Source organism: Chiroxiphia lanceolata, chromosome 1, assembly GCF_009829145.1.
Source record: "Chiroxiphia lanceolata isolate bChiLan1 chromosome 1, bChiLan1.pri, whole genome shotgun sequence".
NCBI lineage: Eukaryota > Metazoa > Chordata > Aves > Passeriformes > Pipridae > Chiroxiphia > Chiroxiphia lanceolata.
Window position 1 is genome coordinate 107,151,931 of NC_045637.1, and position 126,210 is coordinate 107,278,140.

Below are 126,210 nucleotides of genomic sequence, written 5' to 3' on the forward strand. Positions count from 1 at the left end.
GACCTGTTTGACGTATGAAAAAATGATTTTTTGAGATTGTGCTTCTTTTTTGTTTCATGTCAGGTTCCTCTTCCTCAGGAAAAGTGCTTTCACCCACAGTTACAGATTATGCATTTAATGAGGGCAAAAAACAAGCAGTTTCACACAGTTAATGGAGTTTTTTACAGTTTATTTTTTTTTCTAGAAACTGATGATAAACCCTCTACCTGTACATAAAACTGTCTTTCTATATTTAGGTGAAACCTTCTATTTGCAGTCTTTACATACATCAATACTTGCCCCATTTTTACCTTTTTTGTGTATAAACTGCTATATATACACTCAACTCTTGATCTACTTTATTTTCTTTTATCTGCTTTTATGTATTTCTCTGTTTAACTGTCCATGGTGTCCACCTAAACAAGTTTCTTTATGCGTGGAAATATATCTACTAATGTTAACCTTAGGGATACATGCATATGCTTGTAGGACCAAACAAACATCTGGTAGTTTCATGAACCTCTAAAAGGAAGACATTGTTTTTGCCACTCATGTGACCAGACAAGCTGAATCTAGAATGTTTAAGTGAAAAATGAGAAGTAAAAATAAGGAAAAGAAAAAAACCCACCACACTTGACCAGAGATTTTGTGTGATCCTTTGTTACCTTTTATTCTGTTAGAAGAGGAAATATGTCTAGATTATTGTGCAGAAACTGCACTGTTAGCAAGACAGAGTTTTCCACTAAAATGGACTTTACTCAGGAAGTATTTATAATGCTCATTCCACAAAGCCTGAGACACTGAACCAACAGAGTTAAGTACAGTTGCAACCTTCAATAAAAATTTGCAGTTAAATGGTATTATCAGTATGACTATCATCACCTCAGTAAGAGTCAATACCTTTCAGATTTTAGATTTACGTGGTTAACGATGCAGTACTAACAAGAAGTCAACTGTTTCATGGATAATTTCTGTATGTGCAAAGTTCTCAGCCTCAAGTTATGTTCAATAACTTTTTCTGAACATAAATATACTGATCTATGAGGTAATAACGTGTAAAGCACTGTCAGTTATAGAAAGGTTGAAAATGCTGACATGTTGCTTTACCAGAAGTGTTACTTAGAATGGTGTTTGGGCAAAAGGTGCTCAAAACCATTTAAAGTGGTGTTGAAATATCCACTGTCCAATCTTTTCATCTTCAACAGCAGTAGAGTGAGTGGTCTCTCTAGCCCTCACTTCGTCTCTCCTCTTCCTCCTCTCCGTTTTGCTTTAAAGATGTTCTAGTAGGAATACCACTAACATCAAATACATTGTTCCTGTATTAGTATGTATGACTAATGTTTTTCTGAACAAAACATTTGTGGGGGAATTCTGAGTAAGTGGATTATAAAATACTAATCATGCAAATAAAAAGTGAGAAAAGGAGAATAATGCAAGTGGCAAGGAAACTGAACCTCTCAAATTACTAAATCTTGTCCTTTTTTTTTTCTCCCTGTGTTTTAGCACATGGTCACATAAGTGGGTATCAGATGTTAAAATATCTACAGCCTTTTCCGCCAAAACACTATGCACAAAGCCAGCAGAATAAACTGTAGAATCCATCTTTTAATTATCTGTAATCAAATCTATTGAAGCTTATGTATTCTGTTCTTTTAGCTTACTCTTATCTGAAAGATGTCATCTACTCCTTTCCAACTTTTTTACTGTTCTCACAACTGCATTTTCTGGTGCAATTCCCGTGCAGTTTAGGTTTGTTTTCTAAAATAATATATGTGGACCTCATTAATAATTGGATGCATTTTCAGTTGCATCTTATTCGCTGAGTCACTCCAAATCAAGATCCTGTTTTTAAAGCTACTGTTCAGGACCTGTGCTGGCACTGCACCTACTTCTTCAGATAGTCCTTTGTAAAACCCCTTCTGGCCTGAGTGGGATATAAAGCATATGATCTGTTTTCGGCTGGGATAGAGTTCCTTTTTTTCTTAGTAGCTGGTACAATGCTGTGATTTGGATTCAGTATGAGAATAATGTTGATAATACACTGATAATCTAGTTTTTGCTGAACAGTGCTTGCTCTAAGTCAAGAGCTTTTCAGTGTCTCATGCTCTGCCAGAGGGCAGGTGCACAAGCTGGGAGGGAGCATGTCCAGAACAGCTGGCTTGGACTGGCCAAAGGGATATTCCATATCATAGAACATCACCACATTCAGCCTACAAACTGGAGGGAGTTTGCTATAGGGGATGATCACTGCATGGGGACAGGCTGGGAATCGGTCACTGGTGACGAGCAACTGTATTGTGAATTGCTTGGGTTTTTTTCTTGGGGTTTGATTTCCTTACTTACAATTATTGTTATAATAATTATTAATATTAACATGTTTTATTATAATAATTATAATTATTATCGTTTTACTTAGTTTCAGTTATTAAACTGTTCTTATCACAACGCATGATTTATTTTTTTTCCTTCCCTGATTCTCCTCTCCATCCCACGGGGTGGGGAAAAGGGAAGCGAGAGGGTGGCTGCGTGGTGCTTGGTTGCCCACTGAGGTTAAACCAAGAGAGCACATCAGAACTCCACTTACGGTGCGCAGCAAGGATCTTTCACGCTGCCCAAAAACCCGGCGCTCTCTTACCCCGGGAGCCTGAGAGCCGGTATCGGTGAGGAACAGCTCGGGCTTCGGGGAGGTTCGGCCTCTCCCGGGAAAAAGGCTCGGGAAGCGCAGCCGGGCCGGGCAGTCAGCCCCCTCTCCTGGGCAGCCCGGCGTGCTGCACCCTCTGCTCCCGCCAGCACATCCAAGAAGGCAGAGCTGGGCTTCGGCCGAGCCCTGCGCCGCGGCATCGGCGCTGTCCCCCAACAGCTCGGCTTGGTCAGCCTCGGCGTGTCACCTCCGCACGCGGAGACATTGCTCTTGTCCGTGGTACAAAGGGACCCTGACACTTATCTGTGGCTCAGCGCGGCGGTAAACACTGCTACGCAAGGCAAAGCAGCCTCTCTCGTCAGGAAAAAGGTACCCGGAAAGCATGAAAGGCAGAAATTCATTTATGTAGAAGCTGGATGCTGGACGTGAGATGATGATGCATAAGAAGAGCACCCACTGACAAAAGGCCTTCAGACGGATGAAATATCTTGTCAGCGTTCATTTGATTGTCAGCCAAGCTAAAACACTGCTCTATTCTTGTTCTTAGAGTTGTCTAGCAGTCCTGAACCACTGCACTACAAAGAGAAGGAAAAAGAAATCTATGGAAGTTTAAAAAATAGCATCTGACCCACAACAGCTATATCTGAGCTACCTCTTGTAGAAGCTCTAAAAAAGAACACCAAACATTATTTCCAGGTTTTTGTCCAGGAGTGTTTCCTTTTTTCCAGGAAATAACACACTGCAGGGCAAACTCCTTGTTTTGTGCAGCATCTTTTTATCAGAGAAGGCATTTTCATCATCTGTGTCACAGTAGTCTGTAACTTTCAGAAAACAGGGCTGGATGCAATAGGTCAAATTCATGCACATTACAGACATTAAAGGATTCTTAAGTTAGTGAAAATATATTGCATTTCATAATAAGTTGTACCCATGTGGATTAATTTGTATAAAGAAATTAATTAAGCAGTCATTGAGAGCATAATCTTTCTTCATATATGTATTAGAGAAAAATGCTTCATATGTGAGAGTAGATACCATATTTTATTCCCTTTTATGCTGAGGTTGCTTTCAGCTGTAATTCATTTGCAATAAATGGTTCTGTAACGTTAAAATCATACAGATTTTTAGTGATACATTTTGTATAATCTTATACTGGCACATATGGATAGTAATACAAGTGAGAGAATGCTATATAGACATTATATAGATGAGAGAATACAAGTTAAAGAAGAGGTAACAAAACTATCAGCTTCAAAAAATATAACCTTAGTTTTAGAAAATTAAGCTTTTCCATAGCTTAAGCAAATGTTGATAACAATTTGTGTTTTTAACTAAGAATTCTTAAACCTGATGAATAACATTCCTAAAAGAAATTGCTTGTAGTTTAAAGAAACTGTAAACATAAAGTATTGACAGCTTGATGCTCTTTATGCTAAGGATAATTATTTAAGTGCAAAATCATGTGCTTGGTAAGGCTACTTAAAAAGGCTGCTGTTCTAGTGCTGTAGTTAACTCTGCTCTGTACTACAGAAATGGGGAAAGAAATGCTTGTCTTTTTCAGTCTGTGATATGGAAACCTAAAACTACCCCTCAGTAGAGTAGGAAATCTCAGCCATTAGGTGAAGAGCATAGAGTGATGCAGGCAGCTGTAGGCTGCAACCTTTGTCATTAAGTCTGTGGGAGCTGGATTTTATTTTTAAGGTGTGTTTTGACTGGTACTTCATTTAGGTAACACAGCCCATTCCCATTCCAGCACACAGAAGAAACTCTTGAATCATTATCTTGTGACACTAACCCACTAAACTGTGTCCTCTATAGGGACAGGCTTTGATTTTGAACTTACACCTTATTAACGATTGGCATTGTTGCCAGGTTGTGACATTTTTTACACAAGCCTCTTTTGCTCAGGAGTACCTCACTGAACTTCTCTTGAAATCCTACTGCCTTGGGCAGTGTTGCATCTTGCCACACACAGGTAGGCCAGGAAAAATGTGGTGCATATGTCATTCCCAGGGCAAGGGCTGATGGAAAAGATCCCTTCCTCCTGGATTCACTGGCTTTTTTCCTCTTATTTACAGTAGAGCCATGCTGTAATTATGCATTTCCCAAGTGTGTTCACAGCTACATGTTGTTACTTCCTCACTGTGAAATACTGTCTTGTTCTCTTTCCGTAATTGCCCTTGAGGGAGAGAAACATGTATGCAATTAATGGGTGATTATTCAGCTCCAAGCTGGCAACTTCCACTGCACAGTGGCTTTGACAGCTTAAGCCTTTCCCCCACCAGGCAGCAGATCTGCCAAAAGCTGGTGTCTGACCACATGTGGCAGCAGATGTTGCCTTTAAGTATGGTGGACACCCGGGTGTGTTATCACCAAGCCTTTGCAATTCTGCAGATGCGTTGGCTGCTGAAGGGATGCAAAGGGTCATTCATCTTGGGCTCATTTCAGCTCTTGTGAAGCTTTAGAAAACATGTATACCTCTGTTTTGATAACCACTCTGTTGGCAGAGAATGTTCTTAGGGCCTTCTTCAAGGATACAGGATCTAAAAGCCACTCCATTGAGCTGCTCAAAATGCAAAGTTACTGTGTTTGAGGATCGTAGCTTTATTTCAGGAGGGCTGAAATATGGACTCTCAAAGCTGAATTTTTCTTGGAGCAACAATTTAGCAAGTAAGGCACCAGATGAAGAGTAGAATAACTATCTCACTCTTGTACCAAGTAAAATAATCAATTTGAAGGCTACATAAAGGACTGCGAAGTTAATAGGCCATTCTTCATGCAGCCCTGGGACAGAGGCAAAGGCAGGTGGAGAAAAGCAGGTCAAGGAGATAAATGCAAAAAGGGGTTTAGACAAATTAATAGATCACAGATCCACATACAAATAGCGCATAAGTAATAGACCACAGATCCACATACAAATAGTACATAAGTAATATGCAGATACCATATTTTATTCCCTTTTATGAAGATATTGTGTTCAATTTTAACTTATTTGCAATATATGGTACTGCATCTTTAAGTATCTTATAGATTTTTTTTAGTGAGGATTCGTAAGGATCTGTGAATGGAGAAGTACAGAAATGTACATACACCTCTACTGTAATGATTTCATAAATATGTGTAGACATGATCCCAACAGAAGGTGGTAAAGAGCTAAAGGCTGCAGCCAGAAGCAGTAGACCATGTTCTGAGCAGCAGGTTACAGCCTTCAAAGAGAAGCTTCCAAAGGAGAAAGTCTTTCTCAGACAAAGTTTGTTTTAAAAGTATTATTTGCCTGGGCCTCTGTGAAGAACTAGGGCTGGTTTGTTTGGTTTCTTCCCAGCCTTTGAGACCTAAGCCTAGGTTTTGTTTTTGCTTTTTGGTTTTTTTCACATGGTAGAGGAAATGGGGGCAGTTCTGCTCTGGTTAAAGAGCGGTGTTTGTCTTTAGAAAGAGATTTAAAATGAAGCAAACAGTAACAAACACTAAAACGGGGCAATGTATCAGGGTCGAAGTAAGTTTACTTAATATTTCTCTAACCTAAGCCATAAATGTAACCAAAAGCTTTCCTCTTCTTATTTTTTGAAGACAAAACTTACAATTTAGGGTTAAATTAGAGAAACATTTTGATTTCCTGATCTGCTAGTGAAGTGTGAACTAATTCCCTTGCATTTTTAATTACATTAATTAATTCTAAAAGCTAGTGAGAGCAACTCACTTGTTGTAGGCATGGTAATGGTGCTGCTTTTTGAAGGGGGATCAGACTTCATAAGGTGTGTGGCAATACACCTGGAAAAGGAGAATGGTAGCTATGGAAGTGCAGGTGAGGTACAAACTACAGAAAACCAGACAAATCTCCAGTAATTGTTGCAAGAGCAAGACACTAAATCAGTATCTCAAAATCAATTCATAACCAATACTGACTTTTTACCTGTATGTGGATCTCCCAGAGGTTATTGTTTGGATTATTCTGATATTAAAAATACAAGAATCACAGCATTGCAGTAAATTTGTTATCTGTGCCTTAAATTCACGAGGTTAACAGACACAGCTGAGGGACTGTTTAAGGATGGCAAGGTTGCCAGAAGTACAGATAACAAAACAGCAAAGCAGTAAAGAAAAAATGACCGTATGGGTAAATGGAAATGTGTCAGAAACTTTTCTCTGTAGTAGGTACCTTAGTAAGGAGGAATTCAGTTAAGCATGCTTTACAGGCACCATACAGAAAGACAGGCAGGAAAGAAAACTTTAGAAGAGATGGGCAAGTCATAAAATTTTGTTCTATTGATGTATTAGTAGCATTTAAGAAAGCAGACAAAGCTAAGCAAGTCATGTGTTGGTAGAATTATGGCGGTGTTTTTACAGGCTGTTCTGCTTGCAACCTAGGAAAAAAAAGAAAGCAGTAAAGACTTGAAAATATTTGTTTTTACTGATTGAAATCCTGTGTATTGGGCACTAGTGAAGAGTTACGGTAAGGCTGAACTTTTCACATCTCATTCACAAGTGATGGGCCAGGATAGAAAGCTAATGTTTCAGTTGTGGCTTGGTTCTACTCTATTGTATTTTATCATAATTACCTTGGTTTGAGAGTGAAATTACTGATGAAGTGGTGCATGATTCCCATGTCAACATAAAACCTCTACAAACAAGGATTTGGTCGCTAAAATACACACATCACAACATACTATTCTATCATTTACATCTGACAAGACATATCCAGTATTTTAGTTGGCCATCAAATACGAGGAAATAGCCAAGTTTCCAATAGCTTCACTTTCCAAAATTTAAGTAAGACTTCAAAAGCTGTAGAAATGCAATACAGGACTAAGAAGTCCTATACATACAATATCAAATCTTTCAAAAAGGCAGAACTGTGGGTGCAAATGTTATTATACTAACTGACATAGTTTCTGGAAATTGCTTGGGATTTGTTATGAAGACTGTAAAAATCTTTTCCATCTGTTCTTTCTCTGGGTTATTTTAGAGTGAATTTATAGAAATACATCCACAATCATGGCCACAGTGCACAGATAATATTTGGAATATGCATTTGTACTGTAAAGCTGTGTTTAAAGTAATATGAACACTGATTTCCCTAAAGAGGCATCCAAAGTAGTGCTAAGACTGAGGGTGACTGAAGACTCAGACAGATAATCCTGGCTAAATAATAGTCTGAGGAAAGAAAAATTCACTTGGTCAACAGTCTAAGAACACTGAACACTGTCTTCCTTTTTAATGTGTATCTCAAGCCTGGGAAAGGACTGAGTTTTTCTTCACAGAGGAATACTTGAGCAAAACAGGATCCCATTCACGGAAATACCCATCCTGCAAAAGCTGATCATCTATCCCGCAAAAATTAGGAGGCTGCACATCCTGTGGTGAGAACATGATAGTTATTAAAGGTTAGTTATTAGCTAACCAAGATGCTGACACTATACAAAACACTCTAACTACATTAAGTCTTCGACTGTGGATCAGTTAAGTACATGTTTTCCTTATGCTGACTTGATTATCCGGGGACACCAGACCTTTTCTTCAGCTGCTTTTCAGGGTAGAAGTGGGCTAGAGGTGTGGTACCAAGAGACTATCTCAATACCCTCAAGAAATTTTCAGAGTAGAAGTGGCAAGTTGGTACAAATCTTCTTTAATCTATGGAGAATGAACTTTGCTCCAGCTTCTGGAGGACCTTGACGAGCAAAGTAACCAATAAATATCATTTGAAGCTCGTGGGATCTTGGAAAAAAAAATCACTTTCTAGTCTACCATAGTTTGCTTTTACAAGGATGTGTACACAAGGAAAGAGTTGTATTCCCTGGCTCCTGCTCTTAGGCCCAGGATCATCATCTTCAGGCTATGGTGTGTGGCTGCTCAGTTCTGTGACAAAGTTTCTCAGCCTCAGCTTCTTCTTGTCCTCTGTCATCTCCAAATACAGTGTTGAAGCAAATTGTTATTTTTCTTTTTAGATACCAGATGTAGATCTAGGCATGCAGCCAACTTCATGTATTCTTGAACAGAAATAATAAGACAGACCTTCTGGGAAGAGCAAGTGCAGAGTCCAAAGGGCAGACATGCTTCCAGCTGCATTTATGTTATGCTTACACAAGCCTCAGCATCCAGACCAAACTGAAAAAGAACCACTGGAAAGTAAAGTTAAGCTCAGCTGCAGGTAGTTAGACTATTATCACAGAGAAGCAAACTGTTATCAATGCATTAGTTACCAAATAAATGTCAGTAGCCATCATCTTTTGCCAGTCACGCTTATCACAGCATTATGTGCAGCATCATCTAGAGTGGAGGGTGATGGGTCATCCCCAGAAAGCATGTAAGGAGTATCCAGATCCAGCAAATGGCCCTTGGGCTGCTGATTTCACTCCGCCACATTGAACTCTGAATAAATATCAGACAGGGAGGGAAGGGAATGAAGAGGAGAGCTTTATTTGCTCATCCGTGGGCTGTGAAGAAAAGCAGACATTTCTCTCTGATTGTAAGAGAAACCCCATGGGACAGATCAGGACTAGACACTACTGCTACCAGTCTCTCTGAAGAAATGAAGTGCTCATAGTGTTGTTAATAAATTCCTGTTGGTTTGAAATGCCTATTGTTGAAACTGATGGTGATAAAACTGCCTTTTCTGAGGAATGTAGCAACCAAAATAAGGCCTTTCATCTATTTGTGCCAGCCTGGGAACTTTCTAGTGGAATTTCCTAATGCATTTCCTAATCCTTATTCTGGCACATGTATTAGGATTTTTGGTAGAATTTAGGGACATGGTGATATCTGTGGGTGCTGAAGGGATTGAAACAGATGCTTCTTGATGTGGCTGTGACCACTGAAAAAGAAATGTCTAGAACAGAAGACAGGAAAACAAAATTTATCTCCACAAAACTCTAGCATTGGCAGTTCTCAGCATTGCCTGAGCTGGAGTTTTACTACAGCTTAAGTCTGGGTGAGTGGGAGGTCAAGCAAAGAACATGGATCTGCAGAGGAATGACGTGGTGACCAAGTGGTTGTGGAGTACTGGCAAGCAATGGGATAGTGACCATGTCTATATGGTCAGTGACAGGCTGAGAAGGCAATGGATATATACACAGCCACATGGAGGGTTTGGCAGGCACCAAAGCAGTGTTGTCAGTAGTTATTAGAGAGGTGCAGAGGTAATTAAGTCCCCATTGCAATGGCAAAACTGGTTTTGATAATGATTTGAAAGAGCTTTTGTTCCCCACATTGCTCACCCCTCTCACTTTACCAAAAGACAGTTCTAAGGTTCTCCTTTCCCACATCTTTACCAGCGCTTTACTCTCTGACTTATTCAGTTGAGCCTCAGAATGGAAATACATCCAGAAACCCACAAGGAAATATAATGTATGATATTATATGTGAGTCTGCTTAGTTGGAAGAGTAATCCTAACCAGTTTTGAAGCACACAGAGTCAAATGTGCAGAATGGCACCCAATACCAATCTGTAGACAATTGCATCCTGCAGTGCTGTTGTGCTCTGAAAGTAAATGGAGTATGACTAGTGAGGCAGTAAGCATGGCCACCATAAAAAGAAGATGTAGTGGTTGGGGAAGTCAACTAGACTGTTCAAACTTGTTGCAGCTCAGTTTCCACAATGACATGACCTCTATGATCACAAAATTATGTCTTGTAAGATTTCTGAATGAAAGAATAACATCATCATTGCAATAACTCTCTAAAAGCAAGATGGTTGTTCTTTTCTATCCTGGAAGACTAACTGACAGATACAACTGAACCACACCAGAAAAAAAAGCACAAACCCGTGAGCAGTGTGTATTCCACATTGGATGTCCACCAAGTGATTATCAGTGAATGTAGTACTTGCTTTGTTGTTTTGTTGGGGTTTTTGTTGTTGGTTTTTTTGTTTGTTTGTTTGTGGGGTTTTTTTGGTTTTTTTTTTTTTTTTTTTGGTTGGTTGGCTTTTTGTTGTCTCTGGACAGGCTCCTCAGTCACACAGCAAGACGACAGACCTGCAAGAACAGTTTTGTGCCTCCACAAGTCCTGAGGTCTTCCAGATCTGTCTGAGGTCTGGCGACTCCTGTTCCTATGCAGTGAAAGGATTAAGGGGAAGAGCAAGGTTTCTGATTAGAAGTCTAAAAGGAGACCAAGCATCTGTATTTCAGCAGTCAAGGTCTGTAGCATCAGTTGTTCTTGACTGTTTTAAGGTTGTATTATGGTTTCAGAGGACCTCCACTATTTGAATGAAGCAAGTCCATGACCAGTTTCAGGCTCAGTGAGGTTATTTTGACCCTTTAGGTCCAATCTGAGAACATTTGTCCTTAACATAAGCAACAGAATCAAAGAATGCCCAGTGGTGATGAATACTGACGAATTAAATCCTTCCAAGTATTCTTCTTCTTGTTACCTCTCTGGAGCTGAAGAATCTGAATTATTTATTTGTAGGAGCCACCTCTGACTAGTCTTTAGAAACACCTCTATTCAGATTTGTCAATATTTTCATGGTATGTCTGTCTTTAGGAAGTTCTCCTGGTACCCATCCATTTCACAGAAGTTGATCAAACTCTGTCATTTTTTTCCCCAGAGTCTTCTGTGTTTCAGATGCCTACATAAATTTTGGCAGGATGCAGATATGAGAGATCTGAATTCCAATGTGGAGTTTCACATTTGTCTTTACATCCTGCCCAACTGCTGAAGCTTTTAAGCCAGTTCTCCAGATGTAGCTTTCTATGCTTTTCCATCCTAAGGGGCTGAAGTTGTCCACTGCCTCCAAAATTTGTTTGCTCTGTTGAATGTCTTACATGTCTGTGCTTTGGGCAAGGAAACTGAGTTATCCTCTTTGCTCAAGAAACCCATGGGTTAAGTACTACTGTCACACCTGAAGCTTGTTGGAACACTTTTGAGATTTGTCCTAGCTGAAAAGGACATCATCAGTTTTGTATATGAAAATACTTTACATGCAAATTTATTCTTTTTCTTTTATTTTAAGCCATCTGCTACAATCCTTTCACTCAGAAAAACATAATGCACAAATTTATGTAAATATGTGATAAAGTTAGGGACGATAAACATGAGAAATGTTACACTGAGAGTAACAGGGGCTTTCCTTTAGGGTTTTGAGTAAGGGTTTTGGGGTTATGTATCTGAACTATATACTTATAACTTCCATGAAGTGTAATTAACCAGCTCCTTCATTTGTAAGCTTTAACCCTTTCTAGATCAACTGTAACCTCATCACATCATTTGTTATGGAGGAAACCAAAACAAAATGTCACAAGGTGGACATAGGGTCTTGTTACAATGATTAGGCATAAAATCAATGTATTTTATTTTACAGTGGTCAAAGCGGGGTTGGAAACTTTATATTACTTGTGGCCAAAAAATATTTCTGAGAGGACTTTTGGTCACAAAGAAAGACTACGTACTCACATGGTTGGTCTGGCCTATGTATACAGCACAGTGTGAAATATAAGATTTTCCTTAGCTTATTACAAATTTTCATGCATAAAATGCATTAAAATTTTTTAATTTCATAAAATTTTAAAATTTAATATAATTAAGAATTTTGTAGCCAATTTTCTTGTTAAATGGAATATAATGAATATTTAGTACCTTCATTCTACAAAATGTATGCCATCAATGAAATACAATATTATGGGATTAGTATTAAAGGATTGTTTAACATTATAAAACTAACAGAATCATTCTGATACTATGTTAGACCTTGTACAACAGAAATTTTTTTATAATTAAAAGCAGAAATGACAGAGGTCTTTAATGTGTTTATAGATGATACCTGAGCAATTGACCCATTAAAATAAATGTTATATTTGATAGACAGCAGTAGCCTAGGCAGCTCTCCCTTAGTTAGACACAAATCAGTACACCAGACAATTGCAGGGGAATTTTCTGAAGTGACTCAGTGGGAGAGCAGGGTGTTGAAGGATGAGGTCGGAAGACAGACAGCAGAGTCATCATTAAATTTGAAGCAAAAGGCAGATAAAATCCGTGAAATTGCTGGTCTTCAAAAATAATTGTTAACCCAGACTATAGAAAAAAATTTTCTAATTAAAATAAGCGGCTCCTTTTTCCCTGGAGTCAGCAACATGAATTGTCAAGCCAGGGTTTGAGACTGAATTCTGGTATAAACTGAAAGGAGACTTGAAACTCACTGAAGTGAAATTGTGTTGACAAGCACAGCTAAAATGAAAACCCTAAAAAGAAATGAAAGCATTAGTGTAACTGGTTAAGATTAGTTTTTTAAAAAAATATCTGTATTATATATCTTCATGATGTATGTTCTACAGACTGGCTATTGGGCTTTGCCATCTTTGACCATCCTTTGCTAAAGAAGTGATTGCTTAGATTCCATGAAATTAGACTTCACAGCCAGTGATCTGACAAAACAACTTTGCTAACAAGGAATTTCAAAAGGGTGTTTAAAAATTTGCTTGGATAGTCTTGTAATCAGTGGCATGATAGTATGGTGTTTATGTCATGCACTGAACTTGCCATGTTTTCTCTGCTACCAGAATGCACTTTTATTGAAACCGTTCTCATAATACCTAAACCCCTGTAACTCAAAAAAAATAAGTACTGTCACTGTAAAGCATCAAGGATAACAAGTAAGAGATTCAGATTTGAAGTATACTACCACTGTTAGGAAATGAACTAACAACATGGAAGGAGAAAGAATAGACAAATTCAGAGGATTCAGAAGTTGTAACCACCAGAAGTTAAAAGACAAGACATCACAATGGATTGGATGGACATGGATTTAAACTTTGGATTCTTTCTGATCATCACAGGAACAAGCTATATCAAGTTCTTGGTACAAAAATTGGAGAGAAAATATTCCCCCATTTTGCTGAGATGTATCAAGTAAGTCTGCAAGTCTTATCCAGCCTGCATAGAAGGGGATCACTGAAGGTGATGGACTGTGTCAGGCAGTGCTGCTGTGCTAAAAGTGGGAAATTGAAGGGGCTGGCACAAGGAAGGGCAATGATTTGTTTTGCTTGGAGCTCAGAGAGAGCTGGAGGAGCAGATACTGGCGAGCCAAGCCTTGCCATGATGATGCAGGACTGTGTTCATGGCGAGCAACATGGAACCATAGAAAGAAACATGAGAAGCAAAACACAAGCATCGATGACTACCCCAACAGTAATGCCTTGTTGCACATATTTATGTCCTATAAAGCTCTTGGTGACAACTGACCTACACAGCGACTGTTCTCCATCAGAATACATCCTGCCCCATCTGTCATCCCACTCAGTGAAAAGTGGTTGTGGAGGACGTATGGCTGTAAAATATTATTATTTTAGCTCTAGAGTACTGTGGTCAGGAAAGAAGTTGACCACAGGTCATTGAGACCTGCTGCTACTAAGCATGTCAAGTTTCCCCACTGGCTACTGTTTTTCATCATGAATGCCCATTTTTCCTGTCGAGCATCTTTGCAGCTGGCTGGCTTGCTTGGTCTGCCTGCCACTAGTCATTTCCTCTAGGCATTTTGGTTGGGGTGGACCTTGTAGTACTCTATTTCAGTAAGTGATTTCTTTAAAGAGGGTGCAGTGGCATGTGGGATCCACACAGATTCCTTGCCACATAAAAAATGAAGGTTTCCTAAAAGGAATCTTTTCCTTTCTTAAAAAACCCTGTTTGCCCAATGTTTTGCTACTCTATGGCTTTAGCCTCTAATTAGGGTGGCCGTTCGCTTCGGGCATGTTGTGCACAGGGAGGTTGCCTATGGTTTTCCCTGCAGGGTAGTAAATATCCGAGTTTCCCCACCTTTAAGAACCCAATGATTTTTAAGCAAAATATTACAAAATATGGTATCAAGGGACATGAATTAGATCTGTGTAGGGCCACTCACTGGTCCGTGTGCATCAAACCTCAAAAGGCTCATCTGTGAGCCATCCAGGACTCAGATGGAGATAGTGCCCAGCCACCCTGGGCTCTCAGAGAGGAGCTGCTTTTGTCCTACACGATCAGCCAAACCTCTACAAGGCAAAGGGAGATTGCTTAAGCTACCAGTTCTGAAAACTACATGCTGGTGCTAGATTCAGAGTTAAAAAATATATAACTATATATTTATTTTTTCAAAATTTACAATAACCATCGTCAAGCTAAATTTCAGGTAAGAAGAGTAACAGCTCATGTCACTACATGTTAATGGAACTGCAAGTTCACCATTTATTATGTTAAAGGAAATTTTCAAAGAACACTGACATGTGTTATCTGAAGTCCTGCTGGTTTTTCTTCTACTGTTTCTAGGAGTCATATGATAACCAACTATAAAGTCTTCCACGAGTTATCTTTCTTTAATGAGTATTATCATGGCACATTTATTGGATACTTTCAATACTGTGTATGAGCCTGCACAGTGCTTTGTTATCCTCCCTAAAATCTCAGGGCTGCTTTTAAGCATTCTCATAGGTTATGAAAGAATGTTTTCCTTGTCTCCTGTGCTTACATTTTGGCCCTGATGTCCACACATGAGACTCTTAGATACACATCTGCAAACACACAAAAACCCCATATACACTTGTATTTATATATGTATGCGTATCTATACGCAGACAGGCAGACGCACACATTAACTTGTTTCTCAAGAAAATAAAGCATATCATAGATCCATTAGCTCACTCTGCTACGAACGCAGTCACAGAAAATGGCCACATAGATCATTGTATTGGGAGTAAAGAAGAGCAAAACAATTTCTTTTGAACAGCAGAATGAAAAGTAAAACCTCCAACCTTAAATCTAAATCTTTGGGCTATGGTCTTTAGTCATAAATGCAGACACCCTAATGGTTACTATGATTTTCCTTTTGGGAGGATGGGGAGGGGGTGCATGTATTTAGAGAATTTCGAGACTAATTTTAGAAATGCTTATTGTCTTAGTGACCAGTGTGTCTGCTTTTTTGCTGTGTTTTTTGTTTTCGTAAAAGCTAAAAATAATTTAATTGGTTTGTGTTAGCAAGAAATGCTTGGGTTTTCTTCTGTGCTGCCATGTGGCATAGTCTGGGATGTGGGTTTTTAATGGCCGGAGTAGTTTGTGCTTTGTCCCCACAATATCATCAACACCACATGCTCCAATGTACCCTCATGTTTGTACAAGAAAATGAAACCTCCAGGCACTGCAGCCTTTCTTTTAATAACTGTTCCACCTGCCAGACCTGAGTCAAAGTTAGACTATACAGCTTTCTAGTGCTGTATAGTGCTTGGGCAGAAAGCAGAGTTTAAAAACAACTGGAATTGTTCATGTGTGCATTTGATACTTGCCACAGCGCTTTGTGATTCTGTTTTTTACTAATATTACAAAACTCCTCACACTGAACCTCAGAGATACCACTTTCATATATTAAAAAAATATTAAATAGAAAGACATTCAGGTGGGGGACAAGGCTTCCAGTGTCTCAGCCGAAGCAAATTTGTGGACAAAAGGAGCTGCATGACCCTGGTGCTGAGTTAGTGTTCATGGCAAATAATGACCCTGAGAGATTAAACCAGAATTGCTGGCTTACTGTCATCTGGAAATCTTTTTTAACTTATTGTAGTAGTAGTTGAAATTATATACTTGATGCTACAGGTCCCTAATCAGGCAACCTCTTGGACCTAGGAGGGAAGAAAGGCAAGGATGGAGAGGAAAGAGGAAAAATCACTCACCCAGCAGTCATATATTGCCTGGCATTTTTATTCTACTTAGTATGAATCATCCTGTAGTACTATGTCAAAATTTAAAGGGTAAGGCAGGATGCATCTTATCTCAGAATGTATGAAGACCTTTATGCTACGCCACTGGTTCATGTTTCTTTTTATCAAGCCAGACAGTGCTGTCATGTTTTAGTCTGTAAAATTCTGGCTTCCAGACTTGCTCAAGGAGCAGATTTCAGTTCAGGATGGAAAGTGGGCAGTGTGGCAGAGCCGGCTGTGTTACTCAGCTCACCAGACAGTCTCTAGTATCAGGGCGCTATAGAACAGTTATCTCTTGCAAGAAAAGCACAGCTAATGATATATTGCACAGAATATCTCTTCAGCTGTGTTGTCTTCATATATTAGGGACAATTTTTATCCATAGAGTTTCTGAGAAGAAACTGTTTTTGAAGATGTAAGTGGCTTTCTGATTTCTGTTGCTGAACTTTCCTTTCCCCTCTAGCTCACAGTAAAAATTCCCTTGCACAAAAGGGTTTGCTGCTGTCTGGCACCAGCCTTTGCCTGATGCAAATAAAGTTTTGTGTCAAGATTCATGCACTTCCATTGCACTCCAAATGAATAGACAGCAAGGGTTTTATTTTGGCTGGTCCAACCATGTTAGGCTTGCTTGTTCTGATATCAAATTCCTTTCATGTTTTTCCCTTATAACTGAAAGAGCTCTAGTCACAAGACTAGAGGACATTTTTTCAAGGACATTAAAATCATGTTCCACTGATTTTATTTGCTAATTTAATAAATATTACTTATTTAATAAATATAATTTAATAAGTATCATTTAATAAGTAAAAATGAATATTTGTGTATGCATTGGTGAATGACTTAAAATTTTTCTTTACCATGAGATTGTCCATGGATCAAACCTTAATTATCCCCATAAAAAGTCTGAGTTCATTTTTCCTTAAATGAAAATTACAATTATATAAAATGAAAGATAGAAAAAGTAGCCCAATCTCTATCTCCTCCTAACGCAGTAAGGCACAGATTTATGTAGATGCTCAAGAGTGAAAGGAATGTTTTGCCTTCCCCTTTGTCCATTACCATCATCTGTTCCCATTGAGGAGACACAGCTATGGAGCTGCACTGCTACCTCCATGGCCAGACCATTTCTGCTAGGAAATACATCACAGAATCACTAAAGTTGGAAAAGACTTCCAAGATAATTGAGTCCAACTTTTGTCTGAACACCACTACACCAACTAAACCATAGTACTAAGTGCCACATCCAGTCATTTCTTGAACATTTGCAGGGATGGTGACTCCACCTTCTACCTGGGCAGCCTGTTCTAGTGCTTTACAACCTTTTCTGTGAAGAAATTCTTCGTGACATCCAGCCTGAGCTTTCCCTGGCACAGCTTGAGATTATGTCCTCTTGTACTGTTACTGATTGCCTGGGAGAAGAAACCAACCCTCACCTGGCTACAACCTCTTTTCATTTAGTTGTAGAAAGTGATAAGGTGTCCCCTGCGTCTTCTCTTCTCCTCATATGACTTATTCTCTAGACCCTTCCTTAGCTTTGTTGCCCTTCTCTGGACACGTTCCAGCACCTCAATGTCTTTCTTGCAGTAAGGGGCCCAGAATGGACACAGTATTGGAGGTGCAGCCTCACTAGTGCCAACTACAGGGAGATAATCACTCTCCTGCTCCTGGTGACCACACTATTTTTGATACAGGCCAGGATGCCACCAGCCTTCTTGGCCCCCTGGGCACACTGCTGGCTCATGTTCAGCCAGCTGCTGACCAGCGCATCGAAGTGCTTTTCTGTTGAGTCCCTTTCCAGTCAGTGGATGTGGATATTTAAAAAAACTGTCCCATTAACCTCCTGTGATTTCACTGCAAAATGGTTATTTTGTTTTACTCTATCAAACACCTTAAAAGCTCATCTTATAACAATCTTAACTAAAGCACATATTTCTTTTAATTCAGTCATTCACCAGTATCCACGCTGAGTTTTCTCTGTGCTTACCCTAAGTTTTACTTTAGGTTTTTTTGGGGTATGTATACAGTAACTGTGAGTAGACACAGGGTTGGAGAGGTACAGAACAGCTAGAGGAAACAATAATCTACCACGATAAGACATGAACTGTGGATCTGACTCAGGGGTCAAATTTATGAGTGAATGTTAGAATGTGGCTAGGATCCGGAGTATAAAAGCCACTGTAACCAGCCAGTTAATGCCACTGAATGATGAAAACCATGATAATTGCATGCTTATGTTTGCCTTTACAGCCATAGGAAATTTGTGGTAAAGCACAAACTGAAAAGCCAGCACAAAAACACTATCGGTATCTTCAAATGTGTGTCAGATTTTTACAAGAACATATATAAGTAATTTTTCAAATTTCTTTTTTTAAAATCTATTTTGGTGTCCTAAAGAATAGAAAGGCCAAAAGCTGCAGTTGATACATTTGTGAGCAGCCCTTAAGATGTAATCCATATTGTTCTGCTCTGAGAGGAGATGAGGAACTGCTGTCAGAGCTGCTAATAGGGAGCAAATAGTCCCCGAGAGTGCAGCCCAGGCCACTTCCTATAAGCTCTGGTGAGACCTGAACAGCATCAGTGTCAGCAGGAGCAGAGGGAGAGGGTAGCAGCCGCATGTGCTGGAGGCAGCCCTGGAAGCAGGCATTTTACTTGCTCAGCCCATCAAGGCAGAGTGCTAAGGCATGGCACAGTTTTTGCGTTGTCCTTAAACTTTGACTAATCCTCCAAGGTCTCTGAAGTCAGATCACTTAGCAGGTTTAGGCAGCAAGAAGAAGGGTGACAGAGTACTCCCTGAATTCTTTATAACCTTCCAACTATACTCTCAGCTACATAATGGTTTCTAGCTAAGAAACTGAAGAAGGGAGGGTGAAGACTTTGCTAAATATCCTGGGCTTTTTCTGCAGATTATTGTAGAGGAAGTCTTTGGTCATTTGCCCAGAGGCTAGTCCTTTTCAATAAAGCAGCAAAAGTTTGGGACATATTCATAACTCTTTTCTTTAGATCCCCAGCTTTTTGTTTCAGATGTCCCTTGGGAAGACGATTCATCCAGAGTGGGAGGTGGTGAAGGGTGACCAGGATTTGCTCTGCTCCCAGTCAGCCCTGGCTTTGTGGATCCAAAGGAGTTGTTGTAGTGAGCAGGAAATCTCCCTAAAATACCAGTGGTTTTTGTGGGCAGACTGTTACCTTTACAGCAGGCCAGGATCCCTCCCATAACCTGTTTGGATGCTTTTACAGGACCTGTCTCCCTTCAGCTCTCTGGGCTGGAAGTTGATGTCTTGAGAAGCTTCTTGCAGTGTTTTGTTTTGTTGCTGAGTTTGAAGCTTGGAGTGTGAAGACTGTGACCAATGGCCCAAGGGATTTCCTGGGCTGCAGCCACAGCAGCAACCATTTGTTTTCTTTTGACAGCCTGTGGAGGCCCTGAAGGCAGCTCAAATCCACCAGTTGACTAAAAGCTACAAACCACAGCCCGTCTCCACTGTTTTAGAGAGTATACCTGACAGGAATATAAGCCCTGGAGGCCTTAGCAGTGCTTTCCCAATTCTTCTCTAGCATTTCACAGGCTTTTTATTTACCCACAATTTGCCTGAAGGAGTATTCTTGTATTTTGGCATCCCTAGAGCTCCAGCTGCAGATCTGCCCTCCAGGGATACCTAAAGCGTGAGGTTTTCAGAGAGGTGGGAGGTCTTTTGTACTCATTTAAAGTAACTTGAGCACCATAAGAGATCTGCAGAAAATATGTTGTCCCACTCTACAGCTATCAAGAAAGTGTGCAACCGGGTTAAAAAATTATAGAAAGGATGTTTCATCCCTGAAGATGTCTGTGAGATTGCTGTTTTCATGTCCAAGAGCACTTCCTAAAAAGTACGTCTAGAAGGAATTTTAGATAAACTTGAGCTGGAAGAAAGCCATTTCTTCACCTTGTTCATTGTAAAATATTAGACCGCAATGGCCCATTCTGTCATCTCAGCATGCTCAGGCAGAGAAAGACTGAGCTAACATAGAGTTTATCACCACATTACTTCTAAAAGTTTAGTTTTCTAAAACATGTAGGAAAAGTATTGAAGCTCCTGCAAGAGGCTGATAACTACTACGGAAATATGTTCTTGCAGTGATATAGGACAGATGCAAGAAATCCCACTTCCCACTCCGCAGTTTTGAGTAGATTCAAACCTTGTTGAAGACAAAGAAATAACCAAAGAGAAAGAAATAACAAAAACAACCCCAACCATACGATGTCATATGTATCACATATGAAGATGGTTTGTAAAGCCTCAAACTTATTTATGGATATGGTCAGGCACCAGGGATCCTGCCATGCCTGGTGTCTGACCTCTCAATCTCTGTGAAGATTGGGGGTTTTCCACAGGCTGCCTGGTAGACAGTAATCTCCTCCAAATTCAGCTGTCCAAAACCTGGGTCAGCAACTGTTTGCCTGCTCTACTTAGCCTAGACAACCAGGCTGAAAGGATAGTTATTACTGCACTGTGGTGACTAGTAGGATGTCTTTTCAATCTGCTCCATGACAAGCTGACACAGAGGTCCTCAACTGTGATGCATGTCAACTTATACTCTCAAACTCTTACAAAACTCCTGAAGACATCTAAACACACCTGAACAACTCAAAATGAATGGTGGCTGTCCCACACTCTATCTTCTGCATGCTATAGTTAAGCCCTACTGAGGTCAGTAGAACATATATCCTGCAGGGGGTAGAGGGGCAAAATGCAACATAGATCTCACTGAGGGATTAAACATGCCAATTTAAGCAGGAGAAGAGAAAAAAGACCATTGCTTATTGCTTGGGGCTTTGTCATAAACAGGTAGGTCTGAAAACCATTTTCTAGCAGTGCACAGCTACAAACACAATATTATTTCTAGAAACCACCCATGGCCTCAGTGCTGAAAGATGCAGAGAGGCCTCAGCATGAGGAACGTTGAGTTCTTGTGTTCCAGACTGCGGTTTCCTTACACCTTTCCATTTTGGCATAAGTTGTTAAAGCCACTCTCCATTTTTAATATTTAAAGGTTAGCTGACGCACCAAACATATTCCAATAGGCATAGCTGAAAGTGGGAAAAGTAACGTGGCTGTATATCTCACAATAAATGGGGCGACAAGCTTCATGAGCCAGGAAATACATTTTTGCCTCGCCTAGGGAGTAAGCCTTACTTTTTGTCTCAAACTATAAAGATGATGGCTAAAATTAGATGATTCATGTTGATTCACTACAGGTTTAAAAAACAAAAAGTCTCTCTGACCAAATTCCTTAGTGGGCAGGAGAACCTTTTTTGTTAAAAAAAAAAAAAATCCAAAAAACACAACACACATACACATTCACACATGCTTAAAAGTTACTGTTTTTTGCCCTGGAAAATGTGGTTTCTGTAATTGAGGGTTGTAAAAAAGAAAAAAACCTTTTCAAGCATCCCACTCGATTAGTCATTCCAGGGTGGATCAGTCTTATCATATCACGTGATGTCCAGTAACGATGATGCAATAAAACAGATGCTGTCCAAATTTCGTGCCACCAGTCAGCAGCAAAACTATGCAAATCAAACCACTGTCCTTTTCTAGAAATTCCAAAACATCCCATCTCTTCCAGGCTCTGTGCTTAAGAGTCTCTGCCTTCCCAGACAAACCAAATACATGATCTTCTTCAGCAGCACATGACAAGAATGAGTTCCAGACTACTGGGAATACAGCTGGGTAGAAATTCTCATTGTATACATAGGGGTACTCCACCTTCTTGGAAGAAAAAGTGAAAAAAAAAAAGATTTCCATGAATTAATCACAGTCTGACAATCCATATACTTTTATACTATATACATAATATATGTACTTATTATCTTATATAGTCTGGCAAGAAGTACCATACATAAAATCTCATACTGAAGTAGGATCAACGCACTTAGTTCTTCCAAGACACTGTATAATCCCTGAAAGTTTTTACTCAAGGTAAAAAAGATGATGACAAAGTGGCAGCAACTCTGTTTCTATTTTGTGTATTTCTCATCTAACTGATATGTGGATACATAGAAAGAAAACGTAATGTGCTGTACTGTCAAACTTGATAGTTAATTTATTTAAACAAATTTCTATTAAGTATAGAATGTGATCCTGACTGATTAGGTTTAATCAACTTTTACCCAATAAATGAGGGGAAGCCTGATAAAAGTGCTGCACACCAAGGTTTTATTGCCACAAAGTGAGATACTGTGAGCAATATATGGAGAATATAAGGATGCAATCAGAACAATTGCATGATCAGAACACAGCAGTCCCTATAAATCAGATTGTCTGAATAAATGACAAGGCATAATTTTTATGTTGAATATGGTTTTACCTGAAAAAGTGGTAATATTTCTACTGCATGAAGCCTGGGAGTTATTTATGGATGAGACTTTTCTTCATTCTGCATCTGTCCATAAAAAAATCTACAGCAATGCTATCATCTCCCTTTAAACCCTTCCTTGAGATGTGTGTTCTGCCAAGTTATGGAGATGTTTTCTACCTTAAAAGTAAAGTTCTCTAAAAATTTCTGAAGCTACTTTGAGTATATAAGTAAACCCTAATGGGATTTTCCCTAGTGGGAAAACATGCTCCATCTCCAATTACACTTCTAAAATTTGTAGACATGACTTTTATAGATCAAGAAGTAGTACCAGAGATTAATTTGATTGTGTAATAAATGCTTGAAGAATGAAAAGCAGAGTTTTCAAAGTATGAACCCATCTGTAGTGAAAAGACAGGATGTGATCGCAACGACCATGTGGCAAGAGCAATTGGGCAAAGAGCCCATTACCATTGGCTTGCTACTGATCAGAACAGGCCACTGTACCTAGGACGACCAAGGTCAGTGGGTGCCTTCCTAAATTAAGTTCCAGAAAGGTATGGGGCTATTAGCACCAGAAGTTTGCTCAGCCACCACAGTACATATACATCAGAGAAGTCGACTGAGCTAAACACAAAGCTGCGGCAGAACTAAATTTTCTCAGGACTTGCTGTCTGTGCTGGAGTAGCTTCATATTCTTTTTGTGATGGTGACCCTGTGAGGCTAAAGCATCAGAAGCTTGCTGTGAGACAGATTTGTCCTCTCCAGCATCCAGAGAAGCCAGTGTGTAGCTTGTGCAAAACAATTCAGGAATACAAGACATTTTGAGAGATCTCCAAGTGCTGGCCCAGGAGGAGGGCTTGGGACTTAGACTGGAAAAGGCCTGGGGCTGGTGAAGTTGAGACTGGGGCAGTAAAGCATTTGGCCTGAGTAAGAGAAATAGGATGCTTCTGGCAGGATTTTGATGGAGTAATAGTTGAGGAAGCTTGATTTGCAACAAACTGACAATTAAGTGAACTTAAGGACTGAGGCCTTTGAAGGAAACTGTAACAAACCCATTGTTTTTCACAAGATAATGCCTTTTAAATGTTGAAGTTTCCCCAGATCAAATATTCAAAAAAGCTTTCAGCAAGGCTTGCAAAAGACCTGCAATGCCACCATTTGTATCCTGCTGTTAGGTTTCATGCTCAATCCGTTCCCCATGAGCACGACAATTACAGCCTTGAGGTGCCTAGGAAGGCATGTACAGACTGGAAACCCAGGAAAGGGCTGCCTATATCGGGTCTTCTTGGCCAATACCTCAAAACAGAAAAAATCCTTTAGCGTCTGCAACCATGTGCTCCCAGATCCTCCTTAAAAAGATTGCCCATCCCCAGTGTGATGCATGATGCTCTTGCATGGCAACTAGGAGTAACTGAGCAGAAACCAGCAGTTTTCTGAGCTAGGATAAGGGATGCAAATGGCATTTGGAAGAGAAGGAGCAAGAACTGAGACCTGTAAAATGAAGACAGAAAGAAAATTAACATATAAAGATAATTTCCTTCCAAACAAGAACTTTGAACCAAATATTTTAATACAACTTATGCAGCAATTTGAGGTAATTTATTGTAGTAAAAAATGAACATGCGTTCATTTACAGGAATCTGAAAGGCTTAAAATCTCCATAATATTATAATCTACGGCCTTTATTGGAGGCAGGAAAGACATGCAATGGTCTGATGTTTAATTTGTGAATGGAACACATTTTCTGGTTCTTTTGTACTTTTAAATTTGCATTTGGTTTGAGAGAAATAGTCTAGTCACATTAAATATTTATGCCTCGTGAATTTGCCCAGGTGAATTGCATGAAACAAATACAGAACAAGAGATCACCCATTCTGCTTGGAAGAGGCATTAGCATGAGAGTTTTGGAACAAACTGAAGGAGTGTTGCAAATGCACTGTGTTGTATTGACATGCACTGTCTTTTTACTAGCACGATGTGTGTTTAAGCAAGGGTCACTTCATATGTACCATTAGGCTTTGATTCCTGACTGCAAGACCAAATACAAGGACAGAATAATTCTGGAGTAATTTATTTTAAATGCCATCATGTCAAAATGGTTAAATAAATTACCAGCTTCTGAACCGACCATGTAAAAAGTGAGGTCAGCAATGGCAACACTGGTTTAGTAATTCGTGAACTTTCCTGCCTGCAACATAGCGGGTGCAAAGAACTTTTTGGAGAAGTCCTGGAATCTAGAAGCATTCTGTTGGTCAATTTGGCAGAAAACAATAGTATTGCAAGGAAATAAAATGCTTCTCTAGGCTTCAAAATAACCAGCATAAACAGGTCTCTAATCTTGCACAGATCTGTCACTTGGGCAATGCAGTCATAAAATTGAGTAGTGAGCACTTACATTCTGATGTTTCCATTTCTTATTAATTCAAAGTGCTCGCCAAACATAAGGAAACTTAATTTCCAAAGATGATCTGATGCTGTGTCAAAGAGGAATCAATCATTTTCCAATAGATGATGTCCAGGAACAATGCCTGCCAGAATCTCAGTGGGGGGCAAAGAAGGCATAGTTTCAATTACTGAAAGCAGAGGCCAACTTATTTTACATGACCTTCAGCTTGATTCAGTTTTCCAATGCCTGGTATCTACTTTGAAGTAACCATGACTGTTTCATCTTGCTTTCTATATTTTGCAATGTTGGATTATTCACCTTCCTTCATTTCCAGCTCTCAATTGCAGGGCTTGTTAGTGGCTGACACTTGGCAATTTATATGCAGGAAGGATGTTAGCTGTGAGCTGGTCATGGATTAGGTCACCTATCTGTGTCTTCTGTGTAATGGACTCACAGAGTCCATCTGGCAGAAAGGGATCTTAGGAGGCCTCCAGTCCATGGAAGATCAGAGCTGAGTTCAGATCATGTTGCATAAGGCTGTGTCTGCTTGGGCTTTGAAAGCCTCCAAGGTGTTGACCTCTTGGTAACCTCTCTTGGTAACCTCCTTCTGCACCTCAGGAGACTACACTGAGGTCCCACACCAGATCACCCTGCCAGGTTAGCCTGGCCTGAGGAGCCAAGCTGAACTGTGCTGAACAGCTGAATGCTTGAGCAGTATTAGAACACATTAGAAACATCCAAAGACTTCCTCTACCTTTGGGTCATGCCTTCCTCTGGTCTCGTATCATTATTACTGCTCAATGCCCTGGAGAAGGGTGTCTTGAGGAGGGCTAGCAGAGACCTATGGATTCTCCCTATTGACCTATGGAGTTGTATTTAAGATGGGAAAGGTATGGGAGAGTGCTAACACACAATGATTTTGATGGTATAGCACATGTGAACCCTGTGTGCAAGAAGAAAAGATTTCAAAGAGCCAGAAATAAAGATAACTTTTATTATCCATCTGCTAAAAGTGACTTGTCCTTATTTTCCACTCTAAGAGCTGTGGACTTGGACAGGCAACAGAGGAAACCTTCCCTTCCCAGAAATTTTAACCAAGCTGAATGAATTTCTGGGAGACAGCTGAACCAGATGACAGTGATGGGAAAGATAATCAGTGCTAGGGTGAATGCTTTGCTTCACTGACTCAGACATTGCTCAGTTAATGTTACATTCAGTACATGCAAGATCCCAGTACAACCCTTGTGGCTTTCCCCATTGGTTTACTTCACTGAATATCCATTCCTGGTAGAGCTGAAGTGGAACCAGAAGAGAGGCATGCACTATCAGATGTAAGTAATATGGGATCTCACAAATGAACTTGCGCTCTGTGATAAAATACAGAAATGGAGTATAAAGTATACATGAATAAAGTCAAGCTGGAGAGTAAAAGGTGTCTAACTATTAGAGTAGGGAGATCTTGCAACATGCTATTTATAGGAGCAGCAGGAGGCAAAACAATATGATAATTTTTAAGATGGAGCAATCCTGTGCTTGTGAAAGGGAAGTGTAGTAATAAAAGGATCTGGCCTTGGTGGTCCAAGAAATCCTAGCCCTCTCTTGATTGGTAGAAAAGATGAGTTTAGGAAAGCTCCTTATTCATATAGGGCAAAACAAATTCAGTTTTCCATATTTTGTAGATGTGTTGTAATGGATTTTTGTAATGTGAGTGAGGAAACACTTGTAGTTTCAAGTATGGAGTACTCCCTCAAAACAAGGAATGCAGCCTCTCCATTTTTTATTTTGACTTGTGGTTTTTGAAGCCCTGGGAACATTTTCCCTGTCTAATTAAGCATCAGTTATAATCAAATGTTTGAAGAGAAGCGTCATGTTTCTGGGCTCCTTGTTTTTTACAAAAATTCCCAACAACAAAACCTTTCAAAAACAGATGTCTTACCTACTATTCGGTAAACAAGTCTTGGATTTTCAGGTTTGGGATTTCATGATCAGTTTGTGCCACAACAGCTACTAGCATCTAAGACACATCAAGAGGTTTCAGTTTGGCTCATGCATATGTATAAAATCTACAAATGTTAAAAATGTGACTGCCAGAGCACTTACCCACATCTCTCACAGTGCGAACCCTGGCCTAACTTAAGATGGGCTGCCACAACCTCCCTATATTTCTATATGAGTGTTCACCCAAACCTCTTCTATGTCTGGCTGACCTTCCCCTGAGGGTGGCCTGCAGCTGCTGAGCTGAAAATTGGTGAAGCGCTTATTGTCAGGGTGCACTGTTGGAAATTCAATTTATTTCCAATCTGAAATACCAGTCAAGATAGTTCTTCTGTAGGTCTAACTGATTACTGTTCACCACAACTATTAGATACCTTTCTCTGCTCTTAGTTGTCTGTCAAAGTTATTTAATTTCCCATGATCATAGACTTCGTGGGCAAAGGAAAAGCAGTAGGTGTCATATATCTTAACCATGCTTCATATAACACTCATAAATAGGCTAGGGAAGCATGGTGAAGACAAAATGAAGATTCTGGGGCAGGAAAAAGTTTCTAAAAAACCATATCATCTGCAAAGTCAGAGAGATGCAGTGAGCAGGGTTTCACAGGGGCTCAATCTGAGTCTGATACAATGCAATATTTTCATGTGTGACCTGATAATAGAATAAAGTATTGTACTAAAAAAAGTATTGTACTAAGTGACACGAAGCTGGGAAGAAGAGCAAGGTTAGAACTCAAAGAAATATTGCCATACAGGAAATACATCATGAAAACAAAATAAAACAAAACACTTCTCAACAGGGACAAGTGTGTGGTGTGCACACACTGAGTAACAACTGTCTGGGCAGCACATCAGCAGGAAAGGGACTACAAGCTGAACATGAGTCAACAAAGCTGTAGAGCTACGTGAAGAGCAAAAACTGGGCTGCATAAACAACAGGGTGACCAATAAGACACATGGATGGAAAAACTCAACCATTGTGCTACAGCAGAGCCACAACTGAAACTCTGTGTCTAGCTGGGCGACTGCACATAAAGAAGGACATAACTACTTGGAGAGAGTGTAGAGAAGAATAATGACAAAGGGCAGAAACTTGGAAAATACAGTCTTTGAAGAAAGGCTGGATTTAGTTGTGTTACTCTTGAAGAATGGATGGCTTATTAGGGACATCACAGGTTTACACACCATGAAAAACTGCTGATAAGGTGACTCATATTTTTCAATATGTATCATACGGTAAGAAAAATGACCCTGGGCTACACATCATCTAGGACACTCCTAGGAACATGGGAAGCAAAGAATGAGGTAAATAACCAGAGGAAGCACGTTTTGGAGACTGCTGGGAGCAGTCTGGTTAAATGCTGATCAGGAATTATGCAGTTAGAGCTGATCCAGTCGTGGGGCAGCAGAAATGGGTTGGATAGCCTGCTGAGGTGGAAATCACTGACCTAGTAAAACAACACTTTGAAATACAAACGGGGGCTCAAAACTATTTTAAAAATAAGTCCATACCACTTCAAAGAAACTACAACTTCACAGCTCTTTTTCATGGCTGCCTGGAAACTCTGGCAGTTATGTTGTGGGGAGATGGGGCTGTATGACACCACTTGAAAGCAATTGACAGAAAGCAAAGGTTTAATGCTTGCCATCCAATGGTGGCAGTAAAAAAATTTTTATTGTCTAATTTAGTCACTCTCTTCTCACCATTGCAACATCACAGGAAAGCATTTATCCCACATGTCTTAGCTTGCAGCATTTTACCTTAAGATAAAGAGAGAAGTGGTAAAAAAATGATATGGAGTTTAGTTTGTATTGGTTTACATCTCAGAGTACGTGCAAAATAAGGTATCTATTCCAAAAGAGCCCTGAACTACATAGAAATCAGTTTCTTAGATAACTTCAGAGGCTGCCATCAAGCGTTACCACCACTTTGGATATGTTCACTGTGCTTGAGCTCCTTTCAGGTACCATTCAGGTCTCTCATAACAATTGCATCACTCTGGAGGTTACAGGGGAAAAAAAAAGGCAGGATCGAAATCCCGAGGTCAACTGATCCAGGTACCCATAGCTAGAGCTGCTCCTGAAAACACTTTCAGAAGTGATGAACTGTTGTTCCCAAAGGTTTCGTTAGACAGGGCTCTATTATGTTGTGTTGACATTTTACTAAAGCTCTAGTAATACAGCTTTTGGGCCATGTTTATGTGATAAATTATATGTGACACATAGTGAAACACTCTGTCTCAAAAAAGCAAATGTGCACAGCCATATAACCATGCAAATGCTTATGGTGAAACAGCTTTTGATAATAACGGGAAAAAAAAGTGTCAAAAAACTGTGGAGAATTGATGTGAAGAATAACATGTCCAATAACTTTTGGTTAAAAATAGTCTGATGCTGCAGATACCTGTTATTCTTCCATTCTATTTTGATGGTTTGTTACAGAAGATGTTTCACTGAGGACTGAAATTGCACCTTTGTTGAAATTTTTTTATGAACATTTATTCATCAAGGTTTTACAAGGAGTAGCTCTGAAGTTTAACTTCCATAATGCTTATATGAAGTCCTGAAAAGACAGAACCCAATCTGAGCGTCATCAAAAGTTGCACGAACATCCAGCAACATGGAAGGATTGAGGTTAATGACAGAATTATATAGCCTTGGGGTCTTCCTCATCCTTTATACCACAGCAGGCTGCTACAACATAGATGAAAGAGATTTCCAAACTAGTACTAGCTTCAGTGTCAGCAAAATCGGGGAACTAAATCCTGCAGAGGAAGGTATTGCTGAAGAGGTCAAGATATTAAAGATCTAACAGATTTATAGAGTTGTATAAGCAGGTTTTTACATAAGATTTCTGGGCTGAGAAGGTGTGTAAATCCCTGGAATGCTTTCATTGCAGCCAGATGGTACACAAGACATTAAACCATTGAGAGAAGCAGGTCAAATATCAGTCATTGAGGTGGTCACATCTGGATGTTTAGTAAGTCTGTGTGGGAAGAAATTCAGAAGTCTGTTAGAGGCAGTGCTTAATTTTCAATTTAAAGAAGTGCACAGATGATGGAAAAACTCATTCTCTTCTTACAGTAGCAAAATCAAGTGTTTTATTGTCTGAACAACAACTTCTTTAATGAATACCACCTTCTATATATGAGTTTTGAAATTTGCCATCTGTTTGATGATTAACAGAATGAAGCTGATCAGTTTGTCTTTCAGCTCCATAACACATTCTACCTCCTAGATCCTAATGTGGTGACCTCTTCTTTTTCCCTTGCTTCCTTCTAAAACAGCAAAACAAGAAAATTATGTTCACTGTAGTGTCAGAACTGAGTTTAATGTATTTATAACTGCTAGTGGAAAGAAACCTTATTTCACAGGTTTCTGTGATCAGAAATTCAAGGTGATGTGAATAATTCTGGTTGGGCACTTATGCTAGTGTACATTGCTGCTGACAGTTATAATGCCTTGATAGCCCTCACTCAATGCTTGAAACTTGAGAACATTTTCCTGTATTACATGACAATTGCTGTTGACTTAATTCTCCTGACATCTAGGCATGATGAAAATTGTTTCATCAGCTTGAACTCTGACAGTCATTAGTCTGAGTTTCAGACCAACAAAAACTGGAAAAGTGATGATCAGAAGTGTATAGTCTTCCAGGCACATCTGGTACACTTCTATTTCATGTAACTTTTTGAACTTGTTGCAATGCAATTCCTTTGGGGAGCTTTCTATGTATGAAAGGCATATTTTCTTTTTCTTTTATCTTGGAATAATAATGAAAAGGCATTTGCAAAGAATATGGTCTGTTTTACAAATGGGATGCTAAACTAGTGATCATTCACCTAATATGTCACAGTAGATTTGAGAAGCCAAAAGAAGCCTGAGTCATCCAGGTCTCTGAGGTCCCAAATTGCGTTTATTTTCCTAAATTCATGCCGAGCTCAATAGAAATTTAGCTGCCTAAATAATTGTTCTTAATTTTGTTGGTAAAATCTTCAGAATTTTTACCAATTATGTTCTAGATAATAGAAGAATTGCACACACATCTTTTTACATTAGCACGTAAAACCATCTGCAGATAACATGCTACTAATAATTTGGATAGTGGTAACACTGTCAGATAACAAATCATCTGTTACAACTTCAGTTAAAAAAACCCCCTACCCTAACCAATGCAAATGGAATTTTAAAAATAAACAAATAGACCTTTGAGGAATAGTTTTAATGCCTCTCTTTAATATTCTACATTTCTCAATAGGTATCTGAAGGTGAAGTCCTACCCTGTAAGAGACAGAAATTATTAGAGACACAATGAGACAGAATGATAGAAAGAGGCAAGTTTCTCTAAGTAACTGGGAAGAGAAGGGTGAAGGGAAGAAACATTTTGTTGTCTTGAAGATGGTTTTAAGCAGTTTTTGAAATGTTTTATGCTTTAATAATATAGCTGGAGGAGTGGGGAGTTTTTGCCCAGAATAAAACTGGAAGAATGATTCACCGCGTGTCTGCAACTGTTCCTTGATCCCAGTTAAGTTCAACACCACTAACACCTATGAGTCAGTGGAGGCTCCTTGGGATGTGCTTTGCCTGCCCTGTTTTGAAACTGTTACAGTAGGATCTTTATCCAAGGCTGGAAACTGGCTTCCAGCATTGCCTGTGTCAGTTTTTCCTACCCACTATCAAATACCACCAGCCTCCACTAAGAGAGGGGATCTGTTACTACATCCCATGATCTCTGCAATACAGCTGTAATAGTCTATACTTTATCATCCATGTCCAGAAGCTCAATACTGTTTATCATCCTTCTGTAGCCAAGATAACAGATGTTCCCATGGGGACTTTGTGACATAATGTTGAAGATGAACACCTGGAATGGTCAACATAACCTAAAAAAGGACAGCTGTCATAACCAGCACTCAAGCCATGGGAAGGATTTGTGTGTCGTGCTTGAGGATCCTTTACTCTCCTTGAATTTTTATGTGCTCTGTGCTTAAGTTTAGAAAACAGTTCTGCTTCTAAAAAGATGTGACGTAATTTGGGGATTTGACAAAGTAGAAAATATGGGAGCTCTTCCATGTATGATGCCATCTTACAATCACATCTTATGTCTCTTTGTCTCGTTTGGTTCCAAGATTGCTCAACCTCTGAACTGCTTCATCTTTCTATCTTGGCTTGGCATACAGCTCTGTAGATAACTGTTACAACATTTAGATTTTTGGCTAATGGACAGATATCTATCTTCTGGAGCCATTTTTCAAAAAATGTCATGAGCAAATGGTAATGGGAATATTTGGAAGCACATTTGATTGTTGTGCTTGCTACATTTATGCAAAATTAGAACATTTTACAATAGTTCTCATGATTTCTTCCAGTTCTATACCTACACCTAGTTGTTTCTTGGGGTTTTTTTGGCCTTTTTTTTGGGAGGGGGGATGAGGGGGTGTTGTTAATGAACCTCTTATTACTCAGTGTTATTTATACTGTGGTAGGATGTACTGCTGGCTGCTCTGCAAAACAAAATAATTTCTGAGAGCCATTTTTCTCCAGATTTAAGTATCAACCAACACTTACAATAAAAAATATTTTATATACATGGCACATGGGCTTCTTCTTGGAAGACAGACATTAGCGAACAATACTACCAAATAATTCTGTATACAAGGAAGCAAGACAAGTTTAATCTATTTACCAATAGGCACAGCAAGTCAGCAACAGGTCAGGAACAAAGACACATTTTTTATGTGAAAATAAGCATGGATACATCTTCCAGAGTTCCCTTCAAAGTATTAATTGCAATCTGAACTGATGGATAGTGTTAACAAATAGTCTGGATGAGAAAATCAGTAAGTTTTCAAATAAATCCTCCTGTCTTGCTCTGATGCTCCTCCATCAAGGCTTGCTCTGCAAGTACTGATTGTAACAAATTGACACCTACACTAAGACCTGCTTTGGGAATATGGGGTAAGGTGTTTAGGAGATATTTGGCAGATACTTAAACAACTCTGCAAAGCTCTTCAGAAGAAGATTATCTGCTAAATTTTTCACTTTGCAGAAGTCGATGAGTAGTTTTCCATGTCAGTCAGTCTGAGTAAACAATCTCTGGCAGTGATATCACCTGGAAAAGCAATGATTCAGGGTTTAGTTAACACCTATGTCAATCGTATAAAGCCATTGCTGTTGGTGATCACAGGTTTCCAGCGCAGAGGAATGGTTTTGTTTCTCAGCTGTTTACTTTGGACTGATTTACTGAGATGTACTTACTGAGATATACCTGATGCTTTTCCTGAAGTGGAAGGCAGTACAAGATTCAGGTCACAGCTTGGTATTGAAAGCCACATCTTTCCATGGTAAATCATGCCTATGTGCCAGGAACAAAAACACTCATCTGTTAAAAGCTGAGTAGAGTTTTGTCATACTGGATTTTGTTCATAAAGCCTTTAATGGGGTTGTAATTATTTATCTTGGTCTCTGACTCTTCCTGTGCTATGTGGTTTACAGTCATGGTCAGAACTGGATTCCTGTTCACTGATAAAGGATAAAGTTTTCTTGTGGAGACAGGGAAAAAATCCACTGGCATTTGGCTTTCCAGCTTTCCTGAAGGTACAGAGTAACTCTGTTGTATCTGACTTCAGGTTATGCAATAATTCTTTAGCTGCTGTTTCTTTGATTTATGATTGACTGAAGAAAGACAGTGTTTCTAGAATGTTTTGGTTTTTTTTTTTTTTTTAAAAAATCAGCACAAAAAAGTGCATGTTTTTGAAATGCTGAGGTACAGACTTTTTATTTTTCTTGTTTTTAATTTACTTAAAAATTTACAATCTCAAAGGCTGACATTGAGCACATCCTGCCTGAGTTTACACTGCCCTTGAAGCTCCATCATTTGAAGTCTTCAAAAATGAGGGAAAAGTACATCAGTTCCTACAGTGGTGGTCTCTTTCATTCAACAACTCAAACAAACAAACAAAAAAAGTAACAAATGTATTGTTATATAAAAAATAGGTACAGGAATGATTCCTATTTATCTTCTCACCACTGGTAGATTTAAGACTCTTAGCTTAAATTCTCTTTACAAGTTCCCAGAATTCTAATTGCAACAGGTTATATCTTTACCAAAGCACACTCTTACAAGAAAAACTGAATTCAAATTAAAAAAAACACAGTTTCCGTACTGCAGTCTGGGATTTTCAGACTTATTCAAGCTTGACCACTCATCTCTCTACTCCTCTAGAGCTTTGAGAGGAAAAGATTGGAGCACACTTTGGGAGGAAAAGATTGGATCTATTACTTTGGGAAAAGGTCTTTTAACCTTTAAGGTAACTTTGTCAGTGCTGTAATTACTGTTCTTTAAGGTTGTACTATGTGATAATTTATTTGCAGGAAGCTTTGGATGTCTCAATGTTAAAATATTGCTTTTGTTACAACAAAAGACCTCGTATTATTGCTAAATTTGTGGAACAAAAAGATTCAACAAACCAGTTTGTTTTCAAAGAGTATGTAAAAATAAAGTTTAAATATTAGCAAACGGCTATTTGGGAGGAATTTAAAAATACTTCTGCCAAGAAAAATACTCTGGGAAGCTGATGGCAAGGTCAATATTTAAAGGTTTTATTCTTTAACTTCCTTAGCAAAGTCTTTTCAGCACAAACAAAGATACCCTGTCATTAGCCATCCACTCGGACAGTCCTGCTGGATTTTTTCTCTCATAATTCTGAAGAATGGTCATAAGTCTTCATGAAAGAAGGCCAAATTTTAACATGCCAAAAATTATAAAGGTGAGTTTGAGGTGAAACATTTAGGGTCCTATACTTTAAAAATAAATGGCCTTTTAAATGACGCACAAGAATTTCCCTCCAGACTGGTCTTGTGAAATGTAGTGGCTTTGTCTCTGTCGTGGTTTGGGTTGGAAGCCTTTTGGTAAATAATAATTTTTTTTAGTTCTTGTCCAATTATTCCTTGAGATGCAGTCTAATCTAGGGCTCCTTCTGGGGCAACAATATTACAGTAAGTGCTGTATCTTCAGTGAAGAATGAAATGGATTTTAGGAAAAGACATTCAGCTACACCTAACTTTTACTGTCAGCTGACCTGCAACTATTTTTCCCTCCAGAGTGGGCCAGAGAAAGGACTTTTTAATCAGTATTTTATCAGTCTGTAAATCTCCTTTTAATTCTGCTGACAGGTACCGTCCTTGAAGGCATCCCCAGTGGGCTGACGGCATGCATGTCATTGCCAGACCTTTGTGGCCAGGGTGCAGACCAGCAGAGGAGAGGAAAAATCAATCCTTCACTGACTCACTAGAAAGCGCACGTTGTAGGGATGTTCAACACTTCCCTTTTATTGCAAAATGGTAGATCAATGGAACAGTGGTGGTACTGACAGTGGAGACACTTTCTGCAAAGGCCAGTATCATTCTTCCCATCTGGTATGAGCTTCCTGAATTTAGGATGCTAGATATCCAAAGGCTTCATTGCAAATCCTTTATTGCTATCTGCAGCCACAGCACAAAGCTGCATAAATATTGCCATTGCACTGAAGAATTTAAGTGCTCATTAGAAAATAAGACTCTCATACACAGGAACAAAAACTGAGAGGCATGAGCCTAAAGGTGCTCTCGGTTTCTTGCCTGCCTGAGGATGACTGATCTACCCTGGCCAGGAAAGGCAGGGCTAGAGTTTACTGCCTTGTATTGTACAGTATGGCAACTTGAATTTGAAACTTGTCTTAGGTTATTGAAGGAAATGAAAAATAAATTTGAGGAGAATTCTTGGTTTCCTTAATTATATACCCAGGTACTTTACTTAGTTCAGAAGTGGGTGAATGCTCTACTTCAGTTAGAACAAAATGCTTCCATAATAAAGTATTGGTTATGAATTCAGAATGTGAATTTACATCAGCCACTAAGGTCACATTTGGTGAAGCCGTGTAGGTTTAAAACTAAAATTTACCTGACTTTTCCAAGCCTCTGTTCTCTATATTCCTGGGATTTATACTGCGAGGTTCTATGTTTCATTTATTTATTAATTTATTTTCAAAGTTATCCATCAATTTTGAACATTTTAATAATAAACTAATAGCAGATTTTACAGTTGGATTTAGCCAATGCTCCCAGCTGATTGAGAAAAATCTATAGAGACACTAAAAAACAGAGTAATTCATGCTTGTGAATCAACCTTGATATTTTGTTTCCGTATCTGCTATAGTCACCTAGAGAAGTAAAGAAGTATATGGCTTTCTCCAGTCTAAGCCATAAACTTTTCTGCCTTGCTGCATTCAAAATTGGAGTATTTGCTACAGAAAGTTGAAAATTCAGTTCTAGAGGATGTTGCTTAGTCTAAATGATAGCAAAAACAAGTCAAGTACATTTTCTACTGTGATCTGAAGGTGATCAACTCTGATAACCGCATCTGTATTTTGTGGTATTTTGAAAATGTCATTTGAATTTAGCAGACCTGACTTTTTATCAGTGTTTCTAAAAATGTAGTTGGTGTTACTCAAGCTGTTTCCAGGATAGTATTATTAATAAAAATTCTCAAGTAAGAGACCATAAATTACTCTTCATTTTAAAAAGTCTGTCTACTGACTTACCATGCTGTGTCTAGGGAATTCATCTACTCCAGATGCTTCTTCATTCTTTTATGTGTCAAAATAAGAGTGCTCTTCTGTAATAGATCAGCATTTCATTCTGAAATTCACTTGAAAATTAGACAGCTTTGTTTCAAAGTGAAAATGGCAAACATTGTAAAATACTGATGAAAATATAAAAAACCCTTCAAATCCTCAGGTTTTTGGTAATTAATTTGCCATTCCCTCTGGTCTTTTTACTACCACTTCACACAAACTTGGGGGAAACAGTGAAGGGGACCAAGGAGCACAATGCAATAGCCCAGACTTTGTAAACATACGCAGATCACACTCCTGTGGGTGGCAGAGACCAGCATTTCAGTAGCCAATTACCCCTGGAGACAGGAAGAGGAAGGTGCTTCCCAGGATCTTGAGCCCTGGGAGCTTTTACCGCATACCAGAACCAGAGGGCTCCTTGAGTGCCTGAGGTGAAAAGTTACCTGGGCGGGCAATTGGTACCACCGGGTTGGACGCATAGAGCAGGCAAAGGAGGAAGTTGCTGCCCTTCACTCCCTGAAGTCTGGCTATAGAGTAGGTGAAGCCAGGCTCTCTGAGGTGTTCAGGGAAAGCTCAGAACTCAAAAGCTGAGATTTGCAGCAAGGAAAATGCTAGCTGGACATAAGGGGGAAAAAAATCCACTGGGTGAGTGCTGCAGAGAAAGAGAAAGAGAAAGCTTCATCCTTGGAGATGTATTCTTTGGAGAAACTCAAGACACAGCTGGACATGGTCCTGAGTAACTTGACTTCTTTTTGGAGATAGCCCTGAAAGCTGGACTTGAGGGCCACCAGCAGTCACTTCCAGCCTCAGCTATCTCATGGGAAAATGACTTTCATGTAAGACACCCAGATAGGGTAGACCCTCAAAGACTGACTTAAACATTCTCACATCCTTCAGACAGACAAGATGAAAGAAGAGAAATGGCTTCAGAAGAAAAGTTTAGACCAGAAATCTTGTTCAGATATTCAGGTTATAGAAAATACTCTGTAAAGTTCTCTCATGGATGCACTTTTTGCAAAATACAGTGAAAAAGCAATCGTTTTCTGAAAGGATTTAGTTCAAATCCTTAAATCAGCAGCAAGCATGACAATAGTCAGTGCTCAGAAGCTGAAAACTGTTGGTTATTCTCTAAGCTAAGTACTCTTCCAATTGTTCATGGTATTGTGGGTTTCATTTTTCTTTAAGAGAAAGTTCTTGCTAGAAAACATTCACGGTGTATGTAATGATGATATTATAGTAAGTTTAAATGAGTCCAATTTTTTTAAATCCTCAAAAAATTCTCCTACTACCATTTTTTTCTCAACAAACTTTTTCCAAAAGTAGCTTTGCCTTTACTACCTTCGCATGTTGTCTCCCTGAGAAAAAAAGTCATTTTAGCGAAAGAGGAAAACATGAAGCCATTTATAAGTCAAGTGATGAACTTTTTAAGGCTGAAAATATTCTGAAAATACAGGTAATCTTCTCCTAAACTATAGTGTAAACACAGCTATCACAGTCTTCAAATCTGATGTTAATATAAGGCTTTATGAACATCAGTTGAGGTTTTCTAGTCCTCTGCTAGTTATGGAAACATAAATTATCAGTTTTTTGAATTTAAAGTCCAACCTAGAAAGGAAGATAATGCTTGGTAAAATCATGATTTAAATGCAAATCAAAAACCTGACTTTTTATGAAAGAGTATGTGAGTAACGACTTTTCATGCTGTTTAGGTTTAAAATTCCTCAGTAACAATGGTTAAAATATTTTAAGCGCTAAATTACAAGTTAGCTTCCCAAACTAATTCAACTAGATGGTACAGTAGATTGCAAATCAAAGTTCTCTTTTTTTCCTTGAGAGACTGGTCCAAAGCCAGTTGAAGTTAACTGAAATCTTTCAAATGAATTCATTCTGGACTTTGGAAGACAAAAACAATGTAAGCACTTATGTCTTTTTAATCCTCTTCTGCTCCCATGGAGGATATGTAAAGGAAGGGGACACTAATAAGTGAATACAAGCTTCTGAGTGTTGTGTCCAAGGTGCAGTAGTGACATCTGCTAAATAAATTTCAGTGCTGTGGCAAACAGTTCATATAATCTGCAGACAAGCATTGACAGCTCCCTCTGCTACTGCATGCATGGTCCACTCTTTCAGGCTGTAGATCTTACAGGGGCATTGGGTCATCCTCTGCCAGAGCAAAGTCCTTCCTTGGATCTGCCCCAAGACTCCTACAGCCCCCTCACTCCCCTGATTAACATACCTGTGGAAGATATCTGTGATGTGCCTAGCATTTAGTTTCACCATGGGGCATGACATTCTTAGCTCCCTCTCATTCAGCCACCTGCAATGTGCTCTGAAGTCAAAAGGCTACCTGAAACTAAAAGACATTTTTGATGTTCATCTGTCTTAGGTACTGGTATCATAGGGCAATCAGCCGGATTTCCATTCTTTTCTTTTTGCACCATCACAGATCAATTTGGCACAGGCAAAACCCCAAAGCATAAAGGTATTCAGAATAGAAGCTCTGGAAAAGTTAGCTGCTGCAGCTGGGAGCAGGAAGGAGAGGCTGGGAGCAGGAAGGAGAGGTCTATTGCTATTGGGAGGCGTCCTCCACATCTGCAGCATTTTGTATCTACATAGCATTTTACATCTGCATGGAACAGGGTTGTGTGCTTTAGGTGGTAGGGTCTGAACTTGGTGAAGAATTTGCATCAACTCCTGCCAAAACTGCTGTGTTCGTTAATCACTACAGCCTCAAAGTGTTTAAAAGTGCATTAAATTTTAAAATATTTTTGGAGGACTAGAGCCTACCGGACCCCAAGCTTTTCAGAAAAAAAAAATAAAAAAATGCTGGACATCTGCATCCTATAATGGCAGAAGTACAAGTTTAAGACTGTGCTCCTGTCTGCTCTAGCTCCATGCACAGACCTGTAATAATGAGAGTGTTTCCCAACAGATTTCTGGGGATTTTGATCAAGTTCATTGGCATTCTTGGTAATAGATGCTCTGATGTAGTTCAATAGTTTTTTGGAAATCTCTGCTGTGAAATGACTAGCTAGGCACCGAAACATACCTCCTGATCACATTTCTTTCATAAGCACAGCAAAGCCTGAGCCTTCCCTGCTGTCTGCTGCTGAGCTAGCTGCTACTTGGCCCCTGTGACAAACTTCTCCCCTCTTTCTTAATGCAGAACTGCTGATCTGGCTCCTTTTCTCCCCTTTGTTCTGAAGTTTAAACCAAGGGCTGGGGCACAATCCCACAAGGTTCTCAGCACACATGCTCACTAAGAGCAAGATTTTGGTATAGTACCAGCTGATTTCTATACATTATCTCTAAATATTAAATATGAGGTGTATTGTTTTGTTACCATAGTTAACATTTTATTGTAGGAAGCCTGAGCCTAGTACTTCAGCTGCAATGCAGTGATGTCTACGATAAACTTCCCTTCCCCGGTTTCCAAATTTACCCATTCCCTAAAAAGTGCAGACCTTTACAGACCAATGCTCATGAGCAGACCCTGAAAAAAACTGTCTGTGAGTGTAAAGCAACCTATACAATGTAACTTACAGATTGAAACTAAAATTATGTTACTTCAAACAATTTTTTTTTGATCTTAGCTGCCGAAGAGGTGGAGGTGCTAAAACTACCTACAGCCTAGTTTCACTCAATATAAAGGGTTAAGGCATGAGATACACACAAGACTAATGCGGAAAAGTGGGGCTGTAACCTTACTGGATCTGGAAAGCTGACCATAATCTAGATGCTCTCTGGGCTAAGGTGTCAGGACCTACTCCCAGCTTCTCATGCTGCTCGAGGGAATCATGTGGCAAATGCTCTTCTGCTGCGGGGCAGGATCCAGACCTCTCTGTGTAGAGAGTGGTACTTGGCAATGAATGCTTACTTAATATTAGCTTAAATATTAGCTACCTGTCAGTCATAGTCTTTGGAGCTGGCTTTTCAGGAAGATAAAAGCACTCTATGCACCAAAGAAAAATCTACATTTACACTGGGCACATGGACAGAGGAATGTTCCTGACCAGCCTCATGGAATTCAGCCCAAAGTTGGAGAAGCCTGTCTGTGAAGGAGGTGGAAAATTTCAAAAAGTGAGAAAAACTTGAATCTATGTGAAGAATCTGTGTTTGCCCTCTCAAGCACAGCGATAGGCAATAGCTCTGCACATAACGTGGGACCCTCATCTTGTCCCACTGAAGTGGACCATGGGGTGTCTTGCATCATCTTCATCACTCCACTGCACTGGCAAGCCTAGGGAAAGGAAAATCCCTTTGGGAAACTTTGTCCCCACTGACATGCAGGAGTGTCTGACCATGAGTTGCAAAGAGACAATTGCACATCCACTGGCAAGTTTATACACTTTAATTTTAGGGGGTTTAAGCCACTCATTATATTTGGAAGCATTTTTTTTTAATGTTTGAGTGTTTGGGGCTGGTGAAATAGTGGATGATATTTGGCGCTTCATGTATTTTCCACACAAGGTAAGCCAACAAGCCTGAGGCAGCTCTGGCTGGCCAAGTCCTCTTCCCTGTTGTGCAGACTCACAATGTGCCAAGGAAGCACCACAAGTGGCTCAAAGATGGGAAGGCAACGGGGGGAGACAAAACTTTGACTGCCTATTACATTTCTCTTCAAATTATTCTTAACATCCAGGAGGAGAAAATACAGAGAAATTCGCTCTCTGCAGGCTGGATAACACGAGACTACAGCCCGACACGTGGTGGTCCTTTATTTGGATGCAACTTCTCTCCCACTCCCTCACCGCTGATGACGAAAACCCCCAAATTTGTCCCAGAAACACTCTACCTGGACATGTGGAAAAGGACAACTGTCTGCTGTGGAAAGAGAAGCAGATTGGGCTGTGGTTACTGACCCTGTCTGCGGCTGAGGTCTCCGCTTATGGAGGAGCCTCCATCCAGCCTTCAGCGATGCTCCTGCCTTCCAGAGGTGGCTGGCAGATGTTGCTGATGTCTTTGGCTGCCCTGAGTGTCCCTCATTCAAGGTCCTGCACGCAATTCCTTTCTCTGCCAAGTGGTTTAAAAAAAAAGGAAGAAAAAGAGAAAAAAAATTAGACTTACACTTAAAAAAACCAGTTTGGAAAATATGTTACTTAAAATCAACCCCCATTTAAAAAAATTAGTTCAAGATGTTGTCACTTCCTGAGCCAGGAGACACTGGGAGCACAATGCAGGAAGCCTGTCCAGCCTCTACGCTGCTGTCGGACAGGGACAAGTTATTATAGTGTGGGTGAGATTAAAAAAGGTTTTGAGCACCCAGACAAAATTTTCCTTTGTCTCTGTGCAGTGTGTGTGTAACCCAGTCTGTGACCTCCACTGACCAGAGGATGGAAAAGAGGTTCATCAGTTATACCTCTATGAACTCACTTGTTTCAGACAAATGGCAAAGAGCAACATATACCCTTCTGTGGTAAAGCCTATTTCTGCCGTGTTGTCAGTGGGATGTTGTTTAAGAGGCTGTCATAGACTCCCTTCACCCCACAGGCCACCCTCATAAGATCAAACTGCACACCTGCCAGGTCGAGATGCAGCAGGATGCTGATGCCAAGTAATCATTGAGTCATAGAATGGTTTGTGTTGGAGGGAACCTTAAATATCATTCATCAGTTCCAACTCCCCTGCCATGGGCAGGAACACCTTCCACTAGACCAGGTTGCTCAAAGCCCCATCCAGCCTGGCCTTGAACACTACCAGGGATGGGGCACCTACAGCTTCTCTGGGCAACCTGTTCCAGTGTCTCACCACCCTCACAGCAAAGAATGCCTTCCCAATATGTGATCCAAATCTACTCTTATCCTAACACAAGAGGACCATGAGTCAGCCATGAGAGACACAGGAATAATTAAATCTTTTAAATGAGCAAGAATACTGCTCTGTGTGTGGGCGTGTGTGTCTTTGCTAGGCTATGATACACACACTAAGAGCACTGAGGCATAAGGATGTCTGTTATCTGTTGTTCTGTTACCACAATATCTGTCTTCCAGCATGACCATGCAATCACATTCACAAGGTATTTTAGAATAGAGAGAGGAAAGGAGAAATAGCTTCTTCTTCTTTAGCATTTCAGGACTGGATCCAAATCTCTTTAAAGTCAATGGGCATCTTTCCAGTGCTGTCATTAGGTTTCAGTGTATACCCTGACAGCAGTAGAACAAACGAGCATCATTATTAGGCAGATCACCTTTAATAAGCAGTAAGTTTCAGTGTGGGAGAGGTTTAACTCATATTTGAGAGTTGATACATTGTGTACTAACACTTTGGCAACACTGGGAGGTATGCACTTTGGAAGACTCCCTAGAACTGAACATTTTGAAGAGATATAAGCTGGGATCTGCAGTGCAAAAGGTGTTGCTTCCAAGAGCCCCTTCTTTTTCTTCTTTCTTTTCTTGTTCCTTGTTTCGTTAGCGTGTCCAGTTCCCCCTTTCTTTGATTTACCCTACAGTCTTCACTTCAGTGAGCCAATGCTCAGCGTGTAGAATACGGACTCCGAGGTGAGTTCCTTGGTTTTAAGGCAACTCAAATTTGACCTCTCTCGATTTTTTTTAGCTTTGCAGCTCTTTTCAGTGCCTTGCAAGTTAAAACATATAGTATTGTAGCATGAAATAAAGGCTTATAAGACACAAGCAAAGAAGTGAGAGTTCTATTGTCAACATATATTTCGGTAGACAGAACCACTGGCAGTGCTATATTAATGGCTGGACTTAATTATCTGCAAGTTTTTTTCCAACCTAGACAATTCTATGAGTCTATGATTAAATTTAGCAATTATATAATTTAATAAGAAATTATAATTTTTTGTAAGCAGAAATTACAGAATTTTTTTCTCAATATTATCTGTATACCTTTCTGTACAATAATATAAAGGAAGTTTAAAATATCTAAAACATGCTCTAAAATAAGTTTTACATATATAATTAGAGCATTGAAGCTGGATCTCTCAGGATCCTCTGTAGAAAGGACTGGATTTCCTGTTTTAATGTTATCAAAGTTTTCATCCTAATTTTTGAAAGTAAGTGTCAGAAGTTATATTTCAAGTGAATTTACTGGCAATTGAAATGTTTTGCGTTTTTTTCAAGGACGAACATTTAACAAACCAGTCTTTGATAATATCGTTTATGTGCTTAAATATGAGTTTAAGAAACTGAATTGTGAAAGTTGAGTGTCATGCCTTTGGTTTCATTTAATAATTTTTAAAAATTGTTGCCTGTAAATTAATATTAAGACCTATACCTATACACTGACAAGGTTTAATTTCAGAAAGTGATTTGAACAAACAGAAGTATTTTTCCCTGTCACTTAAAGACTGCAGAGATTAGCAAATACGTGTCATTTGCCTCCTCAGATTTTGGTAGAAGAGAAAACATTTGTTTTCTCATTGAAGTCAAAGAAGTCTCATTTCATTATTAGCTGTAGGAGTATTTGCTCCATATTTAAGTCATGAAAAGTGTGACTATAGATGTACAGGTTTCAGATCAGCCGATAACAATAATAATACTCCAAGAAATCACTTGTATGATAAAGGAGGATAAAAAAAATCTAGGAAATTAGTCGCCACACATTATTTATGTCTCTATCCAAAGTAAAAATTATATCAATTTTTGTTTTATAAGACAATAATTCTTGCACAAAAAAAAAAATTGAGAAACCTGAATCTATGACTTTGTTTTTTGTTTTTGTTTTACAGACACTGAGCTTAAAAACTCCTGATAAACTGAAATATTTTGTTTATTTTCATTACAGAGATATGAAATGAGTCACAAAGTCTTTGACCTAAATGCCTGTTTGCTTGCATATGTTTTCTCTAACAGAGAGAATTAAATATTATTTTGCTTTAGATTATTTTTCAACATATGGGCTACTTTCAAAATTAAATATAAAAATAATTTCTACTTGGTTATGTATGTTCACTACCTGGGGCTGCTTTGCTCTCTCTTTCATAGGTACATCTGTGCTGCGTGTTTCTCTCATTGAAATAGAAATAACTTCTATCAAAAGTTTCTTCCTAAATTGCAAAGGAGGTCAGAAAAAAAGAAGTTAAGCATTATTTCTAACACTATAAACCCATTCAAGCCATAAATGGCAAGGTGATTTGGTTTCTTAATGTTCGCCATGACTTTAAAATGAGTGGTAAGGAGTCTCCAATGACAGAAAGTCAAGGATAGGGTTATGAATATCAAATTAGAAATGGGGGTAGAAAGCAGGCCAAAGCTGTGTTGGCTCTGAAGAAGTAAGGGTTGGGAGCAAGACTCACTGAGTTCTTGCCAGAGAAATTCTCCTTTGAACAAAACATTCCATGAAATCCACTGTACCTTGCCTGCATTCCAGCAGCTTTCACAAAGGCAAGGCATCACAGTGGGACATTTTCCTGCTCACCCCATGTAGTCTAGTGCTGAGCATTGACAAAGAGAAAACATACTGTGTTTCAGACCTCCAGTTCAGACTGAGACATTAGATACTGAATGCCACAATGGAAAAAAAAGGTAAAGTTTGATCTGGAGTTAGTTACCTTGATGGCCTTGGGTTAACATTTGGGCTAGACTTTGAGGGTGCCCATTTGCAGAACAGATGCGAACTCAGTATCACAATGTCCTGGTGTCAGCACAGCATTACACTCTGGATTTTTCAGTAGATTATCTCAGTTCTTCCCAGTTCCGTTCACATCTTCCCCTGGCATGCCTGCAAACATCCCTGTGGCCTAAGTTTGCACCAGCACCAAACCTTGGCCTTAGGAAATGCACTTATTGGCAGAAGTCTGCTGTTTGCTTCCGCTTTCTTTTTCACTGCAGTTGAGTCTTTAATCTCAGTGAGTGCCACCTCTGCGTGGTCTGGCATGTGCTCTTTACGGGATGCTGAGATCCTAGCAGACTTCTGCCAGGAGTTCATTAATTACAAGAACAGAAGCGCCACCCGTGTGCTGTGCCAGCATGAGGCTTCCAGGTCTTTGACGGTGTGTGTTTATGCAACTGCAGAGAGCGCTGGCGTCTGCTGTGCTTTGCAGGGTGACAAGGAAACGACAGTAAATTCAAGGGAATGCTCGTTTGCCGCTTACGTGAAAACATCCTGCTTTCATCATGCCAGAGAGGGGCCAATGTCAGCACTCGGTATTGTGAAGTCACTTCACCAGTACCATGTCACATGTTCCCTTGGGTACTTGCCTAGACAGACCAGTAAATTTGAGGGGATTCACATTCTGTTCCAGAGGCAGTTGACCATCATGCCACTGTTGAGGTCAGTGGAAATGGAGACAAAATTGAGCCAGGTTGAGCCATGGAGCTCTCTGATATTGCCCTTGGAGCTCCCCATCTCCAAAAGGGTTGTTTTCCTGGATTTCATAGACAGCAAATGGTATATAAGAGTCAGCAGCTTGCTCGGTGCCAGCCAGAGTAGCTCCACTGGATGCTGTGGACTGACACCGGTTTACAATGCACAAAGATCTGTCACAAGGTCTTTTGGACCTCCTGATTGCCGTGAGTAATTCAGATTCCAACTGAAAAATAAACTCATTTTAATACAGTTTAAAAATATAAAATTAGAAATTAGTGCTTAGTTTCTTGACTGCTAGCATCAAACCTGGCTAAGGCAGCTATCTGTAATTTTCGAACATCTCATGAAAACACTCTTTTCCATCTCCCTGGTGATTTAGCCTTCCACTTGCTTTTTAAATTCAGTCCATCTTTAGATACTGTGGAAACAATGCTAAAGCTGAACACAGAATAAGAACGAGCTTGCACCATCTAAAAAGACTTCTTCCTTGGAGAGCCCATGTTTAAATTAGGAAGACCCCTACCAGGGTAGCAGGAGTTCAAATGAAAAGTTTTCTTCAATAAATATATTTTAAGAGTTTATACAATAATACAGAACATCACACTCACTGATAACTTTGTCAGGATTTGCTATGAAGGAACATCAAAATAAAAACGAGTTTCGTGAGCAGATGTCAACCCCTTTTTAGTGTTAGACTGAAATAAAGCTTTATAGGAACAGGAAAAGATGAATAAGACTGAAAAAACTTAATATAGTGATTATAGGAGTGATGGAAATTTCCAAATTTGGTGTTATAATAATTGCATGTAAGATGAACAGTAAATAACAACATTAATAATGATTACTGCTTTTATGACCTGGCAATTAGGTATGTTATTCTTCTATTACACATATGTGCATAATATATGCACATATGTGCACCCGAATATAAAATGCCACTAAGAGTGAGGGGTGATTAATTGCCATCTGAAAAGGGATCAAGCATTTTAGTACCACAGCAGGAATGTCTACAATATGCCTGTTAGTGTTTTACAATACTCAAAAAAAGGAACAGCAGGATGGAGTAACTGGAAAAACAAAGTGATACGAGAGAGCTTGGAGCAGAGACCAGCCATAGGGTAGGTAGAGAAGGAAGGACTTTTGGCAGGAAAGTATAAGCTTAAACTTCAATGGGTGGAAGCCAAGCTCTGCAGCTACTGCAGATAAAATAAAATACTAAGGACTATAGAGCCAACAGGCCTGTGCTCTTCTGAGAACTGTAGAAATTTCTAATGCTAGGTTTTCTTAGAGTTTTCCAGTCTTCCATATAGAGATTTTACAAGGGAAATTAAAAAAAAGTGCATTAAACAATGAACAAGTAAGGAACCCAGATCATTGCCATACTGAACCCGGAATCAAAGAAATTTGATAGACTGTCATGATGCTCCTTCATGCCCAGCTGCAGATTACAGAGCCTTTGATGCTCCTGTTACTGAGCATTGCCGTGTCAATCTTGAAAATTGTTTACTGGGATGTCTGCTTTCCTGTCATAGTTGCCAAAAAAAAAGCAGCTGAAAGTCTGTCTGAAGCTGAATACTTTATTTCTGTTATCTGATGCTACGCAAAGCATGAGACTAATCTCTCATTGTCCGTCAACAAAATAAAAATGGACTCTCTGGGTATAATCTCCCACTGTCCTTGGCTCCATACTTACATAAACTGACAGAAAGTTTTGGCTTTTAGTTTTCTAAACAAATTAGATAATGCAGTAGTGCAGATGCTCTTCACAGAAGGCTGTATTACAAGTATATTGCCAGTACAATCAATGACCAAGAACTGCAGGCATTCTCAAGTTCCCTTTTTGCGGTCCAGTTAGGCCATTATGCTACTTCAGCGAACATGGTGATGGAACCAGGTGTTTTCATGCAACAGAGGTTCCTGCTGACTGTAAAAAAGACAGCGTTATTTCAATTTACAAGAAGGGCATGACGCAACACTCAGGAAACTACAGACCTGTTAGTCTAATCTCTAATTATGTTCATCTTCCTGGTAAGAGTCCTTCACCCAGGCTCTGCATAGAATGAACATGCTGGTCTGTAAACACCATTCCTTCATAGGACATATTTATTTTGACCACATATCCTTCCTGAAGCCCGACATACAGAATAACCCAAACAATGAGATTGCCTGGAGCCAAAAGAAGGGGTGCCAGGTGAACCCAGTATCCTTTAAATCAGAGACAGACACTGGTTAACCTACAGATCATAAAATAATCCTGAAAATACATTAGTGATATTAAAAACAAACAAACAAACAAAAAAATTATCTATAAAATACTAAGCTTTACCAGAAACAGGAAAGCAGATAGCTGACTCATGCACAAAGAAGGCTTTCTAGAAAAAAAATCTCAAAAGTTTTAAGAATGTGATTTTCTCTCCTTATTTGATGATGCATTTTTTATGTATGAATTTGTATTTTGGCATGCAAAAAACCCAAACCTCAAACGTTCCCCCACCTAGTTTATAATTCTTTTTTTCTCTGTTTTTAAATTATTTTGGGTTTCAGCCTCTGAGGAGAAAGAACAGTAACCAATGTTATAAAACACTTTGGATGCAAAATCTCAGATAATATGGCAGCAGGAATGCAGGTCAAGCAGTCCCTGTTTCCTGAAGACAAGAATTAGGGTCAGTAACAGTCACACACAAAAGAAGGAGAGACGCGTGGTATTTTCCAAATTATGACACATCTCGACGACATACTTATGAGGCACAATTTTTACCTTCCAAAACTTACTCTGCTGTGCTTCTTGAGCAGTGATGCATGAAACACACTCTCATGCCTGCCTGGAGCTTGTATTACCCACAGGGATAGCTAAAAAGTGGCAGCTTCTCATGGGGCTGGAAGCCTGGAACCCTTCCAAGCACAGGCTGTTTTGCAGAAGTAAGAACCCCTGGGGAAACGGAGCCAGGAGAAGAGTAGAGCTCATTCCTGCTCCGTGTTTGCAATGGGCCAGAGAGCCAGAGAGAGCCAGGGCATGAGTGGTGCCTTGGAAGCACAAGTGCAGCGTGTAAGAACCAAGTTGACGGGGGGCTGTGCTCAACGCCACAGAGAACAAGAAGCAATCCCTGGGGGCCACCCATAGGGCCAACCCTGGGAGCCTAGAAAGTTGCCTTTCCCCAGATGTGGGGCATGAGGGCTACCATCATGGTGGATGAACAGTAGGCAGCAATCTAGCCAAAAGGGACTGGAGGAGACCTGACCAGTGGTCATGCTTGATGCTGCAGAAGAAGGCAAAAAACTCCTGTGAAACTGTGCCAATCTGTCTCGGGGGAAAATTCCTTCCTGATCCCAAAACTGATGATAGGCTACTTGCTGAGCATGTGAGTGAGACCTGCCTCCTCGTTCCACAGGATGGTCATGCCTCCCAGGAGATGTCTAATCTCTATTCTCCCTCAGCCTGGAGCCATCTCCGGGCCTTCTGACAGTGGCCACATGCAAATGGATGCCGAACTAGCACATCCTGAAACAATTAGCTTTGGCTGTACAAAATGCATTCCCATACTGTGCTATATCTAGCAACAATCCAGACTGGAAGTAACAACTTCTATATAATTAGCACTGAGTGCCACATTAATATAAAAAAATAGTCACATCCTTTAACCACTATAGATGGAAATTTTTTTGGAAGTGTAGGTGTCACTTGGCCTTTTTCTTTTATTTTTGTTTTTAACTCTGGCTATCAATGGACTGATCTGAGGCTTATATCTTATCCCAAACATTTTCCTATGACCTGCTGTTACCTAGCAGGGCACTTTAATGCCAAAATTTTTGGTACAAAGCAAGTGCTGTTTACAGCACTCAAGTGCAGTGATTCTGCTCACACCCTCAGGTTCAGGCGGCCCAAAGTTCAGCGCTCAAGCCACCTGACCAAACACATACCACCTATGTCTCCCTCCTCTACAGCTCTGTCCCAGCCGTGTTTCAGGCAGCTGCTGTAGAAATAAAGGAGGAAGTTTTAAAGATATATTGTGCTTGGCTGCCCTTGCCTGGTGCTTTTGGCTGGCAGGGACATATTTCACCGTGGAGGTAATATACAACATTTCCTTCTGCTGTTTAAAAAGATCCTCTGGAGAGGGAGATTTTGTTAGTGAGCAACATGTCTGACATCATGCTAGCACTGCTCTAATATAGGCAAAATTAGTCCCAGTCTTTGAAGCACAGTGCTTTGCTTCCTGTGGCTTAATTTTTGCGACTGCCCATTTCACAAGTCCAGCTCGGGTGGCTTGGTGATGGGAAAGACAACAGGTGGATGGGAACATGTCCTGCATTTCTGTGTTCTGGACTTCTCCCCATGATTACTTCTCCTAATGTTTCCCAGAGGGACCATCAGTCCTTTTCATCCACATCTGTAAGAGTGAGACTGCTGAAAAAATAATACTAAGGGCAATATCATTTTGGCAGTGTGAGCTAGCACAACGTGGAAATTAAATGGAAGGGAGCTGGGTGCTTTCAATGTCCAAATTCAGCAGCTCAGTTAGGAAAACTTTTCTTGGAAATAAAAGAACAGGGTCATAAGTGTTGACTGTTTCTTTCCACCAGCTAAAGATTATTTCATGCTTAATCTATCCACTCCAGCAGGAGACGCAAATGTTTGGTACTTCCTTGCGTTGAGCCTGAAAGGTCAAGTCCACCCAAGGCCTCCTTCCTTCTGCAGGGCACCCAAAAGCCGTGCACTGGTCCTCACGGGGCCATTAGGCACTGAGTGAACAGTGTCCTGTGAACAAACCCCATGAGTGCTCTGTTGGATTGGCCAGGTCTTTCAGGGATGTGTATTGCCTGAAAAGAAATGCTGATGTTTAGAAACCTTTTAATTTGGATTTGTCTGCCATGTCTTTTCTATAAATCCATAAAACGGGTTGAGAAGGGCATGCAAAGATGGTTCTCCATCTTCTTACTTTCTTTTCTTTGGGGTGTGGTTGACTGGTTTTGGGGCTACCAGTCTGCTGGCATACTTTAATTTTGCTTTGTCTCAGTTCTTTTTTCACCTTGCTCTTTCACTGCTGTTTTTCTTCCATTCTCACCTGCATGGAGCATGAACCTTACACATTTTTGAATGAGATTTCCAGTCTAGGATGTCCCAGCAGGCTGGAAACAGGAAAAAATGTCTTCAATTTGGGTAAGATTTGTCCCATGGTAAGGAATACTACCTGTTGCTCACAGCCTGCTCTGTGTTCCAAGTAAGCACTTTTGACTACAAAAAAGAAAGATCCCGTGCTGGCATAAAACATCATTTTTCTTTGGAAATCTGCAGAGTACTGAGCCTATGCACTAGTAAACACCATGCCTTTGACAGGACAGGGGTTGCAGGAAGAGGTAACATCTTTCATTAGCTCAGTTGGTATGGCTGGAAAAGTAGCCAGCTTTAGGCAAGAATTCCCATTGAAGTCTTCAAGAGAAGCTGAATACCAGTCAATGTAATTATTCAGAATTCTTTCCTCCTGAAAGGCTGCATTATCTTTTACTTTAAAGTAGAAGTTCGAAGGCTGAAAAACTTTATATTAAAGCTACAGATTGTTTTATAGATACAGATTTTGTTTCACTACAAATCTTTGGAACTTTCTACATACCGATTCTTACGATTTGTAGCATATAGATTTTTAATATAGCCATATAGTTTCTAACATTTTAAAATAGCAGTTAACAGTTAGTAAACCCCCTTTTCTCATACTTTGTGTCAAATTCTTGAAATTCTTCAAATTTTGTTTAATGTAATTTTCAAGGAAAAAGGCTTTAATGAGTACATCTTGTCTGGGACATATACCTAGAAGGACAAAATAAGACATCATTGTAGTCAAAGCAAACTAGAAGGCCTGGAAACCTTGGAGAAGCTCCAAAGAAGGCATGTGATGCTGAAGATGATAATGGTGAAGGAAGGGGTCTTGAGACCTCCGACTCAATTCCAGGGAGGCGTGCCAATGCGCAGACCTGAGGGGTTCTGGGGCAAGACAATTCTTGAGTTGGATGTATCCATTAGATATGATAATCAATTAGTGTTATAAAATTGTAAGAGCCCTATGCTGTGTGGTGTACTTACGTATTTAGTATGCCTAAAGCACTTTAATTAAAGACCTGCTCTTTATTTTATCTATATTAATATTATCTAGAAAGTTCTTTTCTTCCATTTTAGGCACCAGTACTATTTCTTTAATCCAAAAGATTTTCTGAAAATAACTAAGTTTTACAGAATGTCTGTAGAAGAATGCTGGGTGAAAACATCTGGTTTTCCACCCTTCTACAAAGCAACTGCTTGAGAATGAGCTATGGTCATGCATACAGAATTTATCATAGGATTTTACTTTAATAAAGTAAGAACAGTGTGGGCTGCCCAGCATATCTCCCCATTTCCTTTGGAGAGGTGTGGTGTATTTCTTGGGTGGTTAAGTGTCTACCTACAGCCTCTCCAGAGCCTAGAGTTTTAACACTGTCATCATATTTGGTAGTCACGTGGACCACCAGTAACAGTATCTGTGCTGTCACTCATCATTACTCTCAGCATTTCCACCTCCTGTGCTCTTACCAGTGCAAGCTTCTATGAGCATCAATAATGTTCTTCATTATACAAGCCACCGAGATACTGCAGCAATAAGCAAGGGCTGCTACCTGGTGCCAATAGGGTGGTAAAAAACCCCCCAAGTTCAGCATCCATATGATAAATTGCCCGCCCCCCAAAATTAACAGAGGCAGCTTTCATATAAAGAAGAAAGGAAAGAGCTGAAGAAATGACATAAAAAATTAATTTCAAAATAGCACAGCAGTGGGAAGATAGGAAGAGCTTTTCCCACCTCTTTGAAAACCCTACAGGAAAAAGACCTGCCAGGTCTGTGTGTGGGTACAGTGAGGTCCCTGACAGACCCTTGCTTGAACTGGGAAGTGGGGAATGAAGACAGGACAGTAGGGACAGGCTAAAGAGCATTGTCTGACCACCCGGGGGGCTGTCACAGACTGATGGACTGGGACAGGTGGCATGAGCACAAACCCCTGCCAGCCAGGCTGGGATGGCAGTGGCAGGGGTGATGGGAGCAGGCATGTGTTCTCCACCAAAAACAAAACTAAGGTGGTGGCCTGGCCTGAAGGATAATTTTAGTGCAGAGGGTGAAACCCTACCCTCTCCTTCAGCATAACATGGGCTGTGGTGTAGAGCTGGCAACTCAGCTGCTGCTGTTTCAGGAACGTCAAAGCTGTTTATCAGTGCTGGCCAAGCGTGGGAAAAACCTTAGCGGGGAGCGGGGTGAGCTCAGCAGGCTTTCCTTTCATTTCTTCTCCTTTCCTTTTGCTCACGAGTCCCTTTGCCTGGCGTCAACAAAGCCTGAGCTGAGCCCAGTAAACAGTGACGGGCAGGTGCTGAGTGCATGAGCAACACCCCCACGCATGGAGTGAGCGTGCAGGGGTGCAAAGAGCAACCCCAGACGTGTAACACTCAGGTGTAATTTTATTACACATTGGTAAGACAAAGGCTGGGAACCCTCCATGACATTTGTGCTACTGCACCAATGCCTCCAGGCCTTTGTGGGCTCCACTGGCTGAGGCAGTGATGTTGGCCCAGAGCTAACACAGTCAGGAAGGGGCAAGCAGGTGGAAAGCAGAATTACTGTTTCGACTTTGCAGAGCAGGAAAGAAAGAAGTCTGAAGCGGGTTCCCATGGACAGTGGTGAGAAGAGTAATTTTTCAGTGTTCAGAAGCAGCAGGCAGCATCCTTTTAAAGGCATGTATACTCCTGTAGGTAAACAGGCAGGTCATCAGTCACACACTCATGCCTGCAAAATGTGCACTGCTGGGCTATTTGTCTTTGTTTCAAACAAAATATCATACTGTAACTATGTGCATCATTTAATTCGGTATGCAGTTTCAGGCTCTTTGCTGAAACAGCCATATCAAACCACATGGATCTTTACCCTGGAGAGTGTTAAACCAGTAAACTCTCAAATTAGTGTTTGGAAATTTACTCTAACATCTTCTTAGCAGCATCTTATCATTCTTATCCCACATTTCTGACAGTTTTCTGGGACTGCCAGTTGGATCATAAGCTTTTCTTCCTCTCCCCTTACCAAATAGTAAATGCTCAGAAGTGTTTAAAAAGCCTTCCAAGCTTGCTTCATTTGTTCTTACGCCTGAGTGCAGATGTGGAGATTGAATCTGTATGTGTCTGAGTCCATGCTGTACATTCAGCCTCCTGGAAAGGTAGCTGATGGAGACCTCTGGATCTTTACAGTCAGAAACCTCTGTCTATTTGTGTGGGTGCTCTTTTGAAATCTTTACTCCTCATGGCTAGGGAGAAAGAAAGCAACTAGCTGATGATCTCCTGATCATCTCCTTTCTGTCATGTGGGAATGTCCTGCAGTTTGCCTCCAGCACCAGTTTGTGGCCAAGGATACAGGAAATGCTGGATGTGATGCAACAGCCTTGTGGAAACTTCTCATCTGTTGGTATTTTGGGATACCAGAAGTTGCACCTGAGCCAATGCTGGTCTTTCTGTTGGACACCTACACGTAGTTCAGCATATCTTGCTCACATTTGGTTATGCATGGCACTGCTCTTGAACTTGACATGGGACAGCTGGCAAAATTAAAGAGATCAAGTCCAGCTCAAATCCATCAGGTATTTAGGTGCTGACCTCCCGCTGAAAAACATGCAAGCGAGGGTGGTAAACAGTGTTTTGGAAGTGGACTTCACTGACATTAGGAATTAAAGGGTAGTGGGAAAAGACGTGCGAGATTACAAGGAGTAAGTGTGAACACTAGAATGAAATGAACTTCGAGATGAGAAACAGACTAATTGTGTTAGTGTCCCAAAATGAGAATACTGTATTGTTTAGAGATTTCTTGACTAAAACTTACTTTGACTATGGATTATCTTATTTCTTCCTACATTCTTCATAAAAGCTGGCATGCCCTGGTAAATGGCAGCACTTCCATGGTGTGCAGCATGGCTTTGAGCAGCAAAATATGTCCCTAACACTTGAGTTTAAGCAAACTGTTAAAATAGGAACGGAACCAACTGCCCAGATCTCCTCCCCAAACTCAAACTAAACCTTTCTTTGACGTTCAGGAATGTTTGGTTAACTCTAAATAAAACAATGCTGTGTTTCTACACATCCTGCTTTCAGCAAAGCCTCCAAGCAGAAACATAAAAATATGGCAGACAGATCTCTGTTTGCACTATTTCTGGCCCTGCTGAAACCAGGAAACACTGGAAATCTCACAAAATCAGCTTTGTCTCAGAGGCTATCCAGCTCCCAGTTTCTGTCAGTGTTATCCTGCAGAATACAATCTAACTCATGTACATACCAATTTATTATTAATTTTCCACCAAATAACTATGATAAACAAATTTCCCAGACTATCAGACATATGAAACCCCCATTTTTACTCAATTATGGCAGTATACTACACAGCTACCTTAAATTCCTTTTATCCTCATTCCTATTGAGTCATTGGCATAGTCGCATAAAGACAAAATGTCTCTTGTGGTATATGACAACAAACCAAAGCAAATCATAACAAAGATAACAAACCAGGCATACGCATGTTGTCCTTCATATTCAGTCCGTGGCTAATTTAAAATACGTAATCCTAAATTTTGTTGTTTGACATCTCTTTGACAACTCTCTTTATTGAATGCGTAGAGCATAAACATGAAGACAACAGCATTGTTTTAGAGGTACATATTTAGGCATATAAAATTGCCCTGTATGTCACAGCAAAATTTTTAAAGCACTTTCGAGTACCAGAATTTTGCAAATTTATATTTAAAGGAACATTTAATGTTATTGCTAGAAATTACATCGCTGTCAGCAAAACATAATACAAACACTCAGATTACCCAGCTATCTGCTAAACCGCAACAAAGCCATCCAAAAGGATACAGTACCACAACTTCATGTTTGCTAGCTGGATTTATTATATTTTCCAGATTCTAACAAGACACATATTAAGAAATGCATGTTAATCATTGTCCTAATGAGAACAATATGCAGTCAGCATTTAGGTTGACACAAAAAATACAGAAGGCGAGTACAGAATAAATGCACTCTAAATTCAAGGAAATCCAATCCTTCTTTCCACAAGTGTGTTTCAGTGAACTGGTCCTGTACAAGAGAAATTTTTTAATGAACTAGTTAAATTTCAACTGATATGTATATGTGCTTTCATTAGGCACAGGGTAAAGTAAAATGCCATTCTGACCACAACTCTGAAAGAAAAATAACCACTGTCCCACTTGCTTACGCACAAAAAGCTATGACCATATGAAGCACCAAAAGCCAGCCCAGCATCTCTCTTTCAGAGATATTGAACTTCCCAGTGTTGCACTGTTTACAGCCAGAGAACTTCTGGATCAAACAACTACCCAAAATGTATAAAAGGACAAGAATCTGTCTTTAAACTTATTTGCAAATAATAAATAAAATGCATGCCTTACAGAATAAACCAATTAATTTCATTCAGTAAAAGTGCAAAACCCATCACTATTCCACACTTCTGGGAGCCTGAAGGGGCATGAAGGTTTGGTTTGAATTTTCTAATGCAAAATATGTGTGCCTCCTGTACTTTTTTGGTTAGTTGCGCTTAATGAAACTTTCACTCTTTCCACCAGAAAAGGATGTGGAGATAATAAGATTTTAGATGCTGATGAAACAGCAAACAAAGCAGGCATCAATGTAGTGGATGCAAAAGAAAGCAAGATTGTCATGTCCGTTTAGACTGCAGCGCCTTGCTGCTGCACTGCACAGAGGTCATCTAAAACCTCTCCCTCCCATTCCTCTTTCCCACCTCCCTACGCAGGTCACACAACTCCGTCTTTCACTCCATCTGGACCACCAGGCACTGTGTGAAATATGATTTTGCCTTTACTAACTATGCACTAAGAACGGCCTTTTTTTCACATCTACCTGGAATTATAAAGCTGTTTTACACTCCGAAGAAAGACTTTTGAAAATAGCTACTAAATAAGTCGTTTAGAGTACAATACCTTTTAATCTCTTTGCATATGTTAAAGCTAGTATTGCCTTGAAAAGTGAGTGCTGAAGCAAAATATGACTGAAAAATATCTCATCGCATCCTACTGGAACCCTTCCCCAAAAATGTAGTAAATGAATGAAAACTTTGGCTTACTGGTTTTGGAGGTGTACCCCTCCCTCCTTCCCTTCTTTTCACACCATTGTCCCAAGAAACAGAAAAGTATTTTTTGCATGTCAGCTAGAATTACATGAATAAAGCTACTCCAGTTTCTTTTTAGAAAGAACAAAAATAAGCTTGAAAATTAGACTACCGGATTCCTGAAGAGTAGAAAGAAAAAAAAAACCAAACAAACAGAACACAAAGCAAACTAAAACCAAAAGAATAAATTTCCACAATTTTGATGTATATTGTTTAAAACAGTATTTTTCACTTAGGGATGAGGTTTTACTCAGCTCATGTTTCCCCTCAAGTCCCCAGAAGTGACAATAACATCAAACTTTTCCTTCTAGACATTATCTGTATTGCAGTCTGCTTATGCTTTGTTCTCTTGAAAAAATAAATAACGAAACCTTTGCAAAAGGAAAATCAACTACAGCTTAAATAAATAGTACCTAGAAATATTATCTTAGTGGTAGCTATACAACACTTCAAGTGCATCACTGAACAGATTAATGTGATTGAAAGAGATTTTTTGGGTTATATATTTCACTTAGTTGTATGTTTATGTTCTCTTTCAAGTGAAAACTTACAAATTCCCAAAAGAACAACAATTAGCTTGAACAATCAGGTTAGACATTGGCAGCTGACTATTAGCTAATAGTCAGCTATTAGCTCGGCTAATATGTGTTTGCCCAGGTCAGCCAGTGTCCATAATCAGCATTCATCTTTCATCCTTGTCAGCTGGGCTGTCTGGCAAGTGCTTGGTGGGGTAAACACCGAGGGGTCAGCAATGCCTGGATGTATATCAAAGAAGCGAGTGGAGGATGTCACCTTGTATTTCTTCGTGTAGGTTTCCTGTACTGGGTAACAGTCTTTGACGGTGTAAACGCCGACCCACGATTCCACTGCAATAAAACAGAAATGTGACTCCTTTAGGTGACAGGAATGAGCTCATGTGTCATGATGATGTCAGTCAAAAAAAAAAGGCCACTCCTGAAGCCAGGCCTACAGGCTGGAACTGCCCATAGTTCCATCCCTATGCATGGCAACACCAAGAAAGGCTACTAAACTGGTGTAATTTGACACCGTAATGATCTCAAACCTGAACATGTTGGTGCCAAGCACATTTCAAATCATGAAAACATCTTGGCATCAGTATGTCACCTTTCAAGTATACCTCTACTGAAGGACTCTTTTGTTTAGTTCCAGATTTAGTTATGTTCTGTGCAAGTCTGATTTCTCTCACTTCTCATGCCCCTTTCATGTCAGCAGTTACTTGCTTCACCAGTGAAGCAACAAAATGCTTTCTTTATCCAGGAAGCAAATTTTAGTGTCATCAGGTTGGGTAGCACTGCAACCTTTCACCTTATGCTCTGCTTCTGACAAGCTGAAAAGTGTGATTACTGAAAACCCATGGTCTGTTTCACAGTGGCTTTCAACACAGCCTTTGACACTCTAAAACACTTAGTTTCCCCAACCATGTAGGACATCTGATTCCTTCCCATGCACAGGAAGTTCTGCACTCACCTACCTAAGGAAGCATTTGTCCTCTGCTCTGCTGGGGACTTCTCTGCACCAGAACTGACAGCCTGCTTCTACAATTGTTGGTCCCCTATAATCTCACATTGATGATACTCAGCACAATTTTAATCCAAATAAATTAGACTTTGTTTCATTTTTTTCTGTCTGTGTCAAGCATAGAGGGTTTGTCTCATTAGAAGAGGAACATTTCCAAATACAACTCCAGTGCCTCAATCTCTTCTTTTAACTCTCTCCTGCGGTTTAACATTGTCTATTGAGATTGTCATTATTGTGTTATTCTTTTAAAATTCCTATTCTTTTCAAACACTCTATGGTGCAATAGTTATTTCAAGACTACACTCAATGCTGATCTCTTCCAGGTGTGTGATGTAGCAAGTCTGTCCCTTTTTTGACTTCAGTTTAATTTCATGAAGTGTTAATCCCAGAGGTGTTCCCTTGTTATCTTTCCCCCTTGTTCTCTGCCATCACCTCTACTTTCACCACTACGTTATTTTGGTAGTGGCAGCAATATTGTTGAGGTGGCTTCCTTCAAGTACCCTTCACTTTTCTATCTCTTTTATTAATCCCACCCACATTATCTGTGATCACTCTTCAGCCCTTCCATCATACTTCACTTCATCTCGTTGTTTTATGCATTTCAGATCCCTTATTAGAAACTGATGATGTTAAAATTACCTACTATGATCACAAATCAGTTCCTCTGAGGGATGCCTGGAACAAATTTTTCTAGTCACAAGGAAGCTTATTTTCTCTCACTCAGCAGCAATCACACACTTATTTTCTGTCCTTCCAGTATTGTGTAATATGCTGTACCACAATCACATTACTAGAAATAGAAAAGCTGGGACATGAAACATACATACAGTATCTAAAGAAAGGGTGGCAAGTTGAGCAAAATTTGAACATACCTCTCTGGAGCATGTTAATATACCAAAAAACTTTCTGACCTCAATGAATCTGGTTTTGAGTATACAAAAATGGATTAATCTTTTATTCAACAAGTCTTCTATCAGAATTTTGAATAAAAAATCATGGTAAAATATGATGCTACCAAGGCAGCCTATATCTCCCCTGAAACCTTTATAATTTAAACAGAAATATAAAATCCAAGCCAATATTAGCTTAAAGGTGGATAGGCAACTTCAAGACATTATTTTGATGAATTATCATACAGAAAAGCACTGGAGATACAAAATAATACAGGATAAAAAAATCACACCTAATTACCGAATGTATTCGCATACTAACTTCCACAAAAGTTCCGAAAATACCAGACCCGAAAAATAAAAATTCTTGGAGTAAGTGATAATTCGCCTCTTGTGGAATACCAGAGAATATGTCGACTGAGTTACAGAGGTCTAATGATCTTATCCTTCATTCTTGACTTCATTTTTTCTACTTTTATTCAAGAAAGAAATATTTTCCTCTGGCTAAATTCTCAGCTTCGTAACTAGCCTATATATTAGACATCTATAACTGTAAGTATTGCATTAGTTGAATAGCGGAATATATTTTTCATGGGGGTTTCAAAATTATTTTTATAGTTGTCTGGGTCATCAATAAACCATAGATGAATTGAAACCAATGTGCTAACAAATTGCTATGGGTTCAAAATCTAACATACCTAATATATCCATACCCTGGAAAATTCCGCTTACTTTCTTTTATGATGCAGGTGTTCAGCTGCCAAGTGCAGAACTAAGCCTTGAGAGCAGATATTTCTTACTAGTATAGTGGATAAGAAAATTTGGGCACATATTAAGGATGTCAGTGGTAGCAGAACCATGTGACTGACACCTACTTTGTTTCTATTATGCAGACTCTAGTTTGTGTGTGTCCCTAATTATAGTACCAATTCTTCTCTAGGTAAATTTTGGATACAGACTGCCAGATTCAGACACAAAATGGTGCTGTTCCATGCCAAAATCTGTATGATATGAACTACAGTACAATCAAGTCCCTTGAACATAATTAATCCTGCTGAGATATGGAACATTTTCTTATATAAAATTCATTGTTAATAAAATTACATGCTGTGCATAGGGCATTTTTATTATTTCTTCCAGAAAACTTTATAGAAATATGGAAAGCTGAGGTGAAACAGGAATAATTTTATTTTTCTCTGGGCAGCAGTGATATTGATTATTATTAAGATAAAACAAAAACATGCACATACATTTCCTGGCTGGTTTTCTGTCAGACCATTCCTGTACCATAACTTCATCTCCAGGTCCCCCAATGTAGTACTGATCTTCATAAGTTGAATTGGCAGGAATATCATATGGATCCCACGGCTCTGTCAGAGCAATCTTCGAGCAAAGCTTTGTAACTTGTTCAATCTGGAACATCACTCCATCTTTGTAGAGCAGTATATACTCAAAGAATCTGAAACATTAAGAAAAATCAGTTAATATACATAGCCTTTTTCTATACTAAGCAGGAGCTTTGCTGATATGTAAGCTTGCCTTTGACTTCTTAGTATAAGAACATTTTCACTTGCATTAAACTTTGCCAAACCTGGAGAAATGCTAACCAGTTGGGCTAAAATTTCCCATGCTGAAAGTTTGTCTCAGCTGACTCTTTCCAAAATAAATAAGTCAGGCTGAACCGGTTCAGCCATTTCTGAGAACAACAGAACAACTTTTCTGAGAACAACTGAGAGAAAAAACATGTTATTATTCCTAGGTTTTGTTTTGTTTTTTAATAACTGTTTCATTAAAAAGCTCTAGTGCCTCCATGTTTCGGAGAAAGGACTTAAAATTTTGGCAAGGGAAAGGTTTTTATTAAAAGTTGCCCAGATTTGGCTAAATTAGAAGCCGTTGAAAAAATCTGCTTGCATAGGCTGGATAGATTCACCTCTCCATGAATGTGATAGAGCCTTTTCCTGTGCTGGTTAGATGTGGTATCTGCCATCCTCACAGATGCTCCTCCATGGCAACCAATGTAGCTTAAGTGGAACGTGCCAGTAAAGGGGGAAGTACATGCTCCCAAGGGCAGAACTGAAAAGCTCTCCCTCCTAATGGTACAGTTTCTCTCTGGAAGCCACCAGACTCAAGAATCAGTGAAAGGAGAAAGCAGAGGAACAAAAAAGGTGGAGATAAGGAGAAGTGTGGAGCTCAATGAGCTTGAGAGGCCAGAAGGTGAGGTCAACAAAATGGATAGCTAACAAGGACTTTAGAACAATATTCTGTCAAGTCCGAAGGGACCAGGCCATGCTCTGAGGAGAGATGATAAGCATTTTCATGGACACTTTCATCTAGTTGCTGTTTATAATAGTCCAGTCTACCATGAACACTGTGGCTTTGCTTCCATATCTTTGAAAAGGACATAGTATGATCCTTACCTTCCAAATAGGGACAGAAACAGAGAGAAAAAGAAATCAAAATTATCAGAAGTATCAGCTGATTTTGAACACTCAACTAGAAACACTGGAAGCCTAACTTCTCCAGGGTGCTTTGCATTACCAATCAGAAGCTGTTTGAAGAGCATCTCAAAACATCCTCATGCATGTTCTGCACTTTTGCAAAGGACTGATGGATGTCACTTTCCAAACCCTCCAAAAATGTGCACTCATTATTAGAGGCTTTCTGTGAATATTTCATCTCAAGTATTTGGCTACAACCTACTGTTACGCAGTGACTCTAGAAAAAAGGAAGGGAGTAGCTTCATCTTGCCCTCTGCAATACTCTCTTTCTTTCTGTAATTCCTTGCTTCGGTCATAATGCTGCCTCCATTTCCTACAAAATGGCTTGAATGTCTTTTGACACAGGCATCTTCTACATCCTGAATCTGATGCTAGCCCCTAACACTATTCATCCTGTGCCATCAGCAGGATGGGAAGCTGGTAGAGAACATTGCATAATCCATGTAATTGAAGAGATGATACACAAAACCAAGATGGGACCCTACTCTGTGCTATTTCTCAACTCCTGCATGTTTCTCTTTGTAGTCCTCACATTCTTTTGGGGAGGCTGCAAAGTTTACATAATATACGGATGAAAACAAAACAATTTACGGTTTTAACTTTTGTACTACACAATTGCATCAGACAGGAAACACTTCGCCCACCACTGACATGGTGGCATTTAAAGGTTGCAGTATGAGAAGGGTCTAAGCATGGTTAAAAGCATCTAAGCAACATTCCCATAATTTCTTGATAAGATCATTTATCCAGCATGTGTCGAAACATAGGCAGGCTAAATGGCATTAGCCAAACTGAACAGTGACGAAGAATAAAAGGGGACAAGGAAGCTGACATGAGGTAAACTGGGGCCCATCTCTCACAAATGACCTTGCACAACATGTGAGGTAGCTCATCCAACTTTCTGAGGGAGTCAGTCACTGGGAACTTCCCCCAAATGAACAAGACTCACACAAAGAGGCTGACAAACTGCAAGACTATATATTAGCTTCTTCATGGTAAATTGTTCTCCTGCCCATATCTTAAAATATTCCTACTTCTGTCACGAGTTGTGCCAACCTAAACTCACCTCCCATGTTCTTAGTCAAAGACAAGGTTTCCACAGTCATGATACACTACTGAAAAATTCAGTATATTTATAAACTGTTTCCTTACAGAAACCTAAACCTGTGACCACATAGGGACATATGCAACTTTTTTATCACATTTAGTCCAGAGAACATATTCACAAGAACAATAAAAAACAATTAAAAAAAAAAAATCTGGTTTTCAACCAGACTCTAATGACTCAATTACTCCACAGCTGACTGCCCAGTAGCTCCCGTAAAAGTGGGATGGGAATTGCCTTACAGAGGAATCTATCAACATGTTTGAGGTATCTGAGTGATAATACAGTCATTTTGTGAACGAACAAAAGATCCAATGTATTAGAAAAGCATTGCAAACTACTGGGAATAAAAATTAAACTATTATATTTCTTCTAAAATTCTTACTTAACACTTAATTCACACAGAAATTTTACTCTCATTTTTAACAATATTTTTTTTATGTTTCCTTTTTCCTTATGCTTTCCCTTAGAAATTATTTCATGAAATAAATATCTTTTGTTCTAAATTTTGCAACCTGTGAATTGATATCATTGCATGAGGGACATGTGCCACCTTTACTCAAGTGAAACAGTAGTTCAAACTTTGACCTGACAAATGCATGTATTTAACTTCCAGCACAGGAATAGCCACTGTAACTTTGAAAGACGGCCTGAATACTTGCAGAAGGAGGGCCACAACCTGAAAGACTTACTTTCTTGACTTTGCCATCTTCCATGAAGACAGCAAAATGGGCATTATGGAACAACAAAGTAAAGAAGAATGAGAAAAATCCAAACAAACCAAACTCATCTCCAAGCATTTCTCTAGCACACATTCCGCAGAGTAAGAGGCTTCACCACCTACATTTTTGGTTCTGGGAGAGGCAGACCGAACATACAGGTAACAGACACCAGTCACGCACTTTGATATGCTGCTGGGATGAGTTCAGCCTCTACGTGGCAGGCACAAGATGAGAACTGCAGAGAGAGTGGCTCTGCTCACTGTGCATGGTAGCCCTGGGTAAGCAGGGGCAAGATTTACACTGTCCTTGTCAAATCCAGATGCACCTCACATCCAAGTTTTACAGATAATTGCTCTATGTTCTGGAAATTGCAAACACAGAAACCTAAGATTACACAGGATCTGAGTTTAACAACATTCTGTTGTCGCTTTATAAAGAGAAGTATTAACCAGCCAAAATGAACAACAAATTTTGCATGAGTATAAAAATTATAATTTTAAAGCAAAATACTTTAAAATAATAATTTTTTAAAATGTTTTTAATTTTTTTTTAACAGTCAAGTCCTAAGTAAACTGCCTTTATTTGTTTTCAGTGCCTGAGATTTCACTGGTTTTTTGAGGGAAACACAAAGTCCTCAAAATAGGTCTTGGCAAAGAAACAGGAGAGGAAATTATTTTCAATTAGTTTGGGGGTTTTTTTTTCAGAAAAAAGTAACATATTTGCAGCCTGTGCCCATCTCTAGCACTATTTTTAAAATAATTTTATTATTTTAATTGTAACTTCAAGAAAGCCCCAACCAGGTACCTCAACTACGCACCTTGAAACAGATTTGAAGAATTTAACTTGGACAAAATATCCTGTTTGCCTGACTGAGATTATTTCCCTTCCTTTCCTATGCTATTACACCCTGCCCTGTTCTATGCCCTTGTACACTATGCTTTTAATGGTCTCATGATCTGTAATACTCCCTTTGTCTGTGCCTGAAAATGGATAAATTCCAGCATTTAAAGACATACACACATTTTTGCTCCTATGCTTTAAAGAATTTCTTAACACTGGACCACATCCTGCACAAATAATTCCATTGACTTTGCTGGAAGTAATCATGTCACACAGGTGGGATACATGCTGCATTCAGTATTTTCTTCTCCTGAGCTAAGGAAGTATTTTTCTGAATAAGAGACCAACTGTGTTCAATGCAAAGCCAGAGTACCATTCCCACGAAAGCACGAGGTGAAGCACTTGTGTTGAGGAAATACTGCAAGGAGTGGGTGTGCATTCAAACACTTTCTTACCTCTGAAATTCCTCCTGAAATTTGGGGAGATAGTTAGAGGTGCCTCTCAGGAGACAGTCCAGATAACACAGAAACACTGACAGAGGCCTGAACCAATAAACTTATCTATTGACTTGTCTTTCAAGTGGGTTACTGTTCTGCATGTTATTAATGCAATCCAAAACAATGAATTATTTTTCAAAATTTGTCAGAAAAAAGTCATTAGTCTCAAGATCATGCTACCAGCTTCTTTTCAGGTGCTCAGTCTGCAATGAGCCCTGTGTCCTGTGCTGGGTCTTTCCCAGTCCTGAAGCATGCTAGCCTGCCCATCACCTAACACATCTACGTGTCTCCTAGAGTTTTCTTCTGCACTTCCAAAGGCTTCCTCATGAGCATCAAACCTAGAAGAAAGGAGCCACTTGCTGTCCAATTGCCATTGTAGTGACTCAGAGGAGCAGAGGTTGTGACAGTGGCATTGGCAAGACCCATGCGATATTCTGAAGAACATCGGACAAGGTCACTTTCCAGAGAGAAACAAAATAATGGTCTGAGACTGAGATTGGGTAAAAGAAATTTCCTTGTGTGCTAAATCTGGCTCTGCATCATTTTGCTCTGTGGCTTTGGACAAGCAACTTACAGCACAGGAGCCTTAAAATGCTGTTCCTGTTGGGTTTTTTTGATTGCTGTAGTACTGGAGAAACAAATCATCAATCACAAACCAGTTGTGTAAGGCATTGTATTAACAAAGAACAAAACCACAAATCCTGTTCCAAAAAAAAAAGGAACAATGGCTTTTGAAAAACAGACTTTCCTGTCCTGCAAAGACGTATGGGGTTTCATGTATCTATGGCTTTAACCTGTCAATTCAATTTTCCCAGCTGCAGCTCTTGTAACCTTAAAACTCTCACTCATGACAGCCAGGAGTTACATTACCTAGTATTATAAAGCAATTGAAAAATGGAAGCAAAATTTTATGTATTATTTGTATCTGAGATACTGTATTACTCAGCAGGAAACTGTATTTGCTATTTAGGATTTCAAGACGAGGTCACTGCAATTATTTCCAAGCTAACTTTTCTTTCTCTTTTGAGATTAACTGAAAGCTTGAAGCATCTTTCTGCCTTTGTGGTACTACTTAATTCTCTGCTGGTTCTGACTGTAAAAAGGCATTTTTAAATTATTTGAAAGAAGCTAGAAATATATTTAAGTAGAAGAAATTTCACTAAAATATTCCAAACAAATTCTCTGTTCTATTGTGCATGGACAGATACATCCAGATATGTAATTCTTGATTTATCTTGTATCCTCTTGATAAAATACCCCACAACAATATCACCATTTTTTACATATTTCTTACTGAAGATGTACTGGGAGAATGAGAACATTTACTAGAAGTGTGACTTTATAACCTCATCTTCTCAGGTCTTTAGATTAAGAATATTTCAAGGGAGCAAAGCTGCCAAGCAGACATGCAGACAGTTGATAAACACTCATCGGGTCAAGAACATTCATCTGCTCTGGCAAGCTCATTTCAAAATGGAGAAGCATTCGTTTTTCAGTATATTTCTGGGAACTCCTTTCATCTTTCCCATGAAGCTTTCGGTAATTTCAGACTTGTGTTTTTCTTCTGGTGTATCAGACCTCAACAACAACAGTAATTTACCATATTTGATCTCACATGTTTGGCAGTGGTGCAGGAGTATGGTATATTGTACAAATACAGTACTGTGCAAATACATGTGACAGTAAATGTAATCTGATATTGTGTAAAAGCATTATTTTTTAGTCTGACTTAAATCACTCATGGATTGTAAAGGCTTTTTTTTGTGGGTTTTTGTTTTTTTTTTTTTAATTTTAAAGGCAATCAAGCCCACTGTATCAGGTATCTAATTAGCAAGGTATATGAGGAACTTTGCCAGCACTACCAGTTTCTGAAGCAGAGAGAATTAGTCAATTTAAATCCTGTTAATTATGAAGTTTGTGCAGAAAGAAAATCTTAAATACAGCAATCAAACACTGTAAAGTCAAAGCTACACCAGCTAACAGATGACATGTTTTTGTGAATTTAAGTATGAAACTAAATTAAAAAAAAATGTAATTTCTTATTTTAATTGTTTCCCCATAAATTAGCTTAGCTAGTTTGGCAAATTCTAAAGGAAATTAAGTTCTTTGGCAAGAATGCTGTTTCCCCTGCTGTCCTTTTTTGGCTATTTTACACTCTTTAATAATCCACCAAGCCGCACCCCTGAGAACAATGTATTGCAATTGAAGTTGAAATTCAGAAAAACAATAAAGCATTGTGTTTAAGGGAGGTGTGTTTTGCAAGGGGCTAGAAGATGCACTGTACTTAACAGGAAGCATCTGTGTGTTTCCATAAGTAATAGTATATTCATGAACTGGAGCCCTTGGTAGACACCAACATAGCTCAAAAAGAAAGGAATGGAAGATATGACCAGTATACCATAAGCTTTCTAATGAATCAATGGAATCACCTCCTAGGGACTGCGGTATATACTAGCAGAACCACATGATATCAAAATACACTTGAGGTCAGAGATTATTTTCCTGTTCTTGGGTTTGTAAAAAAGTCTAGTACAGTGACACTTCCATGAGTAAGTTAATAATAATAAAGGTTACTGGAAAAGCAGAGCAGGGCTTAGAGGAGACCAAAAAGACTGAGGAAGGCCAGGACTCACCTCTCAATATATAATAAAGACCTTAGAAAAGACAGAATAATAAGGAGGGAAATGACATGGAAATGCTCTTTTGAGAGTGCAGTTATTTTAAGGCACTCTGTCAGCTTGTAAAGACATAAGAAATAGGAAACAGAATTTTAACATATAGAGAGCGCCCGAAAAAACATGGTTACAATGACTGAGAGTATCTCCAAAAAGCAAAAAACCAAACATATCCCAACATAAAAGACATACCTGTGTTCCTGTTTTTAATTTTACCTCTAGAGACCAGTCAGGAGCCTGCAGCTCATGCCACAGCAGCTGGAAAGCCCAGGAGCAATGGTGGCCAAGCCTCCCACCCTGTATAAATGGAGCCCTCAGGGAGCACTAAAGGACAGGGCAGGTAAACCAGACGTGGGGCAGCAGACCACGTGGAAGGATGTGCAGGAAGGGTCCTGAAGCCAGTCCTGTTTAATATCTTTATCCATGAACTGGACAAGGGGATCAAGTGCACCCTCAGTAAGTTTGAAGATGACACCAAGTTGGGCAACAGTATTGATCTGCTGGGGAGTACAATGGCTCTACAGAGGGATCAACAGACTGAGGCCAATGGTATGAGGTTCAACAAGGGCAAGTGCTGGATCCTGCACTTGGGTCACAATAATTCCATGCAGTGCTACAGGCTTGGGGAAGAGTGGTTGGAAAGCTGCCTAGTGGAAAAGGACCTGAGGTTGCTGGTCAACAGCCAGCTGAACATGAGCCAGCAGTGTGGCCAAGAAGGCCCAGGGCATCCTGACTTGTATGAGAAATAGTGTGGCCAACAGGACCAGTGCAGTGATCGTCCCCCTGTACCCAGCACTGGTGAGACTACACTTTAAACACTGTGTTCAGTTTTGGGCCCCTCAATACAAGAAAGGCATTGAGGTGCTGGAACACATCTTGAGAAGGGCAAGAAAGCTGGTGAAGGTTCTGAAGTACAAGTCTGATGAGGAGTGGCTGAGGGAGCTGGGGTTGTATAGCCTGAAGGAGGCTCAGGGGAGACCTTATTGCTCTCTTCAGCCTCCTGAAAGGAGGTTGTAGTCAGGTAGATGTCAGTCTCTTCTTCCAGTGAACAAGCGATAAGACAAGACAAAATGGCCTCAAGTTGTGCCAGGGGAGGTTTAGACTGGATATTTGGAAAAAATTCTTCATCAGAAGGTTTGTTAAGCATTGGAACAAGCTGCCCAGGAAAGTGATTGAGTCACCATCCCTGAAAGTATTTAAAAGACCTGAAGATGTGGAGCTTAGGGACATGATTTAGTGGTGGACTCTGTAGTGTCAGCTTAACTGTTGGACACGATGATCCTAAAAGTCTTTAGCAATGTAAAAAATTGTATGATTCTAATTGTCAGATTTATCTGGAGTTTTCACGTCTTTCTCTTAATCAGGGTCTGAGACAGGATATTAAATTGGATCTGCCCCATATGAGAACATCTATTTTACACATCAGAAAGGTGTAGCAGAATGAAGTTCCTTAATCACAAATAAATAAACTTACATACTCTCCTTTTCCAGACACACACTTTAGAATAAAAGAATAAAAAAATATGAAAAATCATTTTTTCAACTAGAAGTGGGTACTGCAGGTTCTTACACACCTCAACTTCTGTGTATAAACAGAGAAGGATCTTCAGACACCATGAACAGGGACTACATGAAATTCAGGAGGCCTGTAATGATCTTCATTGAGATTGTAAATGCCATCATTCATATACTTGGCCAGTTAGCTGCTTTTCAGTATGCATTCCTGTATAAAAGGTAATGATGAAGAAGTCTGAGGAACAGACTGCCCTTTGGAACAGATGGGGAGGAGGTCCCCATTCTGATAGAGCAAACTTTTCTTTCACAATGGAATATTCTCTGGAAAAATTTGTGAGGATATGTGGTTGTACCAGATCGCTGCCCCAATATGTAATGATTTCCACCTTCCATCTGCAGTGATTTCCTTAAGAGGAATGATTCAGGTCTTTCAGATATCTGTCCAATGTGAAAAATAAAAACCACTGCGTCTGTTTTCAAGGGAATTTGGAAGTTAGGCCAGACAATCAGACAAAGCTGAGTACACTTCAACTTTCTAATATCTCTATCCAAAGATCTGAGTATAGCTTATTTTTAAATCAACTTTGTGAAAGACGGAGATTCACTTCACTGGAAATAAATGCAATGCAAAATCCTGGCACCGAACTTCATTCTTCTTCCCCACCTTCAATGTAAAATAACTTCTTCATTTCAACCAGAAGTCTATGTGCAGGTCTTTTTCTTCTTCCTTCAGCAGCTATCAATCAAAATATATAATATTGTTAGCTGAGTGCATAAATTAGTGGCTGGATTCAAATACAATGTGTCAGTATGGCAAAATTCCAGGTGGAACTGACTGAAAGCATGCAAAACAGAAGAATTACGGGAAATAAGGGCATGTCTGTGTGAAAGAAAACATATAATTAAGGAAGATGTTAATTGCTCCCATGGTTGTAAAGGAAATGGCATTTTGAACACATATCCATTGAGATGTGGTACAGTACACAGTAATGATTCAGAAAGGGAAATTTACAGTTCTGTGTCAATTAAGGAAGTCATTTACTCCGCTCTGCTTAGCCCTGATGAGGCCAGAGTGCTGATGCTGCTCCTGGTTTTGGATGCCTCACTTAAGGGAGCAGATAAACAGATGGGATATAGTCCAGAGAACAGCAAGAACAGTGTGATGTTTAAGAAATAGGACCTGTGAAGAAACTGAGCATGTTTAGTCTACAAAAGCAAGACTGATGTAGGATCATAAGCTGGCCAGTGTACAAAAAGCTAAAAATTAATACCAACTGTTCTCCATGTTACCTGAAGCAAGGAGGGTTTACTTAGGAGATAACTCTGAAAATGTTCGTATGTCTTCTAACATTCCAGCTTCTAACAACCAGCTTTTACAAGAACTGGTAAGAAAATCAGGGATGAGGGACATCCCCATATAAAGCTTTTCTTCTCCAGGATGGAGGAACAGATTATATGGCAAGGTGAAGACCTTCCCAGCCTTACACATAAGTGATTGGAGAATATTGATGGCTGTTCCTCCCTTCTGGTAACATACTAGCTTAATCAATTAGTTCTGATACTATCAGTAGTATGACAGGGATCCTTGACAGAGCTCCCTGCCCAAAGATGCTGAACGACCTTTTGGGTATCACTTCCTGAGACCTCCAAAAGCAACAGTGGCACACTCTGAGGAGTCTAAGCAGAGGGTTGAGCCTCCATCTTATTTCACATGGGGATTTGAGGGGTGGTGCCACCTCCTGCACACTGATGACCTTCAGCTCTGTTTGCTTGTAAAATTAACCCTAATTACACCACCACATTGTTTTCAGTGCCTGAACGAATTAAAGAAAAATACCGTCTAAAATCAGGACTGGGGAGATAGGATTCAAATGAAACATGCTCAGCATTCAAAGGGAGTAATTAAAAGGTTGAACTATCTGCTAAACTTGCTCTTCACAAAACTGTTTTTCTGTGGTCCTCTGTAGAGTTTTTGTACTTTTTGTTATTACAGCAACTTTTCCACCTCTGGGAGGCGGGAAGCGGCTTTCAGCAGTCACCACATAACCTACTGCTTGTAGGAATCCTCTGTAAGCAATACCCATGACGCATCACAAGAAACTGTCACACCTCTGTACATTCTTAAAAATCAGCTGGATGGAAAAGACATAAATAATTAATGGATGAAAATCAATTTCAAAACCTTTCAAGCTATTGAGTACTTGCTTTAGGGCACACATCAGTGTGTGTGATGCAGAACCATTTCACAGGTTATCTGTTAGTCCACCACAGAAACAACAGCTGCTGAAGACACTGCAATCAGCTAAAGGAAGCATGGTTAAGCATACATTTCTATTTTTAAGAATGTTTATAACCATTTTAATTGTATTAAAACCGTGACACGTTTATTTTTCATTCAAGAACAGTTCTAAGAAGCAGTAGCAAAGAGGGCAAGACCTGTAAATAATATTGGTATAAATATACTGCACTGGCACAGCTGAAAGTTTTCCATTACTCAGGAAAAGGTCACTAGACCTATTGAACATGTTTAGACTACCCCTGCTGCTTAAAACATGACAGAAATAGCTTTCCCATTTAGAATCTGACACAAATACAAACTGAAGTCTTTAGCAAACAGGTATGCTTACCTAATTTTGGGGTGTTTTCCTGACACAGAGCCCAGTGTCCTACATACACTGACAGGGTTTGTAGGCAGTTTACATAAACTGCCATAGTTTTCTTTGAGCTTTGCTTAACTATATGAATTTGGAACTTTTGTACATGCTGAAAGGCTTTTCCTTTATCATTCCTATAATCATAACAGAAATGAAAGAAATTCTTGCTTTTATAGTGAAAGGTATTTTATAATTATTTTAAAATTACACAGTCTCATATTTGCATATTACAGTTTTTTGTTGCTTCTAATTGCATTATTTTATACATTTAATGGGCAAGACATTCACAACTGACCAGTGATTTTGAACTGCTTCCTATTTTGGATGTTCAACGTGAAGGTACTTGAAAAGGACAAATTTTCAGAGAGATAGTATTCAGCATTTTCTAAAATTCAGTGGCAGAGTATACATTGCAAAATTGAGGTGCCCAATGTTACTACACATTTTCTATTCAAAGACTACATAAGAAACTTCTGAATTCTCTTCCCAGAGAAATGCATGAGCAGAAATCACTTTTCTGCCCATCAGATTTTCTCTCTCATCTCTCGTTTCCAATTGTCAAGAGACAATTGTTCTTTCCATATCATAACAACAGATCCTCATCTAACTGCTACTGTTTACAATTTCCATCTACCAATTATGTAATTAATCTGGCTCTGTAGCCCCTTCTCCAAAATTAACCTGACCCAAAGTCTTTTGAAATCAATCAAAAAATTTCACTGATTTTTACAGATGCTACAACAGGTGTTTATTACCTGTTCCATTTCAAAGAAAAAATAAAGTTGAAAAATGTTTAAAACCTAGCATGGCTATCAGCTTATCTCAAATGGTCAACCTGAGGAGATGCTGAAAAGCAAACATAACATTTTATGCAATCTCAGTTCCCCAAAATGGATTTCCACAAGTGTAGGCCAACCTTGGAATATTCTGGCTTTCATGATATTTCTTGTTCTCCCCTTTGTAGTGTTTTGGGCTTTCTTCTTAGGCAAAGTAATTAATATCTTTATATCCTTAACTACCAACACTTAAACTATATGAAACATCTTTTTGTCATAAAAACTCCTCTTTGGGACTTTTTTATGGAGCCACTTGCTAAAGCTAACTTAACAAAAGTCCTACATCTCTGAGAGTACGGAAAGTCTGGAAAAAAAGAATTTGCCTATGAGAAATCTTTGCAGCATATTCATTTGTCCATTTTTTTCTGGTTTGCCGTATCTCTTGGTGTGCTTCATCTCCTATGTTCTCTGCATTGGAGAACCTGTAATTGGACTTGTTTAGGGAACAGGAAAGGAGAACAGGGAGCTGGCAAGGAGAAAAAACTGTAGAGGAAACTCATTCTTGCCAAGATAGTGAAAAAGATTTCTGCACCAACCAAGCCCCAAGTTGTCACTGCTTGCCCCAGAGCTCCACACTGCAGGTGTATCTAAAGGGCATTGTAGCTGGAGGCTGCTATGACCAGGTCTAACAAAACTCAATTTCTACATACACTGCTTCAGTATAAAAAATTTGTGCTAACAATTTAAGCAGACTTTTGTCTTTACATTTGATGCTTGTTAATACGTTGTACGAAGTTCCTAGCAAACATCATACACATATTGTAATGATGAGATGGTCCTCTACTTTTCATATTATTTTAAGGGACGTTTAAAAAAAAATACAAAAATTAGCTACAAAAATAATTTATGGATTTTTACAGCCTGAAACTGCATTCAGATATTTGGGGAGATGAGTTATGAAGACCAGACAGTGCTGTGGTGCAGCACTTGCAGCACAGTAGATAATTCATTAGTGCAATGTGGAGGAGAATACTGAATAATTAAAGAACATTTCCATGGTTAAAACCTATAACATAAAGTCCATTGAACTCACTTAACAATGTTTATAGTTACTATTGCTACAGTACATAAGCATCTCAGTTACAATACATGTTCTGCAGAGACATAATACAAGCTTTGTAAGTGAATGTTTCCATTCTTTCAGAGGAAAGAAATGCAGAGAAACAAACTATGTTTCAGATGTGTTAGACTTGAAAAACATGGTAAGATCCACCATGGATCCCTTTACCAGGCTCCGGCTAAGCAGCTGTGGTATCTACATTTGGCAGTGCCTCAAACATCATCTGGCCGAACACCACTTTGACCTGGCTTGACTATGTTAGCACAACTGATGTGATAGACCGGGTACTCTGGACGTATCTAAATTATAAATACTTTTGGCTTCATCTCTAATGACTGTTTTCTACTTCAGAAGACTTTACCTTAGGAATTTAGGAACTTAAAATAATCTGGCTATGAGATACATATGTTGGGAAATAACCTACTCTTATAGTCAATGTAAGTAACAAAAAATTAATATAAATATGTCAATAAAAAAAGAATACAAATAAATGTATTGGGAATCAATATCTAAATGCTTACATTTGGTTTAGAGACAGGCAGAACAGACAATAAGTTAAAACAATAGCAATTTTCTTATCTTCTGCTATGTCGAAGCAGTTATTTGGTCTCTTACATTTTCACTCTTCAATAATGGGGATAAACAAAATGCAATAGGGTGTCTCTACTTTCATGCCCTCACCTTCTTTTACTCTCCCTAATAATTTTTTTTTCCATCTAAAAGGCACAGGAAGTGCCTCACCTTCACACTTTATCAAGCACACTATCCAAATTTATCCCTTCCAATGTTTTTTGGCACAGATAGAATAACAAACCCATCTGGCTTTGCAAATCCAGTGTGCTTTTCTGCACAGCTATTTAAAGTGATACAAGAAGGTGTCCAAGTCATCACAGAATCATAAAATGGCTTGGGTTAGAAGAGACCTTAAAGATCATCGAGTGCTACCAGGGATATCTTCCACTAGACCAGGTTGCTCAAAGTCCCCAGATACCATCACAGATAAGAAAAAAGGAATTAATTTCTTGTACAGAAGATGTAAGCCAAAAAATTTGGGTCTGATTAAATAGTGGTATATTAATTTGGGAACTAAGTGTAGTAAGAATTCCTCATTTTGTACAGAGTTCTGCTCTCCAAATAATAAACATCCTCTGAGAATTGCCTAAAAGTATGGTGGAATCATAAGTTTCCTGGCAAGAAAAGTATCTGAATATGATAAAACCACAGTTGCAAATGGTATTAAGAGATAGTGAAAGAACAAAAAATGTAATCTTTCTTCACTGTGTTTACTGGATGGACTCTGTGCTCCATATGAGTGTTTAAAGGTCTTTAGCATTGCCATGCACAAAACTGCCCTTGGAAAATCTGAGGAAAATCTGGCCATTTCCCTCCAGAAACATTAATTTCTGAAACAACAGGTATCCATACAAACAGTAGGTTTCCATGCAGATAGACTACTTATGGAGAAGTTTCCAGCTGTTCAGCAGCTATAGACATCTCACATCAGTTTTCCCGTGCAGGGTTTCACCAAAATAAATGGCAAATACACACACTACATTTTTAGAAACCTTCTTATCTACTGAGCCATCTGATTTTCAGATGAAGTAGCAACCATGAATTTCCACAGAGAACTGACAGGAGGAGAGCAGATAAAGCTTGCTAAGCGTGAAAGTTCCAGAACTGACAGAGTAACTGATGGGCAACATCACAGACCAAAACCTCAGTGGAAAGTCTTACAAGTAATTTATCTTCATTGCTATCTTACACCGCTTTTTTCTGGCAATTGGTCTCAAGATCTGAATAAGAACAGAGCAGAATAAAGACAGAGGTTTTTGTTCTTTATCCTACTGGTAAGAAAGATTACATTATATGGAGCTGTTTTGGGGGGCTTTTTTTCTCACTTCATTAAAGCCTGAAGAAAATGTACATTAGAAAACAGTTTATTCCAAATAGACAACCCGGAATATTAGTTACAGACATCATAAAACTTTTCCTGATAAAGCATCTGACAGTATGTTTTGAACATACACTCTAAAATATGAAATAATATTTGGCAATAGTTATAAAGGAGCAGATTCTGAAAAACACATTACTGCACAAGAAGTCAAGCATTAAGGGTCAGTGAAGACATTTTTGGAATGATTTACTTGTGAACTATTCAACTGACCAAAAGATAAATATGCAGGGTATTATTACACTGTTATTTTTTAAATTAAGTAAAGAAACAAAGTTCATCATAAGTAACCTTAATAAGAGATGTTGCAATAAATGTGGTAATTTTCATCTTCTGCATTGTTTGCTATCAGTTACAATATCACATTCCATTAGGAACTGTCCTCAGGAAAAATAATACATATAGAAAATAAGATAACTAGTAAGTATGCAATATTACTTTCCATTTGAGAAGGGCAAACGTGTTGAATGAACTTCAGGATAAGCCACTTCTTGGATGTTTCATATTAAAAGAGAAAGAAAAGCTTCAGCCTTCTAAAATCCAAAACAAGGCAGCAACCAAGATATTTACTACTTTTGCAGAACTCCATAAACCTTATGTGCTCTTACACTTGTATCTTTTAGATGGCTCTTTCGGGAAAGTTGGGTTGGATCAGACAGTTATGCAGTTCTACATGTACTTCCATTAAGTTTTGAAACATATTCTTTTTTTATTTACCAAAAAAAGGCAGACAGACCTTCAGAGTTAGCATAATTTGGTATCTCTCAATGATATCTGATAATCTAAATCTTCTTAACTGCTGGAATCTCGCAGGCTATTTTTGTCAGACAAGAAATTAATAATGCCCCAAGATCACTCACTTTTATATGCAAAGGAAATAAGCTATGCAGATGCAGTGTGGCATCCACATATATTACCATGAATTTTCAATTACTTTTTCAATATAGCAGTGTATACCACTGACCCTCAGCCACAGGGGTGATTGACTGAGGTAATTTCCAGCCTAGGCATCCAATCCGTTCTGCTCCTCCAACATGGACACAGGGGTAGCAACACAGAGGGATCCTCGTTTCAGACAATTATTAAACCAACAAGGAGCTCTTCAGTGAGGAAAGGCAGAAGGTTGGATGGAAGTTCCCTCTGGGCTGGATTTAGCTGACAAAGGATAGTCTGGATGATGCCAGAATGGAAGGGTAAATTTCATAAGGAATGAAAAGGATAAAATAGGCTTTCATTAAATGAATAGCTAAGTAGCTCCCCAGACATATGAACACTTAGTAGCCAAAGAATGAAAAATTGTAATAACTACAGTGTGATCACTGTATAAGAAGAAAACGCCTGTCAAAATCATGTTCTGATGCCAGAAATTTTTAAAATCATGAAAATAAAAATCTGAAAATGAAAAAATATGTTCATTGCTAAGTTATGGGAACAGCCCTACTGACTGCAGGAATGTTCTAATAAAATTCTCAGAGCGAAAAGCAGAACTGCAAAAGTTACCTTACTTTTTTCACTTTTCATGATACAAGGGAAACATCTATTAACAATCAAATGTGACACAAAGCCAAATGTGTGCACATAACCCCCAAAAGAATCATTAAGTTGATTTTCAAATAAATGTTTGTCAAGGATCTATATTTATAAAAGCACAAGTTCAGATGAAAACAAATGATTCCTTCTTTCTTAGTACCACCTGTCATAAATTTGTTTTTGGACAAGGAAAATTTAGGTTGGTATTGGAAACTTCTAATTTATGCCTGGGTATGAAAGTATAAGAGGTACCAGCTCCAGAAATTAATACACTACTCAAAACAAGGACTGTCTCACACGTTGAGCCATCCATGCTTTCACACATGGGAACAAACTCCTGGCAGAAAATCTTGTCCTTGACTCATGACTCTCAGGTATTGGAGAGTGACCACAATACAGGCAAAAAGGCATCCTCTGGAGCCTAGGGAGGACACTAAGTTTCCCTGGGGAATCTAAGATTTCTAGTCAACATACATACATCTCCCCTGGGGCCATAAAAGTGAGGCAGTAAACAAAAACATCTGAAAGAAACAGGTCTGTTTGGAAGAGCTGAAGAGAAGTTACACTGGCCAGTGGTACCTTCATGTTATGCAATGTCATGCTGGGCATAATGCTCCTTATTCTAGAAGAGCCAAAATATTGCACAAAGTAGCCCTGTTTTACCCAGACATCATCATCCTCTCCCTTGTATACCAGACACTATACCATGCCTTGAAAACACTTTGGAGGAGAAAATAATTTCCCCTGTGAGTTAAGAAGAGGAACAGGTAAAATACTTTAGGAGAGAGAACTCAAGTTGCTAAGCATACAATTCCTTGCAAATCTACAGGTAAGGCCAATATGACAGCCATCTGAAGACAGGGATGAAGTTGACCAACATGAGGTTCAGGAGCTGGATTGCTGCTGCTGCTGCTGCTACACAGATTCACAGCTGGCTTGCCTCAAGTCCACTTCTTTAGAAAGCAGCCCTAATGTGACAGGCATGGGAAAAGACCACCCTTTCCTCCAGTCTTTGCACAGATCTGATGCCTAAATCCTGGCTTGAGAAGAAAACCCTGCCTTATTTTCTACTATGTTAATCCCTGAATTTTCAACAGTCCTTTTCTACGACTGTGTTAGTTTCTAACCTCACACATTTATTTACATGCCTCTTATCCCCACTTTTATGTCTTCTCAATACCTGGCCATTGTGGCAAGCATTCATCTTTCCCAAAGCTCTTTTAAATTTAACCTTCACCCATGTTATGTGGCAAAGAAGTACATTTATGCTTTTTCTGAATAGCTTAGTATTATTTATTAGGCCACTGTCCTTTCCTGGATTGAAACATCTAGCCATGTCAAGGTTAGCCATCAGTTCATAACACAATAGAGAAGACAGAAGGATACCTTTCAATTCTGCATCAGCTAATGACTTGGCATACCAACAAAGGCATAACTTGGTACCATTTCACTCACTTCTCTTGTCTGGGACAATGTCATCCAGTTGAAGACCTGTCCTATGTAGTTAATAAATGGATAAGCCTGTTGACATGCAAAACAAATCAGGTCTCTATCTGCAAAAGAAAACTTTCAGAGTAGGATGACCTGAACACCGAATGTAAAGTCCCGGAATGAGATCCTTGTGCCGAGGGCAGAATTCTCATTGACTTCACTAAGTTTGCAGCCCTAAGTTACAAAAGTAAGCAACAAGTGAAAAATCTTTTGCTTGTTAACCTAGACCGTTCAGCTTTTAAGTATGATCTCAACTGCAAAATATACAGCCATCATATTCAAACCCCTCTCTTTCTGGCATATCAAGCAAAATACTGGTCAACTGCATATGGAAAATAAACCATGTCCCAAATAATTCAGTGTGCCCTCTCGTCTTAGCTCCCTCCAAATTCCAAGATGCAGTAGTACCTCCTAAATCCTGCTCCTGGGAACATGACACAACTGCTCCCTAGCTGCTGGGACAATTCTGGAGGATATTTCCTCCCCCTGCAATGAAGGGAACTCCAGCACACACCACTACTCAGCCCAGGGACAGCTACAGCCACAACAGAAGACCAGTTAGAACACATCCTTAGAAAGAGAATGTGCCCTACAACACCCTATTGTTTCCAGCACTGTAATTGCAGTGAACAAAACTGGGATGGGAAGATGAGAGATCCTAGAGATAGGAAAGATTCTAGAGAACTGCATGAACAGATGTATTTCTGGAGGCATTTCAGTAAATGCTGTCTTGAATACCTAAAACTGTTTTAAATTACTAGTAGTTTTACACTGAGGACACCTGGATCCTTAACTACAATTGAAGGACTAATGCATCAACTGGTAAAGTTTCCTTTGGATCATTTTATCCCCCAGATTTCTCTGAAAGCAATGTACAATCAGATTTTTTCTTTTTTTACCTCACAGAAGTGCAAGTACGGACTTAAATTAGAAGACTATCCTTCAGAGGAGAACTTTCAGATGAATGGCCTTTGGTCCTGTGAGAATAGGTGTGATGTTGTCAATTGTGACACCCGGATTACATCAGGTCTAAAGCTGAATGGAGCCCAAATTAAGATCATGAATATAAACATGTCTTTCACTGTGTTTGTTGTTTGTTTAGCTGTGCAGTCACATCACCATCAACTGTCTGTGTGCTGTCTGTGAGCGCAGAACACTGAATCCCTCTCTATTCTTCTTCACTCTATGTCTCTATCAAAAAAAGAATAAAAAAACTTTGAATAAAAACTACAGTGATTTATCTTATGAAAACAATGCTCTGGTCTAAATTACAGAGATACAGGCATATTATATTTTCAGTGCAGTCATGTTTTTGCTTTAAGTTTTTATCACAACAATAGTAGAAAATGAGTCATAACTTTCAGTGCAAACAAACATTATTTCAAAGAGTGCAAACAGACAAGGAAGACATGATAAGAGGTAAGAAAGAAGTAATGCCCTAAATTTAAAGGGTTCCAATAGATAAAAGGCTTAAGCCAATATCCACTAGTATCAACAACAATATAGTGTCAGTGACTATCATTTAACAATGTATTTTAGACAAACAAAACTTCTGGATGAGAACCTCTCTGTTTTTTAAGAACATCCAGTCAACAATATCTATAACTCATGCGGTAGTAACTACCCCATTGAGTGTCTGACAGTAGTTTTTAAGCACAGCAACCAGTGCTCTAGCAAATTATCAATTTGGGGTCACTGGATACTGTTTATCTACATTTTCTCTCTAGCTTTAAAGGGTTTTGTGGATTCTGCTATTTTAAATTTAAGAGCCAGTTTATTTTGTTCAGTTTGGATGTGTGCTGTGTTTTGGTACTGTATGAAATGGTTCCACAGTATTTAGCAAAAACAAGCGTTTCAAGAACACCACACTAAACTGAATAGGCATCTTAAAGCAAGAGATTTGCTTTATTTGTACTCAGTTATTTATTTTTTCTTTCTTTTCTTTGTTTTTTTTCCACAACTAACAAAAATGCTGTTGTTCAAGGAAGCATAGGATACAAGACAGCAAAAGCTTTGCTAAGCCAACAGTTCCAACTTCCCCTGATGATAGACTCCAACTGCTTGTTAGTGCTGCAGTTTGACATCTGAAGACATTCAACTGCCTCCCCTGAGCAGTGTTTTAATCTCTTCCCAACCAACCCACCTGCAACAACAACAGCAATTAACTTCAGTGCCTCCCTGAACTGTATAGCCTGACTTCCACCAGGATCAAGAACTTGGAAAGGGAAATTATTGGTGCTGCCTGTAGGCAGAAACAAACAGAATGAACGGTTGAACCCAGATAAGATGCTCCTCAATGCTCAGGTACCACAGCTCCCTCCTTGTACAGTGCTCTTCTCCAAGGAACCAGCTGCCTTCACAGGGAACATCACTCAGCAAACTGACTCATAAATTGACTTATGATGCAAATGCAGAAGTCCACACTTGTACAGCCAACCCCCCAAACCCAGAAATCACACAGCTCCCACAAGGACAACTGCTGCTTGCTTCAGGCTATTGCCTAACATCTGACTGCCATCCGGCATCCATCACAACAGCTTTCCAATGCCACCTTTCCAAACTCACAGTCTTTACCAGCAGCAGGTCCATGAAAGAGCTTGACACCTACAGAAGGAAAGTAAACGCATGAGGTATGAGTACCTTCCCTTAGTTCTTATTCTCAGAAGATATACATAGCAGCTTATGAAGAATTTTAGAGCTCAAGAACTCATGTTAGATTTAAAGAAACTGCTGAAAATTCATTTCTATGTTCTACTGCAAATTAAGGGTCTTGGAATTCTGCACACTCTACATAATCTTAAAAAATGGGGCTTCGGTTCCTGAGCAACTTGGCCATTTCTGAAAATTTTACCCATGACCATTGTTAATTCCCCTAAACATTAAACTGCAGAAACCACTCCCAAAACCAAGTCTGGGAAACAAATTTGCAGTTGCTCAGGGAAGCTCAATACTTAGCCTATTGAGTCACCACAGTGACCACAGAACGGATGGATTATATGGTTCTAATAGGTCAGACACCACTGTTTTTTCCTTTACAATCACACACTCTAAAACAACTAAGAAGTAGTTAAGTCAGATACGCATGCCCACTTTCTGCTTATTTTGAAAAGTTGTCACCTCTTCTCCAGATGCATATTGTTATATTTGCACCTGACCTTGAGCTGCTACTCTTCAGTCAAGGACAGGGATTGGCACATGCAAGCATACAGTCTGCCAGGATGAGACGTATTTCTCTAAATACAGCTTTGTCAGTCCTCTATCATACTAGCAGTTACATTTTTTAAGACAATAACAATCTCAAATACACAAGCATCATAATGTGCTGAGCACTCTGCAATGGGCCATGGAGGTTACTGTTAAAATACACTCACAGAAGGAAAAAAAAAAGCATTTTCTTCCTCCTACTGACTTTTCTGAGCACATGGAAATTTTTTTTTCCCCACTATCACATTTCTCATAGGACAATCTGTTACTGGGCCTCCCCTGAAAATCATTCTGTAGAAAACAGGAGGGAAGATAAGTGTGAAACTGTGAATATAGCATGTGATAAATAACACTCCAGCCCTCAAACACCATCTACATTACTTCTGCTCTGCTCCTCACTTCATGTTTTTCTTTCTTTATAACTGAGCATTAACACCTGTTGAGTGGCTTCACCACACCTCTTGCTCTGTTTCTCCAAGAAAATAAAGGTGATGGATGACATGAAGCTCTGGGCATAACGCAGTCAGTAGGATTTTTTGGTTAGACCTTTTTGAGCCAGGATTTTTCACCAGTTTGCAGTGATGTCATATTCAAATCTAAACCATTAGAAGCTACCTTAAAAAGAAACGCTTTTGCCCCAACAGCAAGTCGTGCTGATGACTGTTACCTATTTTGTGAAGTGTCCTGAGTTGGTGGCCAACAGAGGATTGAACAAGAGTGAGGAAGGTTTAATATCCAGAGAGTACAAAAGGAAGTAACTCCATGTAATAGGCAATAAAGGATTAAAAAACACATCCTGTGTTTAACAGATAACATGAATGCATCTTTCTCTTAAGAGCTCTAGGGAACTGTTTCAACTGTTCTCCTTTCCCGTTATACAATAACCCTACTGGTACGACCGCTTCCAAATAGGAAATGGTGCAAACTACTCAATGAAAACTGGTCTGTTTTCTTTTCTCCTCTCCTGCTATCAGCTGAACACTACACAAAACCACAACACTGTCCCTGCCCTCCTTGTCTATTCTGAAAAAATTTGATCCTGAAGGGGAAAAAAGCAGCAGGGTACGGTACACTGGAGAAAACATAAGAAGCAGAGTGTAGATAAGGCTGAGTCTGTAAAAGAAGTGAAAAAGAAAGTTTAGTAATTACTCCAACTGGAACAGGTTCTCCTCTAAAAAGCTCAGCCTAGGATCGCTACTGGAAGTTTTTACACTCTAAGCCAGAGTATCAGCAGCCAACTGTATGATCCAAAGAAACACCCACTTGACAAACTGGCTGAAACTACCATCAAAGACCTCTTTAATGAACTGGCTCTGCTTTGTCGTCTGGCAAGTGAGGTGTGTGCTCAGGTGGCAGGTGGCACATTGCACCTGGACAATGGGGAGCCAATGTGGTCACTGCATCTCGGGTGCTCTTCAATGACTAACGAGCAAAGAAGTGATGTTAACGAAGCAACACTTGGATGTTTACCTTATGGCTACTTTTCTGAGGGTGATGTAGGTATGTTTTACTGGGTTGATGTAGATATGAAAATGCCATGTAGCAAATGACATGAATTTGAAACATATATCTACAATAAAAACTGAAAGTTTCATATTTTCCTGCAGTTACGAGCCTACAAGCCATTCCACACAGGCAAATCTTTGTGTCCCTGATTAACCTCAGTCAATAACTCAAACAGGGCTGCATCTGATTAATGTTCACATTCACAATCTTCAGAAAACGCTTTGTAGAAAAATGTGGTTGTTGGCCAACCCTGACTGCTGCACAAAAGTTGCATCTGATAGGAGCAAAATGTGAGAATTTAAACCAAGATTTCCTTAGAGACCAGGATTATTTTTCTTGTTGATTTTGTAGTCTATACCTCAGCGTAATTACCCCTTTTTTTGTCAAGGTCAAAGCAGAGTGGGGGAGAGGTTATTATTCAAGACAGGATACATCTCTGTGCCTCTAACTTCTGAAGGCTTCAGTTTATGACTCATTGTGTCCACAGTGAAACGAAGATGTGATCACATCTTCCAACACACACTGAAATCAATGGTAGACTTTCCGGGTCATGCCCCGAGCAGACACTAGCTGCACACATAACAAAACCCCTCTCCTGTTTTGGATGGCAGAAAACACAGTCAGCATGGAAACACTGGGGATCTCTGAGGTCAGAAACTGCCTACAACAAAAAACTAATACAGGAAAAAACAACAGAGGAATGCTTCAAGTGCATCTTACTGCACTCTGCCTCTTTCTAGTCCTATCAGCCCAGAAAAAACTGAATCCAGAGCAAATATTTATCAAAAATATAAAAAGGTAAGATCTTGGCAAGAAATAAAATCTGGCCCAGAGTAGAAAATGTAGAATAATTATTCAATCTTAAAATAAAATTTTCAAATAAAAGCTTGAAGAAATTAATTCAGTACAATTTACAATCTAGAAACGACTTGCATTGGACTTTGTAGCTCAGTTTCATGCTTGTCAAACATGAAGGTCAACCTAGGACTTCTAGAAGAAGGGGACCATGAGCACCCCTTGGTCAGTGTCAGACTCTACGCCATATTTTAGCAGAACACCAGCAAACATCTGTATGTTGTTTTTAACATTCTTCATATGGTTCCTATATGAAAACAGTGATAAAAAAATGATGAGGGAAAGATGAGCTTGAAAATGAAGCATATAAAACAGTTTTAAGAGTGACAGGGGATTTGTAGAGAAAGGATCAGAGAAGAGCATTTGAAAAGGCTAAAACAATTACTATGTGATGTTGGTAAGAAACTGTCAGGGAAAAAAGGCAGCAGCAAAAAAGAATATTGATCTTTCAGTGGCAGAGATCATTTAGATTGGATGATACAGCATTTGTAGGCCCATCTTTACTTTGGCTTACACATCCCTGGAACTGATGGACTATTATTTGAATAATTTGTAGGTGGGAGAGGCGAAGGTACAGGCAGACTGGCTACTCTCACACTGGCAGGCATGTCTTGACATGTTGTCTGAAAGTCATTGACCCTCGGTAGGCAGAAATGTCTCACTCAGGAAGGCCTCTCTGGTCTGATTATTAGTTCTACCCAACCTGAGCTTGGTAGGTTGAGGAGAAAAAAAAGAGGTTCTTCTTCAGTTAGCTTTTTTCTACGCTTGTTTATCAGCAAAACAAGAAATGCACAATGACACAGGGATTTGGGGGGATTACTTGTGGTCTTAATAGATACATCCTGTATAAATGAAGAACAATGAGGTCCTGCAGGGCTGTGTGGTGTGAATGAATACACTGTATCACAGATAGCAGATGCATCCTGACACCTTGGCACTCAAGGACCAAGAGAGTCCAGAGAACTTGCAAGTTACTGAGCTAGAATCTTTCCCCTCCCCCCGTGACATTATTCACGTTTGAGCATAATCTCTTCATTCTACCTCCTGATATGCGTTATTCTTCACATTTTGGGTTTCATTTTTGGTTTTGCTGCCCATTCCACTTAAAAGACAAAATAGCTGGGAGGGGAGAATATCCCTGAAGGTAAAAAGCTGACACTTGATCATAAATCTCTTTATGTACAGAGGACGGATTTAAGTCATGTTGGTGACAGATTTTCTACCGCCAGTTATTCCCAGTACGCAGGTGCCTCCCCTCCGGCGTTCCCCGCGCTCCCCCGTCTCACGCAGGGGAGGTGCCGCCCGCAACGCTGGGGACTCAGGGAGATCCCCTCCCTCCCGGCTCCACATCACCCCACACCCCCGGGAGCCGCCTCCGGGCTCTGTGCCGACCATCCCCGCCCAGCTGGGCCGCCTCGGCCCGGCCCGGCCCGGCCGCAAGGTCCCGGCGCCGCCACCTACTTCTTGCAGGGGATGAGCGCCTTCTTCTCCTCCAGGATGCGGAGGCGCTGGTTGGGGCCATCGTAGGAGACGGCGGCCCGCGTGTTGCGGCCCGAGCCGTGCTCGTAGAACACGGTGCGCCCTTCCCACTGCCGCGGCGCCTGGCACGGCTTGGCCCCCGCCGCCGCCGCCGCGCCACCCCGCAGCAGGAGGACGCCCAGCAGCAGCAGCAGCAGCAGCGGCGGCCCCGGCCGCAGCTGCCGCCCGCCCGCCGCCCGCGCCATGCTCCGCGCTCCGCTCCGCACTCGGCCGCCCCGCACGGCGCGCAGGCGGGCGGGCAGGCTGTGCCGGGGGGGGCGGGGGCGGCCCGCCTCCAAACCCGCATCACCTCGGCGGAGACAGGAGGCTGCTGCGCCAGCTGCCGTGTACAAGCGCAGGAGGAGGCAGCGGGGCGACAGGAGACGGGCTACCCGGACCCTCGCTCGCCCACGCCTCCCTCCCCGCACCCGGGAGGGTCTGCGCACCCTGGCTGTGCCCACTGGGGGGTGCCCAGAGGGGCAGCTGCGAGACCCAAGCACCGGGCATTCTGTGCGGGCTTGGAGAGGGAGGGGATGCGCGAACAAGTGGGACCTGCTGGGTCAAACTGCTTTAGTGTTGTCTTCAACGAGGGAATTTCAACGGCTCCGCACGGGCAGCCAGTGTCGCAAAGCACATGCATTCCTTCACCTCCCACTGCCCTCTTAGGTTTATCAGCTGTTGTTTCCTGCCCGCTCTGGATGCGCTTTCCTCGCCCCCAAAGGGAGGGGGAAGCCTGTGCTCCACAGATGCTCCATCTCTGTAGCTCTGTTGCGTCTGCAAGGGGGAACACCGGTAGCACCGCTGTACCTGGCCGGGGCAGGCCCGGGAGCTACTAGCTCTGAGCTGTGCTGGGGCGCTCCCAGGCCACTGCGATAATCTGGCATGGAGTTAATCTTGTTTTCTCGGCAGGTCCCTCAAAGACTGAGTAGCAGCATTTCCCCACAAGTGAAGAAAGGGCCCGTAGGTCTTTCCGTGCACGGGGTGGGGTGGGAGGTAGCCTCATGCCCCCGCGCCGGCACGCCACTGCGCTGCATCAGGGGCGCGTGGCCGTGGAGTACTAAGGAAAAAAAAAAATTAAAAACCACTTGGGAAAAGCCTGAAACCCCTTCTTCCACTCGAGTGCAGATGCGATTGGTGGGAGACAGAGGCGGGGGGAGCGGAGCGCGGGGCTGACGGCCCCGCGCTGCCCCGGCCCCGCCGCCCGCTCCCGGCTCGACCGCCGCCTCTCCCCCTGTCCCGAGCAAACCGGGCAAGGAGCTACTACCCCGTCTGTCCTCCCGTCCGCTTCACTCCTTTCCCCGCCCGTGCCGAGCTCACAGAGGGAACTCTACAATTTCCTGGAAGCGCCGGGAACAGCCGCCGAGCTTCCTCAAGCCCGCAAAAAGTTTCTTCTCCCTTGAGAAAAGGCGGCGTAAAGTTCAGCCCCGCGGGAGAGAGCTGAGGTCGCTACCGTCGCTTTCCCTCTCCCCGCTCCGGAGCGCAGAGCCCCGCGGCAGAACCGTGTGGTTTGGGTTTCCGTCCCCTCCGCCCCTCCTTCCACCTGAAGAAATTTATGACACAGATGAAAACTGAAACGGAGCTGGAGCCGCGGCCGAGAGACGCAGTGATGTCGCCGGGGGATTAAACGGGGTGGAGGTGATGTCACCGTGCCTGCACAGCAAAACGCACACGCACACGCACACCCCCCCCCGGAGGAGCGGGGCTGCCAAGGGAGCGCGATCGGCCCCACACGTCACTCGTGCCACCGGTATAAATGCGGTCCCGCGATGTCCATGGCTGTCGGCGCGGCGGCTCCCGCGACTTCACTGCAGCCGGGCACCGGGAGACAGCGCCGCTCCGCGCCCTTCGGCCGCCGGGACCCGCGGGGCGGCGGCGGGCGGCGGCGGAGAGGGACAAGGAGGAGGAGGAGGAGGAGGAAGAGGAGAAGGATGCTGCGCGCCTTGGTGGCAGTGTCCCTGTGGCTGCGGGTGAGCCCGCGGGCGCAGGGCGCGCCGTGCGAGGCGGTGCGCATCCCCATGTGCCGCTCCATGCCCTGGAACATCACCCGCATGCCCAATCACCTCCACCACAGCACCCAGGAAAACGCCGTCCTCGCCATCGAACAGTACGAGGAACTGGTGGCCACTGGCTGCAGTCCGGTCCTGCCCTTCTTCCTCTGCGCCATGTACGCCCCCATCTGCACCCTGGAGTTTCTCTACGACCCCATCAAGCCGTGCCGCTCCGTCTGCCAGCGCGCCCGCGACGGCTGCGAGCCCATCATGCGCCGCTACAACCACAGCTGGCCCGAGAGCCTGGCTTGCGACGATCTCCCCGTCTACGACCGCGGTGTCTGCATCTCCCCAGAGGCCATAGTCACCGACCTGCCGGAGGGTGAGCACCCTGGGAGCAGCGGGAGGGCAGACCCCTCTACCCCCGCAGTGTGTGTGTGTGTGTCTGTGTGTCTGTGTGTCTGTGTGTCTGTGTGTCTGTGTGTCTGTGTGTGTCTGTGTGTGTCTGTGTGTGTGTGTGTGTGTGTGTGGCTGCGGGACCCCCACGCCTCAGTCCCGGAGCCTTTCCTGACAGTTTTCATTCCCTGACGCGCCTCTGTTTGCAGATGTGAAGTGGACGGACTTCACGCAGGGCATGATGCTGCCGGACAGACCCCTGGAGCCCGACTGCAGGAGCCGTGGCCAGGGTGAGCCTTGGGCGACCCCCCCACCTCCCCCTCCCCGGAGACAGGCTCACTCTGACACCCCTCAACCATTTTCCCTTCTCTTCCTTTGAAGAGCGGTGCAGGTGCAAAAAGACAAAGCCTACGCTGTCAAACTACCTGGCCAAGAACTACAGCTACAGTAAGTGCATGGGGGAAAATGCTTCATTTTGCCTGTCCCACACTCTCTTTGTGTCCCCTGCAAGTCAGGCAGCTCCGTGTGGATGCTTCACCCACACCATGCCCCATCCAGCAAGCGTGGCACAAGTAGACCACTCCTCCACAGCCTTTTCAAGTGGGTTTTTGCCCGGGGACAACTAGCTGTCCTCTTCCAAAACCTACCTCTGGCACACACCACGTGCAGGCAGTAGTAGTAATTGTGCAGGTGATGGCGTGTTTCTGATAAAAGTAGTGAAGCATTGGTAATGTGCACTGACATCAACAGGTTGCTCTGCAGAAAGAGTGCTTGCTACTGTGAAGGTCACTCTAGTAAGCGCAATTGCGTCTAGTATGAGCACTTGCTGTTTGGCCAGCTCCTGTTTTCATCCAGTAGGTAGAATAAACAGATATTTGCCACCTAAATAAAACATGTAAAATAAATGAACAAAATATGAACAAAACTGTAGCAAATTAAAATGTTTTTTTAAATTCATGTATGCTTTTACTTACTAGCCAGAGCTCTGTCTGGTGCAGAATTGTTAGAGATTGAGTGAATTCAGTGACAATTTGCACCATCCAACCAAGGAGCTGACCGATAGTTTTATTATATGTTGCATGACATATTGGCCAAGTATTCACCCCTCTTCCCCCTTGACTTCTTCCCCCCCCCCCTTTGGTTTTCTGATAGTGTGAGTCAGGAAGAATTCTATTTAAGATTAGATAAATGCCAGATTAATCACCTGTAATGTCGACAGAAAACCCCTATTAACTATGATTTTAATATGCAATATTGTATTTTGCACTTTATGGGCTTTTCCTCAGGTGGCAATTTTTTCTTCAAGGCATTTATTCAGTTCTGCTGCAGTAGGGTTATTATAACCATTCAATTCCTATTTGTTTGATATCAAATGAAAGTAAGTTTGTAGTTATTTGCTTTGTTAGCATGGAAAAAAAATCCAAACCCCAGTTTGGTGGGAATAATCAAACTAAATATCTAACTTAGGTAGTTGTACAGTTTTTTTGTGGTTTTTTTTTTTTTGTTGTAGCATTTTGGTGCATTTATATGACATATTCTTTTTATATAATTCCTTGATCTGTCTCAGTACATAGGCATATGTTTAGGTGGGACAATGAACTTCGGCAGTTGTCTGAAATATATGAAAAAGCAGTGATATAAAATGACTTTGAAAATGAAAGTCAAGTGTTAGTCATATACATTCTGATTTCAGTGCCTTCAGTGGGAGTGTTCCTTGAGTAAAGCCTATAGATTGGGGTCCAAAATTTAATTCCATCGAATATGTGAAATCAAGATTTTGTTTTTGAGAGACAAATTTTTATTCAGCCTTCTCTGAAATAAATACACTTGTTTATATGGAAAATGAATTGAGAGACAAGACAACACTGAACAAGTTGAAAATAATTTTTTTTTCTGAAATCCTTTAAAATAATACATACTGACAAATTGTATTTCTAGCTAGTCAGAACTTGGTTTCCAATCAAACTTCAAAAGGGATTGTGAATCTCCAAAACTGGTATTTCTCATGTGTTTTTTGTGTATTATACATGTCCTGATAAAAGTAGCACAAGACCCCAGACCACATTAAAAATGCTTGGTCTCTTGTTTTCTACATGTGAAGTTTATTACAAATTTTATGAAGTTCATTTGAAGGCTTTTGACCTGGTGGCTGGCAGGGGCAGCATTGATGCAGGCTGACCACCCTGTGGTCCCTACAATTCTTATGCTTCTTTCACTGATGAATTTTTGGATATTAGGACCTTGTTTTTGACATTTCCTGGAGACAATGTCCTTCATGTAAAAATCACACTTCAATTTTCTAATCTGGTATTTCTCACGAGAGAAGGGATGAAATGTTGCCGTAGTGGGTACTGCCAGGGATCATCTCAGAGCAATCTACGCAGTTTCACCTTACATCCATCCAAACATGGAGTTTTCCTCAATGAAAGGTAAAAATATAAATGATTCTGTATTCAGAGTCAGAAGAAGCTGTTTCAGTATCTGGTTTATATGAGGATCTCACTACTGATGGATAATCCAAAGGCAAAAGATGAAAAAAAAGTATAGATTGAGTAAATTGTCACAATCCTAAGCCTCTTACTTTTTTGATAACTTGTTTCAAACCTTCCCTTCTTTCTTGTATTTAAGAAAAGACTATGGTTTCTGATTGCCATCTGCAGGGAAATGATTTTGTTATTGAAAAGACTGAATTCATGATAACTGTCTGTGAGGTAAATTATTCATTATTAATTGGAAATAACCAGATGTTGCTATAGAATGGGTCTGAGTTGAAGGAGCTGTTCATGTGTGTGATTCCAGGGGAGATTGCTTGGCCTGATCTGGCAAAGATTTAAGCACATGTTTAATTTCACAGTTGTCAGCAGTCCTACTGAAAATTAAATCAGGATCAGGCCTCTGTTATTCTAAGCCACTGCTCATGCCCACACACGAAGAAGTAGTTCTAGTTTCACAACAGGAACAACAGCTTTCAATTTAATATGTTTTATTTTATTTTGAGATGTGTTTAAATTTCTAAGACCGTTTATTGTTCTCATGCATCTGTTTTCTATTTTCAGTCATTCACGCTAAAGTTAAAAGTGTAGAAAGAGGGAACTGCAATGAGATAACGACTGTGGTTGAAGTCAAAGACATACTTAAGTCTTCAACACAAATTCCTCTGTCCCAAGTGCCTCTTCTTACAAATTCCTCCTGTCAATGTCCACCTCTTCAACCGAAGCAGGATGTTCTCATCATGTGCTATGAATGGCGCTCAAGGTGAGCCGTGGAGATGTGGTGTAGGAAAGTGTTATAGTTGGCTATGAGAGATTGGAAGGAGGATGAGCAAGGTTTCCTTCCTCATCATAAGCATGTTTTGCTGATAGTTTTTCTTAGGATAACTCATACATACACGTACATGTTTTGATTACCTTCGCAATTGACTTTTTCCTCTTCATTAGTTTCAGCTCTGTGCCACAATGTAGTGCTTACAAAACTTGGCTCACACATGGAGCATAATATCTGGTGGCATTAGGTGCTGACAGCATTTTGCTTAATGCATCATGCAGCAGTTTAGGCATCTCTAGCTCTTTAGGAGTGTTTTTCCAGGACCACTTTCCATTGGTATGAGTTGTTTCATGTGCTACAAGCCTAATGGTGGCTTTAGATGATGGTCTGTGTTGGAAGAACCACATGGAAGGCATAGTTCTGCTTCATTGACCCCAAAGGAGTGGGCAGGAGATGATATACATCTGACTGCTGCAGAGCTGCGGGAGTCAGAGCCAGGCCTTCTCCACTGGCCTGTCCATTCTTTGGACCAATGCCGTCAGAAACCACCCAGAGGGTGGTTGGGTGCTGGAACAGACTCTCCAGGGCAGTGGTCACAGCACCAAGTCTGACAGAGTTCAAGAAGCATTTGGATGATACTCTCAGACACATGATGTGACTCTTGGGGAGGGTCCTGTGCAGGGCCAGGAGCTGGACTTGATGATCCTCTTGGGTCCCTTTCAACTCATCATGTTCTGTGATTCTGTGATCCCACGGCTGTACTGGGACCAGCCAAAGCTGCAGCCATTGGAGCTCCAGCTCCCAGATGGCAGATGAAAAGCAAATACTCTCAGAGCAGCTTGCCAGTCCTGCTTTATGACTAAAATAAAAAACAAAGCAAAACTAACGTTACTAGACCTTTCATCTGGCAGTCAGCCTAGCCCCAGGCATGGAAGGAAATCCAGCATGCTGGTCTGGAGGGGAAGGACTGATGAATCACGGCTCTCTTTTCTCTCTGGTTCCTTGAGGCAGAAGGGGACATCCCATCCCCATTAGCACCCCAAGTGTATCATAGCAGCAGATGCAAGCAGGACAGGTTGTGGTGTGGTAGGTACTGTGTAGGCCTGTGGGTCAGAGGCAAGGCTGGCTGCAAAATGTGCAGGCTGGCTTCGCATACGGTGATGTTAATGTTGATGGACCACACACACTTGTAAGGACCACAGAACATCTACACGCAGGACATGATGTGCCATATCCATATTTTTAATTAGTTTTATGTTGATATTTCAAAAGCATTTTCCAGGTATTTCTAAAAGTTGCTGTTTGATACCTTATTACTTTAACCTTTTTTTTTTTGTGAACTAACAAGCACAGCATTTTATTATTGCACAGCACTTTGCTGTATTTAACAAAGATTAAGCTAGAACCTTTTACTTGTGCTAGCCATTTTAGGGATACAAGCTCTGAGTCACATAGAAGGACCATGACCTAGACTGTGATGGAGAAGCTCTGGGCTGCAGAGCCTTGTTAGAGAGGATCCTCTGGAGGCTGTCAGTAAAGGGAGATTTCAAAAGTCAAAGATCACAATCTGCATCTCCATTACTATGGAAAAACACACAATTTACTAAATATCTTATGACTGTTTTTAAAGGTCACTGAGGTTTTTAATTTCATATAGTGTACTAAAATGGATTTGAAAAAGAAACATAAACTATTATATGTGCTTCCTGTTGAACTCAGCGGCATGCAAACAGAAGGTTTTGAGTTACAGCAGTTTTTTAAAATGACAGAAGCAAAATGGGTGGAAGCTGTACGTCCGCTGAAGTTAATGGCAAAACTCCTGTCAATAGTGTTAAGGTCTCACTCAATAATCTGACCTGAACAGAAGCTGCATCAAATGTACACCATGTTGTGGTTTCATTTATTACGATGTGGCCTTAGCTTCAGTCCTATCTGTTAGTTCTCTAATATCTCCTTGGAAAGCAAAGGAAATGTGTATCATGTTGATCTTGATTCTCCATGACTTGCAGTCATGTTAGGCCTTTTATGTGTGGTCAAAGTGGATGCACCATGGCTAATGACTCTGAGAGGCAGCATTTTGTACTGTGTTTGAACTGCCAGGAGCAGCAAGACTATTCATGGGAACTGGAGGTCAGGCCCTGCTACACTGTGTAAACTTCTCCAGCCAGCAAAGTGCTGTGTGAAATTGTGTGCATTTGTAATGACAGTTAGATGTGTCCAGCCAACACTGACGTCTAAGTAAAACCTTCCAGAATTTTAACAGAATTTATATTAGGGCATATTAAGGCCTGGTATATCAAACAAATAAACAACCAATCCAAGCCAAACCAAAACTTGTTTCTGGGTTGGTACTTAGAAGGTATGGCATCAGACTGCTTTAGAAGAAACTATTTTGTTCATTTCATAACACCTAGACTCAATGTTTTCATACAATAGCTAGCCAGATTTCATTGGTAGGCAAGTATCACTACCCATACCTCTTCCAAATTCTCTTTAAAGCACTCATTAAGCATTTACTGTTGGAAACACATAATGCCATCCTCATGTATTTGTAGGTAGAAATATATATGATTGTAAGTGATCGGACAACTATGTTACCATTTTTCAGCTGAGCTATATTAACTGGTGCATGTGAACCAACCTCTTTTTTTTTTTTTAATTCAGAAGTAAAATACAGTAGTTTAATCTACTCTTTACACAAACACAAAGAGAAACATATAGTGGGCATAAGTGAAAATATATGTATATATATATTTCAATAGTGTCATGGGATGTTACCCAACCCATCACTTTCTGTTAACGGAGATCACCAGGACAATTTTCCCCTGCAGGATAGCTGCAGGTGAGCACAAAGGGCCCTAAATGTTTCTCAATACTGGCTGTGCACTGCAGTTTTGGCTGTAAAGTCTGATTTATTTTGAACACTATTTTCTGGTTTTACAGAGTTTAGAATAGAATGTTGGGAATATCACTATAAACACGTAGAAATCCATTAGAAAGCATTTAGGGGTGGAGAAAACTCTTTTTCTACCTATCATCCCCTACATAGAAATTCTCCATACCAGTATCTGTGGGTGCATTTCATCATCTGAAATGGCATCTCAGGAATCAAAATCAGAAATACCTGTAACTTGTGTTTATTTCTTAATTTTCAGGTTAATGCTTCTTGATGGATGTCTAGTTGAAAAATGGAAGGATCAACTAAACAGAAGATTTAAGGTAAATACAAGCAAAGAAAACAATGTTGATGTTCTTGATAAAAAGTTAAACGGCTTTGTTTTACTTCAGCATTGATTAACTTTTATGACTTTCAGATATCCATAACACATCTGGTTATTATTATTTTCACTTGAACATTTCCAGACCTCACAATTACATAAGTGAAAATTTGAAAATTTTAGTCTTGCATTTTAGGGTATCCAAAATATTTTTCTGTTTTATTTTGTATTTTATCTTGTTTGATGATCTTTGTGTGAACTCTGGTTTATTACAATAAGGACTCCAGGAATTTCTTTCATGTCATTGCTAAGGCGGTAGTTGTCAGATAGGTGATGTGCAGATGAGTATATAGTCCACATTAAGTAAGAAAGGAAGTTGAAATTCACTCCACTGGATTAATGACCTTTGGTGTATTAAAGATTGCAGGCTGGAGATAGAGACTTCTCACCAGGTACTCCCTACTAAAGGCTGATTGAAAGTATTGGGCATTATCTCTCTCTCTCTGGTTTCAGGGAACACTGGAAGGAAAAGTCTGTTCTATAGAGACCTGGGTGGCAGGTGCAGCAGATGCCCCTGCTTTTTGGGGCTTCAGGATATCACTTCATATCACTCCTTACTTGTAAATTCGTCTTTATAATAGAAAGAGAATGTCTGACTCTTCCTCCCATTTTTAGAGATGGAAGAAAGTTATTTCTGGAATTCAGAAAAGATTTCAGAGCATTGAGAACACGTGTATGTTTATTTTAATTATAAGTTGATTGGCAAATGATGTAGGAATATTTAAGTAGAACCTTTTAGCTTACAGACCAGCTCCTTGCAGGGAATTGTTTTTGATGCTTATATCATGCCATTTTCACTTACTCGTATGACACCTATGTGTTGAAATGAAAACATGCTTTAAATCTTTAAAAAATAAATGCATGGCAATTGCAGAGGATACCATGTGGGATTCGGAAGAATACTGATATATGACTCAGACTCTTTGAATCCCTTAGCTGTCTACTTAATAGCCTGTTACTGGCACACAGTCTGTTGTATTTGTCTCCTTACACTGTTTTGTCATTTCTAATTGTGCCTTGAAAGATCTTTGGGCATTCATTTTCAGACTGTCAAATAGATGCATGACTGCCAAACAAATTAGTTCTCAAAACATGTCATTTCCTCTGATATAAATAGTTTCATAAACTGAATCCTCATTTAAACATATTTGAGTGGGACACAACTAAATAAATGACTGCTGATAGTTCTTTTTTATAAAGATGCATAAAATGACCATGACTACACAAGGTAAGTATGGAGCTAGGTATCATAGTGTCTTCATTTTAATGTCCATCATTCATCTGTGAAGACTTTCATCTGACTTTTGCCTCGAGTTACCGCTTGAAATTAATGTTTTGAGCTGTCTGTGAACCACAGAAGACAGCTGTTAACATAACCACAACATGACTGGTCTCTTCTCTAGTGAGGACAAGAGTCTGAATTGCAACAGGGTCAGTGCAGAGATACTAAACAGGGAAGCTGGAGAGCAATTCTCTTGCTCTGATCACTTGGGTAAACCCCCCATCCTTAGGAGTTTCTACTGTTTGCCTTGTTTTCCTTAAAATAGGTATTTCTGTTCCTAGAGGTGAAAGACTGAAATCTCTGCTGTGGTGTTGTGGATCCCTCTACATTTTGGAGACCTAACCACTTAAACCCAACGTAAAAACCTGTTTTCTAACAACTGCACTATTGGGTTTTGAAAATCTGACAGCTCTTCTCTTTGGCAGGCTCATTGATCTAATTGCTTTTCAAAATTTCTCAGGGATGCTGCTGAATAAAGATGCAGATGCATTATTTATAACTATGCCATTGCAACTCTGAACATTTTGATTTCAGTGGTCATTTCCAATACTTGTCCGTAACATTAGCTTGTTCATGCTGTGTCCTCTCCCCGCCTCAGAAAAGCAGAACCAGAAAATAAATACCACCTTCCCTTGTAGCAGTCTGCTTAGATATATATTATGAAAGGATAATTTTATTTCTACAGACTTTTCTGAGGAAAAGTCAAGTAGCACATTCAGTAAGACAGCGAGGAAGGGACTTGCCAAAGAGTTCCAGTGTGCTGATCCTGGCATTTTGATGGCATGGTGCCACTTCCCATGGATTTCTGAAAAGGCACTTGGAGCATGCGCACAGGACGAGCAGTTGTTATTTCCATCCATTGGTATCATGGAAATTCCCTCCACCCAAGAACATGCATCATGTTCCTCTTGGAAATAGTCACAACATGTTGACGTCAATGGCCTTGCAGTATAGAGCACAAAACTGTTAAAAGCAGCACTAGTATCAGTGGTTGGGATAGCATTAACTCATAATTATTTATGGTTATGTCCTTCCCTAACTCATCCTCTTTGCGTTCTGCATTTCTGCAGAGATGGGAGCAGAGACTGCAAGAGCAAAAGCGGCGAACTGCCCGCAGTAAGAACCAGAATTCAGGACGCGGTGGTCAGACTGGAGCCCTGAAACCATCAACCAAGAATACCAGCCCACTGATCAGTGGCCCCAAAAAGGCCACTAAAATAAGACATGGTCAGAAAGAAATCAACCCTAAAAAAATATGAGAGTGACATTTCCAAAAGGAAAGACTTTCCCTGCACGACAAGGGTCGCAATCTGGCTTGGTCGGCATGTTTTATTAATCTGGAACTCATTGACTTAAAAAATCATGTCACTTTCTACATAGACCTTTTTGCTGCACTTTACTGTTAAGAGGTTTGCTTCTCCTTTCAAGTCACTGTAAGCCATAGAGCATAGGTTTGCACTAATATGAGGAAGGCATATTCCAGCTGACTGAGCTTTATCTTTGGGCTCTGATTTGCAATTCTAGATAGAACTAGCCTTGGCTGTCAGAGCTTTTGACTCCTTGTGCCAGTTGACTGCTCTGCTTCCCTGCCAAAAGTTGGAGAGCTGCATGGAGATTCTTTCCTCAGTAGGTGTAATAGTGAGTTAGTCTGTGAGTTAGCTCACCAGACACAGCAGCTGAGGAACAGCAGAGGGATGGTAACCTCTGGCAGACATCTTGGTGAGCAACTATTGGAGCTGAATCTATCCACTTTTTGGAATCATAGCCCTTGTTCAGAGTGTTCAAAAGCATAGTTTACCATTAAGCGTGTGGGTATGCATTATGTGATTATTTTTATGTGTGTGATGAAAATATGCTTACAGTGTTAGTATTTGATCTTGTGGGTTTGTGTAGGAAAAATGCATTGAAAGCACACGTTTAATTTTTTATGGCACTTCAGGCTGGCTTCTGTTGTTCTAATTTCAAATATATTTAAGCATCTAATTGAAAAATCAATATTTTTTGAAAGGACAGATTAAAGTGAAGCAGATCTGTAGAATTCTTAAAAGTAAAATTTACTTTTGCTGTAATATAGCCTTGTTATGAAAACTGGAATAGAAGCTTTATCCTGAACATAACTGACAGCTAATATACAGTATGAAGGAGAAGACTTCATGTGGCTCAGTAATCATGTGGATAATTTTTTATCACTTGACACCATATTTCTAATCTTTCTCTGATACCAAATAAATAAATAAATAAATAGCCCTTGTCAGTACTAATGAACTTCTCAAAGCAACTCTCTCTCTGCAGTTTTGCTGATCAGAAAGTAACATTTACTCTGAAAAGGTTGACAGAAAAGGCAGATGCTTTTATTTATGCAGCAAGTTTACTGACTTAACATTTGCTGTATGAAGTATTAGAATAGAAAGGGGATATAAGTCTAATCAATATAACTCCAAGATGGTATTTATGCTGTTCTTCCAAGGTGTACTTGGATGAGGCAGCATAGATAACACATTCTGATTTCATTTAACACATAAGATCACCTACATTAAGATCAGAAGAGCTCATGATAGAAATCTGAAAGACCTTCAAGAATTCCTACAGGAAAACTAAGGGCTAGACTTGCCAATCCTGGTGTTTATAAAACAAAGGGTCTACCTCAGAAAAAAAAAAGAGTTCTGTGTAGATTAACATAAGGAGATACAATTTGTCGTGTCAGTATGTTGATCTTTGTTATTACAAGAATTGCAATGAAATTTACATGCATGAAATTCAAGGCTGAATATGCAGGAGTGATTTTGGTAGCAGCAATTATATACTTGATATATGCTAGCACAAGCTGGAGACATAGATGCCAAGCTAGAATGCTTAAAACAAAGAGGCAGAGGTGTTACATAAAAATGGAATAATAGCATATAGGTCAGTTCAGGGGGGGGAAAACAACCTATGTGGTCATTGGTTGAGCTTTGATTAGTTGGTTAAAATATGCAAAGGTCAGCATTTGAATGTGACCTTACCATCAATTCTGGGCAGGTGCAGAAATTTATCTCCATGGAACACCTGCAGAATTAGATCCAAAATTCATTCCAGCTGCCAGGAATGCTGAGCATATATACTATCAATTGACTTTAGTGGGAATTGGGTGTGTTTGACATGTTTAAAAAAACAGACCACAAATTTAGGTGCCTAAACACAGACTATAGGGAAAATCTTAATCCTGTACAATGAAATGGAAAAACTGAAATGGAAATCAAAGGATACAGAATTTCACTGCAGGTGACTAATTTAGGTAAGTTTGGAAATACTGACTTAAGTAAGCAGGATCTAAAAGTTCAGTATGATCGGAAAGCTTCTAGAATAGTTTTATGTACTGTGTAGCAGGAGTTCTTAAGCTTTGATTATCTATTGATTCCAATTTCAAGTACCCCAGTAAATATGTATATGGTTAGCTATTAAAGAACGAACAACAGTCCTATCAATGAGATGTTGAAATAACAAATACCGAAGTCATGATATTACACTTTAACAAGTTTTATTGTGAACATATTCAGGTGTAGTGTTTGTTCAATGAAATTTTTGGAACAGCTACCTAGACTTGATAGCAGCATTACATATTATTTTACAACTATTAAAATCAAACTAACTTTTTTTTCGTCAGAGGAGAAGATGTCAAAATTATTTTCTCCAGAGAACTGTCACCATTCCTGCTGCAAGTTGACCATTCTAGTATGCTGGAATAAACTTTGATGCACCAAACCAGGTGTTTCTAAATTATTGACACTTTTATGTATGCTTTATGCTGACTAACTTTCATTCTGATATGGTAAAATATGCAAGAAGGAAAGGCAATACAACAAAAAGCAGGGGTACCATAATACAAAGAAGAGATGTGCAAGGGATGAATGAGTAAGGTAGTGTGCTTTTCCAAATCCATTTTTTCCTATATTTTAAGAAGCCACAGGTCAACCCAATTCAGCACTAATGCTAGTCATTCCATTTTGAAAATCCTTTACAACTATTAACTTCCTGTGACTTCAAATGCCAGATGAATCCTGGCCCAGAACTTCCGCACCCGCCAGCCAGCTTTCCTTCGCTTGTGGAGGTGTGAAGTACATGTTAAATCAGTGAGGCCTGTTAGAACAGGCAAATGGATTCCCACAGGGTCCACTCACCAACTCCACTCTCCAGCATGGGGCAAAAGGTCCAATTCACCTCTTGTCATGTACCTCCATGGCCGGGTATAGCCATTCTTGTTAGTGCAGCCCAGCACGGGAGTCAGGAAACCTTCATTTAGCAGAGCGGGCAAATAGTTTGGTGATGGATGAAAGTAATTACTGTACCTACTTAAAGATGATAAATTAACAGGCCAAATCGTTGAAGTGTCAAATGTTTTTTTCTCGGTGTTATAGCTGTCTTCTTACTGAGGGGCTTGGCATTGTTTCCATATAAACCAAAAATTGCCTGGAACAACAAACATATGCTTCTAGTGCATTTCTTACTACCTCCCACACACATGTGCCTAGCTTAGTAAGAAGTGCCATTCAGTATTTTCACTGAATGTTCTAACCTCAGTTCCAAGAGAATGAAACCTGAAAAAATATTTACTCTAATTGTGAATGATTGGCACCATTTTAGAAGCTCACTGTAAATGCAAATCAGAACTCTTTTATGAAACACATTTTTAAAAAAACCATAAACCACCCTCCAAGACCTGAATGACCCAGTCACTTCAATTCAGTGTTGCAACTTTCGTCCATTCGGTGCATACAACAGAAATACTTCCTAAGCAAATAAAAAGAAGGTTTCCAGTCCAAAATACTCAAACAGCTCTTAAATTATTTTATCCAGAATTGTAACCTATATTCCAAATGAATGAAACCTGAAAAAATATTTACTCCAATTATGCAAAACTGACACATGCTTTTTGGTTGTGCTTAGTAGTTGAATGTAAATGCATATCTGAAAACGTTTCCTCAACCAGATTTTTCTGGTAAACCACATCAGCTCCAATAATTTTGTAAATAAACATAATATGTCAATATGGGTCAACAAACATTCAAAGTTATGTTTTCTTTTATAATAATATAAAAAGGCATTAACTTGTAAGTCATTAATTTCTACAGAGGTACATTACTTCTAATTAGACCTGGTCAAGGCTTTCTGGAAAAATTACACTCAATTGCAACTGCTGACACTATATTCCCCGTAACATCTCTGAAATTAAACAAGAACTTTATTGGAATGTAAAACAAGGTTTCAAACTTACTTGTTAGATATGCAATAAATTCAGAGGCTTGTTAGATATACAGTAAATAGTAAATTATTCAATTAATATCAGACTGGCTCCTATTGCAACCAAAAGGCTTGTGGATAAACCAGTGTGGCAATGAGCATAAAGAAAAACATATGGAAGGGAGGGCACACTCCTTTTCTCTAGATGAGGATCAAACCCCTAAGTGACCATTAAATATGTCAGGCAGTCTATATTCCAGATAGAAGGTTAATGGATGCATCAGATTAACCAAAAGATGCCCCAAACAGATGAACACCTTCAGTATTTTGATTCCTTGTGGTTACAGTGTGATGAAAACTTTAATTTGTAGATACTCAGAGCACATCAGTATGTATCTCCTGAACAAGATAATCAGAAAGCTGATCATTTGCTCACAAAGAACTGTGGACAAAGTGAACAGATATTTAGATACTTGCAAGGTCTGACTTGCCAGTGTAGCTCATTCAGCAATCAGAACAAAGGAAAAACAGTGCAGCAGTACACAACCACAAGCTGATTGACTCCATCTTCTTGGCAGGGAAAAGAACTTTTTCCCCACATGCCTTATTTTTTTATGCTGTAATTCAGTACAAAACCTCACTACAATCAGACACACTTATTCTTCTTAAACAGTATTTTAAGATTTATAACCCCCTCTTGTTTATCATTCTAACTGAAATGGATCTTTAATATAGTCTTTAGTGTCAGATTATGATTTTCTTAAGGTTCCCAAACAAGGAAATATGTGGTCTGTGGTACAAATAAACATGCCCCGTGGTTCCATTTCTCTCCTGCTGGGACAAAATAATTATGTTATCTTTTGTTAGTGTTGGAAGAATTTTAATCACATTTTTGCACCACCTATTTCTATGAGGAACCACAAGATATTTTCTAAATAAACAGTCGCGAAGGCCACATTCTCTTTTGAACTGGCATTTAGATATGAGATAAATGGACAGAGTCAGATTTTCTGTAAGATTTGTTGGCAGTGGAATTGTGTAAATTTAATTGCAAGATTTTAATCTTTGAGATTCAATTGAGTTTATGTTGGAATACACTCCTCCCAACTCTATAAATCAAATGCTTGCCAATCCCATCACAAATGTTCAAATTCTTAAAAATTACATCCATATCAATGTCACAGCAATATAATTTTCAAAGAAGAGTGCATGGTAGTATAAACTATGTGGGCAATAACTTTTAAAGAGATGAAGTTATCTCTGAAAATATTGACAGTATTTTGATTACCATGCTTTTGAGTACATATTTTGATAATTCTGCAAAAGACTGCTTCTCAAAGATATAAAAGCTTTGCAAATCTGAATCTCTTCATCATCTGACTGAAACAGTTATTTTTTGATGTTTGGAGATGTATCTGTTAAATTCCTTGTTTCCAAAGCTGCTAAAAGACATTAAGATCGAGGACATATTTGGGAGAAGAAAATGAGCATTAATAAATCAAATGCTCCCACATTTCAATATGGGTTTGGATACTTAGGCAATATGAACAAAAAAACTACCATAAATCTATGCATAATATTTCAATGTAATCTACTGGATTGCTTTAAATAAACACAAAGCAGGGCTCATAATTGACACACATAAGTATATGAACCCAAATAAACTAAATCCTTCAACATCCAAGAGTGAAACAAAGCTGACAAGAATGCTATGTTGATTAAGAGTGATGTAATGGAGGATGAAGGATAATGGTTAAACAAGCAATAACTCAGTATATAAAATTTTGTTACATTTAAATAGGCAGAGGTTAAGCTACAGTATCCCCCTAGCTAACTGAAATTTCTCTGACCAGTGCAATAAGTGATTCACAGTATTCATAACCTGTGTATGAAACCTACCAAACTATTTGATTGTGAACCTCCACCAAATCTGTCATGAACTCTTAATTAGACATAACCACATTTTGCTGTTTTCAGTATTTGTGCTCCTGTGAAAAAATAAACCCATCTAAACTTTCAACATTGTATTTGCCCCATTGATCGAGAAGCCATTAGCTCCAGCAAAGATCTCAGGAAATGAGCAGAATGATATATCTGAAATTCTCCTACTCAGGCCTTCTCTGAGACTGCTTCTTGGTTTAAAGTACAACATGCCAGCACCACAAAAGACCTTGAGTGCTGAAATAAAACCAGGAAGAACAGTTTTAATGCATAAAAGAGAAGCCAAAGAACATACAGCAGTCCTGAATTATGCTTCTCAGAAGTCACCTCACTGAGGTGGCATATAAATTCTGCACTAATCACAACTTCCTACAGGCTAGGTAGCCTCAAGCCGTGTTTATGGCAGTAAAGTAGCTGTAGGTGAAAATGGGTCACCAGGAGAATGCTCAGTCCAACTTCTGCAGGAGGAATGTCTATAATAACAAATGCCCCATCACAACAGAAATATTTGTCAGGAAGCTCTTTAAAACAGCTAATTGTATTAAATACAATAGGAAAAATAAAGCAAGTGTGAGAAAGACTTCATTATTTCTGGACTTTGCACTTATAATCGATGCCATAAGTAAATTGTTTTAATTGAATGCCACTCTTTAGTATCTCAGCTTTCAACAGACTCAGACAGCAAAAGTGAGACTATATCAGCTGCAGAATAATATTTGTGTTCTTTATGGAGGCCAGCCAAGTTAGACTGGACAGGATATGAATTCACTAGTTTGGCAAAGAGGCATATATCAAAAATAGCTGTTATGTAAGAGCTGGCTTTATATTTTAGTTCCTTTGATATATTTGAATTAAGTAAATGGGCTGGAAAAGACATTCTGCTTTATTATCCAACCTGCTACAGTAATTGTTAGAAGATATTTAGGGAAAGGATAAATAAACAGTGCAAATGTTTTTCAGGGCCCTGAGGGAACCAACAGACCTTGATAGCCCAGAGCAGCCTCACCAGGGATGCATACGCATACAGTTGGCCAATGAGCCCAGGAGCCCCATTTGGCTCACAGTTAGAATTGTAGGGCTTGACACAATGGATGTGTCATTGATAGTGTTTTAATCACCTTCCTCGACCCTGTTCTTTTTAAGGTAGCTACATACAAAACACCTTAGAATCCTGAAACTATTGGAAAGGCATAAATCTGTTAAAGTGACAAAAAACCCCAACAACACACTACTAAGCATGCATAAAGAAATCATTACTAATGTCAAACTTCTAGCAGGCACTACTTGTTACATCAATATGCTTTGCAATATGGAAAAGCTGATAATAAAAAGCTGCCTGATTAAAATTGGATGAAGTATGAAGGAAAATATGTGTGTTTATATAATCTTAAATATAGATTGTTAGGTAGATAAATGCATCTAAGGACATGAACATCAATTTCCAGAGATTGCATCTTAATTGTTTAGTTTGTACCAATCTCTCCAAATGCGAACTCAATGCTTTTCAGTGCATGTTCTCTATTAGATGATCCATGGACAGCATTAGACAAAATATCATGTGCAAACTGAGCTCGAATCGATTGAGGACAGATCTTCTTTGCCTCTTCTGGATCAGTTGGACCCATTAGTTTCCTCCACTCTTCCACAGCATTTTCCTTTGATAAGACCATTATCACTGATGGGCCCCTGTAAAATCAGTATAAGAAAGCTCTTTATTCTGAGAAACAGACTTAGCTTTGACTTCAGAGGTACCATGAAGGTTTATGATAAGCATTGCACTATCTGAATTTTGTTAAGCTGTTTAAGTGTTAATATTTGTTACTGAGTGTTTTGTTTAAGACAATATCCCATATTTGAAAGCCAAAAAGATTATGATGAGCAGGTATTTAGATTTGAACTTTTTGTCCAAAAATATTCTCACCCAAAAATTTCTGAAGCAAGACAATACATACTGTTTTATCGACAGCTATATTAGCAATATTGTGAGAAAGATATTTTGTCCTGCATGGGAAGAACAAGGATTCCATTGGAAAGCAGCTCCTTTTTTGAGAAAAAAATTCCAAAATAATAGTCACTACACATAAGTTTGGAAAGAATTTTAAATCTTCCTTTTAAAGTAAGAGCACTGTGTGCTAGAAGCCTCTAAACTTGACAGAAAGCGTGACAGAGTGTAAAATCCTTATACCACTTATGGTGTAGCATGTTTTATTGACACTGTAAATTCAAAGTGTGATGTCTACTTACATATCTCAGTACTGTAAAAGAAAATACTTACTCAGTCATACAAGACACTAACTGTTCATAAAAGGGTTTTCCTTCATGATCCTTGTAAAACTGTGCAGCCATTTCACGAGTTAAAGCTTCTTCTTTTATCTTTGAGATGCTAAATCCAGCCTCTTTAACTTGTTTCATAATGTCATCTAGGAGAATAACAAACAAGCTCATTTTTGATTGAAATGGTTTAGATGCAAAAAACTCCCAACTCACCCAAACTTTAAAAGTTTCAGAAAATACTAGATGTCTTTTTTTAAAAAAGTCACCGATATCTATTAAAATTCTTGTTACAGTATCAAACACCCGTGGACAACATAACAAACACTTCAACAGTCCTATAAAATGTACAGAAACCATTGTAATTGCATTATCCATCTTGATGAAGGTGTAAAACCCAGATTGTTATGAACTATACCAATAGCATTCACTGTTCTCACACTGGATAAAACGTGGACTGTAGTTGTTTTGCTATATCAAGTACCAGCTGGCCTGCCAGAATCAATCTGAATTGTTACAAGAGGAGAAGAAAGACTCACAAAAGCCAATGATGAATTAGCATTAGAAAGACTATTGAATTTTATTTTAAATAGAACAGAAAAGAATAATGATCAGAAGAGGCTCTGGATATAGGATTTTTTAAAAGTGGCTTCAAAAATCTTTAAGACAAGATTCCAAATTGTACACGGTGCTCTTTTTATTTTGATGTTTCCTCCTTATTCCCCTTGTCTAATGGCAAGTTAAACCAAGAATAGGAATGAATCTAACTGACCAATGACCCCTTTTGAGTCAGTAGAGATACCTGTCTGAAGTAAGTAACATAACTTTGGAAAGTCTCTCTCCTTTGACTTAAAAGGATGCTAGGCAGCTAGCCTTTCAACAGTTTAACTTATCTAAGAACTCTCTTTCTTCAATTCACCATTATTCTTGTGAAGAAAGACCTATAGGCAGCTTAAGCAAAGGAAATTTCACATTTGAGATCTCGATCTGAATCATGCAAGCCCCATAAAATTATTTCTCTGCACAGAAAATACATTTCAGAGAGTCAAAAGAATGCATTTGATGTGATTTACTGCAGTGTACGTTGCTAATATTTTGTAGAAATGTCTGCATCGGTAGACATAGCCCATACTTTCTAAATGACTTACCTTTATGAGTCTTAGCAGCCTCAGGTTTGATTAATGCAAAAGTTTGTTCGTGAGGGAAGAAAAACTCTAATTCCTTCTGAGCGTCGTCAGGTGTAGAACTGCCGTGCAGCTGATTAATAGGTACATTGTCAACTGCATATTGTGCACGCAAACTAAGAGTCATTAAAAGAGTCAAGTTACTTAAAGGAATAGCTATGAATTGAGCAATGAATTATAATTAGCTTTGAACAAATGAATATAAATGTATACATTATTTAATTATATTATATTATTATATATTATAATATATAAATTAGTGTTGATCTGACAATCTGAAATCTGAAAGCCCTCTCCCCCAACTCTCATCTTGTTATATTTCCAAGAAATACCACTTCTTTCTTAATGAGACAGCACTTCTATCTGCAACAGGTAAGATGATACCACAGCACTTTCTTAGAACAATATGATAAATAGGTAGAACTAAGATGTCCATTTATAAAATGTGTGGGAGAAACTTAAGTCAGGAATAAAATACTCCACTGGCACAAAATTTTCATTAAGCCAAGAGAAAAATCATTTGCTCTAAAAAATAATGGTGGTATTTCAAGAAAAAAAAACACTATAAAGAATAGGTTTTACCAACATTTTTTCTCTGATTCAAGAGATCCCCTTTCACTTCAATACCCTTTTTTAAACTCAGCTTTTTATTATTCTTACCATCCATTATTTCTCAAAAGATGCCATAGTTTCTATGTGTAATACACTCCTACTTCCAAGAAAACCTTGTCAAATTGCAGAAATGCATATCAGTTTCCAGATGATGGCACTATAGTTACACCAGTTGGAATGTTGTATTCATTGAGATGAGAAATATGAAAGTAAATTGGAAGCTGTGAATGATGTTTTACTATTGTGGCTTATACCTGTCTGGATTTTCTTTGCAAGCCTCTTCAAGGGTCTTTGGGCCCAGTAAGCTTCTCCAGTGTGATACAGCATTTTCACGTGTTAGAGCCAATACAAGAGTTGGACCACTATAAAATGGGAAAACTAGCATTAAAAAAAAAAAAATTAAACTACCAGTACTTTTTAAAAGTAATTTGATTACATATAGTCCAGGCTAGGAAAATGAGCCCTAGTATTAGAGGACTTTAAAACTGATCTCTGTTTAAACAACTACAGTCTGATAAAACCTTACAAGGCTTAAACATGAATTTAAATTGCAAAGGAACTGAGTTTTATCACAACAGCAAGATGTAGAAACACTGCTCATGCCCCAGCCATATCCTAATTTCATGTGAATGGAATATCCAGACATGATTTATTTCTCCTCCCCAAGGAATCCAACACACAGCCTGGTTGAAGATTTCAGAGCTCTCCTCTAGACAACCTAAATGCAGCCTTTTCAGAGCAGAGCTAAACTGGTTTCACCCAAATCAATGGACTTGGCCGCTGACTTTGACATCATACATATGGAGATATGGAGTAGCTGGTAATTTTTGAAAGCCTCATTTATTTATTTATTTGTTATACCTGGGAATTATCTCATTATCCGCATCTGCAGTTATCTGATCCTGTTTTGACTTTTACTAAGCCTTTAGATACATGTGTATCTTACAGCCATGTATTATCCAGGAAGTGTTCAAGGGCAATTGGATGGGACTCTGAGCAATCTGGTCTAGTGTAAGGTGTCCCTGCTCATTGCAGGATGGTTGGAAACTAATAACTTTAAATGTCCTTTCCAACCTGAGCCATTTTCTGATTCTGTGATTCTACAATTATTAGTTGTGAAAATTTCAGTCTTATCTGTAGATTCACATGCTCATTTTTCATTCAGTATACCTGGTCATTTGCTCTAGAAGACTGGAAGTAGTCTTCATTTACATGCTCTTTGTAAAATGTACGCACTTGTTCTTCAGATAAGATTATTTCTTTCTGCATTGCTATTTTGAAGCCATCGTCCTTTATCCTTTGTATGATAGAATCTGTTAAATATATTGAAATAATGCTAAATGGCCATCCATGCACACTTTCAGAGAAATGACATGGACTTTTCAATGATAATGTTAAATTTTTACAGGTGAATTAATTTCCTAACTAAAGAACAGAAAACTAATATAAAGCAAATATTGGTCTTCGGTAATTGCCTGAACACTCAGAAAGCTGATCCTCATCTTCTTAAGGTTTTCTCTTACTTCCGAAACCTTATTAGGAATTACTGACTGAGGAATATGATATACATTACTATGACCAAAAGAAGGTCTAAGGAACTTGAATAGGTGAATGTTTATTTAACTAAGTCTTACAAGACCACATGGGTAAGTAAGCAGTATTTGGCACAAGTCAAAATAACTCTGTAATTACCTACAGACGATGTAATTACCTGCAGAACTGCTGCTCTAAGCAACATACTAGACAACCATCAAGAACATAAATACCCAAGGAAAGATCAAAATTGTAGTCTTTCAGATCCTGTGTATAGGTTATTTCAAGTACAGAGACTCTCAAGTTAGAAATAAGTGTTATCTGAAATCTAGGAAGAAATGCAAATATATGATTGAAAAGTAAAGTAAGCTTGTTTGGATGAAGGTTCATGTTAATGGGGTAGATTTTTTTATTTAATCTGTAAAAATGTTTTCTGTTTAGACCTGCCCTTGAGCAACACCACATTATACAGCATAGAATATCTTAGACTGGATCTTTTTTACCTTGCCATTGATCTGTCTCGGAGCGGCCATTCAAGAATATCAGCTACTTTATTATGGTGGGAAATATGGTCCCCTCTACAACATTTGAAAATACTAGCTTATCTGAGATGTCTTCTACAAATATTCCATCCAAATACACAATCTACAGACTTTCTTGAAAAATCAACCAAGGGAACAAAATAGCGTTGACATTTACATTCTCAATATATGAAAAACATTAACTATATAACTTCATTCCAGACAAAAATTACTGTTGGCCTAATTCTGGGGAGACAATGTAACCTAAAAACATTTCATTAATCGAGTTAAAATTTTTAATTCAAAATTCAAAATATGAGACTATTTATATATCCTAGATACAAAATACAGTTATTAACACTTACCTCGTCTTTCCTTTAAGAGAGTAGGTCTAATTATGGCCAAAGTCTTTTCAGCTTGTTGTTCTGTTTTATGTATATGAAAATTTGGGAAAAAGAAACCGAGTTGTCTGCTGGCATCTTCGATACTGTCTTGCACATCACATAGATTTACTAGACTCTCAGCTTCCACGAGTGCTAGCCCGCTAGCAAAACATGAAGTAATACAGTTTTTAAGTCACTGCATGCGTAGTGTTAATAAGCTGGCTTCTTGAAGTTCTATTTGTATGTTAAAATTTAGTGAAACGTAAGAATAGAATGCAAAACTAAGCTTTCATTAAATTCAGATTCATGAGCAAAATAATGTTTCTGAGAAGACAATTACTAATCTTCTCAAAAGTGCTCATGTGCCTCATGTACTCTGAAAGAGAAATCTCAGTCACACAGCTTTAGTAATTCCCCTCTAGCTTATTCAAGACAGTCCCTCTGTTTCATGAGAAAGAATTACTACTGGCAAGGGTACAGTGTATAATAAATGATCAATAAAAGACTTGTGCTTTATTTGTGTACAGTATGATCATAAAAATGATAGCAATACAGAATTGTCTTTAAAAGTAACATTTAACATTGTTACTTACCTGTATTTCTAAGGTTTATACAGCTATGTAAATAAAGTCCCTCTTGGCCACTTACATAAAATGCAGTATTCCTCAGTTGTACTAAATTAATGCAGAAAGGGATACAGCAGTCATCAACAAAATATCAATCATTATGACAAATTATTTCTGGACAAAGTATTTAAGTTCCTGTAACTTTAAGTAAGTCTCTTGTCTAAATGTAAAACTTGATTTGATATTTGAATTTTTGTGAACACTCTATTGTCTGAAGCTGTGTATACAAATATCATCCTCTTTCTCTACAAACTCTCGGTACAGAAGAAAAACAGACATTTCAAGATACCATGGTTGTGAACAACTAATCCTTACAATGTTTTATGTGTCATGGAGCAGAGTGGAGACACAAAACCCAGTACCCTACCCCTTCTCCAATGGCTTTTACAGTGTTCCCAGGGAGAACAACATGCCTCAGGTGTCCCCTGGTCCCCTCTGAGCCACATATACAGCTTCCCAGGATACAAAGGAGTGAACACGGGCAAAAGTGCAACCTTCAGGCGGCAGTGCTGGCAGTCACTTGGTCTGGGTGAACGAGTATGAAGTAGAATTGCATGGATTACATAATTTTTGAAGTGTAGCATTGCTCCCACTGGTCTGAGAACCCATTCAAGGCTAGTTCAAAGAGATCAAAGACATTTTCTTGTCATCTTTAACTAGGAAGTATGGAGTTTCTGAAATTGCATCTCTAGTGGTGGTCCTGTGAAGGACCAGGTGAAGAACTGCCTACTCCGTGAACCCTGTGCACATGGGCACATCTGCATCTGAAGAACATGCCTTGATTTGTGGTGTACTCTGGACACTGTAGCTGAATCACATATACACATTTTCACTGTTAGTTACCTCTCTGGCTCAGACGTATCAGACATACTGTCATGTGTTTCATGTAGTTCTTTCCAGTGAGGAATAGCATCACTGTCTTCTTTTTTAGTGAATACCAAAACATGGCATGGTCCACTCATCATGAATTGAACAAATTCTTCAAAGTCAGGCTAAAAACCATAATTTTCCATCATGAATTGCAGGAACTCTGAGTTTATAATCAGAAATGAAACAATCATCCTTTCAAAGTAACTCATAAATTCCTATTCAAAACTGGCACTCACATACATTAGTCAGAACCATGTTAGATTGTTTGCGAAATTTTTTGATCAGTCATTTGAGACAACATTATCAGATGTCTAAAACAAAATTAATTGAGATAAAGGAAGTCCTGGAACTACTTTAAGCAAGTATTATGTTGTTACAGGTTAAAATGTGAATGACAAGAGTGAAGAAAATTTTTTGTGAACTAAATCTACATGATTCAGTTTTTTAACATACTAAAAAATTACAATACAGAGATTTGCAACCACATCTAGTTACAATGATACATTTTACCTGCTCCTTTCATTTAAGTTTTTAGTTTGCTTTTACCTGGTCTTTATTCCGGGCATAGAACACTCTGATTTGCTCTTCAGTTAGCATTTTCTCTTCTGCTGCTTTAATGCTAAATCCTGCATCTTTAATCTGCAATTATTCAGTTATTACTCAATGGCATTTAAAAATGGGTATATACAAAATGTATGTTATTGTAAATCTAAAGATTGATTTTGAAAGTTATCTTAAGTATGTATGGAGTACATTCATTCAGTAGTTAATAATCCCTTTTATTTCACATTGAATAAACTCCTTTTGCCCATTGTGACTGGTTAATATGCAAATACTTCTAAAAATTTTATTATAAACTCTGTTATAATCAAGATGGTCATGTAGATGTGATCAATTTGTATCAGGCTAAACTACTTGGCTTCAGAAAGAGCAAATAAAGAAAAATCAAAAATAAAGAAAAATTAAATCTATTTTAATATATTCTCTTTTAAGCTACATTACTGCACTAAATTCAAGTATATGTAAGTGATATATGCTTATGTGACCTGTGTCAAATTCATAGTACACTGGTATGAAGTTTATACCATATACTGATATTTTAATAACAAAGGCATTGTCCAGCCCCAATACTGATCATGTGCTAATACTAATCTGGTTGCTGGCACTCTACTCTTTAAAAGCCCCTATGATGCTGCAGAGTGTTTCCAGGCTGCCTCGACAAGACCCGACTGGTGGAAACAGCGTAGGTGCACAACCTCATAAGCCAAGTAACAGCTGTTCAGCCCAGCTAATAATTTTCAAGCACTGACTGTTTTCTGGAGGGTATTTTGGGGGTTTTTTGACCTTATTTTCTGGCCACAGTAGAGTAATTGCAGAAACAAACTACATAGCACTCTGATTTCCTTTCATGCAAAGGTCACTTTTTAAAATTTGTATGAGTTTATCTTGATATACAGTGTTATAAGGCATTTTTTTTGGTAACGGAATCAGTGTGAGTTAATATTTTACCTCATCTACTGGCATAAAATATTAAAACAATAGTATAAATTTGAATACCATATTATTTCAGGTCAAAATTATTGTCCTTTTATCATCCTTACCAGAGAAACATTAACAGATCTTGTTCTAAAGCCTGGGCATAAATTAGGATCTACTTAGTCTTACATCTTGCTACTATGCCTCTTAAATAAATAGGATGAATCAATATTTTAAAATTCTGTCTACCTTTTTTTTAATTTGTTCTACACGTCCCTCTTGGACGTCATTAGGTTTTATAATTCCAACAGAATATCTGAGTATTTCTTCTGGAAAAGGGAAAAAAGAATAATATGTTAATTAATACATTCATCAAAATAAATACACAACGAAATGCTTCATTACTTACAAGTGGGTTTCTCTAAATAATTCTCCATTTTAATATTGAGATGGCCAAACAGTGGTTCCAAAAATTGACTCCAGCACTTAAAGCATGTCTTGGAGTGCAGGACCACCCTTGGCTATCCCTGGAATCCACATTCCTGATGAATCACATTTTTTTTGGGGTTAATATTGGGGAGAAATGGTTCACATGCAGGTAGCTATGGTGAAAAAATTTCAGCTTAAGATGAAGGCTTTATCTAGGGAGCTCTGTATGTACAAGAGTAGAAATGTGAAAGGAATTACTATTACTAAGGAAATTCACTAAGTGAAAATCTGTACAAATATTGGAGATTCCCCATAAAATATTACAGTTCTTGTCAAAGAATATGTTTGATTCTTTGACACCTGTGAATGCTGAAGTCATTTGCAATTAATAAGTGTTGGTCACACATGCTTACTAGTACAATCTAATGTTTAAAATAAGGTGTTCTTGCTGTACAGTACAGACAGACTGTTGCAACATTCTAGATACAGATCCTGTAAAACGATTCAGAAGGGAACTACACTGCATCATCTTTGCAGAAACTTAAACAGTAGATTGACCTCAATCCCATTCTGAACACTGTAGAAGAACTTAATGGATAGTGCTAATGGGAAATAGCAGCTAATGGAAACTGCTACTTGTTTCCAGTACTAGAAAAACACTTATAGGCACATGCATGTGTTAACAAAATTGTTACCCCATATAATATGTTAATATACACGTTCTGAGAGATCCCTGACTTGAAGCTGAACATGACGCTGAAAGCTCTGTTCTCTGATTTGTATCACATTTAGGTTTTGTGGATTAGTGTGAAGCTTGTATATACTTGTTAAATGATACTACTGTACTACTAAGTCTCACAGGTTTTGATGAGGAAGATATTGGCTAAAGCTCAAGGTCAGGGATATGTCACTTGAACCATACAATAAGAAGGCTGAAAAGGAAGGAGAAGGGACACATCTTAACCCCAGTCTGTAATCTAATGCCTTCTCACAGCGGAAAAAAAAACACAACCAGATCAAGAAAGCGATGAGGGAGGGGTTTATTCCAATCAACATGAAGAATGCATTCTGGCATATATGAAGGTGTAGGAACATTCAGTAGCCACAGATAACAACAAAAATAGAAAGATTGGTCTCAGCCATGAGAAGCCTGAGATAAATCCCAGACAGGGGACTTGCAAACAGGATGGTGCTTGTTTTTCATTTGTTTTGGAAGCTTATCATGCTATACTGTGGATTTTTGCTCTTACATAAGTCTGCTCTTAAATCTAGTCTGGTGAAAGAGTTAATTGAAATAATTTGAGATTCAAGGCATGCCATTGCTTCACAGATTAACTCTTCAGTCCTCTCAGGTTGACCCCATCATAGTATTCTACCTCAACAAAAGTACATAGCCAACACAGGGACTGTGTAGAAGTGACTTTCAGGCCCTAATTTTACATGGAAAAGTTCCCTGGCATGTATCACTTCTATCTAAAGTCTGAAGGTTCCCAGTGTGAGGGTGAAAATATAATGATGACAGTCCAATGTATTAATTCCTTACTGAAAAAAGTTGAATCATAGTGTCTCATATTATTAACTCAACCAAAGGAGGTCTATAGTGCTTGACACAGATAATTCTTAATCAAAAGACATTTGTTCTCTTTCTTCCTCCTAACATTTCTAAAATAAATCAAATATATTTACCGTCCTCTGCAGTCTCCTCAATAGTCTCTTCTGATGATTCTTCTTCTAGAAAAACAAGTTCAGCTACCTAAGGTAATTGCAAATAGAGCAAAAGTACACCACCATTAAAAGGTAAAGTCACCAAACACAGCTGTCAGATCTTTACAACCACTTCTATCTTAATTTAAGAATGGATTTTCTACTGTGGAAAACAAACAAGTCTAAGAAAGACCTTAGGTCAGTCTGATTTTCCTTGAGCTGCAGTTTGTAAGAGTCTTTTTTTTACTGAAGTGGGGTTTTTTGATCTTTTTCACTCAAAACAAGCAACGAGACATAACTGTTTCTCATGTCTGTTTCATATGATACAGTTACTAGTTATAATTAAAAATACTCATCCCTGAAAGAAAAAAGATTACTGAAACTGTATGTGCTAGTGACAATTTTGTCCATTCTCAATTTCTTGCATTAATAGGCTAATCTGTAAATTTTTAAAGTTTTAGCCATAATGGATATTTGTTTTTTCTGGAGAGAATATCCAGCAAGGGAGGATTAATTCGCTATTACTATAAATTCCGACTGTAGAATTGTTTGCAGTGTAGGCTATTGAAGTCAGACTAAGCTGTCCTTATGTCCTCATGTTATCTGGAAGTCAGGAGTGAAAGGTGATGGAATAAAGTTGTTGAAAGTCCTTTGGCTTCTGTAGCAAACTGGATTCTTTAAGTACAGAGCAATTCCCACAGCTTTGAATAACCTGATCTAGTGAAAGATGTCACTGCCTGTGATCTTTAAGAGTCTCTTGGAACCCAGATAATTTTATGAAATTTCTGCAAAAAAAGCCTGTCACATATATCACTTTACTGTTAAGACAAAAATACAAAAAATTAAACATTACCTAAAACACTATCACACAAATATATTTAAGTATCTGGTTTGTGAGTACCTCGGTGCGTTCCTTCTCTCCAGCTGCAATTTGCCTCTCTTCTTCCACTAGATCTGTACTTTCTTAATTATAGAGGAGCATTTACACCTCTCACTCTATCAATAATTTTGCCATTCTGTAAAGAGAAATAACACTTCAGTGAGTTTTCATCTCTTAGTTTACACATTTACTTCAGCTTTGTGAACTTGTTATATCTTGTAATTTTTCCAGCTACAGGACTACTTCCTATGCCCATGAAGGAATACCAAGCTACTACTGTCTCTATTGGTTCAGAATTAATCTGCTTTAATTCCTTACTTCCTTCCTCTACCTAATTTTCCACCGTTTTTTTGTCAAGGTGACCATTAACAGTGGCAGTTGGAAGCAAATGCAAATATGGATTCTACTAGCTTGTAATTTGGAGTTTTCTGTCTTCTTTTTTTTTTTTTTTTTGCATTAGATTCCAGAGCATGTTCTACCATGTTTAGGTGCACAATAACAAAGCTAACTAATGGTGACCAAAGATAATACTAACTTCTCTAGGCAGCATTCAGATTCAGACCTGAAAGTGTCCTGAAAGTATCGTTGTTTGTGGTCCCGAGTTATGGGAATTCAAATCCTGACACCCTCAAGTAAAAAAAAACCCACGACTTCCTAAGTGAGCAGTGTTCCATGGTGGTGTCCTAGGACAACAGTCTCTCTGTGTCCATCAGTGAGAAATCATAAATATATGATTAATTGCTGCAGTTCCTCAAGTGTGACAAACACATTTTTACTTGTTATCTTAAAAATTGTATAGCAACAGGAATTGTAAACTTTATTTCCCTGATGGAAAATGTGCATAAAATAATCATTTCCAGTGTAACCACGTGTAGGCACTTTATGTGACACAAACCTGGAAAACTTACATGGATTTCTCACTAAATAACTACCAAAACAGTGTCTTCCATAGCTCTTCTGTGGCTATATGTGCAACAGCCACAACAAAAATGTGCTCGAGAGCCACCAGATTTAGGAATGGGAGACAGCTCAAGTAAACAATATCTGATGATACCATTCTACATACTGTAAAATGTAGAGAATTTATACTTCTTCACATCTATTTTAAAATCTTGAAAAGTTAAGACAAAAGTAGGCAGCACATTAAAAGAAACTGTTGTGATGTACTTACAACGCAAAAAAGAAACACAGGTTCGCAGTTTTTTCTAAATGGTTTCAGAGTTTCAATGCTGTCAGCCTCTGCCTGAAGTCAAACAAAAAAGATTATTTGCTTACAAAAGTGTGTATGCATATATATATATGTATATATACATATACATAGATAGATATATGTAAACCTTTTTGCCCCCCAAAAAACCCCATTCCTACATGCTTTGGTGTTACAAACTCAAACTGCAGTCCTAAATACAAGTAACAGTCCTTATGGTGATGAAGAAAGAACTGTTTTGGTAACATGGGATTGTTTTCTCAATATTACAGCAATCAATCATGGAATAATGTCTTGTCTTGATAGTATTTTCTCATGTAGGTTATAATAACATACATAAAGGAAGAAGTATGTATATACTAGTGTAAATAAGTATTTTTACTACTACAGTTCTGTGATAATTTATTTTTAATTTTCCCCTTTTTTGTTCTCTTAAAAATGAAATACAAGGGAATATTTGAGATAAAAAATGCAAGAGTTTTTCAGGGACACAAGAATTTTAAATGTGATAATCCATAATATAAAGACATAAAGCTAAAAATTATATAGGCTGGCTTTTGAATATTTCTGCAATCTCATCAAGAAAAACAAAAGTTTTGGGATATCAGCTTCATTTTTATTATAGCTTCTTACATATTTATTCCATTTTTAATCTACTTCTAAACAAAGTCATTCGAGGAGATATGCAGAAGAAGAGGCAAGCAGGCCAAAATTATGACAACTCAGCATAAAGACAGTAAAATGAAAGCTCTGTATATGCAGATAAGAAGATATATTTAAACTAAAATGTTAATAAAGTCCCACATAGAATTTGTGTCCTTACCACGGCAAAATGTAACACATTGTCTTCACTAAAATCGTTCTTCAGTTTTCTCAATACATTCATCACAGCTTTGCAAGGACCACACCAAGCTTGATACACATCTATTACTAAAATGTAATAGTTTAGAATTACAAACAGCTGACTTGTGGAACTTTAAAATGAGACACATTTATGTTTAGATTGCAATAGCACTGGTATGGCATTCTTGTGTATCTTTCAGTCCTCTTCTAGTCAATGAATGCATCATGAATAAGTCAAGGTATTCAGTGGATACATTAGGGGTTTCTCTTTTATTTCAATTACTTTTGACATAGAAAACCTACTTTTGAGACTATTTGAGATTATTAATTAGAACAACATCTTTTTCTCATATTCCTTTTCCTTTTAGTTGGTCTTTTTATTTTCTCACTGTAGCTTTTCATTCTTATCTAGGCCTTTTTTCTACAAGACTTTTACCTCTCTGACCTGTGCAGATCATTTCTTTCCCATTACTAACCCTCTGTAGATATGCTCCTATTACATATTTGTTCCTCCTACCCAAATACAATTCCTAGGAGACATTGGTTTTGGACTAACTGAACTGAAAACTGGGAATAATACACATCATAGAACATGCACTCTCAAGAATGCAGCAGTATTAATTTAGTCTGTGCAAAATTTTAGGGAAAAACTTCCATGGAAGTTTCCAACCCCCTACCATAGACAATACCATATTGGAAATGATTCTTTGACATACATTTATAAATATATGTTCATATAGCCTTTCTTTAAAAGATAATAGGGCACTAGTCATCTAGGTTCATTTTGAGTATCTATTAAAGGTGATATATAAGTATGAAAAACTGTACATATTTCCATGAGAGACTAAACAGAAAATAGCAACAGTGTAGTACCTACTATACCATTTGTCTGCAGCATTTCATCCCACTGGTCTTGATTGGTTATTATGATCTGAAATAAAATAAACTGATATTTTAACATCTTAAAATGGAGAAAAAACATCTCTTCGTCTCTCAAATAGTTTAAGCAATTAAGATTTATACCTGAAGTGGGATTTCTTTCTTCTTGCTTGCCATTTCCCTGTAATTATAGGAAACATTGAAATATGAAGCACATTTAACAGTTTTTTACAAAACTGTGTGACTTGCAGTCAGATCTATATGGTTTTCAGAACATCACTGCCTTCTGATTCCCTTAGAATTAACTCAACTGAAGCTCCTACAGCAATGGCACTTAATACCCCATGTGGGAATTCTGTGGAACAATATACAACTTGTTTGCCAAGCCCTGATAGTACAGGAAACAGAACAAAATTTACTTTCTTAATTTCCTGGGGTGTTCAAACTTTTGGCCTCAACAATTTTCAAGCTTATAATTCTTTAGAATAGCTACAGGGACCTTGATGGGATGACAGCTGCTGTAACACTGGACCATTTCAGAAGAATATTGATTAAAGAGCTTCCACTCTGATAACATCAAATCGACCCTCCTGTCTGCTGGGATACACGAAAAGCAATGACATACTTGTGCCCCATAGCTAATCTCCCAAACTAAATCCTGATACATTCATTATTCTGTCATTAATAAACAATGTCCTTCTTTTTTCTTTTCTTCTTCCTTTTTCTTTTCAGTAGATAATTAACTGTGAACTGGGCAGGACAACAATTTCAGTTAAGATACATATGTGGATTAAGTTTGACTTCTGTTTCCAAATGAATCTTGACTGAACAATAAATGTTATCACTGCATCAGGAGACTGGGTTTCCAAAGTTCTTGGTTAAGATGGGGGTCTTCGTCTTGGATAAAATGAAAGTGCCACCATGAATGTGACCTTCACCGGCTCTGTTATCTGACAAGTCAACAAGCAAATACGTCCAGAGTTTGAACTATCCTGATATTCCCATCAAAGCTACTCCCTTCAGACCACAGACTGAGGCATAGTGGTCAATGTGAGAACTCTAATCTAAACCCTGATCTAAAAATATTAAGAAATAACATTTTAAATGCAGGCTTTCTTCAAATCCCTTAACCCAGGTAGTGAGACAGAGCATGGCGTTTATTTCTGTCTTTTAAAGACTGAGGAGATGATACTACTATTGAATCTAGAGGAAACCGACAGATGGAAATACGGCATATTAGTAGGAAATCTTCAGCAAAAGAACACGTCTTTCATTGTTACCTTCTGTCACTGAGCAATGACAATCAAAGTGTTGCAAGGCTAGATCTGCAAAACATAAACCACACATGTGATAATGGCGTATACATCCCAATGGTCCTACACACGCTCCCCAGCTAAAAATATGCAGTCATACAGGCTCGGATGGCAAACAAAAGCACTGCAGAACAGACACTTGCTGTTGTATGCAAATATAGAGATGCACATTAGTCTGGAATAGTAGCTGTGTGAGACGGACATGTGAAGCTACACATGACATCTACACTTTTAAATATAATTTTCACATACTATTCTCTCAGTAATGCAGTTAGTATTATACTGATAAAATCTGAACAAGCCAGCATATTTTCTCCATTATCTATGCTATGGACAAGATGCTTCTCTAGCCTTGATACAAGGCATTTTGCTATCCGTACTTCATCATGGATGTGCAAATGCTACACCTCCGACTACACATTTTGCAACCAAGACTGCTTCCTTGAACTAGTCAGATATAAAAACAGACCTGGGTGCACACCCAGATACAGTGTCAAACTGACATTCATATATGCACAGTCTTTGCAGACAGACATTCGATATCTTAGTACAAACCCTCATTGACATATATACGTAGAAGATGTACATATGAAGATACTCAAGAGCTTGTGAGATTTTAACATGCACCTGTGTGTAAGTACATGCATACAGACATATAGTTCCCTGTGCATAAGTTCTTGTGTATGACAGCAGATCCTTGTGTGTTCCTAGATAGTAGTCTGATGGACCATCTGCTCCCTACCCTTGAATTCTATGAAACTGGATTAAATACAAGAAATCATGGATGGAAAACACTCACTGAGGTACACTGCAGCTTGCACATACATGCATGCCTGTATGCTTTCACAAGTGCATGCAAAGACTCATCCTTCTGCAGGCACCCAAACATGCCAACACACAACTCCACTACGCAGGTGGACACTCATCTGAGCAGGCCCTCTCCACGAGCAGGCCTGGGTGAGCCCGCATGCATGCAGGTGTAAGACCCCTTCCTGAATGAGCACACACACACACACACACACACACACACACACACAGAGAAACATATATAAGTGAGAAAATGCACAGGCACACACTGGTTCAGGGGTGACAGTGTCTACGCAGGGTGCCGTACGTAACCTGGAAGAGTGCCCAGGTGCTCGTGCACCCAGTGGTTTGACACACACTCTCCATGACAAGCACACCATTGCACATCAGCTTGGGTGCCACTCACCCCTGAGGTGGGTGCCCACCCAGGAGCAGACAGGCAGCGCCAGCCCCCTGCCCACCTGCACACCTTGTCCCTGTCTTGGAGCAGCCGCTCACCTGGGGACTCTCCCACAGCTGCACAACTGTCACCCCCCAACGGCTCTAACAGCCTCTCCTGTCCTTCAGCCTGCCCCAGCCCCCCTCTCTGCTCAATCTCCAAGGGTTATTTTTCCCCCACCACCTTATTTTGTGAGTCTGCCGCTGACATGGCACAAGGAGCTGAGCTGCAGGCATGCAGAGAGGGAAATGAGGAGGGAGTTGGGGAGTGCAGAGGTTGGAGGAAGAGTCACCATTTCCTTCAGTGTTTCTCCTCTGTTTCTTTTACCCTAGGCAGAGTCCAAACTTACCCTTTTAAAGTAAGAAAACTAGTCTTGGCACCTAATTAGCAATCTGCCTTCACTCTGTGTTACTTGCAAATTATGAGATAATGAGGACTAAAAGGGGAAATTTTTTTTGTGGATGTCATGATGACCAAAGAAGGGTCTTGAAAGCCAAACAGTGGTGACTGCTAATGCTCACACACTGTCATTGCAGGTCTGTGACCACACTAGTTCAGAACAGAGTTATCGTTTCTCAGATGCATGCTTGCATCTCAGCAGGCCCAAAAATTAACAGAAAATAAAGGTAAAGTTCATTTATACACATAGAAATCACAGTTGGTCCAGAGTACAGTGTGGCGGTTTTTACGTATAAACTCTTAAAGGCATCGCAGCTGGTGAGAATTTCTTTATGGAGGTGTAGGTTTGAGAATGTTCACAAGTCAAATATAGGTGTCTCTAAACAGCAGACATTGCACATATGTGTGTTGTTCCTGAGTCAGAAATCATCCGTGCATCCAATTTACTTTTGAAACCCTGCCCAGGCTTATTACGTGTTGTTACGTATATCTACCACATCTTAAGAAAATCTAGTTTCAGTGACTTTCTTATTACTTTGCTTAAGCTTTCTGGTACTACTCACCAAGGTTACCTTTATTTCCTGAAACTAGCATGAAGAAAAAAGTAGAGTAAAAGCTTGTAGAGGTACTAGAATAGATGTTCTTCCTCACAGTTAAATTTTCCTGAGTTGAAGGATGTTCATTCTGCTGCGGTGGGAATGAGGCAACATTTCCACAGAGCTACAGCAGTTTTCAGTGCCGAGATTATGCTATGCCCTAATGGCCTGGATTAAATCAATTAGGTGGCAAGACAGACTTTGCATTCAGGTTGGAAATAATGCATTTATATAGCCAATGCTAAATTACTTCCTACATTTTTTACTGGAAAACCCTAGCTTTGGACTTAGTACAAACTCTGCATTGGCCTGCTTGGAAGAGGAGGAGTGCCCTTGAGTAACTTTTATTTTCCTGTATGAGGTAGGAAAACAACTTTTGAGACCTTCGTGGGCACACAAAATTAAGTAGACCTACAAAAGATGAGATATTTGACCCAACTACCATGTGAAAGTTAAAGTCCCAAAGCACAGGTTATGTTTTTGGGGTTTCCTTCACAAACTGCTAACTTCTTTATCCAGACCACTTTCTTCATGAGCAACCACTTTTTTATATATTAGGAAGAAAAAGTCTTGAAGAGAAACACTAGAATGAGGTAGTGCTCATGTACCAAATGTTAAAGGCTGACACAGCCTGTTCTTTAACTGCTGGGGGGGGGAGAGGAGGGAGAACACGGAAAAAAGGAAGGGGGGGGAATTTGTTTTTAAGATTATTTTACTTCTCACTCTTTTGCTCTGACCCTGTTAGTAATAAATTCAGTAAATATCGCCACTTTGAGTCTGTTTTGCCCAAGATGGTGATAAGTAAGTGACCTCTCCCAGCTCTTATATCAATTCATGAATCCTTTGCTGCTTTTTTCTCTCCTCTGTCCAGTTGCAGAGGGGAGTGAGAGAGTAGCTGTAGTGGGTACCTGGCAATCAGCCAGGGACACCCACTACAGTGTTATTGGCTCTTTTTTTCTGCGTCAGCCATAAGTAGACCATGGATCTGATAGCAGTGGAAGAACTTTCAGATCTTTTGTACTTTTCTGAAAAACAGAAAGAAAGTATGTAAAATGGTAGAAAATTTCATTTCTTGAAATCAAAAATAACTGTTATGGTTTAGAAAGTGCCAAATTGAAGAAAGTGATTCATGCTGCTACAGGTGCAGATCTCTGTCACACAGACTGTTGCTGGTAGGATAATTCTATGCAGTAAAACCAATTTGATAAAAAAAGAAACAGCGTAAAATAAATAAACAATTTTCTGTAAGGGTTAATTGTGACACACCAGCTTGTGTGCTCTCAAAGTGAGACATCGGATGACTCCAAAACCAGGCAGTTAGTTTCTGGGTGGCAGTCTGAGTCTACTACAGGTTACAGTTGTGGAGGTTTGAGGGGCAATTAGTTTTGCCCATAAATGGTGATTAACTTAGTGGAATTGACAGCTTGCTTTCAGAGAATGACCTACCACCTGACAGTCGTAGGTACATTCCCCTAATTTGCCCCAAAGACAACATGAGTGGTAACCCTAAAAGGGTTAAAAATCCTAAAGGGTTACTGAAATTGCTAATACATAAACCTTTGCAATTTGTACCATAAGAGAGTCATATGCATGTTAACATGGAACATATAGAAAATGTACAGATGCAAAAGAACTGAGATAATTTAGTGATTTAGAAGTCTTTATACATATGGACATTAATCCTTCCAAATAATATGGTTATCACATCTGGGACTTGGTTTCCTAGAGCAAGAAAAATCAGGGATGTATGCTGAGTACATCCTTTCTAGCTATGATATATACCCACCCATGAACACAACAGATTAGTGAGATACGTCTTCCCACAGCTCAAGTAGTCCTCATGAAAGAAACCGGTATCTCTGATTTGGATCATACCTAGACCAGCTGAGTATAAGTATGTTTAATCAAAGTTGACTGGTACAGATGCAGTGGTGATTTCTATTTTATCAGATCTAAAGATCTCCAGAGTTCCATTTAAGAACCTCCAGAATAGTTAACACAGTTGGAGTGAACTCAGACCTCTCTATATTTTAGGGATCTTTAACTAGTAAGACCTTGTTGCATATTCCTGTTTGACTGGGAGAACTTCATCTGCAGAGGCAATCTGAACAGGTGTATGTGAAAAGCTTTAGTATATGCATGGTTGTGAATCCCAGCAGGACAGAAACAATAGAGGATCAAACAATTTCATCATCTTGTTATATTGAGATGAGCACCAAAATATGCTTGAGGTAAGGATTAGGGTTTTAGAGAGTACCAGACCTGAAAATTGATGGGAAATACGGAAATACTTGAATTGTTTTTTTTTTTTTTTTTTTTTTTTTTTTTTTTTTTTTTTTTTATGAGAGTCCAAGCAGAATGCGGTTACATTCCAGTCATGGGACAGGCATATCTCCACAGCTGTAATCGTAGTATATGAAATACTGTTCCTTGCTAAGGTTGGAGTGGAAATTAACACAATAAAAGAGCCACTAAAAACTGTGCCGGAGACTAACTGAGGTATGTTTTTATGGACATAATGAATAAAATAATCAAGCAGTTGGAGCACAATTTGGTTGCTTTAAGTTTGTTTTGGTCTTGTATTTGAATTCCCTACTAACTGGCACTATTGCTCATTTAAAAGAAAAGTAGGATAATAGGTTTTGTACACAGAAAGAGCACACAAGACAGAGACAGTTGAAGAGGGAACTGAGAAGGCTACATCTAAACAAGATTTTGTTAACTTCTGAGTCTAAAGAGTGTGCCAAAGGAGTTTAAAGTTTTTCAAGCTGTATTCATTTAAGCTTCTGTAGGAAAAAGATTACACTGATTTCTCTTTATTGACTCTTTCAGATTCTGATCCAATCCATGCAAGTGAAAAGACTATTTTTGTGAACAATTTTTGTATATCTGTTCTAAGTTAACAAAATTATTAGGGGCAGAAAACAGGTCTTGGTAAAATACCTTCAATCATCACACCATTTAGCCAACTGTAGATTTCAAAAATACACCTCAGTCCTCAGAGGACTGCTAATTAGAAATGGTGAATACTGGTGTGACATTCAGAAACATTTTAAATGTTGGATCCCATTTCAGATGTCAATTTAACATCCAAGGATTTATGCTGGTTCAACTTGTTTAGTGAATACCAAGTCCTTCTGCATATAACAGTGCTGCACAGGCCAGCAGTAGTCAAGCTTTCACCTGGCATAGGCCACTTTATTTGCTAAGGACTTTGAGGGATAAATGCTGTGTACCTCCTCAGTATATGACAGAAGCATGAGACAAACCACAAGTGTTCATTTCTGTCATATACTCCTGTGGACGGGAAAAGGAAATCAGGGAGTTGGTCATGTAATGAGTGCTCATACGTCAAACAGGGCAGTGACTGGGACAGAGAGTAATAGTCACTTGTGAGCAGAAACAGGAAGTTTTTATGTGGCTGGAGATGTATTTTTATCTATAGAAGAAGGATCCTGCTGGCAGAGGATGATACAGAGCAAGCCTGTGGCTGTATGACTCATTCTATTTGTGAGCTGCAGCTTGGGTTTCTCCCGGGGCTTCCAGTATATTGTATGCTAGAGGATCAAAAATCACCTCTAAGTCATCTCAAAAACAGATTTTCCTCTGCTGCCAGGGTTTCCTTCCTGTGTCCCTGCTGTACTCAGTGCATATGTACACTTCATGGGCATAGGTGGTGTTCCTGGTTGCAAGGATGGCTGCTGCACACAACCCCAGTGCCAAACACTCTTCCAGTCCTACAGGCTCACCACAGAGTGAGAGAAGATGCAGATACAGATCTATACTTCGAGAAGGACTGTGTGTACAAGATCTGCTAAGGGTGAGGAGCAAACCTAATCATTTTCAAAAAATGCAAGCAGGATGTTTGCAAGGCCTTGATGGTTTGTTGTAGTGATTTACTTGAGTACTGTGGTGAACTAGCCCTAGCCC

The 126,210-nt window shown here is 39.4% G+C and overlaps 3 protein-coding genes and 2 long non-coding RNA genes across 5 annotated transcripts; 1 reads left to right on the top strand and 4 right to left on the bottom strand.

Annotated features, from left to right (window-relative positions):
* Window positions 1-22,391: 22,391 nt before the first annotated feature.
* On the bottom strand, window positions 22,392-27,488 carry LOC116791384. Its single transcript, XR_004358729.1, has 3 exons — window positions 27,355-27,488; window positions 26,922-26,999; window positions 22,392-24,090 (listed from the first exon to the last, which is right to left on the bottom strand). It is a non-coding gene; the product is annotated as an uncharacterized LOC116791384 (long non-coding RNA).
* Window positions 27,489-55,251: 27,763 nt separating this feature from the next.
* Window positions 55,252-86,106, bottom strand: EPDR1 (ependymin related 1; the record flags this gene model as incomplete). Its single annotated transcript, XM_032683833.1, has 3 exons — window positions 55,252-57,922; window positions 60,736-60,944; window positions 85,886-86,106. Coding segments are annotated over 3 exons (621 nt in total), but the record flags the coding sequence as incomplete, so codon positions are not given.
* A 389-nt stretch (window positions 86,107-86,495) lies between these two features.
* LOC116784852 lies at window positions 86,496-87,715 on the bottom strand. Its single transcript, XR_004356270.1, has 2 exons — window positions 87,260-87,715; window positions 86,496-86,999 (listed from the first exon to the last, which is right to left on the bottom strand). It is a non-coding gene; the product is annotated as an uncharacterized LOC116784852 (long non-coding RNA).
* A 128-nt stretch (window positions 87,716-87,843) lies between these two features.
* SFRP4 (secreted frizzled related protein 4) lies at window positions 87,844-98,411 on the top strand. The gene is made up of 6 exons (XM_032683822.1): window positions 87,844-88,312; window positions 88,536-88,616; window positions 88,708-88,773; window positions 91,383-91,581; window positions 94,746-94,809; window positions 97,221-98,411. The coding sequence occupies exons 1-6, from the start codon at window positions 87,871-87,873 to the stop codon at window positions 97,407-97,409; spliced, it is 1,041 nt and encodes a 346-aa protein (XP_032539713.1). The 5' UTR covers window positions 87,844-87,870; the 3' UTR covers window positions 97,410-98,411.
* A 1,262-nt stretch (window positions 98,412-99,673) lies between these two features.
* Window positions 99,674-121,392, bottom strand: NME8 (NME/NM23 family member 8). Its single transcript, XM_032683813.1, is given in 19 exon segments — window positions 99,674-104,994; window positions 105,584-105,728; window positions 106,728-106,879; window positions 107,630-107,737; window positions 108,546-108,569; window positions 108,571-108,688; window positions 109,795-109,973; window positions 111,282-111,430; window positions 111,855-111,947; window positions 113,034-113,113; window positions 114,900-114,966; window positions 115,819-115,876; window positions 115,878-115,933; window positions 116,969-117,040; window positions 117,828-117,934; window positions 118,721-118,778; window positions 118,871-118,907; window positions 120,007-120,051; window positions 121,345-121,392. Coding segments are annotated over 17 exon segments (1,722 nt in total). The 5' UTR covers window positions 118,904-118,907; window positions 120,007-120,051; window positions 121,345-121,392; the 3' UTR covers window positions 99,674-104,771.
* Window positions 121,393-126,210: the final 4,818 nt, after the last annotated feature.

Coding starts and splice junctions, on each gene's coding strand:
- SFRP4 (XM_032683822.1), top strand. CDS start 87,871: ATGCTGCGCGCCTTGGTGGCAGTGTCCCTGTGGCTGCGGGTGAGCCCG. Junction 88,774..91,382: donor GGCCAAGAACTACAGCTACA/GTAAGTGCATGG, acceptor TTCTATTTTCAG/TCATTCACGCTAAAGTTAAA. Junction 94,810..97,220: donor AACTAAACAGAAGATTTAAG/GTAAATACAAGC, acceptor GCATTTCTGCAG/AGATGGGAGCAGAGACTGCA.